Source organism: Pomacea canaliculata, linkage group LG3 (genome assembly GCF_003073045.1).
Source record: "Pomacea canaliculata isolate SZHN2017 linkage group LG3, ASM307304v1, whole genome shotgun sequence".
Taxonomy (NCBI): Eukaryota; Metazoa; Mollusca; class Gastropoda; order Architaenioglossa; family Ampullariidae; genus Pomacea; species Pomacea canaliculata.
In genome coordinates, this window is record NC_037592.1 from 40796021 (window position 1) to 40940199 (window position 144179).

Here is a 144179-nt window from a genome sequence, read left to right on the forward strand (position 1 = left end):
AATCGATAAGTATAACTACATGCTCTGTTTGGTGACTTTGCTGTCTGCACCATGCACAATATCTGGGCATTACAAGAGGTAATTTACAGCAGGCGGTAAGGATTTCCTCGTCGTTTGTTAGCAAATGGCTGAATTAAGGAATTCCAAATAATACGTTACTGACGCTGGTAAGCAGTCTCGTGAGACTTCTACTCTGATTCAGTGGGATGAACTGCCTGGGTTATACACAGGTAAGTCTGTCATCAGAATACCATAATTCACTTCCCCTTGGTCTCTGTTAAAACTCAACTATACATGCTTACGAACTCGATGTCAACTCAGCTCTGAGCAGGTAACGCAAGCTTCGCTTAACATTTAGATTCGTAAACTCAGTAGCTATTATGCAAGAGTCGGAAATTTCATGTTCTGTAGATACGCAAAGTAGCATACTTCTGCTTGGCTAAAGTCGTGTTTATTATAATTCTATGCATGGACTGATATCAATTTCGCCTGGGTAGCAGTATTTCTTTATAAACACCTTGATGTGTCTGAGAGTTCCTATTCCGTAATCTCAAGTGGCGGATCACACGACAGTAGTTTTTATGAGAAAAAGATACGAGCGCTGAGCAGTCCCATCATGGATTGTTTTAGTTCCGTATCTATTAGCATACGAAGCTCATCCATTTCGATCGCGAGCACGCTCCTCTCGAGACCAAAATTAAGTAAAAACATGGTTCAGATAGCTTTTATTCATAGACACACGTGCCGGTGAGTGCAGCGTAAATAGTGTCGCTGTCGCTTCAGGCCGTAAAATGACGCAGCAATCACGTGTGGCTTCCCCTGTCCAGTTATTGTCTACACACACCGTTTCAGGTGTTTCAGAGACACTTGATGTTTACATACAGAAGCCTTGCATTTGTTGGTGCAGTCGTTGATCATGTAAGTGACTGGAATGATTGTCTGCAGTCCACTGGTTCAATTCGTTTCTCTCTTCAGTGTCGCTCCATCTGCCACGTCAAGGCCTGAAGCCATTACTGACATCGAAGGAACGATCAATCGCTAACGGACATATTTTGCTGACATGTGCATTAATCAAAGGAAATCAATTTGCTTTATTGTCAGGGTTCTCCCACTCCCCTCTTTATGGGCCAAGAAATCAATGTAGTTAACAATCATTAACATAACAAAATTAATTGGGACAGAAAGGTGGGCTTTTTAGTCTAATTTCAACAATGTTAATATATCTATTGTGTGGGAGGAGGTAGCGAGCCATTGATGTTGCTGTGTTGCAGGTGTTCATCTCATTGACGTGGGCGAGAAGGTCTATCGTGTCGGTGACGGCAGTCACACACACACACGTAGTTGGAGTGTCATGCCCTGGGCTTGGCAGTCCCGCTCCTCAATGAGGTCATGTCTGTCCCTCACAAAGTGCTTTGCTGATGTTCATACCAGGCTAATACCACGTATAGTATGTACATCAAATCCTATCCTCCGGCTCTCCGGCTGCTTTTTCCTTGCCGACAAGCAAGCCGCAAGCTGCACTTGACCTAACAAAGCTAGCAGCGAAAGACTGAGCTAGTCAAATACGAACGGACAATACATAGGTTTATAAGAATTAAGTAAAGAAAAGCATTATTTCTCAGGTGTTCAGAAGGGTTTCCAACCACATACCCTAGCGACTTCATGCTCAGCGCACTCAGGGCTAACAAAATAGTAAGGAAAAAAAGTATCGAGGTTCTGGCGAGGTTCGAACTCGCGACCTTCTGCGTGTAAAGCAGACGTGATAACCACTACACCACAGAACCAGTTGCTAGAACGGTGTGTTATAATTTATCTTACTTTCAAACTTACTGTCCTCACTCGTTTTGCATGAAAACTGTGGTTGAGATAATCGGTTGAGGGAATATATTTTGTTGTCGTTATTTAGAAGAAAAGGAAACTTATCTAATGTTAAAAGTATCACCAGTACAGGGATGCAAGCGTAAAGACACGTGCACGGCACCTCGCGTGCGACATGAACGCAGATTTGAAAGTGGCCATGTTCATGATAATAACATTTCATTGTGGGCTTCACCGCAATCTGTCTCAATCTGACAGACGGCGTAAAACACGCAAATATTGTCATCATCGTCGTTCGCCTTAATATTATCGACCCAGCACTCAACATTTCTAGAGACCAGAAGGCAGTCGTTTTAATGCTGGTGCTAACATAAGCCGTCAGACATTAAGTTTGTGCTATTAATTAAGTTAATACTTGGCCTTCTAATAATTTAAACTCTTTGTATAATAAATGTATTGAAATAGTGAACATATACATATGATGAGATATAAAGTGTCTAGGAACTACCTGTTGGCGAATGAAGAGCTATAGACCCCACTTATCCTGGGGCTAACTTTTATTGTGAGGGCGCTAGGGTGGGCTCCTTCGGGTTCGGACGCTGTTGCTGCAGTCACTGTGAAAACTAGATATCATCTGCTTCCCTAACCTCCTACGGATCATCGATGTCCGGAATGAAGGGAGGAAACTTTACAGTTGGTAATAGAAAGGCAGTATATGCGTTGTTACTATAAATCACAGAATATTCTTTGCATTTTTGCCTGTCTGCTTGTTCTTCCTCGAGCTGGCTGCTTTGGTTAGTTGCTGGCTCGGCGTAAAAAGCCATCCCACCCCCCTTTGCTCTCTTTCCTGTCTGTCCAGCCGTCCGACTTTGTCTCTGGCCACTCAGCAAGAAAGCAGTAGCATATGTCTCGGCATATGATTGTCTCTCACCTGAAGCCACCTGTTGCCACAAAGGGTCTCGTGTTTCACCGCACTGTGCAACGCAGCACAATTGTGGACAAACGAGACAGCTTTGCTTCTGCTGGGTAAACTTTCAACATGTGTGCACAGAAAACTTTGTGGTCAAGCTGTAACATTCTGAATACTGTTGTCTCTGAGTGGACCAACTTTAATGTTGAGAGCACTGATGTCTCCGAGTGGACCATCTGTAATGTCGAGGCCCTCACATATAACAGCCACAGGTACACACGTTTAACGAATCCAGTCTTTATTCTGACTTGCTCATTCTGCAAGCAGACGATAAACTAGCGTTTATCTCCATTATAATCAATAGCTAGGTTAAGACTACAGGTTTGTGCCACTAAAATATATACAGGTCTGTCACACCCTGTCATCACAGCCTTGCATAATGATGCATCATGCCCTAACACCGCTCTGTATACTTTATTACCTGACAGCCACAGAGTTGATGTTTGTGGCCGAGCATGACAGCAGGAGGCCAGCTTGGAAATACGAAACTGATTTGTGCTCAGCTGCTGAAGTAAAGACAGTTTTCTCTCTTTTTCTCTCCCTTCGTCCTCCCTCACCCCATCCCACCCTCACCTCCACACACACTTTATTCTCCTATCTGCTTGGAAATACGAAACTAATTTGTACTCAGCTCCTGAAGTAAAGACAGTTCTCTCTCTCTTCGTCCCCCCCCCCCCCCCGCCCACCTACACAAACTTTTCTCTCCTGCCTCTCTGATTGTGGGATTTTTTTCTTTCTCTCTCTCTCCGCACATATATATATATGCCAACCATCTGCTTCTCTCTTTCTTTCCTTCTTTCTCTTGTGAAAGCTCGTCCTTTGCTCTACTTCTGGGATTATTCCACTACCAGCAACACCACCCACGATGCAATCTGGGGATTTCCCAAGCGGGGTTACTAGATCGGGTATATTTGGGAGTGAGTTGTGACCAACATGATGCAACATCCACCTGCAGCCACGGAGGTCTTTCAGGAGGGTTAGTTCCCTTTGATGTAATAATAATTTAAAACACAGAACTAATGACTGAAAATAAAACCATTTTCAAAACAAGTTATCTTCATTTGCCGTTTTTGTGTTTTGTTTTTCATCTTTTTCATTTTATTTGTTTCGTGTTTATTTAAGTTATATGCGTCTGTTATTGAGATTTCTCGTGCTCAGCTGTGCTTGTGCGGTGTCATTCTGTGAAACATCGTCTGCCTTTAAAAAAAATGAAGCCGTGTGTTCTTATAAAGCATCTATGAAACCGGATGCGCCGATAAATAAATTCCACGATACAACGTTTCGACAAAAGGTGTAAATACTTCAGGTAAGAAATGAGGCGAAGGACCACGAGAACTGTGTCGCGTGTAGCGCACGTGATCACCAGCACAAGAAAGAGCCGAATCATCAACATACAACACATGTCTGCACCCTCCGGTCCCTCCCTGCACGTGAGGCTTGGCCAGGTCATGCAGTACCTGGGTCGTTGAACACAGACACACGTGCAACACGTTGATTGAACTTCCGCCGCGCGCGTTTGTAGGTCGCGGCAGTCTGGGCTGGAATGTGTGAACCAGAAAGAGGAAAGCCGAGTTGGCAAGTGGAACTGAGTTCTACACACCCAACCTTCTTCACACATTCCAAAGCCGGCCACACACTCTCTGACCCAGTCGAAAGAAACAGGCGAGTGGTAAACGTCTGCAGCAAGAAGTTTAGGCTTTTCACAGAACCGTTACCTTAGTCATCACCGCCCCTCCCCCTTCCCTCTCAATTCTCGAGAAAAACTCGTGAGGAAATTCTTTAAGTACGATGAAGTCTTGTTGCAGACAGCCGATGTTATTCTCAATCACTTGTTTCAGTCGACTCGGTCGCGTGTTGTGTACCCGGCTTAGCATCTCATGAATATTAATTGGTGTTCAACTTGCTAGCACTTACCTCCCTTGTTGCACGTGGGTGCTCCTGGTGCAGGCAGGCGCTGAGTTCCTCTGTGGCCTTGATCTGCATATGCCAAAGATCCTCCCTGCAGTGTGTTGGTTGTTCCACAAAGATTTTACAAAGAACTGATGTCCCTTAGTCGATGACAGCTATCTAGCCACCCCTCTGACGATCTCATGAAAGGCCTCGCGCAGCTCCTGACAACCCCCGGGAAAATATTTGGTTACCGCGTGTATTGTGGTGACTACTTCACACACTTTGACAGGTCGTTTCTTTGTTGGATTTTTTTTTCCCTTTAAGGGTCAGCAGATGATAATGATGTTCCACACCCTTCTTGTAATTACGGCCCCTGTTGTTAAATCTTCCGGAGGTGGCCGCTAGGTGGCGTGGTGGGAGCGGAAGGCGCGCGAGGCGAGACGTCAGTCAGGGGAGGGAGTTCCGGGACGAACTGCTCTCAGTTGTGAACATGTCGAGGTTTTATCTGATTCGCGTTTTAGCGGCGGATGTCGTCAGCCACACACTCGGGGCCAATCAGCCCTCTGTCGTGCCATCGATCCACCCGGGAGCAGCACAACAACAACACGTGTGGACGATGCGGTTGCGCCAACTGTCGCGATTTACGCACTGTGCTTATTTCGGGTCGGCCTCGGGAAGTGCACGAGTCGGTGTGCGAACGGTACACGAACTTTGTCCCACATCATTCGCTCCACATCCCAGCCGCTGCTACACCAGCCGCCATGTTGATGCCGACGCTCGCAGCTGAGTTCGCTCGCTCGCCGGGCTGAAGATGGGGGTCAGAGTTCACCAGACTGGCAAGTATCGTGTGAGGTATGCGATTTCGAGGTGTTTCCTGCCGAGTGTTTGGACTTCCGTTGCTGGAGCATGGAAATGCTGAGGAAGCAGTATTATGTTTGCGCCTCACGGAACTGCGCTCTTCGTCTGATGACCGTATCCTAACTTAGTGTGAAGTAAAGCAAAGGGACTCTCTCTCCTTCTTTCATATCCGCGACCTACCCACAATTCAATCTTTCAAAGCTGCGCTGTAAACGCACCTCTTCCGTGCATAGTCCACACAATGCTCGTCCTTTTACACCTCCCCCTCCGCTACTTTCTTCCTCGTCTTCCTCTGCATAATCACGATCTTCTCAGTCCTTGTTAATGTTTCTTCTTTGCGTTTTCTATATTTGTCTTCTATTCGTCGTCAGTATTGTTGTTTATTTTCCCGTCCCTCGTATGTTGTTCAAGTCTCGTTCTTGCTTTAAGCCCTAAGAGCCTGTGAGTATGCGTTGAACAAATCCTTCATTTATCATTACATTTATTATTATCATGTCTTTGCCGCCCAGGGGAAAATTGACCACGTGACCATTCTGTAAGCAATCATTGGTTACTTCGCAAGATAGAAAGATACTTTTAATTTTTTGTTTAACTTCTCCTAGAAAACTTGCGATGAAGGACGCCAATTTCGAATATTTTCAGCAAAGCTTTTACTATAATAGCATCATTCAAGTCTTTGGCTGTCAGGACACTGAGCTTTGATGCAGGGAAACTTCTCAAGAAGCTGCAAGTGATTACTGTAAGTCTTTCTGGAAATACCAATGTTTTCATCTCTCTCTCCTTCGCTCTCTCTCTCTCCTTCTCTCTGTCTCTGCTACCATCTGCCTGCATCAATCATCGCCAGGTTTGGCGCTAATCGATAAAATTCCGCTTGGATTCCAGATTCGATTTAAACGAATGTGTCAGTTCCAGACTAGGACAGGAAAGCTTCCTGAGTCTCGCCTGTAGCTTGCTCCTTGTCTGATGCAAAGTGAATTCTCAATGATGACGTATCGTTTTGCACACAAAAGAAATCATCATACCAAGACGAGTGAGCGGGTTGACCGACTGACCGGATGAGCTGGGTTTCCAAAAGTAATGAAGATCAGTATTTTCACGAGCTTTTTGCAGCATCGTGTGTCGTCTTTTTAAAAAAATAGGGTTGAATGGTATGCTGACAGGTCAGCGCACGTGTGTGTGTGTGTGGTGAGTCAGTCTGTGCGTCAATGTGTGGTCCACTGAGTCTTCAAGCATGCATGCCTGTGTGTCAGTGTGTGTGTGTGGTTGTGATGGTGTGTGGGAGGAGAAACAGTGATTAGGACTTGTGGGCGCAATTGTTTCTGTATTGATTAGGTAAAGCCCAGTGCAATATGTTGTTTCCTCATATCTGGGGAAACACACCTACAAACATCACCAGGCGCATTAAAGGAGGTACAAATCATGACGTCACTAGACATATAATTAACAGATTGTCCCAGCTCTCTCATTTCATTGCCTGAAATCTTCACAACATAAACATATTCAGGCACTCTCCTGACCTGTGTTGTTGACATTCTGTTCATAACGAGGGTTGTACCATCTCAAGATATCCTCCCATCGGAAGTTGGTGGGGGAGGATTCACCTAGGTTCGGGACAAAAGTATCTTGCTCTGATTTTACTGTCATTAGAAAAAAAGTTCCCACTACTCCTTTAAGGACATCTGTTAATTGACATTTTGAGTTCTGAATGTGCGCAGAATCAGCGGATGACATCCGTTAATCTACAGTCTGATCTCACCGTCCGTAAAGCTGATCAATTAGTTCTCAGGAAATGTGTGTGTGTGTAATACAATTTGCTTTCTGTACTCATGCACTACGTTGGGATGCTTCGGTGAACTTTGTTGATCTACTTTGTTCTACATGTTATAGAAATATAATTTCAAACATACAGAATTTAAAGAATAACGGTCGGCAATGGTTAGCAAAGGAATAACAACAGAGTATTAAAAGTAAAATAATGACAGCCTGCTGTAGATAGAATAACGACACATTATAACAGCCAGATTAGAAAAAACAAAAATAAGTTAATAACTATAGCTAAATTAATTCCTTTCATTGCCCTATTCTAGAACGATCCAACAAGACCTGATAGAGACAGGTTTGGGGCAGCATTTGGGATGTAATTGAGAATGTTAGCACCCACAAGCCCCACACACATCTTTTAAATGTAAATTTTCTGAGGGGTAAGTCTGGAATCTGAACTACTCAACAGACCCCCTGGAGGAACAGATCAATGCCTGCCACAATAAGGTAGCTGATGGACCAGAATCACTGAGGAGGGCAGGGGGATGTTCAAGATCACCTGATAATCTAGATGATCTAGAAATCTCTCTCCCCATAATACTGTGGCTACCGAGGGCTTGCTAGAGTTGTAGCAAACCTGAAGGTATAGGCGTACCTAACCCTAACCCTAACCGTACCTAATGGGGAAATCAAGGCCCTGAGTAGGTACATGAAAAGCCACATACTTGTGTCTGTTGCGAATATACCGCAGGATGCTAACAGTTTTCTTTTGTACACTATGAGCTTCTTAACCGGACAAAGCTGGACGAGCATGTGGCCAAATGTGAGATAACCGTCAGGTGAAAACGTTAAAACGTTAGTCCATATTTTTGTGGACAAGATGTCCTGAAGACTGTCAGGTAAAATGTCGTCTGCTCACATTGTCACTCGTGTGGGCGCATCTTCGATGAATCGGGTGTAGTTTGGGGCGAATTAAGAAACGCAATCTACATCATCGATTAACGTGCTTGACTGGTTTTTAATGAAGAACAAACATCTGATTGCCTTACTACGTTCAGACGACGAAGGACACTTAATAACCACCCCGCTTTCATTTCAGGGTGGACTTGCGGAGCGAGCCGTGCGTTGGTGTAGCGAGCAGACGACCCAACAGTGCTGCACGTGCTGCCACCCACTGTTGACACCTACAAGGTGGCGACGGATGGCGCTTTTTAATGACGTTTTAAGTATGAGGTGACGTACATATACCCGAACCCGTCAACATGTGTCAGCAATTAAGCAGTCAAGCTGCCGGTCGCTGATGGGTGCGTGTGTGTGCGCGTGCGCGCATAACTGTGGAATTTATTGATGGTCGTTCCCTGTTTAGTGACGTCATGGCTCATCAGGTGTTGACAGGTGGGCCATGCAGCAGTCCTTTGACTCTGGCTTGACAAGGATGTCATTGAGCCTCTATATAACCCCTTCATCTTGCCAGCTGCGTCTGTGCTGTGGAATGGCAAGATGGAAGAATAAGTGACATATTTATCTGCTTCAAAACAAACAACAACAACCTTCCAGCAAAAACAGACTTTGCGTCAGAATGAAGTCGGATTTCTTCCGAGACGTGAGGAGGGAGCAAAGGCGAGAAAGAAGGAAGGAGAAGCACGCTGCCATTTATTTGGACTCGGGTGTGCCTGCTGTCCAGTCAGGGATGGGTCATTCTTGTTTACTTGAGAATAATTTATGCTTGAGTTCGTGCTTTCACTGCATTGCGTGAGCATTCGTGTTTGGTTGTCTGTTGTGAAGACACGCTTTAAACTCATTCATTTTTCCGTGCCACGTGCTTGATCAGCTCCACTGGTCTTGATGATCGTGTTGACCTCAGAAGGCTAATTAATGCAGTTTATCAAGTGCGCTTTAAGAAAAAAGTTCTCGTATGTATTCAGCCTTACACCGCGAGCGAGCGAGCTACTGTAATTGCCCCAGTGAATGAATACAGGTGTATTGTATCCCATAAATACACTTTGGTAAAGCTTAAAAAAAATCAAAGCGAACATTCGATCAAAGAAGCATTGACCCCGCATTATGAACACAAACCTCCTTGAAATACAAGACAGCATGATCAGTCACATACAAGGCGCACTCTTTGAAAAGAAAATCGTTGTGCAATCACCTTTACTGGCATTTGAGTAGTTTTCAACATTGCAGTCGTGTTGAAGGTCCAAAATTTAGTAGTTCTAGGGGTACATACCTAGTTTTCTACTGTCATTCTTCGGGTACCAGTCTTATTGTTGCGTCACTGTACTGCAAGTGGTTTTAGGTCTGTTGTGGGCTGCTTCTTCCCTGTGTTTGCATGGAACTGCCCAGTTCTCCTGCTGAAAAACTGTTATTTCTAAATACTTGTGAAACATCTTCCAGATTCGACATTATAGTTCCTGGGTCGATCTAGCTCCGTGCATGACAATTAAAGCGATTAAAAGCACCCGTAGCATTGTCGCTGTTGTCATTTTGTCTCAAGTACATGTGTGTGTGGAGAGAAACATTAATCCTGTTCAAAGGACGACCTACACCAATCAGCCCCCCACCTAAATGATATCACATTTGTACCACGCTAGCACTCTCATCATTCAAATTGTAACCACACAATGCTAAGTGTAACTCCCTCCACTCACTCATTCTAACCCCTCCCTTCTGCTCACCACTTACCTGTACACCCTGCTGCAATCACAGTTGATCTCATCTAGCGGATACCAACGGTACATGTGAATACTGTAGCAATCACACCATCGACCTAATCGACGACAATGGTACCGCATGTGAATATTGTAACAGTCGTTGTCAAGTCTCATTGCCTGCTTTGCTGTCAACCATGTCAGGGTATTGCTCCCCCACCACCCAGGGTCACCACGGCACCGCGCTGTTCGTCAGGGGTCGCGACGGCCTGCGGGAGACCGTCCTTTGTTCTCGTCTGAACACCGCGGCTGTGGTCGCTGGTAATCGTTGTTGGCAAAGACCATTTCCCTATTGGCTTTTTTAAAATTTTAGATAATCTCCAGGGCATAATAAGACCACCGTTGACGAGTTACACGCTGTGGGGATTATTTTTCCAGGCGCACCAGACTCGGCTGCCCGCCTTTTTGTTCTGCCTGTCAGCGTCTTTCTTTCTTTTTTTTTCTTCTAAGTGTTGGCAACTGGTCTTTGCTCGTGGGCCATTGCCATAACTGACAAAACTCGTCGGGCAGGCAGATGCATGGTTCGATATTAGGTGTGGCGGTTTGGTAATACTGAAATTACAGAGGCGGTCGCGGTCGCTCATCACCGGCGCTATTACATCGTTAAGGTCGCATCTTGAGGTCAGGTCAGCAAGAGCACGAGTGTGGTGGTCTGTCCACTCGCCATGCCCAGACTATCATCCCCTTGGTACCAGCAGAAGCGGTCAGACAGCGTGCAGTCGTCCCCACGGCCCAAGGATCCGCCAACCATGTCGCCACAGGAGCAGGAAACTCAGTGCCAGGCTCAGCAGACCCACCGAGTCGGCGCTTCAAAGGCGCGCAGTGTACTGGAAGTGCGACACCTACATGGACCAGGTAGGTAATGCTGGTCCAGTCAGGCCTCTTTCTAAGCACCCTGAACTATTTTGTCTTTTGGACTAATCTAGAGCCAGACACACAGTGTTGCTGCATGACTAATAGGTAGCAGTCAGCTAAACTAATTAATTTTAATGGCCATTTAGAATGACTACTTCGATCACCAGTGCCTAGCAACCTGTTATCGCCTCAGATTAGCTCAAAACACAAAACATTTGAGAACAGCCAGAGAGGGCTTCGAATTCTTAACATCATAATCGCACAGGTGGCGCTTGTAACTGCAAATTCATCTTCGTTTTATTCATTTTTTATAAAGGCTTAACAGCTGGCTCTCTCTATTAGGCGTCAGTGCGAATTCACTTAGAAGTTCTTTCCTACCAAATAAAACAGCCATAAGTGCGACTACGCATGCGAGCACGTGCATGAATTCAATTCACCCGTACTTATTTTCTGAAGAACTGAAAAAGATGGATGGTGATGTACTGTACACCTTCACCCGTGTCTACAGGGTCGGCACTCGTGGACTAAGATGCCACTGTTTGAGGATTGCAAGAAGTGCATGTGGACACCCAATGGCACCATCAAGACAGGAAGCTGTAAAATTCGACCAATCCTTGTGCGCCGCTCTGAACCAGGACCAGCACCAGGACAATAGTAGCAAAGTTAAAAACTACAGTCGAAATGACTGGTCTCCAGAAATTTATCTATGGCTGGTCGTGAACAGGACATCTACAGGCCGAGGAGGTTTAGAGTATTTAGTCACACTTAGTCACCCAGAAGTCTTTCCTGTTTGCAACTGACTTAAATTATTAGATCGTCCCAATATTGCTCTTTTGTTGGTAGCTAAATGTGATCTCAAATTCCCACTATGTCTAGATATTACAGATGTTACCAAGACACATTAGAAAACATTTCCAATGTTAATCTGCGTACTTTTACATTGAAAACTTGGCAACAATTTATTCTGGTGCCATGCTATATCATTTCAGTACGTTATCTATCACACCAGTGACTACCTAAGACAAGCATGGATCACATCCATCTATTACTGAATAGAAGGTCCATCAATAACATGTAGGTATCAGAAGACTCCTGGTCAAGCTTTGTTGATTTGCCAGCCACCTTTCTCTCAGCTAATTTGTCATGTTTCATTTCCACGAGTACATTCATACTGTCAGAAATTTCACTCATTTATAAACCCTAAAGAATTTCAATGTCATTTAAAAAACGCTTTTATTAGACTGACAGTACTATACTGCTCCAGTACTAGTCACCTATATCAGTATTATTACTACAGTATTATTGTAACAGAGGACTTTATATTATATAGGTAAAGCCTTGCATCAGTATTCTAGGATCAAACTCCGTGTGACTGAAGAACTCACAGGTCAGAACATGTATTTTGACTTAAGCAAAGCACACTCTTGTTGGCAGTGAAAACATATTTACTATCTTGTGAGTTAAGACTCAGACAGCTATGCATTGAATCCAATCTTCTGTAAACCAAGAACCATTTTATGAAGCAGAACAACCAGAAGTATTTTGTGAGCAGGCATTCACAAGAATGTTCTGTTACCAGTCTACCAGTATTTGGAAAACATACCAAATATTTTGTTTGTGGGTAGACTTACATCAGTATTATTTTAACAAGCTCTTTTATCTACAGTAAAATGTGAGTGATTTTTGTTGTTGTTGTTAGTAGTAAATCGGTACTCTAACAGCACTTAGTTGTTAAGAGATAGTGTTAAGATTTTGGTTTATTTTTATTTTTTTGGTAATGTCATTTATTTTGTACTAGGGCTCAGTCGTAAAAGAGATCAGATTCAATTACTGAAAATCAAGTAAATCCGATTCTGTAACCATTCTTTTTGAGAAGGTGATAGACGACCAATAATAAGCAAACTGCTCAAAGTAATAAACAAAATAAAATACATGATGTATGGTAAACACACAACTCAGCACAAAAAAACAAATCAATCAATCAATCAAATAAGCGATTAAGCCAAACACACTTTATTGTTAACTGTTGAGTCAAAATACTATCTTTAGAATCTAAACAGAGAAACGATAGGTGGAAACAGACTAGACTAATAGGTAACATATAGATATGCATTTTTTTCTTTTGGAAGGGATGTGCAAGGAATGTCCTTAAATCCTTTGCCCATCCAAATTAAAGAAGAATGTGAGACATTTTTTGAGGGTCTACAGGTTGTCCATATCATATAACATCAGACGACCCCATTTTTTTCTTAGAGCCAACATATTTTATATAGGCAAACTGAATAAATATTTTTAAAATCTGCCTAAAGCCATTTACCATTCCCACAATTTTTCTTATGAGACATGTATGGTTTATAATTCTCTGTATGATTCATTTTCTGAATAAACAAGTTACCTTAGGAAATGTGATCTGTTTAATACTGGCTTCTCTTTTATGCTCCACACAAATATGCATAATTGCATGCGTATTTGTAAATTTCCTTTTCTACATACAATAAATTTTCTACGTTTAAATCTTTGTGGCAAGTCATCCCTTAAAATGGAAACGTGTCTTCAATCAGGCAAAGATTTCACAAATGTATTTTAATTTTAATTTTAATTTAATCAGGGTTTTTTTATTCTTGTATATGCACTTATCAGAACCTCAACATGCTTTTCACTATGACTTTTTGCTCTGAACTACAGCAACTGCCTGAAAATTGTTTTTCTGTTTACTTAAAAGTTAAGACAGTCTCAAATTTATCCACTGTCAAAGACATTCAGCTCTGTCTAGTCTGCTGCCAAAGTCTCAGGAAAATTTAGCCAGGGATTACACTGCTACTTATTTACAGTTAAAGAGCAATCATTCATTCATAGCATTTTGAACTGCTTCTGAGCTAGCATGAGTCTAAACATATAAATTTCTTATTATTTCAGACAGCATATACCTGGAAGAAAAAAAAATCCAGGTGAAATCTAGACTAACAAATTGCTCTACACTAATGTTTTGTCAGCTGGATTAATGGATGTTAAAATGTCTTAGCAAGCATTCCTCTCCTCAACAAAATTTTAAAGCAATATCCTTTTCTTCTTAAAACTAGACGGATTTGTGCATGTTAACTACTGTTGCAAATTTCCATTGATAATTGCATTTCCAAAAGATAGCCTTCTTCAGGGCACATAACAAATATGCTGCCTGTCTTACCATTACTACAGATAAATTGTCAAAAACATCCTTACAATTCAGTGATATCACTGTCATTCATTTTATGTACAAGCATTACCTTGTAAAAACATTTCTGTCCTTTTGCCTTTTAGATGTCACAGGCCCCACCCATTAAGCATTACTGATAATAGGTATCTAATATAAAAAGTCGAAGAAACAAAATGTTTTGTGCATTTTTTGTTAGAAGATTGCACAAGCAATTATGAAAAAAACTGATACCAAAATACTTACTTTTAAAGAACAGTCTGTTAACTGAATCTGAACTAATATTCAAAATAGTTTTTAAAAAAAATTTTTTCGTTGCCTGTGGTTGGACCATTTTTATTTGCAATAGCAAACGTTTGCCTTCCATAAAAACATTTTTCTAAATTTATGCTGACAAATGGTTTAAAGCTTACTTTGCTAAAATTTCTGAGATTGGCTTTGTGAGCACTCAAATTCTTAAATTTCAAAAGCTTTAAATTACTGCAGATCTACTTTACCCTTGTAAATTTTGGGGCACTTGTGAATGTAAAAGGAGACAGAAGATATGTTTAAACTTTACCTTTAATATTTATGTCTTTCAAGTTTGAGAACAGTCATTGCTACCTGCTGGAGTGTCACAGTTTACAAAACCCCATAAAGAACACTCTTGGAATTTAGTGGAGAACTAATCAAGCCAGACAACATGTTTTATCTAGGCAGGTTAGTTGAATGGACCAGTTAATTGACTATGATTTGTCATGTCATCTCAGGATTACATGTCCAGATGCAGTTTTATCTTATGATATATTAATTTTTCAAACTCTAATCTCATTCTTTTTAGTTGAACTATTTCTATTACATAACTTATTTTCATTTGAAAAGAAAGGCAAGCTGCAAAAATGATTTTTCAAAAGGCACACCCTTTCACTCAACCAGCTCCTACACACACACATATACAGATAGCAATAATAAATTCTCTCCTTACACCTTTCTCTCTCATACCTCATGCACATATCTATAAATGCATGATTAGCCATCTGTGTACAGTAATATTTATACAACAACTATCAAAATACACAAAACCTGCATAAAATAATAAATAATCACAAAACGATAAAACACAACATACTCTAGCATGTGACAGATTATAATCTAGTTAGCGCATGCTAAAAATCCTCTTCTTTCCCCCCGATCTGCTATTTTCTGAGATGCATTGCCTCAACTCTTTTGAAGTGATATAGCTTAGTTATCTTTTCAGACATTACATTTTAACACCACAGTGACATGTCACCTAGCTGCGCATCCATGAGAAATCTAGCCAACTTCAATGGCAAGAATTAATCTTCATGGTAAATTGTCTTCAACAAGATGGAAATATTCTGAAACATTATAGCAAACACGACTGTGACAGTATGTGAATAACGTATGTTACATACAAATGTCAGTTCAAGAGCAGTCCATAGCCAGAAATAAAGCAAAAGAAAAAAAAATCCATTACAAAACAAGATGGACTCAATTCTACCCGCTTCCATTTGAAGTAAGATGGAAGTTATGTGTTAAGTCTTATTCTATACTTTTTTCCCTATCTGGAGTCATTTCCTTTCATCCTTCTTCAGTCTACCTTTTTTGAACACAGAAATATGTGAGAGAGGAAGAAAACAATATGGAGCAGTCTGTACAGTATGTATACCATACTCTGTCTCTATAAACTATCACTACACACACTGTTAAACAGTGGGAGAAGAATTACAACAAAAGGAATGTAATTGCTGCTTGTATGTTAACCCATCTCTAATTAAATCTTTTATAAACACAAACATGCATGCAAACACACACTCTTATATAAGGATAATGCAAAGAGGTAAACAACGTGAAGTGAAATGTTTCATCTACCTATATAATTTTAATGATGATAATAATGATGAGGATTTATATAGCGCCTTTCCAAAAGATTAGCTCAGAACACTTTAAATAAATCATACAGAAGCTTAGTGTCAGAAGATGTGAAGAAGTTGCGCAGGCATATAAATAGGAGTGAATTCAGAGACATACCGAAGACCAGTGCCAGAAATGGGGGAGTAAGTAGAAAGTTTGAAGGCTATATGGTCCATGACTGGCAGCCAGTGAAAAGAGTGAATGATAGGTGATATATGTTCATATCTAGACATCACAGATGAGGACAGCAGCGGTTTTCTGATCCTTTGAAGTCTATCGAGAAGAAACTCGGGAATTCCACCTAAAAAAATTATAATAGTCCATCCCCGACAGCACAAAAGCACAGATTAGAGTTTTAGTTGCATCAGGGATGAGATAATGACGAATGGCACTGATCTAATGAAGTTCAAAGTAAGCAATTCTTCAGACATGAGAAATATGCTGATGAAAAGTCAAACTGATTGAGAATGACACCAAAGCTGTGGACAGAGGTGGAGAAAGGAATAGCTGAGTTGTGTATAGACAGAGACTGAGGGCGAGAAGGATGATCAGAAATTTCTTTGAACAAGTAGCAGTTCAGTCTTATCATCATTCAGCTGCAATCTGTTTTGGAGCATCCAGGACTTGACATCATCAATACATTCCTATGTGTCCGTGTCTGTAGTCGAGAGAGTTCAGTAAGTGGAGCTGACTGATAAAGCAATGTACTATCAGCATAGCTCACACTGTAAGCTTTACTCATCTACTCACCTTTCAAAATGCTCTGTTGGTGTCACAACCTTTTGTCTTGTCATAAAGGTTGCTAAGCAGTCAGCTACCTGCAACAGGCAATGACAACATGGCAGTCAGCATCTGCAGGGTTAACAACAGTAGTCTTCATTTCAGAGGAGTATGAAAGATTAGGAAATCTGCCAATAAATGAAGAACACTCCTACCTTTTCTGGCACATCCTCGTGAACAGCATGGCCAGACTGAGGCAACACTTGCATTTGAAACTTTCCTGCAAAGATGACATTCTATCAAATCCAGTTGTCATGCTGCACATATTCCAACATTGTGCCTGCACTTACAATACAGATATTATAGTTAATTCTTGGTGAAATCTGTGACAGGCAGGTGTTCAAGGATTCATAAGATACATGAACATGAAATACATTATTTCAGCATTTAACCCCTTTGAGACATCATGAATTCTAACTTGAAACTTGCCTTGATGTGTAAATAAATGCATAAGTATAAAATAACATTCTAAAAATTAAAGACAACATTTTTTTAATTTCTCAAAATTAAATTAGTAAGCATCCTGTCATAATGACATAATTAATTAAAGTTTAGGAACTCAACATACTATGCCAGTGTACTACAAATACCAAAGCAAAATGAAGGAATAGTACTTTCGTCAAAACAATTACCTTGCATTTGTCCAATTGTCAGATCCTTGTCCAATCTATCCACACCTTCAAAAAAACAAAAGATGTTAGTTAACAGCTTAACAATTTATTGAAAACTTCACACCCACAGTTCAAATTTGCTGACAATAAAAAGATGCTTGGCACAAGAAAATTTGCAAATTTGTGTTACATGTATTAGTAAAACATTAGGAAAAATTATTGATAAAAACAATTTGATATGGCAAGTTATGAAGAACATCTGTCTATAAGAATGTATAGATCAGCTCTCCAGGTCACAACTCACCTGCCAAAAGAAGCATCTTAGGGACATTACAAGCAAGGAACTTCTGTGAAAGACCTTGAAACCATCCTGAACAACACAGAATCATATCATTATAGCCACATGCAAATGACAATATTTATGTTTAATATTGGCGGTGTGTAATAAAATAAATAACAACACTTTTTGCTCCCTGTACTTTTAGGGTTATGAAATTTTCCTTTGATGCTGCTTAAATTTGTGAACAATGAATTCGTATGAAAACATGAATATCAACAGTGTACAACAAAGAGTCAATAACTTAGCTTTCTCAAAGATCAACTGTCACTGATGGTTGCTCAAGTTTTTTTTTAAATTGTGTAAACTGTTGTGTGTGTGGGTGGGTATGGTGCAAGTTGTATGAGAGTGGATGATCATGGGATGAAAAAAAGAACTAATAACTGTTATTGTCATTAAAGGAAAACTCACCTGGCCAAAATTTTTCTGTTTTGGAGAGATTAATCCTCCATGTGTATCGACATTTCTTAACAGACTGAAACAAAATATTTTATTGATTCAAACAATGAGAGCATCTTATTAGTTGAAAAAAAGAAACAGAAAGAGGCCAGCACCTGCTGATTGTCCTAAAATTAAGTATATCACACTAATTTACAGAGGACATTACGACCTTTTACATGACAGAATATTGATGTTTTAATCAAGACATCTACAAGAATGGGTACCTGTGAATCTTCTGGAGTTCTGAAAAATCCATCAGGTGTTGAAGATGTTGCAGAAGTAGCATTTGTCTTCTGCAAGCCTTTCTTAGAGACATCAAGTGTATCCTCCTCCTCCTCCTCCTCTTCCTCACGGATAACACTGTTACTAGATTCTGGTAACTGGTGGTGTTCATGTTCTCTTTCCAGTTCACTTGTTGCAGTCTCATCTGTGTCCATTCTAAAGACATAGTCAACAAAGTGCATTTATACAAAGATATATGTCAAGAATATACTTCCTAAATAATATACAGAAAGAAAGGATGGGGAAAAAAAAAACATGCTTTTTCTAAAAACAGAAATCTTGCTTATAATAATCAAACTGCATAAGATCTGTACATCTGTGTACATAAGAAAGAAAGAGAGAGAGCGCAGGTAGAGACAGATTCTAAACTCTGTACACTCACTAAAATTTCCTGAATTTAATCTGACCTTTTAACCTGACCAACCATAGAGACACGTGCAGATTCCAGATTTCGAACTTGCCCACTTCTGACACTGAAATGGAATTTGTAAGAAAAGCATCTGCTATACTCTTGTCTTTACTGATTTTTTTAAAAGCTATAACTTGTCATTTTGACTTGTGACAAAAGAAATCATATTCTCACTCCGAAATACATGTTTTTTTACATCTCTCACTCTCATTCATCCCCTTTAAATTGTTCTCTGGACTAGCTACCCATCCTTTCTCATATTCATTAAAAGCTGTCTGTGCTGTACTTCAATTTTGTGCAGGTTCCTGCCCTGTGTATTTCTCCAAATTTCTCATCCTCCACATCCCAGCCAGACCAGTCCGCTCTTTATCTGATGACCATGCACTAACTATCTCTGTCATCAGAACAATAAATGCGATCGCCGGCATTTTAGCTGCTGTGCAGAACAGTGGAACACTCTCCTCTTCTATCTCTGCCAGTTAAACGCACATCTCTTCCATGAACACTACTCCTAACAACAGTACTTATAATGCTTGTCCATCTACTACCCATTCTCTCACTTCAATGAGATCTATTGACTTGTTCACCAGGTTGTCTCTCAATGTAGATTAATTTAACTCACTCTCAGTTGCTCATTTGTTTCACAAGTCCTCTTTGTGCCTAATATGTTTATCTTTTTAGTACTTTCAGCACTGTTGTTTATCTTTCTATTCCTTCATGTCCTGTCCATGTCTAGTTTTAAGCACAGACAGCATGCTGCTTTACAAGTAAAATCATGTGTTATATGAATCACACACTTTTTTTGTTATTATTGTTTCCTTCCTCTTATTTGGCATCCTTCTACAAACTTGTCTGTCAAATATTCTTCAAGAGGAAAGATCAGGAGGTATTCACATCTTATAATAACTGGGATTCTTCTCATTTCTTCCAAATTCTCTCATCCTTTAACAGACTAAGAATTAGAAATCTTTAAAGTTATCAGGCCATTCACACCATTTCTACAAAAATGTATACAGCATGAAAACATTAGAGAAAATGTCAACTGTTTGCAGCTACAAAGGAGATGAACCTAAAATGAAGACTCTCTCAGAAAGAGTGAAAATCAACAAATGCTATTATTTATACATTACCACCACTCTATGGCTTGGTCAAGGGAGTTAAAAACTTTTGGTCGGCCACGAAGGAAAGTCTGCATGCTGCTCAAGGCTTCCATGGCTGTGCCTGGAAGATCAATTAGAATGATGATAATTTTAAAAAAACAGTAAGCATTTTACATGTCATTTTAGTTTTAATTCACTTGCATGACTGAGGGGGAAAAAATCATTGCAGCAATAAGCTACATAAAATTTACAAAATAGATACTTCATTATACTAGATGTTACACCAATGAAAATAAAGTTTCTTCAATCACCATCATCATGCTAATGTTTATAGATGTTTAATAAATGTGAACTAACAAATGAACAAGTTGCTATTATTGTCCTTTTGATGGTTTCTAAATACAACTCAGCGAATGAACATGCTGTTTTCTTGATAGATCTTTAGTTTGTCAGATTTTTTTTTAAATGGCTATATTTAAATAATCATTAATTTACCTGATTTTACTGTCAACGGTTACATATACTTTCTCTGACCCACCCAGTCCTAGCTTTATTAGAAACAAATATGTTACACTGATGCTCACATAACCCAAATTCTTCTTCATGAGTTTCCAACATGCACACAATACTTTTAACCAAATAACCAGTGTTCATGCGTTTCAACTATATTTAATAATGTGAACAGTTGCTACCTTCCACCACATCAATCACACAAAGGCCAATAAGGGAAGAAATAAACTGTTGGACGGCAACGTGAACAGCTATGGCTCCTCCCATGCTGAAATAAGACAGAACACATTGTCAGTTGTCTGTCTGCTCACACTGATGTTTAGTATTTTAGGTAACTTCAGGAACTAATAATCAATCTTGAAAATGGGGTGCTGTGATTACCAAAGAATCGGCACCTCTGCAATGTGATGAAATCTGGAAGTACTCAAGATTTCCATCCTTGAAAAAAAAAAAACAGCAACAAGAAGCTCAAGCTATGAAGCACAGACTCTTTTCCTGCAAGGCATGTGATAAACTATCAACTCATCCAAGCATGAACAAAAACAGTTTCCTAGAATATCTTACATCATATTAGTGAAGGAAAGAGCTTGTTGGTGTTAAGGCATATTACAGAGATGCTTTTGGAAACTTCATGCAAGGGTTCTGGTTTGCTGCTGGCTCTAATGTTTAAAAAAAAAAAAACAAGATCTGAACAGTGTATTAAACGTGTTACATTAAAAAAAAAATTTTTAATCTTGAAATGTTAGGTGGTGGTGGAACACGAGTGACACAAGTCAAAAGCTTAGCATCTGTCTTATTACATATGGTTAACAGGCTATGCTTGTTCACTATAGGGGTCACTCCATACTCTTTGATGTTTCTGTTGGAATCACATGTTAACATTTTGGCAATTAGGATTCATACATGTGAAATGTTTAAATTACACTCTCTTATTCTACTTAGCTACATGGAAGAGATTCCATGGCTGAAATTGACAAGACTGCATTTCTAAAAAACTTAGATGCATTCATACATTCACATGTGCACATGAACTCACACTTAAAACACACACTGCAGATAATATCGGATAACATACCTATGACCTATAAGAATCACAGGTGGGGGGTCATCACCAAAATATGTTTCAATAATATCCCGAACATCGCTGTAAAAAGCCAGAAACACAAATCCATTTAAAGTGATATTTTTTAATCTGTTATTTTGCTTCCACAGAGGAATATATCAATAATTAGTAAAATCATCATAGCAAACTTAACAACAAACTCTAATAAAAGGTACAAATCTAAATTGTGATCATCTGACAATTTTATTTTTGTGATGCTGGATTCTGCAAACTGAAGATATTACTACTACTGGGTTACCCATTAAAGTAAATTAAAAGACTGGCAAAAGAATTTAAATGGATGTTTTATAAAGCAGTTATTAATATTGAATAATAAGAACATTTACCTGGATAATCTGTCTGCCGACAAATCAGTATCATCTGTAGTCACAGTATCACCTATCAATAATTGTAAATAGTATACATAATTGTATTAAAAACTTTATATGTATGCATGCACTTGCTAAATGCTGATATTTACTTTTCACAGTACACCTAATACCTGTCTGAGCTAAGGAGTTAATAAAGATTCTACATCTCCACAAATATAGATGTTCACTAAAAATTTGTGCAATCTTTACTGTTTTGTGTTTTTGGAATAACTATGTTCATAATTATTAGTTACATTGACAGTTTTATATATTTAAAAAAGATGATTTATCTTTTTTAGACCATAAAAGAAATATCTTTCAAAACCATAAGATGTAGTTACAACAACTGAGAATGTATAACTTCCAACCATTAAAAACAAATAAATTATTGCCTTATTAGTGCACAGCATAGGTAAGACAGTAAGAAAGTAAAGAAATAATGATTTTTCTAACATACTATATAAAGAAACAATTAATGCTGGTAATACTTTCATCAGTGCACAGCATGGGTAAGATAAATAAACAATGGTACATAAATGATTTTTTTTTTTGGGGGGGTGGGCGGAGGGTGTTCTTTTGTGGCTTGTTAATGGAGCATTACTTTGGAATTTTATGGAGGGGTCTTGAATCAAAGTTTGTTCAAATATGATGCATTATCATGTTTTTTTCATTCTTATGAATTTTCATTTTCAATATTTAAAAGGAATTTAGGAAAGGTAAGCTGAAATTTGCTACTATAATGAAACTGTAGCATTTAAAAACTTACCATGGCCTCTGAGGTCTATGGCAAGGCACCTACATTTCACAAGGTAAGATATTCTTGCCTGTGAACAGTATAGTATATAAAAAAAATGTTTATCACCATAAGTCAATATTTAAATATTATAACCCTGTAAGCTTGTAATACAGTCCACAGGATGATGATTTAATATCAAAAATAAATTTTAATGAAATGACAAAGCATAAAAAAAATTACTTAAGCTTTTTTGTAATACCACTTTCAAATTTATTCATGTTTTATTGACATAAACATGAACATCTTTCCACACATTTATTGTTCAAAATTATAAAACTGCCAACCATTTTCAAAATGAAACAAAACAAAAACCAACAGTTTCAAAAATGCTATCCAATCTTACTTTTATTTGTCTTTTAATGCTTTTAATGTTTTGAAAATGAATGCTCTGACAACACAGATATTAGATAGCAATGGCAGCAGAGCTTTTTTTTGTTCCAAGACAATGTTGCTGTAAGACGGAAAAATTTTACACATACTGACAAGAGTGACCAGGACAGGGCTGAGAATCCTCCTCCATGAAGAAATACCAACACAGGTCCTTCTGAGCCACATTCATAAACCCTAAAAGTCTAAGCAAAATGTTAAGGCAATGTAAAACTATACTTGCAATCAGTCTGTGAAATACAGCATCAGAAAGTAACATAAGAGTCAGAACAGTTTTCCTAATGTGTGAATAGTGAGAAAAGCTACTTCTCTTTGCTTATTAAAATCAACACCACCCGGCAAATACAACTGCATGTGCAGAAGTTTTTATGAATATATATTATTTACATATTCATTGACTGTGCCCATGCATACATGTCTGTCTTCACAACTACTTCCCACATGAAAGATTACATGTTGGTGTTGCTGATCTGTAAGACAGACTGAGCAGTTAGTGAAAGAAGAGTTGAAAGAAAACTGAACATCAGTATTATCAAAAGCACTCTTACAACATAGTTTGTGAAAATTACTACAAGTTAGGATACATTTCCTTCGTTTGTCTTCACATCTTCCATTTTCTCAAAATATTTATCCCAGTGAACTGGTGAGTAGTCTCTCTTGCGAACAAGGTTTCTCTTGCCTGCAGATCTGTTTAGTTCACCAAAAAAAAGAGGGGGGCTTTAGATTATGGTGCTTTATTAGGATGCTGAATCTGACATGTTACTTGGATTTCAAAGGCAATTACAAACATATATTTGAGAAAATATAAAACAAGAGAAAATATACTATCAGTCAAAGAAACCTAATCACATCTGTTTCTTCTCTGTCACTGTTTATAAATAATATGTACTGTATGTAGTGTAAGGCACAGAGAAAGAGTGAGAGTACACACAAAATTTAATGCAGAGAAAGGTTGTGTCTTGCACCTGGGATATGAGAACCCCATGAATGTTTACAACATGAGATTACATTAAACTTCTGTTAGGTATCCTGCCTTAACTAGCACGGATCCCTTAACACACATGGGCCTGATACAGTCCATAAAACAATATCAAATGAAGTGTAATTATTGCCAGTTAGTCTCTCAGAATGAACCTGTTCATAGGGGATGGGCTATTATTAGAAAAGGGAATAAAGAAGTTTCAAAAAATCTTCAAGACAATAAAGTGTACCCATCTGCACTCAGAAAGTGGGAGGTAGAATTTAAAGATGGTAACTGGACTGATATATTTCTAAAGCCCTTTAATACTACTATAGATACCCAATTAAGATGGTTTCAGATAAGAATTTTACATCAGATCCTACCTACAAACTCGTTGCTTTCTAAGTGTAAGCTCACCACATCTCCTTTTTGTTGTTTTTGTAAACAGGACAATGAACACATATTCTTGCACTGTCCATTGAGTAAAAACTTTTGGGACCAACTATGGAATATGTTAAATAACCAGAACTATTCAGAGGAAATTAGGATCTGTAAAGAAATTGTGTTATTTGGTATTGGTAGAACTGAGGGGGTTGAACTTCATTTCATTTCTCTAGCAAAATTTTTTATATATAAATGCAGATTCCTGAAGGCAATACCAACAGTGGATATGTTTAAGCAATTTTTAAAGTCATGATATAGTGTGGAACAATATGTGGCATTTACTAATGGCTCACAGATATCCTTTTAGAAACAGAGTCCCCCATTTAGCTATGAGACTTCTTAAATAATGGCACTATCTGTAATTGCCTACATCATATTAGATGGATTCCATATATTTTAGTATGTCATTATGCATGGTATGTGGCTTGTGTGTGTGTATATATATATAAATCTTTCTATGATTGCATGTGTTATTACAAAGAGCTATCTCTTTTTGTGTAAGTGACAACTATAGGGTTATGGACTAACACAGACTACATTTCTATGGTTAGCTGCTTCTTTCTGCATAGGGTATGATGAGAGGCTGATGAAAGATTTTGTGTATATTGGCAAGGACATGATCTTTTCTGTGTCTATATTTTTTATGTGGTAGTATTTTATCTTTTGTATGTATTGTATAATAAACAAAAAATAACATTGTCAAAAAATGCAATAAAAACTGAAAAAGACTTTTAAAAAAAGGAGAGACATAACAAGGTGGAAACGGGCAGTCAAGTGGTTAGAGCACATGTGCTCAAACCTGAAGGTATGACAGTTTGATGATAGTGTGATGCAGTTAACTTTCCCCAGCCCACCCAGCTGAATGGGTACCTGACTCAAAGGAGGGTTGAGGATGGTAAGATATTGTGAAATAAGAGTTGGCGAATGCATTCAAACATATTTAATATCTTCCTCTTCAACAATAGAAGGGTGAGGGGACTACTTTTATCTTTATCCATAGAATAAAAAGACTGAGAGATCGTGATTATAAGAGTACTTGGCGACAGAGTCCATACTGCCCTAGTCCAACCTCCTCTCAAATCTGCCAGCGTTGCATGTTAAAAAAGAGATGAAGAAATAGAAAAGCAACAAAGCTGAACTCAGCCTGAGCCACCAAAAATCTCCTTTGTGTGATGTGCTAAACAAGAGTTTGAATGGATGCTATGTTTGATGGTCAATCATGACAAGCTTAAGAAATAGCATTGCAGGCTACTATCAGACTTGTTCAGCAACTCTAAAAATGTTACTGATTTATGGAACGATATAGTTAACACCCAGTAAAAACAAGATCAATCAAAAACTTAAAGATTAGAACTGACAGGACTTTCACTATTTTCAGTCATCTTATCCTCCACATCAATGTCAAGATGCCAGTCAAGGCAATAACTTACTAGTGCTCCTAGCACCATATCTGGTACCCCGTGAAAAAAGGAAAATACTACGATCAAAAGACCGTTTTTTTAGATCAAACTTTTATTTCGAGAAAGGGAGAAATCTTACGATAAGATTGCAACTAAACCTTCGATCAACGTCTATGTTACTTTAAATGTCTTCTGTATGGTTAAAATGTGTTTGAACGCGCTAAACGTCACTTATAATGAATGCGCTGCGATAAGGGTGATCATAAATCTGAAAAGCCAAGATGATATTATTTATGCAGTCCCCATAAAATTTTAAAATATTAGAGAATGTCTTTAAAAAAAAAGAAATGAGTACCCATCAACTTTGGTATCTAGTGCAAGAGACTCGGTACCCGTTTAGTGTCACTGGTGGAAGTAATAATACATTGTGAGTGACTCAAACTGAATGTGGAATTTTGATATAGCACTTGCAATCGGAGATCCTGCCAGAATACTTTACACAACCCTTACCCTGTTCCCATTTGTGGCATTGGAGGTAAACCAAATTTTTTCTTCAAAAGATCTTTCCCAAGAGCAGACATCTTGTTCCCGTCTCGTAACTTGTCTCGCAAATTCACTACTTTAAACATTCTGAGGATAAAAGCAATCATTAGACTAATAGATTTTTTCAGAAATTGCAGAATGGAAGAAAACTATGCATTTAACAAGTTATCAAGCGCTTTTATTAAAAGAAACATCTCCCAATGTCTCGCGATGACGTGATATTACGTATGGCGGACAAGTTTGGACGAATGTTTGTGTGGAAACGGTGTATTCCTCGTGTTCTTCGGAGTATAATGGCTCTTGCACATTTTGCCTGCCCGTGTGAGTAAAAAGCGCACTAAATCATGGTAAAAAAGAAAGACAACAAGCTACGGGAGGTAGAAAAGAAAGGTAAATGTCTTCGTTTAAACCAGCACGAAAGCACCTCACTTGTTCGTGCACGTTCACGAATGAATGTATGATGATGTAAACAATGGTGTTGGAGTCTTGAGAATCGTATTCGTAAAAGGCTTTGAAACTTTGAAAGTACCCATAAAAGAAGGAAAATCACAGTATTGCTAGTTGGTTTGAAAATAATTATTGTTTGAGCCTGTTTTTAATCGAGAGCGACGTAGTTACTTGAGTTACTTAAAACAATTTTAAGCATTCTTGTGATTACAGATTTCACTTTTGCCGCTTGTATGCTTTTATTTTATTTTGTTTATTTTTTAACACCATTATTTAGTAAATGCAGGCCGCTAAATTTCATTTACCCATTCAACGAAGGAGTAAAATAAACTGTTGATTTCTAAGTTATAATGAATGTGTAGTGCTTTAATTTTTTAAAAGGGGAATCTTGGATGACAGAAGATGTCAAAGTACACACTGGTTTACCACCCAAAGTGGAAGGTCAGCTGCGCTGCTTTTGCAAGGTTTCCATCAATCAGGTGATATGGATTGGTGCCTCACCTCCATCCACCATAGTTCGAATCAGGTGGTGGGGAGAAGATGGAGATGGGGTCCTTTTCAGGTTTGTATTCTTCATTTTCTTGTCATATATTTTGGGTGTTGTTCAGATGTCTTGGTTATTGTCTAACTGTGAATAGTTTTAAGTATGTTATGTTTACAAGGAAGCAATTGCAACAAAAGGCTGCAACATTATAAAATTGTATGCTAAGTACATTTTAGAAATGCAGAACACTTGAGACAGTATAAACTAGCTACAAAACAGAGGGAGAGTAAGCCATATGAAATTTAGATATGGCTTTCGTTGAATTAAAAAAAAAAAGTTCTAGTTTAGAAATTTATAAGTTCATTAATATAATTTGTGTTCTTTTCATCTATCTTATCTCTCTTTCATTGCAGGCCACATGATGTAAAAAAGTCCACCAAAACAACAGCCCAAACAACAGCACGTTACCCAGTAAGATCAGGACCAAAGCAGTTTGCAGCTTACCTCAATGACATGGCAAGCCTTAATTTAGAGGTTTTCACAACCATGTTGGAAAAGTCTCAACCTGTTGGTACTTCACATATAACCCAGATTGGTCTACTTTCCAACAACAGGCCAATCAATGGGTAAGGATATCAAATTTAATATCTTCATATAATTAAACTACAGTTAATCATTGCATGACTGATAAAGTACAAATACTAAGTTCTCATTTTGTACTTAGAAAGAGCTTGTCAAATTTTAAAATGCATCAGATATTAAATACCATAGTCTTCATCCTATGTCATAATATCTTAAGAACATAATAAATAATTTGTAATAATTTGCAACTTCATGTTTTCCTTAGCTTTTTTCCTGTGTTCGATCCATTTGAGAAAAAGATTGGAGAGCTTCAGGTTTCAATTATGCTAGAGCCATTGATGGGTAGGAGCTTTTCTCTTAAGAAAATACATTTTTGCTACGCTGACATTGTTGTAAATTACATGGTTCTGTTCTAAGATGTATTACTTTGGAGAACTAGATGCAGCTGTAATGCATCCTTTAGTCACACTAAGATGAAATCCTTGTTTCACTTGGGAAATAAATTCTCTCTCTTTTTTTTTTTCTTTAACCTGTCTGTTTTGTAACTAAGCAAATAAAAAAATAATATAGACATCACGTTAAATCAGCTGTATGCTTTGACAGAGATATACATGTTTGCATCACAATCACCACCCCTGTTCGCCCTCTTCTTAATCTTTTTATGTTGTAATTAAAGATGTCTCAGTATATGTAATTATAAGAATATTAAACTATTTCTAATATTACATAAATATTACTCATCATTTTCATTGTTGGATGTGTTCTGGACAACATGTTTTTCTCTTACAGCATCATTTGATGGCAAAAGCTCTGTACCTACCACAGATTCTAACACAGATGTACAGAAGAGCCAAGATTCTACATTGCCAATGGCTCATAGGCCCCAGCCCCATTCTCAACGACCAGAGAAACCTCTGGAAGATCCTTCCATATCACCAGCGTCTCAACAGTATGTGAACAGTCATTGTTTGAATGACAGAATTTTATTATAAATAATTATTTATATAAGTTATATAAGTGCTTTATTGGATCTGGAAGGATCAGTTTTGTTAGAAGAGCTCCATAGGATGCTTTTTAAAAACAAGAAAAAGCTTTCGCAAAGATGATCTATGAAGCATTTATTAAAATTCACAGTTGTAACACCTTTGAGAATAGTTAAGAAAGAATTTGGCTCACCCAGTCCACGCCTTCTCAACTGAGTGATCCCGTGGTATCGAGGTCCAGCTCAGCAGGCACGGTACCAAAAAAAAAACAAAAAAACAAAACCTATTGCATATAGAAGCACTTACACTTCAAATACAGTAGACAATAAAATACAATATATAAGAAGCATGTTATTGGTATCATATTATTGTATGGGCCTTGCATTGGTTAGCACCGAGTCTTTCGATGGTCGCCTTTGCTTTACTTAAGTTAGGTCTGCGGTACTGAGCTGGACTGTGCTGCGGTCTAGGCCATGGTCCTGCGGTACCCTGCCTGCTGAGCTGGATCTCGATACCACGGGATCGCTCAGTTGAGAAGACGTGGACCGGATGTTTGGCTACATGACCTTGACATCCACGACGACATTCTTGTTACCATCTTCCTGTTCCTACATGATAGAACAAATGATGAGTGATAGAGCTCTGTTCAAAAATGATTAAAATGAGTTCTGTCCCCTTTTGCTAAAATTGTAGTTGTGTAAAAATTCTTAGTATTATTAAATATCACTCACACCTGCATACACTTTACTTTAAAAGGTTGTTAAGGCAAGTGCTTAAGTTTGTGCATCAGGCTCTGAATACGGGGTTATTTCTTTCCTTGCCATTTTTTTTAGCCCTATAGTCTTCCATGTGCAATGTGATGTATCGAACAAAGATTTCTTTACTCATTTTTTCTGTTTGTAAGTTTGTAAAATAAATAATGCATATTAAAGCAATTTCATTCAAGAAATGGTTCTTTTTTAACCAGTAGTAAGACCAGTTTTTAACCAGTCAGGCTTTTATCTGCTGTATCAGTTGTGTCTGTTTTTAATAACATTGCTGCCTTAATCAAATCCCACAATCTCTGTAAGAAATAATAACAATAATGAGCATATATCTGTAATTCACTTACTTGACCTAAACCTTCTGTTCAATTGGATTAAAATCTAGGCGGAGGGCAGACATGGTCTACAAGCTGCTGACATGAAGCATCATCTGCAGTACAACCTTAGGGATCAAGGACATATTGAAGGTAGTCCTGTGGCCATTACAACTAGTGGGGCTGTCATCAGTATGTCGGATTTGCAAGGCAATGGATTACCACTGACCTCTAAGCCTTCTGTTGGTTTCATGCAAAGTAGGTAGAACATCGTTATGTTCTGTGCTTATGCATACATGTTTACATAACCAAATGCATTTTCAGTTGGTTTTGTAGCTGACATTGGTATGTTTTTAGTTTTACTTTTGATGGCTAGTTTCACTTCTTTTCATTCACTCATGCCACCTTTAGGACAAATGATGCTGGGACCTCCAACTCACTTTTACTTCTTTAGAGCTCTCTTTTGAGTGACATGCCTGTTGGCTGTGTCAGATCTTAGTATTAGACAATTTTAACTGGCGATCTGAAAACCCTTGGCATTTTATGGATGGTAAACACTGGTGGACTGCATGCAAAAAGATTTAATTCTCTGTATAGAGTCCATGCCAGACCAGGTGGAAGGTGGAGGTGACCTTCTTTCCATGCTTCTTGATCGAGGAAATAATTTACGCGAAGCCATGGTCATCTCAAGTCTTAGCAGATCTGAGGAAGAGAAACATAGCAAAGTCCCTCTTGCTGGGCATCACACATTTCCTGCTCCACAGTCAGTGCAGGGAGCAAGGTGGGCATCTGTTTAATACTTCCATAATTAATTACTAAGTTTAGACTCTCAAAATTAAAAGCTTTTAGTTGTCAAGCACTGTGATACTCTTTAAATGTTAAGTTGAAGCTGGTTGGCTTCAAGTAAGTTTCAACAAGAACATTTTCTTATGTTACAAGCTATGGCTGCTACAGTTTGTTTGCTAAGGATCTTGTGTTCGATCTTTGGCAGTTCTGTAATTACCTCAGCAGCCTTGCCAATCACTGCTCTAGGCCCCTCATTGGAGAAGCCACTAATTTACCTGTTGACATGCTGTTTGGATCTCCTCTTGGAAAAAAGGACTGGCAGGTACAGTTTGTATATATAGTGATTTTGTGCATGTATGTGTGTGGTGGGTGTTGCAGGGTTAGCATAAGGTTATAACAGTCACAACTATACAGCAGTGCATGTGTTTGTGTGTGGTGGGAGCAGGGAGGGTAGGCATACATTTACAATGTAGTCACAGCTACACAGCAGTGCACACATGTTTGTTTGTGTGTGGGTAGGTTCTGCAGCTGATGAATGGGATAAGTCCTGCAACAAGTATGTGCAGTGAAGCTATAGACACTACTAGTGAACCTGGAGATCCCCTCCATGACCATACCTTGCTGCACGAACTGTTTTATAAGCACTCTGTAAGTGGCTTTGTCATAGTAGGATTAATGTCTTTGGGTTGTAGTAATCTTGTAATTCATTACTGCCTTTGATTTGGAATACACTTTTTTGTAATTTTGTTGCATATCAGCTTTGGCATATTCAGGTTTCTTTTATAGCTTATTTGATTGCTAGATATCCATACTTCTTAAAATTGTCTATTTTCTTCTCACTATACCAAGGAAATTATGATTCTGTTTTAGATATAATTTAATATTATATGTTAGAAGTCCGCATGTTTGCATGGGTTACACAATCATGTATCATTGGTTCTGGTTGTTGCGAGAATCTTTTTTAGACTGATCAACTTTACTTGTCTTTATTTTTAAAATTTTCTAACCACATTCCCCAGACCATTTTTTTATTTGTATAGGCCAGTGATATGAGTGAGCTGTCAGCTGAGGAAGATATGAAACTTAACAAATCTCAGTCTTCTGGATCCTTGCATGATCCAGGCAACAAGGTATGTTTTAGATCATGTTATATATTATATTACAATTGCATTTTAATATAATGGGGTTTTTTTTGGTGCTATCAAAAAGAATCTTCAAGATACAGCATCATGCCTCTGTGCATTTCTGGTTTCTAAGTAGTCTCTGCAGAATGTACTGTGGCTAATTTATTTGGACACATTTTCCTGCATCTCAGAGTTTGGGAAGGCATCGTTCCTCAGTCTTTACATATACCTCTGTTGTTTTTAGTTGCTTTGTACAATGTTTCTATAAAGTATTGCCTTTCTATGCAGTTCTATATTTGACTTCTTTGCATTAGTCCTGATACACTAAAGTGCAGTTTCAATAGAACCTGATCATTTGGTACCGATAAACAGTATTTGTAATACTTTTTCTCAAGAATGGTTTACACAAGGAATCATAGCATTAAAAAATTATCAATAAATATAAATTATCAATAGTTACATGTTGAAATGTATTTCTTTCTTAGCATCATGATTGAATTAAGGTATATTGTCATTTGAGGTGGAATAATGTTGCATGGTTGATGTTCATCCTTGACAAAAATCCTATTTACAGAGCTACAGCGTCTTTACTTTCTCGTCATTTGTTTGTTTTTATGTTCAGCGGCCTCTATCAAGGAGCTCCTCAGTGTCAAGTATAACAGCTTTAATGCCAGAGCCCAGAGTTTCATCAGGAGGAAAAAGTAAACGTTCAAAGAAATTGCGATCCAAAAAGTCAAATCCATCTGAAACAAAATCTCCAAAAAGTGGAATGTCACAATCTCACTCAAGATCCCGGTCACGTTCAAAATCTCGATCGCGTTCAAGGTCTCCGTCACATTCAAGGTCTCGGTCTCGTTCTGGTTCTAGATCTGGTTCAAAGCTAAAAACAAAGTTGACAGGAAAGAAGGACAGCATGGACTGTGTAAGTGACAGTGATGTTCCCAGCACTCCACGTTCAGAGATATCGCGAGTGTCCTTTGACCCAGTACTGTCTGATGCCGAAGACAGCGAACAGAGTGAGTTGCACTCATACTAATGCATGCATCATTCACACTTGCACAAGTACATCCACATATTTTATCAGGTACAAATCATTGTTGTCATTTTTTCCCCAATATAAATTTAAAGAGTTCAATTGCATTTTAAAAAAAAATTTAAGTAGAGAAATGACTAGGCGAAAAGATTTCATTGTTTTGTGGAAAGTAAAATTTTTATAGTTTAGTATATCTTTATTATTTCCTGGATGTTCTCAACTTATAAAATTTTATTACATGCAGAAGATTTTGATTTGCTTAATGTCATTAATTATAAGATTTTTTTTATATAGAATATATTTTATTTAAAACACATTACAATCTCACAAAGATTTCTTTTCAGATGTCCAGTCTGTGGCTAGATCAGGCGTTGATGGACTCAGTGTGGAACGACTTACACTGTTAGGTCGTGTGCACGTTGCACGGGTTAGTGTGCACAGTCTCCACTTGCACAGCCTTGATCTGAGCACCTCTGGTGTTGGCAAGCTGTCACACAAGATGCCAAAGCGATCAGGCAGACCTCCTCGCCCTCTGAGAAATCAGAAGCCATGGTTAGTGCATTTTGTTTTACATGCAGTGTTGGGAGGGGATTCTTTTATTCTTTATGATTTGTACTTGATTTTGTTCTGTTGTCAGTGACACCTAATACCCTGTGCGTGAGTTTGTACTGGCATCGATGACACCTAACATTGCAGAGAAAATGTCATAAGTCTGGTACATGCACAGTAAAGGAGCAGCATACTTTAGCACAGTCCACAGGGAGAGTGCCTATACAGACCAATAGCCTTCTAATGTGGAGTATTGACACATGAATATTGATGAGCTGATGAACTCTACAACATCTAGGTACTCATAGAGTGAGCTTTATAGCTCATCCATTGATTTCAGACTGTGTGTTTATGCCTAGAGAGTTGATTGAGATTTAGGTGACATTATCTGACAATGATAGGGAGGCGGTGTTCAAAGAAAAGTTGGTGATTACCAAGAGTCGGAGCTCAAGTTCTCAGTGATATGGCTATCATTTTGCCAATGTAGGCACTGCAGCTGCTACTGTCAAGGCATTGCACAGAATTATTCATTTGTATCCAGAGGTTTTCAAGTCTATACACTAGACCATTGTGTTTTACAACAGAACGTAGCCACCACCTACATTGCAGTGACACGTCGGCAAATTTTATATCAGGCTCTCTGGTCAGTGGCATGTCTTCCATATCCATCTGTTCCCTCACTTTTACAAGCTGCACCCCCTGTTCCTGCAGGGCCTGCTGGATTTTGTCAGGTTGTATCCCTAAAGAGAAGGGGAATGCCCTTTCCATGGCACTGGAATCTGGATCTGAAACAACATACAGTGTTTGAACAATGCATGGCTTTGTTAGCAATATTTGATGTGAATAGCATCTTTCAGCATCAGTTTGGTCATGGCAAGGGTCAAGATGTCAGGTTTGATATGGTTTGGGATCAATTTGTCTCACCCCGTTCTGGAAGATATGAGTGCAGTTTATTGGATGGAATTTAATTTATTTCTCTTTTTATAGAGGTTTTAATTTTTTCTTATGTAGCACATACCTTGTGGAATACCAGTTTCCTGTGGTGGCCACATCTAGGGATAAGCTTTCACCAAATACCATGGCAACGGAAGTCATGAGGGTTGCTTCAAAAGCAGTAAATAATGGAGGTAAAAACCATGATAATATGATACTACAATAAAAAGAATGCTTTCACATTTCTGAAAAGTTGGCAGGATCTGCATTGACATACCATCAGCAGCTAGAAATTAAAGCAATTAAAGAAATGTTTAAAAAGCTTGAAAAAAAGATGAATTAATATAGGGTTAATCACAAGCCTTTCCTTCATAACCTCTTCCAGAAGAAATTGTACACATTCTCAGAAAATTTGTGTAAAAACTGTACTTTTTATTATTGATTTATTGATGATAATAATATGATAGTATATCGTGCATTTCCAGTGGTATCATTTGGACATCGATCTGTGTTTCCATTGCTTTTTGATGGGACTGCCCTTGAAAAGTGGTGGAAATCAGCACTTGTCTTTAAAGTGTTTGCTAGAGAAAAAGGACAACAATCTGTGAGTAAATAAATCTGACTACATAAACCCTATTATTATTACTAATAAATAAGTATGACTGTTTGCTTCTGTGTTTTATTTGAGATCTAACCAAGCTGGTAATATCTAATCACACGTGTCTCCCTCCCTCTTTTCTTTCGCAGCACTTTCATGCATGAGTGTGTTTGTGTGCTTGTGTGTATGCTTATGCACTAAAAGAGCAAATGCTTTTTAGTATGAAAGATTGACAGACTGTTCTTATCAGGTTGTGATGTATTATGTCCAAGGTTTATTTTGCTGCACACCAGAGCTCAAGTGCAGATTGTTTCTGTATATTAAACTTGATTACCTACAGTGTCATTTGGTTTTGATGCAGCCATATCTAGTTGGCAGCTGTGGTCTTCCGCTTAAAGCTATCCTCAAGTCAGATGACCTGCAGTTAACTCCAGAGCTAGAAATCAGGGAAAGTAGGCGAAACATGTCTGCCAGCAGCTCTCTTCGTACATCTTCACGAACACGCTCTGTGGGAACACTGAAGGTAGATAGAAAATGACTGTTAATGTCTTAAATATTTAAATGTGCATATAGGTGCGTACATGGACATGTGTATGGGCAGATAACTGTGCTTGTGTAAAAGTGTGTTTAGAATATGGTTGGTGAAGTAAGTGTAGGATTGCAGCATGCTATCAAACTGTACTGTGACTGTTGTACAGTCATACATCTTTCAGTGCAGTTTCCTGGATACATTTGGCCTGTAATGAGAATGGAAGAAGCTGGATAGTGATAAACATTATTATTATGTTATACATCTTATTATTGATATAATCTTTTCCTAGATTCAAAGTATTTAGCACTTTATTATTTCACTGAGATTCAAAGTCTTACAGAAAAGAATTCAGAGACAAGTAGCAAGTAATGTTAATAATCATGTCACATTGATTAAATTTAGCAGAAATTAAAATGGGCTTCAGGTTGATCATGGTGATCCTACATCAAAATACAAAGAAAAGGCAGTTTTGTCTTGTCATGTGTAATTTGGAATTTGTTTTATCTTGCCGTCAATTTCCTAAAACAGTTAAGATGTCACTACCCTCTCCATTTTGTAATTTAGTGATACCGCCAAAGAGAGGCAGCATGTGTTTAATTGTGCCCTTCATATTAATAATGTTAGCAGCAAAACTTCACAAACATATTCCCAGTAGCAAGGCAAATTTCCTTTCAGGCATATATCTCATACTGCATCATTCATTATAGATATCTGTGGAGCTGGCTTCAGACCACAAGGATTTTGCTACAGCCCTGGCACAAACTAGAGTGGCTGAGCTCAATAGAACTTGCAGGATTGTCCCTATCACTCAACCTTCCTTACCACAGCCTGCTGTAGTTCAGCATCAGACCTCAGCTAACTCTGTGATACCAGTCAAGGGCAAGTCCTTATCTAACTTTTGTTTTAGTATCATTTTACACTGTAAGGTATTTTGAAACATGAGTGTGACGATCTGTATTTTGCATCTTCAGCAGTAAGTCAAGATTTCCAGAATCCTACAGACTAAAGACATGGTTTTATCAGTTTTATGTACTCTAAAGATGCTTCTGGCAATAATTCAACTTTGAATTTGAAATTTGCACCTTTTTTTGAGTTAACAATGATCTTCACACTCAGTATACTGGTATTTTATCTCACATAGATAATTTTTTTCTGTGCTGTTTATGATGTTGTGTGACTTTATGTAAAGAGAAAAAAGTAAACATCTATGAAAATATTCCTTTTAGCTGTGGCAGATAGTTGTATTTTTATTTAATGGTACTGTAAAGTTTACAGTGCTTATCTGTGTACATGATTTAGAATGAATTTACCTTTAGAATGATGGCAATTTCTTCTGCTTCATGTTGATGCATTCAGAGAACCAAGCACTTCATTCTACAAGTGAAACATTGGGAAAACCCCCAAGCATTACTAAAACTCCAGCACCAGAACAGAAGGACAGTAAAAAGCCAGTAATTCCGACCTCTGTTACTGGCCATTCTTTGGAAAAGAGGCAACAAGAGGAAACTTTTTCTGACAAAGAGGTGATACACAGCCTCACTTTCTTTAACAAAGAGGAATCCTTAATTATAGTTTTAAGTTTTCTTTGAACCTTTGCTTGTACCCTGTCTATCCAAAACACAGAGAGATTTGCAAAAACCTATTCTTAAACTAAATGCCTGCAACATTTGGTATGACAATAGAATTCACGTTAACAGCTGATACACATGCATCAAGTCCACCTGCTAACCAGTCCAGGTACAGGCACTGGACCCAGTATCAACTTGTTTTCGGCTAGTTTGAAATCTCTTTTATTGTCATAATTAAACCCAGCAGTTTTCTGCATGACTTTTCTCAGTGTTAGGTTACTGTGTATCATGAAAACAGGTACTGACACTGCATTTGATGCTGGTGGTAACTGAGGGCTGCAACATTTCTCAGGAGGGGGTGCTACCCTTAAATGCATGCAGCAAGAAGCCCTTCATTCTGCAACAACAGAAAAGTGATGGTGAGTTATGAGATTAATTTCGTGCATCTTTTGCTCTAACAGCCTGTATCAGGCTTCTGGTGCACTGGGCAATAGAGTGTAGTGATGTTAGCAATTTTGATGCACATTTGAGGTTTTGTACAATTAACTACCCTGATTTCAAATATGAAAAAGACTTTGCAGTGTGATAAGCAGATCACCTTCCTATTTCCACAAGAAATGTCCTTCAGTCACACTGTTGTTCTGCTATTTTGACTTGAAATGTTTTGTATACTTAAAATCATTATTTTCTGCATGACCTATATTTTTTTAATTTCCAGACTGGATACTTCTTTGTTGTAGATGTTTACTGATGACATGACGTACAATTACCATTCAGCTCAGCCCATTACTCACGAAATTAATAATAAGTGACATCAAACAAGCAGCGAGCAACGTTAGCTGCCGGTCTGAAGACCTTGCTATGTAAACAAGATTAGAAATCATGATGCTATTGCTATGTCGGCCTAGACGTTTGCTGAATGTTCAAGCTGCATCTAGTTTCTTCTGGAACCTTCTACTTATCTGTGCATGTGGTATACAAGGGGAGACAAGTGGTGTAGAATAAAGAAAATTGAAGAACACTATGTAATGTTGGTAAACATAATGGCTAAATTTGAAACTTTTTGAAACATTTACAGAATATCAAATCAGTTTAGAGTTTATGACGACATAATTTCTTTACGTGACAATAATGTGCAACAGGCTTGGGAGCTGGTGAAATAACAGCACGCAACACCTACATTGTCTGTCGAATGTTCTGGTGTAATGACACAGTCCATTCTGCTGTTTGCTGGGGCACCATTAACCCTTGTTACAACTTTAGCCAGGTCAGATTTATTTGCATGGTACTACCTGTCTGACTCCTCTAGTCACCTAGAGAATTTAAAATTAGAGCAGGTAAATTATGTCACTATCTTAATTATTATATATATAACTTTTGAAAATCTTAGGGTTAAGCAAGCACCTGCACACGCACACGTGAAGATACACTCACACACATACATAAAGATATGCATGCATGTGCATGCAGACACGAAGATATGCATGTGCACACACACAAAGATATTCACAATCATTATTGCTGACTGAATATTATAAACAGAGAAGTCATCCAGATTCCAGATGCATGACTGTTATCTCCAGAGAATTGTGATGATGCTGGGATGGGGTTAAAAAAAAAGGAATTCAAGATGAACTGAGATGGATTGCAGTGCCATGATCTTGCTGCTGTTAGTGTAATTGTGTCTATGCTATACAGGTAGCTCCAGTGTTGGTTACGCCTGGGGTTCTAGATCGCATGCGCGATAATTACATGATCCTGGAAGTCTGGGACAAAAAGGCATCTCACAAGAATGACAAGGTCAGTGAGAAAACTGTTAATGTTATCCTAGGTGTGCTAGATAAAGAAAAATTGATAGACACGTGAATAGACGTGAAGTGGATGGAATTCTAGGTTATATTTTTAATTTTAGATTTATATATTTGTCTATTTATTGTGGCTTATGAATTTTAAATTAAAAAAAAACAGAATCTAATTTTGACTAAGACCTTCCTAGACCCACATTTCTCAGTTGGCTGTCTTCTGTATGCCACTTTATGCAGCTTATAGGCATTGTGAAGCTGAGTCTGCATCAGTTCTTCATGTCATTCCGGGACAAAAAGATTGCAAACACCTTGCTGCGCTCACAGGTGAGTGCTGTCAATCAGAACATGAACAAAACCTTATTTTCTTTAATTTCATTTTACCTTTGCAGAGCTTAACTGTGTCTGTTGTTTTTAGTGCAGTGCTGGTGTCAAACAGTTTCTTTTTCCCACTGCTATCTGAAGAATCATTCTCATCCTAAAGTTTCTGTTTGATAGACATTAAAATGACATTAAAGCTTTTATAACTAATATAGTGTTAATGGCATCAAGACCATTTAGGTCTATGAATTAGCAGAATGCTGGTATATAGCAACATAAAACACATCCATGTTAATACATTATGTGACAAAAGTATGCAAAAGTAATAAAGATCAACGAATATTTTCAGAATTGCAATTTTCTTTGTAAATGGACACAAATATCACTGAACATAGAAGTTCATCACTGAACAAATCATGGGAACACATCTTATTTTGGCCTCACATTTTTGCTAGTTAATTACTTATTTTTTTTTTAACTTTTCAGTATCCAGTTGTTGCTGTTGACAACTATATGCCTATTATGGATCCTTTTTCTGGCCTTCAGTTTGGCCAGATTTCTGTACTACTGGCTATGGGCTCTTTAGATCAGGTAGGGTTGAAATGGGGATTATTTAATGTGTAATAAAAGAAGGGTAAAGATAGTCCCTTGACTTTACAGTTGTTAAGGAGGGAAATGTTAAAGACCCCACTTGGGGCCAGCATTTTTTTGTGAAAGTGGTGTTCCTAACCATAACGTTGCTGCAAAAGCTTCTCTAACCCTTTAAGAAGTCAGGTAACCATTAAAATAGTATTTTGACATTGGGTGTGGATGGAGATAATGTCGGATGATGGAAATGTCAGTTACATTTTCACTTTATAACCATAAAAGTCACTACTGCAAATAAGACAACAATTGTGTCAAATGTTAGTTAAGGTTTTCCAATATTTCACAGGTGAGCAATTTGCGAAAACTGAAAATGGAGGGAACTGCTGAACATGTCCAACGTCCACATACCCTTTTGGAGAGGTCTGTATGTCACACCAGTCTAAACCTTTTCATGATCCAGGCTGAAAGGGCTTTACATACATACACACATGCATGTGCAAGCAGTACTAGAAAGAAACAGAGGAATATTACACATTGCCTGTTAGTTGTTTGAGTGTGGCTCTCTTCTCACATGAGCATGCATGCATACACATAAAACACTTACAACTGTATGTGCACAGTTTGTCATAAAGGTGTAGCACAATGGAGTTAGTCAAACACAACTTGTATAACCTCATTGGTACCTGTTCCATCTTTGAGCAGTCCAGTGGCACAAAGGTTTGTGCCTGTCACCATTATAGAGAAGGTTGGCTGTCCTGGGTTCAGCTCTCATCTTGGGTGCACTGTTCTTTCTCAGCATTTGGCATCTGTTTACAGGGCTGGCTGACCTGCAGTGATATGGCCTTAGAGGCTGGCTCCGCATAAAACACCAATCCTTCCCCCTCCCCCACCTCTTCCATCTTGTGTATGCAAGTCACTTATTTGGGAAGAACAGCAGACTGACTACATGTATTTATAGGGTGATGTCTTGGAGGGCACAGTAATATATAGTTCTCTTAATTCTCATAGTATCCAGCACAGTTATAAATTACACTTAACTTTCATACTATCTGGTAAAGACTCAAATTACTGAATCATAAATCTGAATAAGGTAATACCAGATTTTGTCTTGGCTGTTTATCGTGTTTGTAAAACTGCTTTTATTTGCAGACAAGGCATCAGAAATATATCTGAAGGAGTGAAAGCAGAGTTTGCTGTCCCTGCAGGTACGACAGCAATCCTTGTCTTCCAGACACATTTTGTTATTACTGATCAACATATCGCTCTTTATTGTGCATTTCTTTTGTAATTTTTCAGAGGTGTATTTTCCTAACATAAAGAAATGTTTAATAAAGTCACCAGCACTTCATAACTTTAAATATACAAGAAGTTTAAACACGTCTTAATTTAAAATTAATTAATTTTTTTTTACTCAATTCTTCATGGCTGAATTGTTTTGACAGTTCGAGCACATCTTTGAGATAACGGTTGAGGGTGTGCGAGGGTTTCAAATGGTGGAGAGCATGATCTGGGGAGAAGCAGACTGCTTCATTCAGTACTACTTTCCTGCTCAGATCCAGTCCCATCAAACAGCGAGCCCCACCTTCCGTGAGTTAACCTTGCATCATTTAGTCAGCTTAGGCTGCGAGCAGACTTTTAAGAAAATAACCTGTAAATGAAAACCTTACAGACTTACTATTTTCATTGCTCAACATGTAGACCAGTCCAAACTGAAGCAAAATAGCAAGAAACCATTGAAAACATTAAAATTTCTAGCTGCTGATAGTATTTCTGTATCATAACAGAGATTAGGAATTCTTTATAAAGAATTCATAAACATCGAAAAGAATTTATATATATTTTTTTTTTCTTTGCAGCCATGCCCACTATGAAGTCCTTCTGCACACCCACTACACTTTGTGTTCCAGATCCTTCTTTCAACCATGTTATGCACCATAAATTTGTTCTGTCACCAGGAATGCCTGTTCAGCAGGAACTTCTCACAGGTATCTGGTTTATGTGGTTTTATTTAAGCAGCTATTCACAAGTATTTACTTTTTCTGTTTGTGTTTCCTCTCTGAATATCTATTGTGTATGTGTGTGTTATATTGTTTTTTTTATATATGTGTTTATTTTTTTTGTCTTCCAGCATGTGCAGACTCATCAGGGGGAGGGCTGCCCTTTGAAGTGTGGTGTCGATTCTATCATCCCAACATACGAGACCAACTCATGGCAAGGGTAAATAAAAATCCTGAGATTTCGCTTGGCGACTGGCTTGACGAGTTAGATAATTTAAAAAAGCAGGGAATTCCTTAGAACGTACCTGAACGCAAGATAAACTAAAATCAATTTAATCTGTTTAGGAACTGGGGATGAAATACAGTATTGAAACTGTTTGACATGAAATCTACAAGGACAAGAGCAATAGGAATGCATTTGAGTGCAGTGTTGGTAGGATTCTAAAGACAAGAGCTACAGCTGAGTGCAGTGTTGATAGGAGTCTGCAGTGATTTTATTCTTTCCTTGCATCATCTGCTGCAGTTCTCAGAGATGTGGACTGGATTACCAACTCTGGTCATATAATTCAATAAGTGCAGTGTAGACATGCGATTACAAGCCCATCAAATTTTATGTAAATACATGTTCTTTCAATGGAAAGTGTTGTGTGTGAAATTTCTGTTGAAAAGTATATTCTTACCTCCTGATTCTCATTAACACTAGACATTAAATAGGCTGGATGCACATACCATAAAAGCCACGCCTGTTACCACATGTCAGACTCTTGGCCTACTTTACACTTTTAAAGAGGTCTTGGGGAGAGTATATAGGGAGATATTTTATGTACATTGGTAGCCACAGTATGTTTTGAAACATTTGTGTGAATTCTTGTAATGTGTACAGGCCATGCTGCCTCTGGCCAAGATTTGTGCCATGGTGACCATGCTGAAGCACAGCCAGTCTGCTGTCCAGTCCTTCTCACTGCCTCTCACACTTGTCTGTCCTAAATCACAGGACAAGGAAAGCTTTCCCAAGTAAGTAGCACTAGACTAGTCTATATAATTTAAATGACTCAAAATATTCCAGAGCAAAGCAAAAGAATATTTTTCCTCTGGTTCATTTGAACTTTTGGTCAGTTGTCCTTTGTATATAAAGTCAATGTTCATGTTAAGTCTGAATAGTCAACTTGGGCATGCTTCATAGCCTGATGGTAGGTATCTCTGAGGCCTGCTCTGGCCTGGACTTGTAAACTCCTACTGCCCATGATTACATGTCCAGAGGATTATGGTGAGCCACTTACATTTACCATCCCTAAAACTACTGGACTGTATGATTCCTTACCTTTACCTTTCTTAGTCTAAAATCATAACAGATTTTGTTTCTGCGTTTCAGATGAAAGATATGGGACTCATTGATGTCACAGTCCGTTACAGGTCTCAGGCTGTAGAGGTCAGTATGAAGTTTTTTGCAATGCTGGTTTTTTTAGCTTCATGTTCAAACACTTTATTCAAACCTTTTTTTCTTCTCTTTGTTCTTTGTCTTTGCAGGCGCAGTCTCAGCTTGCTGGCATGGGAAGTCAATGGACTGGTTCCTCAGTATGCATTTCTGTTGATATCATCAGAGCCTCAGGCCTGAGGGTGAGAAGTTATGTTTATTGCTGAAAATGTACCGATTAACTGGCTACCATAGATCACTGGAATGAGCACAATAATGCAGCAGGTGGATTGAACTTGACTGTGGTGTCCCACCAGGCACTACGTCTTAAAAGTTCCAAAGCTTACCGCAGTTAAGAAGCAGGAAATGACTCACACAGGGACAGCAAGAAACGATGTGATCAAGTTAGCATTCAAGGTTCAAGGGGCAAAGCTGAGTATCTTTAGTAATGTGACAGGTTTTTCTAAATGACTTTGAAGTCATATGGAAATATTTATTTTGTGGACAGGCAGCAGCAGAGGCAGCAGCCATGTTTGATCCCACCATGCAGTATCCAGCAGAAGTTGGAGTCAATGCATATGTACATGCGCGGCTGTCCTTCAATGAAAAGGTTAGATGCTAGGACAGATTAGCTAATCACACTTTTATTTTTTAATACAGTGAATGATGAAGTAACAGGATAAAAATGTGGTTATATGGGTCCAGTCAAATGAAATGTAGCAGAGGTAAATTTCAGCATGGAAATTCGCTTACCAATTAATAATTCTCATAATTGGCATGGCACTCTTCCATTGTGTGTCATAACAGTCAATCGAATGCATATATTTTATTAGCAGCTTAGCTGACTTCTAAGCATAAACTATCTAGCTAGCATGGGTGTTCTGTTTTGCATAGTTGATTCATGGTTTCTGCCACAAGATTTCAGACTTAATGTGTTATGTCTGCTCCATATGCACAAAACTAAACTTACTGGGGAAAGGACCTGTGGCTATATGGGAGAGTTTTATAAGTCTTTTGCAGTTTCGGGTATCATTATTGTTTGTTGTCATTGTCTGCAGGATGAAAGAGTGACATCAGTTGTGGCCAGGACATTCAGCCCTACCTTTTCGCACCACCTTGAGTTCCCAGTGCCTCAGGTCTTCTCAGGACACCATGATGATGCTGCCAGCCTGGCGCATGCTTTGGAGAGTGGACAGGTAGAGCTGGAGGTGTGGCATAAAGTACCAGGTGTACCAGGGAGTGAGTAGTTTTACTTAACTTTCTTTTTTTAACAAAGGAAAATTAGGCAATAGTTTCAAACAGGTTTTCTCTGAAGGGATTACAGTCACAATCAACAACGAAATAAAATCTACAATAAGTTAAATGACACTTAGGTAAAATACTATTCATGGCCTTTTTGTGTCTTAGCATGTCATGTATATGTGCTTAATACTTTCATGTATATATTCTTAACAGCTGAGATGGACCTGGAGGACATGCATGATGTAGCAGGCAGACAGTTCTGTACCCAAGACAAATGATGTGCTTTTGGGTGTCTGTACTGTACCACTAGCATCTCTGCTGAGCCGCCATACAGGTTTCAGACTATTTAAATAAACTAACCTTTATCTAGATTTTCAACCCTGATGTATCATAAAAGTTGTACACAAATATTGGCTTAAATCCATTGGTCATTGATTCTGAATGAAATTTTAAGAAAATATTCTTCTGGTCCCATAAAAATGTAGATGTGCACACTTAAATTTATTAAATATGCGCATATTGATGATTATTAAACTATTGCATTTTTAGATGATAATAATATGCTTTTTGCCGGTCAGTCTCTTTAGAAAGCAGTTTGTGTTCTGTAGGCATCACAGGATGGTTCCCTATAGAGCGTTCCTCCTCTAGTTTTGGGCTTCAACCAATCCATGTCGCAATCACCTTCCAAGCCAGATTTGACAGGGTCACACATGGTCGGAGGGCTAGAAGTATCTGTCCGTTTTGCTCATGCCAGCGATCGCCAGCATGTGATAGAGGCAGCGCTAACCATGGGCTGGTGTCCAGCTGAGTTTGGAGAAGAGCACGATTACTGGATGGATAAAGGTAGGTTAACAAGAGAGTAGACTGACAGCTAGAGGGGTCAAAGATTGGAGGGGTGTCAAAAAACTGTTTCTTTTACATACTGTGCATACAAATGACATGACTATATGTAGTTCACCCTACTAGTCACCCATTTCCCAACTGATTGATCAGAGTTGACCAGTGGTCAGCATCCTGTCCTGGCTTTGTGGTCAGCACAATTTACAGTATAATTACACCACAAAACAGTCCAGCTGAAAATAAGCTTCAGACGAGGGTAGTTCCAAACGTGGAGCACACAAATTTAACTAACTCGACCTCCCATCTAGCCAGTGAGTTCACCTCTCAAGTTTTTCGTTCAGGCTCTTGACCAATTTCATTGCGTTTTAGCTACCTTCTTTGTTATGTGCATGGAGAAACCTTGCATTGCTTGTGGTGCCACAAAGTTGCACATGTTCACCGTCTGAACTGCATGTCTAGGTCAGTTAACTCACCTGGGATGTTTACCACTTCTGATCTGAGGACAGATGGGTGAGGTGGGCAGGGATGTATGACAATGTGAAAGGATGCATTGCTCTATTCAGTCTCTGTAGTGTTAGAAGAAAAGAAGTAGAGTTTGACAACCCAAAACACTTCCTCCCTCACTGTTAAGTAATAGTGGCTTTACAATACTGCTAATACATCCAACTGATGAACTGGGTTTCAGACCCTTGGAATTTGGTAGTTAATAGGGTGAACTCCACAGTGGTATCATTGAGTAAATACTTAGAGAAAAGAATATACTATCAAAAATTTTATTTTTCTATGATGACAAACTATGTGGTGTGTGTTTGTGTGACAACAGATAAATCACAGCAGCAATATCAGCTAGTCATCAACATCGACCATGTCTCTCTTCCCATGTCTTGCGTTTTGCTGCCTGGCCAATCGGCTTCTGACCCCAATGCTTGCTGTTACATACGTTACAGGGTTTATGACAAAGGTGAGCTGGTGAAAAGGGTTTCACATTTTCACTTTTTATTCCCACTTTCATCTTCTCACTGTCTCATGCTTGCTTCACAAACATTTGAACACAATATTATGTATAGAGAGACAAATGTGTGCACACTTAAAATATGTGCTAACCTCAAATATTAGTCACATATAAATATAGCTCTGATATAGCAATGTGAAAATGTGCTTGTTTGCTACAGCAGCGGTAGTGTCAAGAACATGCCGCTTGAAGAAAGATGGTGGGAAACTGCTGTCAGAATTGAAGCACAAGCATGTGGTGATGCTACAGAGGTCAGCTCAGCTGCAGTGGTCAGTACCCTGTCCTGGCTTTGTGGTCTGCACAGTTTACAGTATGATTACATCAGTATGATTTCAGTCCAGCTCAAACTAAACAGTAGATGAAAGTAACAGCATACTAAACAATGCTGCTTAAGTGGTAGATATTAGACAGAATAGTGGCTTGGCACCAGATTCCTCCACCATGTAAACTGTTATGTACAGGTACCTGCAAGAAGAGCAGCTGCAGGTGCAGGCATGGCTGACTCACAGGGTCAAGGACAGGGCTGAGAGGCCTCACCAGAGAGACAAGTTGATTGGCACTGCCTATGTTGACCTTAGCTCTCTTTGCGAATCCTACAGAGCACAACATCACATCAGGTACCAGCCACTGCGGTTTTTCTGACCTATTGCTATTGAGGGTTTTTTTTTTAAGTTAAAGAGAGCTCATCGTACTGAAGCAGAGCACACATTTTCTATGTATAGTCAAAACTTGGTAACGAAAGTTTTGATATATAAATTTAGTGTTTGAAACCGTACCATGCTATTGAGTCAGTAGGGCTGTAAGAAAAAAAAGATCTGAAAAATCAAATTTTGAATACAGATGCATGAGCATCCCTCTTGCTCAACTAAATAGAGTCAATGGTTGTTTATCAGCTAATTGTTGGTTATCTTCTTTTATGTTATGATGACCTATTTGATTCACACATAGGTATTATAAGATGTATAAAGCTGCTATTATTGTTTGATAAAAATGTTCTTATAGGTATAAAATTTGTGTTGGAAATTATTTTACTTTAACCTTTATGTTGTATTTTTTGTTGTATTTTCTTATTTACTTCAAAGACCTGAACCAGAATCCTTAAATCTTTGCATTACAAACATGAATACCATAACTTTGCCTATGGCATCTGCATAGTGTGGTATAAAGAAGACATACAAAAGCAAGAACTGTAGGTGTATAATGCAGAGAATGGCTAAACATTTTGAGGGTTGTTTTTGTTTTTGTTTTGTTTTGTTTTTTTGTTTTTTTTGGATAATAGAACTAGGTACTTAAAATGTGGCTAGCATGGGTCAGGTAGAAGTCAGGTAAAATACCAATAAAATGTAAGAATTTCAGCAGACACTATGTACGTTTGGTCTTTAATCACTGGAAGAAGCAGAGAATGTCAATTGCCATCTTCTGCCCACAGTAAACAGCTGCCACTCTACAAGCCAGGGGTAGACAGCCTGCAAGATGCTTTCATTAAACTTCGTATCACCGCAAATATTTGTGGTACTAGCAGTGTAAGTTCAATTGGAGCTTTTTCTTTTTTAAAAAGCATTAAAAAAAAACTATGCAGTTTATTTGATTTTTTCAAGTTTTGGCATTATTGCTAGTCTGGTTCATTGTTTGCTAAGTTAGCAGTACAATAATTCTGTTCTCATGAAACCATGGTGTCATCTGCAAGACATTTTTTTCATAAAGACAACAGTAGTGCCTGTTTTTCTCATCATCTGTGGCTAGTCTCAGGTGGCACCTGTTTTTGCTGTCAACAGCTGGATGATGGTGTGATGACAGATATCACTGTACATGAGGAACTCTCTGATGATAATTCTGAAAAGAGTTTTCAACACACCCAGGGGTCCGAGGAAATCCTTTACAAGAGTCCTGGCACAAAGATGTCTCAGGATGATGGGGATGTAGGTTCTGTGTTCAACATTTACCTTAGCGTGGAACGGGCTTTGCACTTGCCTACAGTTCGTCACACCAGCAGGTGAGATCATGCCTGCTTTGTTAAGTTAGCGTATCTGTAAATTTAACAACAGGAATAGCAAGACGTCCAGAAGTAAACATAAAAAAATCTGTTTGTCTTTCTCAGGTCAGAAGAGGTAGCACCTACTTCGTACATCTCATTCCAGCAAGCAGGGTCAATGTCCCCGACCTACACTAACATTGTTGCCAACAGCGTAAATCCTGTATGGGACTACGAAACTGAAGTTTCACTTTCCACAGAGCTGCTAACAGAGAACAGCAAGGTCTGATGCCACTGTGTCATGCTCTTAGATCATATCTTAGAGAGTAAAGAGTAATGAGTCCTATAGCAGAATGATCCAAGGAGCAGCTCACTCTGTCTAAATTAGGGTATGAAGCAGCAAAGCCCAACCCTCTTCTCCCACCCTTCCTAATAAAATCAGGTACCCATATCTTAGGTGAACAGGAGAGAATATTTTCGATCGCAGGCCCAGGCATGCCTCAAACTGGTGTCCTGCTCCAAAAATTGAGAGCACTAACCACCAGGTGCTATAGTTATCAGTGAGAGTGAGTCATTTCCCAAGGGCAAAATAGGTAACTCAAAAGCATCTTGTTTCCGAAGCTCAAAATCAGTGTCCAGACCCCACAGGCACTATTTCTATTTTACCCAAGGGCACCTTTGTCACTGCTTTATAACTACAGTTTCATGGGTAAAACAACATCTGAAGGGTCGGGACACCACTTTATAATTTTGGAAACCAGACCCTTGTTCTTGTTGCCCCAGAGCAAAGATTTACCCTCACTTCATAACAACCACCCCAGACTTGGGTTCTATTAAAGAAAAAAAAAACCCAGAGATAATTCCATTTAATATTAATCATAAAGCACTCGTACAAGAGATGCTGCAAAAAGAAATAGGAGTATTTTTCATGGATGTTAATCTTCCGGTTGTTTTTCTTCAGAACCTTGTGTTCAAAGTGTGGCACAAACCTGAGGGCGCCAGAAAGCAACCAGGTGAGAACATGTTTGTTTGCTTTTTTAAGCAGTAATGAATGAAAAGAAGACAACATAGCGTCACACTGTCTGGTAGTTTGTTGAGTAGTCATAATCTCTTGTCACTGTATATGATAATGCTGTTATTCCTTTTGTCCTTTTGATATTGGGCACTAACAGATGATCTTATCACTTTCATTTGAATAGATGCTGGCTTTTATTGGTTTCTTAGGTAATCTGTTAGGGTGTTTTAAAGATATACCTGTTGGAGTGAATGGGCTGAAAAAGATATAAATGCAATATTACACTTCAGAATAAATGCTTTTTTATGCTTTCTGCAGCGATTTATTGTTGTGTTATATACTGATAATGCAAAGAATTATATTCTTATTCCAGATAAATCCTGTGATCGTGTACTAGGCTTTGTCTCAGTGGATTTGTCTCCTTAAGATCTGGATTGCAGCGTATTTCAGGCTGGTACAACATTGTTGACTTCAATGGACTAAACCGTGGGCAGATAAAGGTATGTTGATATATCTATATATGGCTTTTATTTGTAGGAATGTCTTAATTTTGATGTTGATATATAGCTTTTGATTTGTATAAATGTTGATGTAGCTCTTATCTGTAATTTTGGAAGTCATAAAACTCTGTTAACACATTGAGTTTTAATCTTAAAAAAAGAAACTAAATGTGAGAGAAGGAATAATCAAAAATATAATTAAAATTAGAAGTTAAAAAGAATAAACTCTTCCTTCCTTATTCCGTTTGGAAATGGCATTTTCCTGTATATCCCAAGGTACATCAAACCAGATTTCCAAATTTTTGTACAGGCTTACTCACAATCAGTCATCACTGTAATGTATAGTCTGATATTCAGTGGGGTTTAATGGTTACACACCATATAAGAACAAATAAACATAACTTACAATGACAACTTTAGGGTCAGAAATACACTTGAAAATGATGGAAAAATGCTAGCTAACTTCATCCATGCTCTTGTTTCACCGTCATTTTTTAAAAGAAAGGTACCTTAGGAAAAATTCAAATCTTCACACTAAAGTCTTCCTGTTCCTATGTTAGGGGATGTAACACTTCTCAAATCTAAGTTGCCTCTAAGCCAAATGACTGGGTTTCATCCCTTTTTGTTCACATAGTTCTGTATTAAAAATTATTAGGAATTAATTCATTATTGTGAATAAGGAGATGAACATTAAATTGTGTTCTGTTTATATTCTTTAAGCCATTTTACAACTTCAGCTTTTTTATTTCAATATGTAACTGAAATTGCTAAGATGATGTTAATGGTTGAATTGAGATGTAATCCAAGGCAATGCACCATGTTGTGGTGGTGTGCCTACAGGTCAGCATTGTCCCAGTCAGTCTGCAGACAAGTAGTGCCACCACGACAGCGGAGACAGACCCTGCACTAAGCATGTTGTCTGTAAGTTCCTGCTCAAGCATCTTGATCTCGATAATTAAAGCTGCACCTTCACCAGTCTGAGAGTAGATTTTAAATAGGGGTATGCTTTCTTTTAGCTTATTGAATATATTTGCCAAGTTTTTTGCCGTTGTTTTCATACATAGTCATGTATTTTTCAAGTGTGACAGAAAACATGAGTTGTGTTGCTAGTTTCAAGATGCCTAGTAGAAAATGTTCTAATATGACAAATTCCTTGAATCTGTTGCAAGCTGGTTATAAGAACTTTTTTATCCAAGTTATGTATAGTTGTTTTGTAAGATATGGGATTTTGTGACAGCAGAGAGGAGCCTCAATATGCAATCCCCCAAGCTACAAGTTTACTTCAGCAACATTTGAATATCAACATGCTAGTTCAAGCATCAAGTTTGCTTCACTGCCAGTCCCCAGTTCAGTGCCACCTGCACCATTTTCTTGGGACTTGCATAACACTTTGGGTGTCCCTGCACCCCAGGATGCTTCCAAATCTGTGCTGTTTGCTTCGCTTAGGTAATTCTTAAGTACTTTTATTTTGATGTTAGCTTAAAACCTTCAGTTGTGAGCAGTTTTTGAAAGATTTAAAATAAAAGCTGTTGATCTGGATAAGTGGAGATTTTTATGATTAAGGCAGCAGAGTATTTTGGGCTAAAATGCTATTCACTAAGCCCGATCATTTTGTTTTTTACAGACAGCAGCTGAAAGACCTGGACAACATTACCACTCGCCTGAAGCAGCGCTTGGCCTCTGAGGAGCCCGATGTAGATGGCAACCAGCCCACAAGTGCAAGGTCTGCAGACATCCTAACAGGGACTCACTTCGGGCTCAGCACCATTCACACTGTATCCTCATTCCTTGGAACACAAGATGAAAGCCAGTTCCACTCACGATCAGGTGTGCATGATGAGAGCAGCCAAGTGCACTCACCATCTGGCACCAGGGAGATGGTACCTGGTGGAAGCCAATTCGTCCACATGACATCTGAAGGTGATTCTGGAGCATTCTCAGGTGAAAATACAGCCAGGTCGCAAGACTGCCAACTCAGTAACAGAGAGGAAGCTTTTGGCCTGACCAGGGACAGGTCAGCCGCAGGTGGCTCTGACCCACAGAAGTGTGCTTCACAGTCACCTGAGACATTGATGACTGTGGAAGGCAAGTTGTCCTCAGGAAATGTAAACTCAATGTGTTCACCACATGACTTTGCCAGCAACTCGCAGACCAGTCAGGGTTTTGTGACCGGAGGTGGAGTCATTACAGATTCAGCTTCTGCCAGCAGTAAATGTCATGATGGAGGAGGCTTGCACAGAGATGAAAAGGGTGCCACACAAAACGCATCTGTTGTCAGAGCTACAAAGGAAAGTGGTGACATGCAGGCTGAAGTCCAGAATGATCTAGAGGATGACTTCAGTGAATCAGAAGACGATTTCTTTGGGAGCTATCACCAGTACCGCGCCTTGTTGGACAGGGAGGAGGCTACTAAGCTAGAGGAAGGGTCCGTATGCTCAGAAGGAGATGTTGAAGCCATCACTCCTCGCAGGATCAATAATGTCTCTAGCTTGTTTGTAGATATTGGAAATTCTAACCAAGTAGGCCATGGCACGTTGCCATTCGGATGTCCCTTCCCCATTCATGGTCACAATGCAGTTGCTGATTTCTCAAGGACTTACCCTGACCAGCCAAGCCATGACAAGCAAACTTCCAAAGACAACAGTGAAATCAGCCAGACCCTTCTTAAAAATGGCAGAATCATGGCTCACATGTTGCAACATCCAGATAATTATAATGTCAAAGATCAACATTCCTTTGTGGACAGCTGGCTAGCAGAAAGTTCAGTACATGAGCTTGATGCAAGCTACTCTGACCATGTGCAGACTCAAGACGCAAGAATGCAGGAGTCTGCAAAACATTTAATACAGAGAGACGAGAAGCCAGCAGGGGACAAGACCACAACACAGTCTAGCAGGGAAGGGCTGACGCAGCACACCCAGATTTCCAGCAGTGGCCTGGCTGGACTCAGCGATGGAACACCAAGCACATGTCTATCAGAAGGAAAGCCCAATTCCTCTCTAGAAAATTTAAGTGACATTCACAGAGGTGCTGCAGAGGTAAATGGGTGCGCAGTAAGTTATCACGATGTGGTTCCTAATAGGCAGCTTGGATCAGCTCCAGGTGCTAACCCACCAGTTAGTTCCCGCACCCATCTCTTGTCAAATGTTGAGCTGGACTCTCTGGAGTCCTCCAGTTGTGTGCAGCATGTGGATTGGAGAGGTGACGGGCCTTCGTGTCAGTCTTCAGTCAATGGTCATGGCTTCTATATGCATCATGCACCCAGTCCAGAGGAAGCGGACAGCAGTGGACATGAAGTTGGTAAGCCTTCCTTCCATTCCCAGCAGCCCCTGTCATCCAGGACTTTGAAAGTGTCTGATTTCTTTTCTGGTGCTGGTGTACCAAGAGGAGCAGACAGTGGACACTGTGAATCATCAGAGGAGGAGTTTGTATGCCAGCCACGTGCAGCAGCAGACAGGACAAGAGATGTAACGAGTAGGGCAGGGATCAGGAATGGCAGTTTAACAGCCAGCAGTGATCCTCCAGCCACAGAAGACAGCGGCCTGGAGAGCGGAGCCAAGTCATCCCAGGACGAGAGGGATAATGCATTGATTCTGGACCCCACCTGCAATCCCACATCAGATGTGTTTGGAGCTACTCAAGACTTTTTTCTGTCTGTGGAAGACTTGCAGGCTTCCATGCAGGCCTTGCAGCTAGCCACAAGGGCTGCTGCCTCAACTACCACCAGATCTTCTGCACAGGTCAGTCTTATTGTGTTTTAATAGGACATGATTGTTACTCTGTGGTGATTATGCTGATTTTCTTTTGATGGCTTATGAGATGTGGCTGCTCTTTGGATGAATAAATGTGTTAAAAGCCTAGTAAACACATGTATTGATGATGTATGTACATGGTATCTGTGATCTTCTCGTCAGAGAAAGATCATACATTTCACTGGATGATGCTTATAAAAAAAATCTCTCTTGTTTGGTCACTCATTATGGAAGGGCTGTAAGTAAGTGAACATCAGAAGCTACTTATTTCAACATAAAAGAAGGGACACAAATCCATTGATGGGAGTGATAGGTCGTTTGAGTATGAAAGGTTAGCTATGATACTCTGCAGAATATGCATCTTGTTGTCATTGTTTTCCAGGTCTCACAAGACATTAGGTCAAAGGAGCAAGATGCTGCTCAGAATGCAGAGGGAAAGCTAGAAGCAAAATTTTCTGGCATGCATTCCATGAGGAATCAGCAACTTCCTACAGCAGACGAAGTCAAGCGCATTGCCAAAATTTTCTCTACAAAGATTTCTTGAACACTGGAGTGCCTTGTATAGTGTCAACAGTATAATTTATATGATAGTTGTGAGTCCCGGGTACCCCTACATTCTGGAAGAAGCAATGACCAGAGAGGTCTTTTGTGTGGGCCTTTCTTCCGTCCAGATTCTTGACTAGTGACCTTGAATGTGGCCTTGATATCTTGTCAGTTTTACGTAAAGGTGCTGGACACAATTTTGTACAATTTAAGAACATGTTAGAGTTCCTTATGAATAAATCTGCTTTATTGTTATTTAGACTGGCCAACCTTTATATGCCATTATCTGAGAAAATCTTTTCAGATTTCTTATCCATTATGGCATCTGATTGGAGCAGCAAACTTAAGCTCTTTTGTAGGTTGTAATATTTTGCCACAAAAGGCTTCAGTATATGGCAGAATGAACTGTTGTCACATAGGTTGCAACAACAGGTACTGGTGTTGAATTTTTGAGTAATTTATTTAGTTGCATAATGTTGTGTATATTGTATATAGAGAAGCATATTATATGCATTTCAGCAGAAACATTGCATTATAACTTAGTGGTCTGTGATATTTGGACAGCGCTGCCTTTGTACACAACTTACCTCAGTAATGGGTGAATGTAGGAGAGAGTTTGGTTGTCTGTCAATTAGTTGATGTATAGAGAGCTAACTGACATGCATTTTTCTACTGTTAATCAATGAAGAATGTACATCTGGAAACTCCCTGTCATTACAGTGGACATGACAAAATAAATCTTAATCATTAGCACATACCTTGGCTACAAAATTACCCAGGTGTGGAAATTCTGATACTAAGAATTGTCTGTAGATTATTTGTTAAAATTAAGTCAAAGTTTTTTTTTTGGTTTTTTTTTTTTTTTTTGTAAGTGCCTCTTAGTGTGAAAATGCTACCACAAGAAAACTTTTGCTTCAGTAACTTCCATGCAAAAGCAAAGACCTTGAAAGATAAAATCTTAAAAGAGTATTTGTTTTGCTGGTGTAAATGTATAACTGAAGAAAGTATTCATTTGTTAGAATGACATGTAGGAGATATGTCTCTTATAGATTAAGAGATAACTTGTCAATACTTTATCTTATGCTTGCTAGATTCAAATTTGTTAGTATCAACATTGTTTAGTGTTCTTTTGTTTTTAACTTGCCTTGCAGTAGATATTTTGTCCATCTCTTTTAATTTAGGCACTTTTTTGTATTCTTCAAATAATTTAGCACCTTTCACTGTTTCGTAGGATCAGCAGGCAATACAAGTCTCCTGTTAGCTTTAGTGGCCTTGCTGCTAGCCAATGGTAAATGTCAAAGTCATTTACACTTTTACATACTTTAAAGTCTGATAGTAGACATATATATTTATATCCCCACAGGCTGGCATTAGTGCATTCAGGTTTGAGGGAAGGTGAGCAAGGAATCCAGTCAGTGCAGGTCATACAATATATGTATACAACAACTCTATGCAGCCTCCAGTTTCTATATCCACATTGAAGAGAACTGTACAGAAGCAGCTCCCATATTGTCAGTTAGTATTTTATTTAGTATTTAAAGTGGGTTCAGTTAGCATTTTATTTAGTATTTAAAGTGCTACATTGTATCTTGCATACTGAATGAAATAATGTAAGTATATTTAAATTTCTACTTACTTCCCAAGAATGAAAAATAACTAGAATCTGCTTACACACATGCACACTTCAGACATTAAGCATGCCCAACATCCTTCAGCAACTGTGCCATACCTGTTTTTTTTTGTTTACTGTTTCCATGACTATACCACTGAGTAATAGAATGAAACAGCAGTACATATTCTGCACATGGTCTGTTTTCTCCTCCATACTTAACTCTTTGCTTTTCAGATTTTCTTGCTTAGCCACTAAATGGATATTTTTAACTACATATGTTTAACTGAATAGTAGAGTTTATGATTCTTTAACTGAAGTTTAAAATATTTACAGATTCTAGCCATTTTTTTCCAATAAGAGAAAGTAAAGCAAGATCACATGGAGCATTCTCCAAGAATAGGAACCTGAAAATCTTAACATTGCTGCTTCGCTGTAGTGTTAGGAAAAATTTCTGAGTTCTTTATAAATATTTGTTTGCTAAACTTTGTACTGTGTATTAATAAGAGCTCACACCAGCATTGTTTTCACCAACCTTGATATTTTCTCATTATAAAGTCAGTTCTGAACTTTGCTGCATCAATGTTAAGTGAAAAAAATAACATACAATTCACACAGAATTCATTAATGTTATCTCAAACTGTCTTGAAGGTACTGTGCATGAAATGTGTATAGATTTGGCTGCAACACAAAGTTTTTAAACTATGCATATTAAATAATTAAAAGCTTTTTTCCCACAACATTGTGCCAGTTTTCAAATTGTTCTCTTTATACTGCTTCAAACATGAAAAGGTTTCTTGAAAGAAAACACGGGTCTTTAATTTTGAAATTTAAATTATTTTTTAAAAAAACCTCGGAAAGGTCAGTAGCTGACTTTGTGCATTAGCGACAACACTGGAGTATATTTTGTTATTTGATATGTCGATAGAAAGAATGATATAATTTGTTTTCTTTCCTTTCGAGCAGTGCAAGATATTGAGTCTAATGTTGACCAGTAACAGTTAAAAAACATGAAAGTTTAGACCAAAAAGAAGTTTCTTTAATTCAAGATGCCCTTTCATATACTGTAGATTATTTAGTAAAAGTAAAGACAAGGCCTTGTATTGATGACAGGACATTTACTCCAGAGAAAATTTGGTAGGGACCAGCTTTTTGGTTTTTTGGTTGTTTTTTTTTAAGCAGGGTGGATGGGTGCCAACCACTGCCACCCAATGTGTTGTCTTACGAAGAAAAATTCAGACAAAAAAAATTGTCCATGCATCTCAAGCATTTAAAAACTGTATTATTTGATTTGTTTACTGTTACTTAATGTCAACACTTTCTACCTTTTAAGAACTGGTACAACAAATGTCACTACAGAAAATGTGATATCTTTCATGTAAGATCCCTTACCCCCACCCAAAAACTGTGCAAAGGATAATGACTGATATTGTGACCTGACAGATGTGATCTCACCATACTCACCAACCATTCGGCAGGAGACAGATTACCTCTTTAGATTAAAGACTTAAAAGATGCAGGAGCTGTTTTACTGAGGCCCCAGATTAGACAAAAGTAGAACATAAATACAAATGATAATTATAAAACTATTTTCATATTCACAGATCAACTGCATTATTTCAATATCATGTAAATTCACAGTACATGAAATTAAGAGTAGAATTTATGACATCACTTATACAAAGATATGGCAAAATGTGTACATGTCAACAGCCGGTGCTGAAGCCGTAGATCAAGGGTGGAGAATGTCAGGCTGCGGGCTGTATAAAGCCCACAAAATCATTTGTTCTGGTCCTGCCAAGGCGGTGAAACTATGGCCTGATTAAATATAAGTTATTTTTTAGTTGATAATTTTGTATGGCCTGTTGAATGATCTTATAAATATCTAAACAGTCCTTGGAGGAAAAAATGTTCCCCACCCCAGGCCAAGATGAAAACAAAGTATGTGAAAGATATGACAATTCTGAAAGACCTAAAAAAAAAAATACAACTATTGGCAGCAGTAATACTGATAAGAACTTTTTAACAAATGTGTCAGAATTGATAAGGCACAAAATCATATCTGTAAACAGATCCTACACATAACATTTTAAATGAGATCATGATGCTAAAACATCCATCTTGAGAAAATGGTATTGTTCATATCACCAAGTCAGCAGCCAGCGGCTATATGTGAAGCAGATCTGAGAGGGAGCCACGTAGCTTAAGGCATAGAAATGGTAGATTTACTCAATAGCCAAAAAAATCACAAAAGTAAGCCACTGGCTATGTTCAGGAATAGTGTGGTTTCAGTACAAAGCTGTGGTCTGAAGTCTGTATAACATGATAAATATGTGACTAGAATCATAACTTAAGCAGGGTTTAAGCAAGTTTGAATTTTAATAAAAATCAGACAATGCTGGGTTTTTGCATGTACATGCTCAATGCACTGTTAAATTATTCAGTGGTAAAATTAATTTCTAGAAAGCAAGGTGCAGTTCATCCTTTGTTTTAATGCCAGAGAATCTTAAAAAATGTGTTGCAATATATTACATTGTACGATGCAAAACCATATTTTCTGTATATCTGCCTTTAAGTTTTTCCCCATTTTTTTTTTTGTTTTTGAATCTCAGCCTTTAACTCAGCTGATGTTAGGTCTGTCCTTTGCATCAGTTTTATGTAAATTTTAAAAACCTGTGTCTGCAAAACTTCAAGCAGGGACAAATATCTCGTAACAGCATATTAATGAACATGAGCTGTCTTTATCAATTTTACTTTAAGTAGTAAATTTACATAAATCAGCTTAAAAAATTTTGCTACTGAAAAATAAATGCACCATGATTATTTAACAAGATGTAAATATCAATAAAAAAAATCTTGAAAGTTGTTAATCTGTTTACTGCGAAAATTCTTAGTGAAATTGGTAACTGGCACAGCACTAAAATGAAAGCATGGAACCAGAACGTTGTACTCAACTTTTCAAATTAAAAATAAACCCTTATATGGTTGAAAGGAAAAAAAATCCAACTGGAAGGGAAAAAAAATTCTGTCTGCTATCAAGTTGCCTCCCTTGAACACCTTCACTGCCCTTTGTTGGCTTTGTTTTAAGAAAGACAACCGTTTTCCTTCAAATTGGTGAAGTATCAATTCTCAGTTAATCATCTGCATGCTTCTCAGCTTTTTCTTTTTCCTTCTGCTCTCGTTTGGCCTTGAAAACAAGCTGTGCGCAGACTTCAAGTGGTGCATCCTCTACAAATTCACTGCCTGTTCACATAAATTGAAAAAAATGTCAGGACAGTACTTATAAGAAACACAGTGATGTCTTTGTCACAAACTTGCTAATTTTATTTTAAATTATGATGATAGGAAGGGGAAAAAAAATGGAAAAGGTGCGTGCATTTTTAGATTGTAAGGGCTGTATTTTTCTGTGCCGTTAGTTTCATTATCTCTGTTCTTTGTATATCGATGCTCCCGATCCTAGTGGGCTTCAAGAGGGGCAGCAACCAGAAAGAGACTGTTACATCTGTATTCTTTTCATGATGGAGCTCCAACCCTGACTGATGTCTGTGTTCTTTTCATTTTTGAGCTCTAACCTTGACTGAGGAGGCTTTAAAAAGAACTTTCTACAGAAGTGACTATAAATGATAAACTTTTTAAGAGGAAATCATGGTTTTATATGTCGTAATGCACGAGTCTAAAATATATTAATCATTATGTTTGTTGAATTATTTTGGATATTATACTTATTTCTTAAATTCCGATTTTTGTTTATGTTTTATCTTGTCTGTAAGTCACTACTTAGGTGACAGCTAGCCTTTAAAATTATATATTTACATTAGTTCCTGCATTTAGTAATTACTCAAGACAACTATGTGTGAGCAGGTACACACTTCATACTTGTGGGTTCTGTCTCTCTCCAGCCTCACTTAAATTTCTAGCTTCATATCATCTATCAGCAAACAGAAATAATATACATTCACTTCTTAATTCTGCTTTTACTCTAAATTAATGTGATTTTGTTTGAGGGCACATCTGCTCATGAATATTGCTGCTCTGTCAGATAACTTTACCTTTTTAAAGTGCTTGGCTTTATCAAAACCTTATGATTTTTATCTCAGTGTCAGAAACTTTTAACAGCGTTGTGTGTGTGGTATATACTGACCTATAAGCTGCCTGGCCTCAATGCCATCAATAATAGGATTCATCCAAGTGGACTGCCGAGTGTTCTTCAACCCAGCAGCAAGTGGAGTGTAAATATAAAATAAGATGTCCAGAACTTCTTGGCGTTTTAGACCATGACCTCGCTTGATTGAGGGCTGACCTTAAGCACAAAAATTTTAGGAACACTTTCTCAGAAAAAATGCATAATCTAGATTTATTATCAGTGATAACTAAGAAGTTCAGAATTTTAAAACAAATGCTCTATGTGTGTGTTATGTGAAAGAGAGAGACAAAGCAACAAGTACACTTTCATTATTTGTTCATATGTAAGCTGTGCCTGTTACTTCATATGCAGCAAAGGTTAAATGCATGCTCTTTTACGAATGGTTTTATTATTGACATGCCAACAAAAAAATGGCAAGATGCAAGAGACTGAAGACCTGACAAACAAGAGTATTTGAACCACACTGTCTGAAAAAACTAAAAGCAAAACCAGAGTCATAATATGGGCATTCATTGAATCATACGGACATTCTCTACAACCATCACTTTTATTAGTGAGCCTCATTACTCTTAACTCACTTGGTTAACGTTTACAGTCACTGTTTATCAAATAATGTCACTCACCATGAGAAACAACATCTGCTGCTTCTTCTATTTCACTTCGTGAAGGGTACAGGTCGCACTCGTGGAAAAATGCTTCAATGTCGTCCATCTCTAACATTCCACTAAAAGCCTTCTTTTCAAAAACGCTCTCATACCCTGAAAATGAAGCAAATATGTAAATGGAAGCATGAACTGCATGCAAACACATGCACACACACCATCACCACCCAACCTGGACAGACCTCTTATTTAGAACTTAAGGTATTCCCTAACAATCTAAAGCTGTGAAAGCCATGGGCAACACATTTTATGCAAATTAGATTGACAAAGTAATGTTACTGCTACCAAGCAGCTATGTGTTTTATATGTTACTTCCTTTGGTCAGAGGTGACTACAGATGGTTCTTTCTATCATTGATGTTGGACTGCTTTGTTGGACTGACAAGACCAATGTACAAATAGAAATCTCTACCACGTGAGTAAAATATTGCTTCTTATCCTGATTTAGTTGTAAAATTAAATCAGAACTGACTACGTCTCACGTCGATGTAATCGTTCATTTCTTTCGCACTGAATGGTGCCTTCGGACGACTAACACCATGCTGAGATTGCACACGCCTAAGCATTGACTTGTATTCGGTCACCATCTTCTGAAATGTTGAGCCATACCAAGCCACCTGTACAACAAGCAAGGAAGAAGGCCTTAAAAACACATCAACGCATGGTTGTATTTTATCCAAAGGTTTAACGTGCAGTACTGATGGTTTGATGTTTTATATATATATAATCACACACTCATGACTATGAAGGATTCAAGACTACCTTTCGTTTCAGTTTTTCAAAGCATTTCCGAACTAGCCATCCTCGGACATGTCTCTGAATACAGAGTGCAGCACTGTTTAGCTCTCTTCTATTGTTTCCAGTCTTTTTGGGATGATAGATCCTGCATGCAAACAGGAGGCATTTTACAAGAGAAATGTAGTGTACTGAGTTGATTAAAAAATGCTCTGAATTCATAAAAAAAAAAAATGCTAAAATAATCAAGCGAGAGTTTTGCTGCATAAATATTTTAGCTGTATTTTTTAAAACAAATGTATAAATCAAAGTTTTTAAACATTTTAATACTTTTAACGCAGTACAAGGGTACCAAAAATAAATAATGAATTAAACAATAGAATAAAATAATTAGATTAAATAAACACAAAAAACATAACATTGAAATTATGAAATAAAGCAATAAATAAACAAATGTAAAAAAAACGACATATCAAACAAAATTACTATAAAAATTTAAAAGTAAAATATACACAGACAACTACACACCTTCAATTTTTGCTTAGTTTTACTTATTCAAATGTATAAAAAAAGCTTTTTTCAAAATATGGATTAAAACAAAGATGATTAAAATATTTTGTTCTGAAAATGTAGCTTAATTGCGTTTAGGTAAAAAAAAAAATAATAATGAAAAAGAAAATTATATGCAGTCACTAGCCTCTAATTTCAGCTTGTTAGTTTTTATAAAATAATATTTTTTCCTCTTAGATGTGGTCTTATTGTACAGATTATAGTCCTCGAAGAAAACATTTAGTGATACACAACAAGGACAAGAGCTAATTTGAATCTCTAATAGTCTAATACATCAAGAAAGATGACTATTCTACACATTATTGCCCTGACTTGTAGCAGCTCTTCTATACATCTCTGGCATGTAGCAATACACCTAGCCTTTGCTCAGCAGATGACATACAGCACATGTTTCCATGGCGTTATCCATTCCTATATCCACCCCAGTTGTGCTAGCACTGAATATCAAACTCTCTATTATAAGAGCTGGAATTCTAGGTAACTATATATGGACTTCCATAGTATCCAATCACAAACTTGTATTACTGGATTGCTTCCAGATGATTTTTTTCAAGTTAACTGCTAAAACGAGGCTGGTGTATACAATGCATTCGGTTTAGTCACATTCATTGTTTAGGCTTGCCAAGACTAACAGCGGACAACTTTGCAAGAGGCTAAGCATTGGTCTTAGCAGACAGACAACAGTCCATCTATATATGTCCATGATCAAATGCATTCTTAGTTTGGCATCAGTTGATAAAATGTATCATTAATGTAAAGTATTTAAAGCTTACTCATAAATGTCCACATGAGGCCCAATTACAGAAATTCTAGACTTGCCAGAAAGATAGTTCATAGAATTTCTGCACAAAGATAAAGTTTAATTGAGACTAAAAATGCAAAGGATGTCTGCAAAACAAGTACTATGAGTACTTCTAATGTTCACTGCTAAAATAAATTGATTAGCAAGTACTATGAGTATTTCTAATGTTCACTGCTAAAATAAAGTGATTAGCAAGAAGTTGAAGACCAAATTCTGAGGACCTATTTCCAGATTAGAAAGTATTGCAATTTACGAGAACCACAAAGCAAAAGACATGAATGTAAAATGCTTGTTATATGGAATTAGTGATTTTACTACAATCCTAAAATGCACTTCAGCATGTTCTATAAAAATGCATATCAAGCATTAAACCCTGGAAACTACTGTGTGATGTGACCCAAACTTCTTTAACTCAGAAAAAGTGCTTTCATCTAAATTATAGGGATGATACATGGTTTTTTTTTTTTTGGTCACTCTTCTGTTTGTAGACAAAACAGTATAAGCAGCACCTTTTTTTCAAAAAGTACCATGTTGTAAAGTATAATGTATTTGTTCAAGTACTTCTGTTATATACCAGATAACATGACTATGTGAGGTTCACCCTACTCGCTACCCAATTCCAGCTGTCCACTTTTGATAGGCCAGAATTGACCAATGAAAAGGAAGCACACAAAACTCAATCAACTTACCCACTTCCCCCATCCACCCACTTCTAGCCCGTGAATTTAACTCTCCAGTTTTCATTGAAACTGTGAAGATACCAACACCAGGGAGGTGGGAAGGAACTACCATTCATGTTATCTGGTAAGTACTCCAAGAAACACATTTTTTACTAAAAGTGGTATTTCATAATACTTCATCCTTTTGTAAGACTACCTATATGTTCAAAATCTTTCAAATGTCTCCAGGGGACCTTAACCACTTTTTCTGAGTTTTTTGATCAAAAGAAATAATGTATCAAAAAAATGCAACGAAGGTCTACCTTGTAAGCACATGCATGCACACACACACACTAACAAACTTTTAACAACAAAATATCATACTCCTCAGCTCTCTCCTCCAGTTTCCTCAGTCTCTCCTGTTTATTGGCCTCGTAAATGTCCTGATAGCTCTTATTCCACTGACGTAGTTCTTCACTAGGGGCACGAGACTCTATAGCCTTTTTACGGTGTAAGTGCTCTCTGTATCTCCTTTAACAAGATCCGCATGCATGAACAACAAACTGCAGCATATTCTGTCTTGTTCATTCTTTCCAGTGCATGTATGTGTTGGAGATGATTTAGTGAGAGGTTAGTATGAGTGTGTATTATATATGCTAAAACAAGTTAACAACCACAATGAATACAATGAGCAGAATATAAATGTTATGCTTTGATCAAAAAGAAACCTGAAACAAATCCCTGACCTCTGTATGGCAACAGCTGCTTTGCGTTCATTTTCTAGTTTCTCTCTCTCCTCACTTTGTAGTTTCTTATAGACATTCCTGGCCACAAAACCTCGAAACAACCTATGTACAGACATGCAAAGAAACATCAAAATTTACATATGCACTCATAAAAACATGCACCACATACACAGAGTTATATACTCATGTGCATTCATGCTCATATACATGCAAGCATACTGTTAAAATGTTTGTTTTCAAGGTAGATTTTCAAGCTGGAGTTTATAGTAAAAAAGACCATTCAGATTAAGAGTTAACTTGCCATTCACTTGTCTTCCTTCTAGTCAGCTCATTACAGACATAGGGGATTGAGAAAAAGTAAATCAACAAGAACAGGAGGTGGAACCACCTTCTTGGGGAAAAAAAGCTGGCCTTTAGAAAAGTGTGGTCTCAAGCATCTAATCCCCCAAAGACCTTATAAAGGCCAGGGAGCCTCATATGCCTTGCAAGGATGCAGCTGGTATACTGACCTTTGGATGTCAACTGCAGCTGCAGCTTCTCTCTGCATTTGAACAGCTTGCTTCAGTTCATCCTAAACATACAATAACCAGTATTCAATAGCTTCATGTAGGTTATTACATAGAATAGTTTAACTTGTAGAAAATTATATATTCAATAACAGTTTGTTCGTGGAAGATGTAATCTATGACACTGATTGATGAACATTTATATTGTCTCCAGCACCTGTTTGTAAAAGAAAAAGAATTCAGTCACAAACTGTACAGTTTTGTCAGCAGACAAACTTCAAATCATCATCTGCAATCTCTTAATAATTCTAATCGCAGTTTGTTGATATCTAAACCCATGAAAGTTTGTTGTCCTTTTATTCCAGTATGGAAGATAAAATCCCGTTTATATTGGTGCTAATGTAGCACTCTAGTAGTGTACTGAGTTATGTCTTTGTTTGTACAGGGTAGGGGTTGAACAGCTCCCAGGACTGTCCCTTTCTCACGCCAACTGCATGCGTAATAGCCAGCCTTAAACTGCCCACCATGTACTGGACCTATTGTTACACCAGAAGTTACGAGGTTGCCTGAGCCACTTGGGGAGACCATGACCAGACAAGGCAGAGTGGGGGTGTCCACGGGGGATTGAGAAAAGTCATGATGAGACCATGGGAAAAGGGGGTGGATGGTTCTGGAATGTTCGATGGAAGATAGAATAAGTAGTGTAGCTTTATAGATGAGAGAGGCTTTTTGATTTTGGAAGTGAGAGTGGAGAGATGGCAGGCCAGCCGCTGAGTGAGACTGAACAAAATCTACAGTTTTGCGGCAATTTCCATCATTGTTGTGCTCTTGCACAACTAGCCCACCCCTATGTAGCCATCAGGGACTGACGTGTTAGTTACACTAAAATGCATATACACTGCATTTAAATGACTTATAAGTGATTTAAAAAATGCTTGTTATAGTTTTATAATAGTTCAAATAGTTTAGAACAGCTTAGAGGTTTATGGATTTTTCCCCACCAAGAATGATACCAAATCACAACTTGAGAAATTTGAAAAGAGAGTGTCAAAAGCAAAAATTGGTATCTCCAACTCACTGGATCAGTAATGCTGGTCACTTGTGGGATGGGTCGACCAATGTTTGTCAGACTTTTAGCTCTACGTATTCTGGGTGCAGTACTAGGACGGCTGCCACTGCTGGTGTTGTGTGAAGTGCCAGTCGAAGGGATCTGGTGATATGTGAAACCTTGACATAGCAGCTCATTGGGTGCTGTTAGCTGTCGCTTCTTGCCAAGACAGGTTGGTGCTGTGACAGGTCTCAGAGGTATATTAGCAAAGAAAGAGTTTGGTGTGAAGCTTGCCGGTGTTCTCTCAGCAGTATTCTTATCATCTTCTTGTGTTTGTTCTGGTCTACTGTTCTCTCCCAGCCAACTTTTATCTGTATGTCTGTCCTCTTTCATGGTACTAGCTGAAGACCAAAATCAGTTCAGATTACTAACCAAACTGGTAATACTGAGCAAAAAATTGGCTTATCACAAAAGGCTATAAGCAGACTTTACAAATAAAACCCATTACTTTTAGTCAGAATAAACAAAATGGTAAAGTTCCTATCTTGCTTTTAATAACAGATACTTTTAAATGGTTTTGAAAGCAGTTCTTTCAGGCAAGTTTTTTTTAAATTAATTGAGGACTAAGGTTTCATTGTTAGACGACAGAAGGATATGCTGGGATGAGTGAAAGGATGTTCCTATAGTAAACAGAGTTTGAATATCAAATAGACTTAATTAATTAATTTTAAATAAATTCAAATAAAAACTTGCCCTGTTTTCTTAAACTAGGAATGGTATTCCAAAATAGTCATTAACATAAGCACTGTTTGCTTTGAACATACCCTAATTAAAAGACGCACAATATTTCTCCTTGATACTTGCTTAAGAAGTTAAAGCATTATACAGGTGTTACATGCCACATTATGGTAGCATACAAAGACTAAGTATGGACAAATGTTTTAAATGAAACTAACCATCAATGGTATCTTGGACATAGGGCCCAGTCTGACTACCTCGAAGTGGCAGTTCTAAACGACACACTCGAAGACTGACTGACAGGCCCTCTGCTTTTGGAGATGCTGCTGAAGCCTGAGAATGACTTTTGCCACTTTTACGAAGTTCTTCAACTGCAGAAGCAGATATCATCAATCCAACTATGCACGAGAATGCATATTTAAAGGTGTAGCAAAAACCATCATCATGATTAAGATAAATGATGTTGGTAATTTTTTCCTATGGGTTCTAAGCAGACCTGAGTAAATGCAAGGGTAACTGTATAAGCATAAACTGAGGACAATAGTGAGCAAAATATTCAAGAGTATAGAACTGTTTTGTTTTGATTACCACTTTGCAAGAATGAAGAAATAAAGAAAGTGTCATTATTGCAATTAGCAGTCAGAAAGTATGCATAGACTTGTGGTCAGTATGATCTCAGTTTATCCCAGGCTTGATGAAGACTTTTATTTATCATGCATTAAATTTCTCCTCTGAGCATTAAAACAGATCTAAATTTGCATATTGAGCAAAATTTTACACTTTCACCTTTTAAATCTTGTAATATTACATCTTTTAGGGATAAGCAATATTATTGTAGTTTAGTCCTTGCTACTCCTTGGAGAGCATAGGGCCGTAACAACTAAGCAATATTAAAAATATTGAATTTTTGTATCTATAGTACAAGGTCGCTTGAAACAAAGCATTTTGGTTAAGATGAAATAGGCAAGGATGAATTTGGGCGGGTAGGGGGAAGAGACTACCAAGCCAGCAACTAAGACTACATGATAGACCAGGCTACCTGTAAACAGAAGCCTCATGCAAAAACAAAAAGATGCGATCTGAACTCAGGACAGATGATTGTCACTGTATCTACAAATGCCTAAATGCTGTGCCACTGGACCCCTTAAGAACAGAAACGAGTCAGAAAGGCTAATTTATTTGCATGAGATTTATGTTGCACTGCTTCATATGCAAACCACTGTCAGTCTAAGCAGTTTTAGCAGTCTAGTTGTGACTCACCATGCTGCATCAAGGAGCGAGGGCTTTTGACCTTCCGTGCATGGTGCTCCAGCTCTGACATCAAGGGTCCCGCACTGGGTGAAAAGTGAGATGAAAAGCGAGCGGATGAGTAGGGAATGGAGGGTGCAGTGTGGCGAGGTGGTGCCAGTTGGATGAGCTCTGCACGACGACGTGTCAACTGTAATATCTGAGGCATTCCACTGTGCATCTGATGTGGCATGCCACCTGCAGATCGTCTCCCTTGAACTGCTGCCCGTGGCGAGGCCAAAGGCAAGCAGCTTGTACTGAACAGCTACAACATCAAGGGTTTACATACTTAAAATACATGACCCCTCACATGATCTATAACATGAAACCCTTCATGTGATTTCCTAAAAATGAGCTTTTTTACTTGAGACCAGCGAGGCAAGCCTGCAACTAAGACTAGACTGAGCAGAACATCTGACCCCGTAAACAGGTGTCATATGAAAGCGAATGAACAACAAATGAAATCTGATCTATGATGAAATGATGGAGATAGAGTAGCATTCTTTCACCTACACACCATTCATGTGCCCACTGCACACATGAACTCTGAGAGAGAGAGGAAAGAACACATACAAAGAACACATCAACACATGTTGTCATATATTACATCTTACACATATGCACAACACATACAATACTGAAAAAAAATATGGAACTGCTCCTAACCTGTGTGTGCATCTGGTGAGTGACTGCAGGAGGTTGTTCCTCTAACTGATTAACATCACTTTCATGTTTCTTCTCAGAGTCCGTGTCATCACTGGGGTTGTACTCCCAAACCTGTGACATGCTCAGAGGCTGAGGCAAGCTGCTGTTGTGAGAGAGAGGATGGCCTCCATTAGCCACTGATGTTATGTGAGTGATAGTGCCAACATCGGCCTCGGTTTCATCTGTACCTTGTCCTAAGCAGTCATCATTTGTCACTTCTACCTGCAGCACAGACCACAAATTACCAGATAATCAGCAGTGAAACAACAGACCCAACAAAAGCATATCTAAAGGCTCTGACATCACTATTCATCAATAAGCTGTATTTCTTGCTTTAGTTACACCCAAACATCATACACCTCTGTCCAACCAATCTCATATTTCATATATTCAAATCTTAATTGCAATTGGAAAGCAGTGTCCCTGTTGGCAATGGTAAACATGCCAGAACATGTGTTTTTTAAAGACTTTCTAAAACAAATCTTCATCTGTATGCTGGATAGAGAAAGGTAAGTCTTTCCACTCTTTGGGGTTTAGAAGCATAATAAAGAAAAACAGTTTCATTTTTATCCATAATTTCTGTAACACAAACAATGCACGAGACATGACCTGGAACCCAGATGACCGTAACAGCAGTAGCATCATAGTAATCCATATGACAGTTTATCAACATTTTCATAAAAACAATGGTGTCTCAATAAGGTATGATGTCTGCCACTAGCTGAATCATCAGTCCATCATTACAGAGGCCTCAGACATAAAACAAGAACTCTCTAGTCCCTGTTATAAGACTGATGCTGTTTCAAGACTGATGTTACTTTTAGGTTTTATACTGACCTTCTCACAGTCTATCTTTTCTTTGTCCAGAATCTGCTGCAACACTTTCTGGGAAGGCTGTTCCTGCAGCATCTCAGTTTCACCACCATTCTGATCGGTGTCAGCATCTGTTTCAGTCTTGTCACTCAGTGACGACTGTCCCGGGAAAATCAGGTGAACATCCTTAGTGACAGGTGATGAATCTTGCACTTTTACTTCCTGCTTCTCATTCCTAAGGAAAAACATATTGGCTATGCAACATCCTTCAGGCAAAATCCTGCTTTTCAAGGTCTGAACGTATGCATAGTTGAAATCAGTTTTCAACAGATCTGAGGGCATGTTCCTTTGTGTGCATGATAATGTACTATATAAGTCACACCCTTGTTATCACTTTTATTTTACCATTTGTAAATATCGTACATTAAAAGTAATAGCTGAATGAGAGGAAACTACAGTCTCATGTTCCCCATGTTTAGGCCAGTCCACACTAACAAGCAGCAAACATCAAGAAACAAAATGTAGTTATTCATAGATTTTATGAATTTTTTGCAGACATTTGTGCTGAGTTTACCTTGATTTATTTGCAGAAGTCTCTGTAATATTTTCTGGGAATACTGCACCTAAACACATTGTCATAATGATTCTGTCAAAACCATTTTATGTTAAAAAAGTCACTTTAAACACAATAAAAATTCTTCGGGACCACAGTATAAAACATATCATCTCCTGCAACCCACCAACAGGTTTCATTGCTACAGTTCATGTGACAACCTTAAGTAAGCTTTCTAGAAGGTTATATATATAACAGATCTAACTTGGGAGTAGTCTGTTTGTAGGATGGGAATATTTAATGTGCTCTAATATTTAGATAATTGCAAGTTGAAATAAAAATATGTTAATACCCAAAAAAAGGTGTTTTGGGTATTACATATCTAAAATTATCATATTCAACAAATTTCAGGTTGCCTTCTGAAAGGAACAGAATCCAAATAAGACTGCACTCATTCTGACATTTATCTGAAGATAGTATTCTTTCTTATAATATGTTCAAAGCACTGTCAAAAAAAGCATATAATTCCAGTAAGGAAGGCTCATGAAGTGGTTAAAACCTCGGGGCTTCTAAACTCACCAGCAGCAACACTTGCAGGAGTTACAAAGGACAAGTACTCAAGTTGACCTGAGGTCGGCACTGTTTGATCATGTGAGAAGGCAGCAAGAAAACCCTGTTTTATGCACAAGTATATTCAATCATATTATGTGTTTATCACAAACGAATGTTCACAGTAATATTACAAACAAAATAATTTGAAAAATAAAGGAATGTTGTATAAAATCACTTCTACACACATAGGGGTGGTTGGTGACAGTGGCTAAAGCATCTGTCAGGGAGAATGGGGTGTTGTGGGTTTGTATCTCGGCTCAAACATTTTTCTCCCTGGTGATGACACCTATTTACAGGACTGCGATTAGGGTTTTCTCTGGTTACTCCAGTTTCCTCCACCTTATATATGTGTGTGTTTTTGTGGGCATGTGTTCATGAAGTTACACTTGATGTCTACCATGAATAGGTATGTTCATGCGCCTGTATGTAAAGTAGTTTGAACCGATATCACAGTGCTATGGTAGGCACTATATAAATGCACTGTATTGTTTGTATTATTATTATTTATATGAATATGCTTTTGTGAAAGACATATAAAGAACATGCATAGTTTTACATACAACAGGTTAGACTTTTGCTATTCTGTCTTCATAACTCAAACTGTACTTACTGATACAAAGATGGATGATACGTGAAAGACCAGTATCTGGGTGTGAGACTGTTCTTCTAAAGCTGAATCAGTGTACACTATATTGTCTTTCAACATCAAGACTGCTTATGAAATAGCAAAGACAGATAGTCCTATTTGTATCAAGTTCATATTTGGACTTAAAAATGTTTTCCTTATGATAGTAATTTTGTGTCATAAGATTTTCAGAAAAAATCATGCCTGTTTAATTCACAGAGAAGCCAGATTTCTGCTGAGAAAAATATCCTGAATCTAATTTTTCCATAAAGGTTAACTATGACAAGAAGATATGTTCAGAATGTTAGTTGGTGTGAAAATCTTCTAACATATCTATCTCATCTTACCTCATCAAAATTGTACAGAGAGAGGAGAGAATCTGTCCTGAAACACAAAGTATACAGCTGTTGTGGCTGATTTCTCGCATTGTGAAAATTAAATTATTGATATAACAAATCAAACATCAACACTTATGAATGAATGATAGATGTTTATCCTATACTCTGTACCAGATGAAAAGATTCAATGAAGTAACCAAATTTGTTGTTGTCTGCCATCTGGTTAATTTCAGTCAACCAGATCTTGTAAAGCCATGTAAGTAATACCAAACATATAAAATATCAATCAAACATATCAAATATGAGTTTCTTTGCCTTTCATGGCATTTCTAAGTTAGCATCTAGAGGAGATCAATAAGAAAAGTCCCACTGTTAGTCTCTGTTTCAACAAACTGTATCAGAATTGGGTTAAAAATTAGGGTGAAAGAGCCATGGCAATGAAAGATCCTACCTAGAGAAACTGGATCCTAGGAGGTGTTGCACTGTGATCAGACTGTCCACTGTTTTCTGGTCAATCTGTGTTGTGCTGTGACTGGCAGCCTGGCCCATCACTCGCTTGTTTTCATTGCTTTGCTAGATCCACACAAGTAGCAATAGATAGGTACACCATGCAGGCATGCGCATGCTCACGTGCGCAAACACACACAAGTACACAGAGTGTTTCAAGACTCAAAATTTTAAGGATAGACACTTTTAATGGATGTCAATGGACCTGTTCTATCTTTTCTCTATGTCATCAACATTTTCAAGCTAAAAACATGTCCAGTCACCTTTTGTGTTCCCCATTTCTGGCTCACAGGAATAGATGCTGTCTTTGGACGTCTGCCTGCTGAGGTGGTGCCAGCACTGCGCAAACCCACAGTTTTAGGCTGTAAAGTTTTCTGATAAGTGAAACCCCCACACTTGGTCTTTCTCCACCTGCAAAAACAGTGAGTTTTTAACACCGACTAGTTTACACATGCAGCGCTATAAAGGCTATGTCAGCAGTGAATTTTATCCAAGGGATATACCTCACTCTTATTCAGTGTATGACTATTAAATGTCTTCACTTTATTTTTAGATATATCCGCTTATATTTAAACATCAATTCATTTATTTTATTTATTAATTTTACTAGTATCAGAAACCCTGCTAATATTACTATTGTTACTATTAATACCACAGTGCATCCTAGGTTTCTCTTTCCCTCTCTCATGCCAGCACACACATAAACATGCCACTTTGATGGAAAGATTTTTAGAATGATTTAGGAGTGGGAAGCCATGCTTGCAAGTGTTATTAAGCTTTATTTATGTTTTATTTCATTTATCACACCTACTTGTATCGCAGTGATTCTGGTTCAACACGTCCTGCCCAGTCTGCTGTACCCAATGTCTTGCATCCAGGTTTTTGACTCATAGGACAGTTTTGGGCATGCTCATCAAAATCCTCCGTGACAGACACTCGATGCAATGAGGTGGGAGAGGTGTGAGGCCGAGGAGTGTAGTTTGCCTGTTGGTTATCCCTGAAGATCACAGAGGAGAGTCACATTAACAAAACTATGATCCATGAGTCAGGTACAGATCATTTCTTTCAATATAAAAACAGAAAAACAGATCATTTTTTTCATTATGTATTCTCCTGCAAGAGTGATTTATGTTCTTAGAACAAGAGAAAGGTAACTTGTGTATGTACATGTGTATGCATGCATCAATTCTACCTGTTTAGAACTGGCATATTTTGCAAATTCAATAATTTTAAAAAACTCGATCATTTTAATTATTGTAATTTTCTATCAGAGGCAACAAAACTTTACTTAGCTCTTCATATATCATGCCAATAAATGCAAGCAGACATGACAAGATGAGAATATCCTGGTGGGCAGACCATAAGTTTATGTAACATAAGACCATTACCTTTCAGAAAACTTTTATATCTTGATATTATAATTACTGCTTAATTTGAAAAAAAAATTAAGTGAAATAAATAATACAATTTTATATGTTTTAAGCCAGTAAGTAGTTTTCCTAACAACAGTAAAACCAAAGGGGAAAACACTTTAAACAAGCATAAAAAATGAAAGCTTACAAGGACACACTAGAACGTGGTGATGGGCTGGGAAGGTACAAGACAGGAGAAGAGGCTGCATGCAAGAAAGATGCCGTAAAATCCCTGACCATCGGCTGCCGAAACCCAGGCTGTGCTTCAGGTGCAAACTACAAAGGATACACATCACCATCCCACTCATCTGAAGGTTCTTGAAACAAAAATCTTCAGATCTTACTAAGCCACTTATGATATCTAAATTATTGCAGATATGGTGAAGAAAATAAATGGGAAGATCAGCAGTATGATAAAAGTTCATATTTACACATAGACTCAAGTTTAGAAGACTGTGCCAAATCAAAAAAAATTAACAGTAACCGTTTCATGGACATAAAATTAGCCCTTTTATGTCTTTGTATTTTGTGAGATCTACAAAATAAAATAAAACAAATTAAATGTATAGAATCACATGCACAAATTCCTTACTTTTTCTCTGTAGTGAATCATATTCGCAGAAACGGAATCAATAACATCCACTACAGTCTCCAACCTGATGCCAGTTTTTTCACAGTTTGCATTGTTATCATTCCTGCAAGCAAGCAAGTGGTCTGAGTTTTCAATTCTGTGCCTCTAGAAAATCAAATGCTGCAGTTTGTCGACTGCATTGCTTAAATCTGTAGTGCAGAACTTGATATCATACACGTGCATCAATGATGTATAACTGTTGTTTCCAGAGAATGTCAGAGTTAAAGTATGTATAAAAAATGGTACTTCCTCCTTCAGTATGAATCTTTTATTTTTAAAAAAAATCATTGCAAATGATAAAAAAACTTTTCATTTTGTTCTATTCTAGTCAACAGACAAACATTTTGATAACTGACAACAGAGACAAAGAGAACTTGATGAATATATGTTTCCCATAAGTTTTCCAGACTTACAAAACTGTGTGCAAACCATGTAATGCTTTGAGGAACTGGACAGCAGAATAACTAAAGCCTTGGTGTCCAAGGCAGGAAACAGTTTAATACTCATGTGGCACAGCAAATGTTTCCCAGCTGACCCAGCTATTGAATGGGTACCTGACTACTTAGAGTGCTGAGGAAGGTAAGGTAGTAGGCGGGAAAAAAAGGTGCACCCTCAAAAAAGCCAGTCCCAAAAAACATGCAGTTTCTAGTTAAGGAGAATACCTTAACATCTTTACCTAATATGTTTTGATGCATACCCTGCACTTACCAATCAATTGGTTAAGAAACATACTTGTTTAGTTCCATATCTTGCAACTGCTGCTGAAGTCTGATTGGTTTATTCTTTCTGGGTGTCTCTGGGTCTCTGCGTGTAACAGGTGCTGACAGACTGCGTGATGTTTGTGTGCAGTTTAACTCTTGTGAACAGTAAGCATCAGCAGACTGATAAAACTGCTCCAGACTCTGCTGTAAAAATATGTTTTCTTTCTGATCCAGATAATCTGCTCCTGTTGAAGAGACAGCAGAACTTTACTCATTCTTTTCCATGTCACCATCATAAGTTTTCATATGCTATAAATTATATCGGCACAATAATTCTTGATATTCCCAGTCAATAGAGAAAATTAGAAACTTGTGGATGCATACTGATTCCTAAGGATTAGATGATGGTCAAATTCTTTATTTTTGTGTGTGTGTGTGTGTAGGCTTGTCTATAATTGCCCAAAACTATATAGTATGCAGTTGGAACATGAAACCATCTTTTTACTGCCCTCATAACTAGTGATACACCAAAAACTGGTATGCTGTAGAGACAACTATGTCTGTCTTCTGATGATAACCCTGTTCTCTAATGACTATAGGTTTTATCACCAATTTCTCAGTGAGTAGATCCCTTCATCACCACAGCCAGTGATGTTGACTGTTCATGTCTCTCAACTAAGCCAGGTTATGCATAAAAAAAATTGTGGATAAAATAATGAATTCAACTGTGTAGAAAATGTACACACCATGTATATTGATCTATAAGATGTGTTTAAGGTTTATGCTGGTTATCTGAAATTCAAAAAGTATTTTAGCTATATCAGGCAATGAAGAATGACATTACTAAACAAAGCCAATTGTAAATAAAGAACACAAATATCCAAAACTTAATTCAAACATGCCATCTTTTGCAGGCACATTGGTAGTGGAAGCCTTTGCAAAGCTGGAGATGACAGCCTGTGTATGATGCTCTGGCATCTCAGCACTGGAATGGGCTACATAACGAACATCACTGGGAGTGCCACTGCGCCCCACAAAACTCAGCTTTCCTGTCACAAGAAGAAAAAGTTAAAGTAGCACAATAGTAGACTTGAGTATAACGCTTTTCCAGGGCATCAAGCTAAAAGCATCACAAATTTAAAATGGCAAAGGTAATCCCACATGGTAGTCACTTTCATCAGGAAATGAGACAACCTGAGGTTTTTGTTGTATGGTTGACTGCTGTTTTTTCTGCACAACACATTATGCTTAACTCCGTTTGGGAAATGTGCTTTACAAATTTTTGTTATTATGATTATTATGATTATTTTCTGCATGCAAATAAGTAACCTAAATAATCCATCATCATCATCAATCATCATCAATCAATCATCATCATCAATCATCAATCCTCATCATCATTCTCTTCTTAATCTCACCTACAAGGTCTTGTCCCCAAGATCTGTCTTCACTGAATCTGATCCAGGTTTGTAGATTATTTTCCAAAGATGTATTTCCCAATGGTTTTTTCTGAGCTGCTCAAAGATTAAAAATGATAAATAAATACAACAAATACAAAACTAAACATGTTTTCACATATGTTATGAAATAAACATAATGTATAATAAAAAAAGAAAGAAAACATATCAAATCATTTCAAAGTCCTCTTAGTGTGTGACCTGCTGAGTGATCATAAACTTTAATAACTCTGCCTTACAAAGAAATGTGACAATATAAAGATTTTTAAAATCATAAGAAGGCAACACATTCACCAAGGTCTTCAATAAATGGGACTTTATGACTAAGAAATAAGAAAAATCTAGCTTAGCTCCTTCCCTGAAATTATCTAAAGCATTCTGACCTTCTCTAATAAATGATTTTACAGTTTCAAAGTAGATACTTATATTTCAAACAATAAAGTTTCATCATGGGAAGTAAAAAAAACATATATAGCATAGAAGATTAATTATTAATTACTGTTCATGACTTTGAAGCAACATGTACAGCATTCACACTGCAACACAAACTTACTGCTCCTTTTACGTTCTGTCTGGACAGCCAATGAAACATGTGGGTTCATAATGCTAGACACAGGGTGAACAGTAGATGGAAGAGTCTTGTGCTGCTTTAGTCTGGCAAACTAATAATGCAAGAGCATGCATAAGTGCACACACACACAGAGTTGCATATAAAGATGCCTTGGGGGAGGGGGACAAACTTCATGCTGAGAGTGAACAACATTCACATTCTTGCCTCCTCAATATCTTTTTTGAGGGGACAGCTGCCCCCTTGCCCCTTGGCTCCTACACCAGTGACACACACACACATGCATCACAAATGCAAAATCTAGTAACCATAATCATCTCAAAAGATCAGTTGTGCTTTTCAAACTATTTTCAAAGTGCATCTAACATGGTAGTCCCAAAACATTCTACTCAGCAATTAAATTTGTTTTTAAAAAAACTCCGAAACATCATACTAATAACTTGAGATTATGAATTCTCTTTGGTCTATATTTCAAGTTTATATGCTACCAGAAATCTCAACTGGTCTTACATTGTCTGGACAGCACTACATGATCAGAAAAACCAGACCTTGCTATCAATGACTGACATCCCTGTTTTTGCACTCAAATCAGCAGACCCAGCTACTGCAGTGCACTCTTTGTTTTCTTGCTCAAGAGGTGGTGACTCATGAGTAGGCAATTCCTGCACAGGGAAAGCAACAGTTCGACACATCTGATGCTGTCCATGTTTTTAAAATGTGATATTAGGAACTTCCATAAATTTACATATTCTTAGATACCATAAAAAATATTTCAAAATTAAATTTTCAGGAAAGGAAAAGACTTCCCAGCTGGGGAGGAAGACAGAGATACTAATGCTTATCATGCTATGTTAGCAGTGACCTTTTGAAGATCAGCTGATTGCCAGTCAAAGGAAGAGTGTTGCCAGATGGTGCTGTGTCTTGTTCGGATGCCAGATGCACTTTTAGATCTGACGTTAGCCTTAGTCTTCACACTATTACTACTAACAAACTGGCCACCTTTTGGCTTGCGTGGTGTTGTGATCACTGAAAAAGCTTCTTTGGAATAACTTTTTAAATGTTCCTTTCCAAAATGCTGAAATCAGACATGAATCATAATCATCAATCATAATGATGTAATTTGTCTGAAAAAGGTATTCTGAAGCCTAGGAAGTAAGCTAACATCTTACGTATTAATGCTAACACTAACCTTGTATTTAGTAGATGCAAACATTCTTTTTCTTGCTAATATTAGAGAATGTGGAGAAAACATCTTGCAGAGAACTTGGCAATAAATAGCAAACTGCTGCTGATTTTGCTTTTGATGCTGACATTATTTGGACCATATATCACTTGACCAACCGTCTGGTAAGCTGCATGTTTGGGGGACATTTTCCTAATGTTGATATGCACATGTTGAAAATTAAAATTATCTCCCTTGTAGCAACATCAGTCAAGGCTACCATCTCTTTTTCTGCTAAGTTTTTGTTTTGTTTTTTTTTAATGGGACAAGGGAAAAGGTCCCAAAATTCTTATTATTTCTTCTGAAGGTGGTAAAACAGCTTAACATGTACAAGTAAAATGTTTATTACCACACAGTTAACATTTCTTAAGTTCTGGAGATTTTTTATCTGGGATTATACAGACTGGGCTCCCTAAATAACCAGTTTTCTGCCTTCACATGATTAGTACTTCTGATGGAATACCCTACATTTATGCACCATATGTGAAAACTTGTCACTATTTTCATTTGTGACATGCTGCATTCAGCCATCAGGCACTGACACTATACTGTTCCAAACACCCTGCATTAGGAAGAGAACACAAAATGATCATGGCCAAGAGAAGTGACTACCACCTGGGGAAAACCCCAAATATAAAAGCCCCAGATATTTTTCATGAGGTATAATGTGTAATAACTTGCTAATCACTACGCAATCTAACCCAATCAGTGATTAGCATGACAACCCTTATATGATTTTGCCACCTAGAAAATTATGTGTATTTCTCATTACTAGAAGAGCTTATTCACAAATTTTGATGTACTCACAGGTCCAGAGTACAAAGCATTCTTGTTGGCCTGGTACCATGCATAGACTTTCCGTAAACCTTGTCTTTGTTCTCCAGTTCTTTTCCTAAATCAGTCAAGCAAACTGTACGGAATGTAATAAATAAAAGCAATACCTAATATACACAAATCCAGAATGTTTATAAAATGGAATCCAGTTTCACTGGCTACATCTTTTGTACTGTAAGATTTAGAACATAAAATATTACTTACTCCTTCAATTCACACAGCATCTTTACAAGTATATTGTAAAATCTGGTGTCTCTCTGAGCTTGATCTCTGACAAAAAAAAATAATTTTTTTTTGGCTGTTAATTTTCTCTATGTATCTATAACTGCCAAGTGAGTACAAAATATAGAAATAATGATTATCACAAACATAAAAGACATGCTAAAATACACCAGGAAATTAAAGACATTAAAGAAATATTCAAATAAAGAAACATTTAAGGTGATAGCTTTAGACACTTGTCATTGTGCTGTATCATCAGACACATTTTGCAGCATGATATCCAGATTTTGTACAGATGCAGAGAAGCTCAAAATAAATGCTTCTAAAATGCAAATCTTCAAAGTCATTCTATAATTACTCACACCAGATCCTTGGCTTTACCAGTTAGATGGGCCAGACGCAGACTGTTATGATGTAATTCAATGGCACCAATCATGTCACTATACTCTTGAGCTATCATAAGCTAAAGATAAAACAATTTTTTTAAACTATAAATGTTGTGCTCTGTCCTAATATTTACTGTTTTTCAAATAGCCTTAAAAATGAATCAACAGCTTAACGGCTGAAATAACTGCATACTAATGGCAATAATGACAGCATTAATATTCATTTAGAAATTACACCCCATCCCCACAAATGCAACAATGAAATAACTGAAAAAGAGAATAAATTGCTAGAAAGAATATAATGCACATGCGCACTCATACATCTCGTCATACATCAACCACCCCGACTAAATCGTTCGATCAGGTCTTAAATTTTTCTGCTCCTTTAGTAAGATCTAATTTTGTTCTGGAATCTGTAGCAATTCTTCCCATGTAATTATCTGATTGACTATGATATAAGAAAACACTACAGTTGTGTAACAACTTAACCTGTGAACTTAATTTTCCAAGTAAAAAGCTGTTATGAAAAATGTAGACTTACCCTTGAGCGCTTCAGTGACTTTAACCCTGACTCTAATACATCAAGTCCATTTATTTTTATAGTCACTGTGTCTGTCATTTTTAAAGTGCTTTAAACTCTTTATGGATAATTTAATACCTGCAATAGGAAAATATAAATCTGTTTAGTTTCATCCCTGACTTAAGCTATACTGCAAATGTCAAGAATGCATTGAACACATAATGCAACTCACATCAACTTGATTTGATCTTAAATGCTTAATGAGGGTGAGGGTGGGGTTAGAACTAGTAATTAATATTGTTATATTTAGTATAGCGGGGGTGGGGGTGATCCCGAAACAGATATATGTATCATTTAGATGAAAACAAATGCGTTTTAACTATTATTATACTAAATAAATTAGCAAGTACATACGTCTTTTTATTAATGTGAATGACGCTGCAGCATGATCAAGGCGTGTGTTTTACTTTTCCCTGATCTCCTTAAAAAAAATTAACAGCAAAATTTTGAAAAGAATCTGTTTTCAATTTCACGAACGTACATGTATAAATTTAACCGCGTTCACCAAAGGTGAGCTTACTGTCTGCCACCTATGGCACAGTCACTAGTCCAGACCATACTGGATTTCCTCAAACTACGTTGATCAACAAGTCATCGTTAAACTTTGGTTGCCAATCACGCTGATTTGGTGGTGTGCCTACCCATTTCTCTGGCCCTACGTGTAGTCCGCCGCTTGGCGACAAAAGTTTGATCACGTGACCAAACTCCCGGGACCTTTACGGTAAAGTGGATTGTGATCGGAAGTCTGTGATTAAGACTATTAAAGCATTTAGACAAAGCTCTACGACTAGACTGAGCGTCAAACACCCCACACTGCAGTTTGAGATGTCATAGTAGACCAATGTATACGTACAAGGCTTTCGTTTCGCTTAAAATGTACCACAGAGTCATATTTTAGTCCACGGATCGAGGTACATAACAAACTATGTGATATAGTCTGTTCTACGAGGAAAAATCGGTAAGAGCGCGATTTAAATGAAAGCCTAAACGCTGGGACAGCAATTAAGCCTACACCAGAGCTAACAAAAGGTAACTATAAAAAAAAAAAAATTTCTCCTTGATGACAAAACCAAAGTATGCGAAACATTACAAAGGTGACTTCTAAAAAGAGACTGCAGAAAGAAGCGCGCTACATCGAACAGAAATATATCATGTTATTCGGAATGTGAGGCACTAAACGTGTTTGAATATACTGGTTGACAACTCTCACATTAGAATATGAATGCAGATAAAAATTAGAATGGAAATAATCCTTCGTCCTTATTTAAAAAATATGGCCATTGTGCTATTTTGAGCCGAGACATAGCCAATAGCCATGCGCCGTACTTTAAAAAAAAATACCGTAAACAAATATTTTAGCATGAATATTTCCTTTGGGATCTTTGATTACCTCCACGGGTCAAAGTGGGTTTTTTGTGAGAGAAAGGAAATGATGCGCAATGAAGGTAGTATATTTTTTAAGAAATCTGCCGCTAAATTTTAAATGGTGTGTGCAAGGGAGGTAAATGAAGTTGTCAATGAGTAGTCTCCCTCGCCTACTTTTTTTAAATTTTATTTTTATAGGCATGCAGTAGCCATGGCAACAATAAATATCCATGTATGGCGGCTATTGTTACAATTAAATGTTTCAGACTCGCAGTACGCATGCAAATTCTTGTGTAATATTTTTATAGGAAAGGAAATTGAAAGAGTTCGTTGTTAAGATCTTATCAAGCAAAAAAATATATGGTTTGGAGGTATGGCGACAGCCACAGTCGGTGTCGGTGGTAGGAATAATCATGTCTGCATAGTACAACACGGGGAAAAAAGTGACGGTGTTTATCTTTCTCTGGACTCTGCCTTCTCGCAGTAATGGCAACTGCCGAAAAGAAATATGATCTTGCACTTGTCCAGACATTAACAGAGAAAAAAATTAAATATCAACCATGGTAAGTCTTTTGTAAATCGTTTATTATGGCTTTGCGTAGTTACGAAAATATGATATATTCCACTCATGTGAGTGTTATAAATGAAATGTAGCGAAACCAATGATTTTCAGCTACTGACAGATAATGAAACTTCATATGTTAAAATGAAGAAAACCTATGATAAATGATGTCTGTTTGCTTCCTTGAAATGAAGACTTATAATAACTGTACAAGTAATCATGTTATTTGATGTGGAAACAGCTAGTAAGTGCAACAGAGTGAATAAGTGCGCTGATACATTAATACATTATATTACTTAGTTGCTCCTGTTATGTCACATGCTCTTGTCATCATTTACAGGTATAAAGAACGGTTAAACACAAAATACATCAAGTCACTAAAACCAGGCAACACATCTGGACAAATTTCTGGTAAGAACTGGATATTTATCAAGGATGGACTGGATGATTTCCGTGATGGCCTTCCTCCTATTGTAGAAGGGAGTGATTTCATAAAGGTAACTTGTCTACATTCTCATGCTATGGTAAATGTTCTTGAGAACTGGAATGGGGTGTGCACTAGCAATAAATGCAATCATCAATCATCATCATCAATCATCAATCAATCATCAATCATCATCATCATTTATAAGGTGGCTGTTCAACAACTTTTCAGCACACCCATTATAGGTCATGCACATGATTTTAAAAAAACATAAATAACCCACTCCTCACTGGCATGAAAAGCATATCATTTTCAGGCAAATCTAGTCAAACAATAGCAAAGAAAGACACAAGTAGTACTTTCTGAACAAATATGTTTTCCAAGAGTGATTTGAAGGCTGAAGGCTCTGAAAGAAACATTTTCTTTTGAAATAATTATTATTAATATATCTGTTAACGCCAGACGTGCAGAGAAAGAACAGCATGCCCGAGAAGGTATTGGTTAACAGCGCTAACCTGCGCCACGGGCGCTTTTGAATAATTACTGTGGTGAAAAAACAGATATGTACATATTTTTTAATATTTTAATCAGTTTCATGTTGAACTGTTTATGTCTCCCAGTCTTTTCTTTTGTTCACCAAATATATTGTGCCTCATTCAATTTATATGATTTTTATCAATTTATCTAACTATCCATCTTACATTCAGTCTGTTTGGTGTTTCCAAACAGTTAGACAGAGGACAAGGACCAAACATAACTGGCATAAGTATTGTAAAAAAAACAATAAAACAACCAGCAGCACATCATCGATTTGCCAAACAGCAGGTCTGCTTTTCCCGAATTACACCCTTACAGCAACAGAAGCGGGAACACATCGATGAGATAGAGTATGGATTATTACAGCACCCACTGGCTCTTTACCCCCACTTGGAAGAGAGTGTGCCAACAGAGGTAAGGTCTGAGCTGTTACCTATGTAGTTATCTAATACAATGATGGAAAGATCAACCTATTCATGATGCCTGGCTGATGACTACCAAAAAAATCAGTCTTTTCTTCCTGTCTAGCATTCTATCAAGGTTCAAGATGGCCTAAAGATTTTGTCCTGTACAGGAGACATGATTATGGGAATATTTTTCACTCGAGAGGAAACATTAACAAAATGATGTCTGAAGTAGTATTGTTAAGCCACAGTTGTCATACAAGATGCAGTTACATTTAAATTAATTTACATTTGTGAAGCACTTTTACAGCCGTGCATCTTTATATGCAAATCCAAAAGATATCCTTAGCTACATGCATGTTTGCTTCATATATCTCCAGGCTGGTTCACCCACACGATTTAAGCATAAATGTGAAATGTTCTTTTTATAACTATCATCTGTTTTCACTTGTATGTTCATAGAGTAGTACTAAATTGCACTCCAGTTAATAAATTTCATAGCTGACATGAACAATGTCTGTAGTGTAGTTTCCAATTGTTGCTGATGTTGACAAGATGTCAAAAAAAAAAAAAAATTGACTTACATGGCACTCAAGGAAATCATGGAATTAAGGTACTGCTATAAAATCTCTGACAGTTATTTTCAATTTGTTTGGAGTTCATTTTAAATGTTTGATGTTCAATGAGACAGCAAAGTATTTCTGAACTTTAAGTTTGTTTTGAATAATTCATAGCTGCATAAATGTCGAATTGGGCTGTGTTATATGAATTTATCTCCTTCTCATTAACTAAAGTGATATCAGTTAACTCTCTTAAATGAATGCTAAATACAGTCCTGTTCAATAAAGAAGATAAAACAAATTACATTTTCAAAATGGAACTGTTAGCCAGTGTATCTTTTTTTTTTTTCCTTAAAGCAAGGATTTTATGTTTGCCAAAACAATTCATCATATTCATACAAGCATTTGTATGGTTTAAGAGGTGGACATCACACTTAATAAATGTGTTTTCATACTGTATTAAAAGAACAATTATTGGAATCGTTAAACAAAAAAGTATTGCTACTTTCCAGTTAAAGATATTAGGTCTCAAATAGCATGTGGTTAACATGCTCAGCTGTGGAGCAGGTCAGTAGTTCAAAGCCTACTTAAACCTGAATCTGGAAAACTTTCCCTCCCCTCCTAGTAGCTGCTTAACAGAAATAGGTATCAGGGAAAAGGAGGGTAGGGTTCTATCTTCCAAATGCCATAGACAGTGAGCCATTTGTGATCTTTACCCCTCCCTACTTGGCTGAAATTCTTTACTTAAGAGTAACTGGAGTTATTATAGCCTTTGAACAGAAGAACAATTAAGTTAGGCCATGGACTGAATTGGGCAGCACCTTTTTACATTTTATTTTCTGGTGATTTCTGACTTGATTAGAGAAAAAGAGGTGATAACACAAACAGGGAGAATATACACAAGAAAACTTGAACTTCCCCTGATGGCCAAACAGAAAACCAGATTGACTATATAACAGTTGCTTGAAAGTGGTGAAGGAGTCTTCAAGATCTCTGAGTGAGGAGAGGTGCAGATGTTGCTTCAGAGCACCAGCTCCTAGTGGCAGTTGTCAAGATTAAGCTGGTCCTTCATTGATCCAGCAGGCAGACCACACCACAAGCTCAATACTCAATACCTCAAGAACAAGGAAACAAGAGAAATTTATAACTGTGAAGTCAAGAATAAGTATGAGCCCCTTTCAAGTCTGACAGAAGCAGCTGTGGAAGAACACTGGTCAACACTCTAGAGCATTTGCAAGACAACCTGTACAAATGTTATAGGGAAGAAGGAAAGAAAACAAAAGGAATGGATGACCCCAGAGACCTGGACAAAGATTGAATCAAGAAAGGGACTAAAACAGAAGCTCAACCAGTGTCAAGATCAACTAGAGAAGGGAGATCTCAGCTGAATATTGGGAAGCCAACCGCCAAGTGAAGAGGTCTGTCAGAGCAAGAGATGCTTCACCCAGGAACTGACAGAGGAAGCAGATACAGAAGCTATACAGGGAAACATGAAGCAATTATATAAAATAACACGAATTCTGTCAGGCAGAAACATTATCCCAAACAACCCAGTGAAAGACAAAGACAGCAAGTCCATAACAAACTATGCAGGACAAAGAGACCGCTTGATGGAACACTTTAAAGAGATCGTGAATTGATTTCATCCATCATCTTTACCTGACATACCACCAGCAACTCAACAACTTCATGTCAACGCAAGCCCTCCCACTAAGACAGAAATCATCAAAGCTATCAAAAGCATGAAAATGGTAAGCAGCAGGCCTGGATGGCATACCCCCAGAAGCATTAAGGGCAAACCCAGAAAAAACAGTAACAATTTTACAGCCCCTTCTATACAAGATCTGGGAACAAGAGCTAGTATCAACAGACTGGAAACTAGGTCACCTGGTCAAGTTACCAAAGAAAGGAGACCTCTCTTAGTGCAACAAGTGGCGGGGGATCATGCAGCTGTTCATCCCCAGTAAAGTTCTATCAAGGGTAATTCTAGAAAGACTAAAAAAGGCACTAGACAAGAGACTGAGACCAGAACAAGCAGGGTTTCGCCAGGATAGATCATGCACTGACCACATTGCCACCCTCCGTATCATCATTATGCAGTCTAATGAGTGGCAGTCCTCCCTCTATATAACTTTTGTGAACGAGAAGGCATTTGACAGTGTAGACAGGGTCGTCATCTGGATGCTGATGATTCCCTACTGCATTCCACCTTAGCTCATAAGCATCATTCAAGGGTTGTACGAAGACTCATCCTGCCAAGTTATGGGAAACTTAGTAAACCTTTTATTCTGGGAATAAGATGGCCTGAAAAGATCTCCAACAGCAGCCTATGGAGAAGAACCAACCAGAATGTCTCTAACCAAGATGTCAAAAAGCACAAATGGGGCTGGATAGCACACACCCTACACAAACAAGCTGACACCATTGCCAAGCAGGCACCTAACTGGAACCCTTAGGGGAAGCGGAGAGTTGAGAGACCAAAGCAGACTTGGAAAAAACAGTAGAAAATGAGGCAAAGGACATCGGAACCCCATGGACCCAACTGAAGGGGGCTGCCCAAAACCGGGTCCGTTGGCGAGGTGTTGTTGTGGTCCTATGCTCCTCAAAGGAGCAACAAGGAATAAACTAACTATAGAGAACAGCAGCCCTGGTCAACATTCGAATCATTAGAAGATCCCTCTCACATGGCTGTTAAGGAGTGCTAAGCTCCTGGAGCCTTGAACAATGCTTCAGTTATTCAATTAAGATCTTCTACTTTGAATTCCTCATCAAATGCCAGAACTCTGTCAAAAGCCTTTTTAAAGTCGATGAAATTATGGCACAATTCCCTGCCATGCTGCAGACGTTTTTCGATCAGGACATGACTGTTGAAGAGTCCTCCTCCGCTCACAAAGGTTTCAAGACCTCTTTCATGACTCTATATAGTTCTTCATAACCCATAGCTGATGCTTCCTTTTCTGCCACCACCACACCCCACACCCCCACCTACATTGTACCTCATTGGTTTGGGAGAGGAGCACCTTTGATGTTTCCATGGAGGTTATTCACATCACAGTAGACCATGTTTGCCTCCAACTTGGTTCTGGAAGAGTTTTGCAGTGTTTGGGTCTCGAATTAAAGCTTGTCCAGGACTAAGAGAATTCAGGTGTTGGACATATGGTACATCACCTTCAGCTTGAACATCAGGTTCGTTAAGACGAGGTTGTGATCACTTCCTGTATCTGCGCTTGGATGTATCCTATAGGTTCTAAGCTCACATTATGATTGTGCTTAATTCCACCACCACCACCACCACCCTACACACACACACTGTCACAGAGCCTGTAGACATCGTCTCCCCAAAGCCTGCATGGTCATCTGCCAACCCACCATGTCCTTCCCAAAGCCTGGTCATCTGCCAACCCATGTACATATCCCACGGGCATCCGTTCTAGCTCGCGACGAGTTCTTTTACCTTGCCACATATTGATGTAGCTTGTGGACGTTCCACGTGCCGATGGAAGTTCCTTTTCTATGCAGTTTATATGGTTTCGTTGGTTTGACTCCACTTGTCGCTGTTCCCTTCCTTCTTCTCTCCAGCTTGCCATTGGAACGCACTGTTATTGTTAATCTGGACTTCGTCCGATACGGCATTATCTTTAATTTGCGTCATCCATCCGTAGCCCTTTCTTAGGACATATACACTTAGTGGTGCGAAAATGAAATATACCCTCCAGCCGGTGGGTCCTCTTGGTCGCGAACATGTGGGCCCAGTGATCGTGGAAGCCTTCGCCACTAATGCCCTGTTAGCATCATGAAGGGCTGTCGTGGTTTGCTCCCTTAGCGCTCATCGTTCTTGAGATTACCCACAAAGCACTGGGACCCGTTGCCAAGGTGATGGTGGGGGAGCTAAGGTGCCATTTTTTTTCAGAAGACTTCACGTAAGTTCTAAATGATTATATGAAATTTTAAAAAGTTTCAAGGTATATACATTATTATTTAAAATGCCACTATATATACTTAATCTCTTATCTGCACCGAATGATCGAGTCAGCACGTACAGCATCGGCGGAAAAGTCTCAGATCTACGTCTAGGTCATAGAGGGAGATTTTTAGCGAAGAAATATTTCAGTTAGAAAGTTGCAACCTCAGAGAGCAAGAAATAATGTTAGTAGAGTAGGAAAAACTAGAGTTATTTCATTAACTTTGATCTAGTTGTCGCCAAGTTATTCACGTCACAGTTCCAGTAGATATAAAGCAACTAGTCTATCAGATCTATAATTCACACGATAAAAAGTAATTACTAGGCGCTGTCCCATTCTCATATCCTATTAGTTTTGTTAACTGGTAATCCTCTGATTTTGATCTTAGCATGTCTGCTGTCAGAAAAAAAGCCAGTCATTGATCACAATGATTCATTAGCGGCCACATTAAAATCTGACCACATTTTTACTGTATTTATGCAGACGTTTGAAGACCTTGTTGATATACTTGATCCTGAGATGAACATGGCAGATGAAGATGCGCTGTTTGATGACGAACCCCAGGAAATGGAAGACAAAGAAGCAGGATCAACATCACCCGAAAAGAATGAAAATCAAGAATTTGAGTAAGTAACCATATAGTCACTCATGCTGAGTGGAAACAGCAGAGTAGCTTGAAGTGAAAAGTACTTGAACAAAGTAACAGATTCTTTTTGACATTTAGTGCAGCTTAAGTAGTACCTCGTTCCCTCAGCTCTTAGTAATTCTTTATACAATAAGATATAAATATGCTTTTTAAACTGTATTGCTAGAAGATTACCATTTAATTAGTCCTGAAGTCTCCAAGTAAAGCAACTGTTAGATCGAACATTTAATTCTGTTATTATTTACTGTAGTGAGAAGCAAACCAGTTTTTGTCGTGATCTAGTTTATAATTTTCACAAAGCCTTTAATCCAACTTTACCCATGCTTATCGTTGAAACTATTGGCTGTAAGCTTTACTTTATAAAGAGTTTGAAACTGGTGCGGTGAGGCTGCTTCTGTTGTCATTGTGAAAATAGAATGCATTTCTTATATCTGGCTTTTCTTTGTTCATTGCTGTTGCGCCACCAACTTAAAAAACAAAATAACTACTTTTCCCAGGAGATTATGCGCTGCATTATGCCATATGTTAGCAGGCATGCACATTTGGCTTGTAGCTGTGTTAAATGCCAGTAATTTTCTTTGCATTTGTGGATTAGAATGGTCTTCAGTGTCTATTATAAAAGGCTTATTTTACATTGCACCAATAGCTTTTCATTATTAAGTTCTGTTGTGCATGTCGTTTATAGCTGGTTGCTCGCATTTTTCCTTCTGTGCATATGATGGCTGTTTTTTGGAGGAATTTTTTTCTTCAGACAAAAAGATGACACTGTGACAGTGCGTAATCCTTACCGTTGGCTACCACGAAAGGAAGAAAATGATGAGAAGAAAGATCGGCGTATACAAGATAAAAAGGGATCCCTTTCACAGGAAGAACATATTAAGAAAGTAAGAGAGAAACATAAATACTTCATGCTTTGTGTATGACTGTGGCAGTGAAAATAATTGATTTAAGTGAAATCTCTATGCAAATTTCATCATAGACTCTTAAATACTCTTAAACCAAACAGAAGCAGAGCAATAAACACATAAGATCAACAGTGAATCACATTTAATTCCTTACATCTAACACCAATGCTTATTATACTGTTATATGCACTAATTTGCATTTGACTTTCTGTCATGAGTCAGAACATCAGATAAATGAATAAAATTGAGCAGTTCTTGGATTTATTGTCCTGCATATCTTTGACAGAAAGTCCGAGATGAAATCATTATCCTTTTGAATCTCTTGCTGTATGTTCACATGGCTTGTTTCTTAAAGTTTCACCTTGACCTTCAGGTAACACATGACTTCTGCCAGTGGATAGCAGATCTTGGAGGAGAAACCAATAACATTGAGGAATCAACCATTACCAGTCTCTTTGCTAGTGGTTATGACACTAAGCCAGCACTGTCTGTACCTATTCATGTGGTGGAGCTGACTAATGTACCACCAGAACTGCGAATGTCTGTTACCACACCATCACAGCAGCAAGCTGTCAAACCCACTCCCAAACCAGAGATGTCTCCTCATTCTTGGGTGTGCATGAGCTTCTTGTCTTTGGTCTCACCTGCATTTATCTGTTCACAAGACAGGATACATACTATTTTAGTATGATAGCTACTTTCTTAATATGGGTTAAAGCATTCTATACCACAGTTGTTGCATAGAAAATCTCAGATTAAAGTTTTTCCTCAGCACCCAAAGCAATGAATGTCATAGATTAGCATTTTGTCCATCACACTTTTTTTCCTTTTAAAAACATCATATGCTTAGAAGATAGTAAAATGATCTACCTTTGTGGTGCCATAATTTTTTAGATTCTAAAAACATTTGAAAATATTACTGTATATACCCTTACAACCAAAACAACCACTGTGCATGCAATTTTAAACAGAAATTTTTGGTAACTTTACATATTCTTTATTTTGTATGCATTTATTATGCAAGATGCGTTTAAAGACAGCTTTGTAAAGCTTTACTTTTGAACCGCATACTTTTTGTCTAACTCTATTTTTTCATTAACAAACAGAGGATGAGTGGAAATTACCAGCCATCCTGGGTGAAGTTCAAATATGGTGCTTGGTATCTGCCACCCAACACCTGGAAGAAGCTTGACTGGAAAGAAGAGTTGACTGATCCACTAGAAAGGAAGGACAAAGATATGTCAGAAGCAAAGAGGAAGGGTCAAGTTCTGGTAAGATAGTCTTCAGCAAGGTGTCTTTTGTGTTATAGAAGTACAACTGATGTTTACATTTAGTTGCCCTTTGTGGAAGATGATTTTGTGTACCAAGTTTTGTTTTGAAGATTATTGGTCTGCGCAGAGAGTATGACCTATCTTGGTTGTGATGCTGCGCATTATAAGTTCTCATTATTATTATAATACAATGTTCTGAACTTATAAATACTTTAAAAAAATACAATAATTAAAGTTAAGAAACTGAATTTCCTAGTGTGGAGGTAATTCAGTGTGCTACATTCACAGGACTACAAACAAATTGACAGTTTTACATGCATATAATGAAACAACAGCATACACACTACACAGTGGTGAATATGATGGGAATATAGAAATGAACAGAAGAGTTAGATACACAAGGTATTTCTGAAAGAGATGGGTTTTGATGCCAGACTTCAAATATAGTCAGTTTAAAGAGCAAGGGGCAGAGAACTTATTACTTTTTGGGGCTGAGAGAGAAGGAAATAAATCTTTGGAATGTACGTGTATGGGTAAATCTATGGCCTGTTAGTAACAACATTTTCTGAAATTCCAGAACCAGGATCTTGCAGTTATGCATGCTTCTAAAGCATTCATGGAGTTCACCAATAAGAAAGGGGTCAGAAAACCAGAGGTATAGTGAAGAGAATTTTTATTATTATTCTGGTGTAATAAGCTCACTACCCATTCTGTTTCCCACCAAAATCAATAAAGATGCACGCAATCACAGGTGTTATTTTATAGTATATTTTCAATGATGTTAGATTCATTTTTGTGTCTTTTGTAGCTGTGGCATGAGATATTTTAGAAATAATGCACTTTTAAGCTTTAATTAGTTATGAGCATCTGATGTCCTACCCCAATTCTCACAGAGATTCATAGCTACAATAGTTGTATGATTGCTTCAGCTGACTAGTAATGAGCATGCTTTGTTGCTCTTGTAAAATGTGGGTGACAGCAAACTTGATTTCCTTTCAATGCATGCACTCTAACAAAGGAAGCAAAATCTTGGCACATTTTCTAAAATATATCTAGGAAATGATCCCCACCTACCCACCCCAAATATAGAACTAATTTTGTGATTGATTAATAACATTTTTTGCTTCTTTGAATAGTTTTTGGAGGAAGTTGCTGAGATTCAGCGAAAGACAGAAGCGGAAGACAAAAAACGTCTGGAAGCTGAACTCCATGCCAAACAGAAGAAGTCTTTGGGTGTTGTAAAAAGTACTTATAATCGTAAATCATAGAATTTGTTATTGATGATACATAATATAATACTGTGGGGATTGCAGCAATGAACCTTGAAAGACATTAAATGGCTTTGTACACAAAGGACTACTAAATAGCATAAAAATAACAATGGTTTTCTACCATGCCACTTTTTTGTGATTACATTAAAACATCCCTACAAGACATTGACATTGTATTGGATCTGTGTGGCTGGCAGTCACGGTGTTTTCAGCAGAGTTATGTGATTGATCAAGTTTTCCTTTGTAAACTTATCTGCTAAGCTAACAGCCAGAGAATATGCTACTGTTGTCTAAAAAAACAGTTATAAAACTCCATGAAAAGTACAATGATATGATCTGTTATGTACCCTCATCCCTCACCTGTAAATGCAGTGTTGAAAGACAAGGGGTATTCAAATGAAACATAGCAGATGCAAAAAAAAAAATATATATATATTTTTGGACATGGAGATTTACTTACTAGTAATTTCCAGGGTTGGCAAGGCATTTCTTCTGCTGTGAAACAAGGCATTAGGTGCCCTGTTCATAAAACGCCTTGGGCTGGAATTGAACCCACTCAAAAACAGTCCTTTGCACTGCTGCTTACGATGAAAATTTCTTGCCTTTCAGATGCTTCTTCAGTTTACCAAAGATGTGAAAATTGCATGGCGATAAATCTGGGCTATAAGGTGTGTGGTCCAGTATAAACTGTAGCAGCTTGTCGTTGTTACGTTTGTGTGGGGGCATGCATTACCACGTAACAAAATGACACTTTGTTTCAAGAGTCCTGTGAGTTTGTTTTGGATTTTTGAACGCAAGCACACAAGAGTACCCACTTAATGCTCCCCATTAATGATGTGACCATGTTTCAATAATTCCTCAAGGAAAGGCCCAATGTTCAAAGAGAAAGGACAACATGACTTTCCCTGCACTGGCCTGTGTCTTGAACTTTTCCAGAGGAGGGGATGATGCGTGCTTCCACTGCATTCCTGAGCAACGCATTTCTGGCTCATAATGGTGACACTAGCTCTCATCACCATTCACAATAAGCTTTAGCTCCTAGTCAGGGGTGCCAACTTCTTCAGTATGTAGGGAGTCCATGAGCAGGAATTATTTTCCTAGCATCCACAATGTTTCATTTGACTGCCACTCAAAGTTGCAAGTGCATTCGTTATTGAGCATATAATAAGGTGGAAAATGCGTCATAAAGCATTCTCCAACATTCGACCATGGTCACATGCAAAGTTTACATTTTGCACATTTACTTCCATGAACTTTGTCTACCATTCTCAACACATCACTTCCATAAAGGATACATGTTATGTCTGTATATATGCATAACACATAAATTCGAACATGCCCAAGCAAAATGATTTTTTTTTAATTCAGGCAAAAAGTACAAGGAGTCTATACTTGCTACCAAATGTTAACTCTAAAATTTCCATGTCAAACAATTTAGAATGACTCTCTCACCTTCAGCAGACATGAATGTTTCTATTTCTTATTCACACTACAATATTGTCTTCCGTTGCAAGAAAACTAATAACAAACTGGATCTGCACAAAAGTGCATTACAAGTAGAAATAAAACTGCATACTGCATAAGAAATTATGTGTAATTGAGGATAAGTGAGAAATACTAAAGTATGCACATAGCAGAAATGCTGCTATGCTCCATCCAGGCAGAACTGACAATAATTTTTCTTTTTTTGAAATGCACTAATGTTTAGTTAAAACATTGCACCTGAGATTAATATTTAATAAAAGATTATGGTTACTACAGCAACAGAGAGCTTAAAATCTTATCCACCATCACTGACATCTAGAGTTGATCAACTGTACAAGTCATTTTTAGTTAACACATTGCACCTGGGTTAACATTTCATAAAAGATTATGTTGTTAGTACAGCCAGAGAGAATTTAACACTTTATCCACCATCATGGACATCTAGGGTTAATGAACTGTACAAGTCAAAAATAATAAAATGAGATTATTAAGATAATGATTCAAAAACTATTAACAGATATTTGTAAGCAATAGACGGAGAATAAAAAATAAGTGTTGTGCTACATATCTATATATCTTCTTTCGTCTTTAAGGGAGATTTTTCAAGAGCTCTGGTTCATATTTTCTCAAACGCTCTCTCAGTTTGGCATTCTCATGATGAATCTTTTCCATCTCTTTACGCAGACATTTGTTCTCTCTTTCCAAATATGATGCCCTTAATGCAATCTGATTTTCCTTAACTCTGCGGGCATCACGTGATCGTTTCGCAGCATTATTGTTTTTCTTGCGACGAGCCCAGTATTTTTCATCTTTCATATCATCGGGAACAAACATCTGAAAAAGACGGGATATATTTTTATTTTAAAAATTCAGCATTAACATTTCCAGCTTATCCAGATAAGATAACTGGATTTCCAATGATTACCTTCTTTGACTTTTTAATCATTGGCTGAGGCTTTAGCTCTTCATCAGTGAAATTGCTGTGACGAGGGTCAAACTCCTTTTGACCTGAACAAATGTCATTTTAATCTTTTACTACATTGGACAAAGTTGTATTACTAAACTGTAATATATAAAATCCTTCTTCCCAAAGCTGATAAATCTTAATCAGACAGGCTGACTGACAGATAGTTAATAATATTAGAATGGAAAAAAGTTAAATAACAATTTAGGATAAGAATTGTAACATTGTAGTGGTCAATGGTTGTCATCATTAGACGGTCATCCAAATGATTTCTGTATCTAGAGACCTTTGACTAATAATAGCGGTCGTGCTGGAAAATGAGCTGAACAGCGACCACCTATGTTTATTATAGTTCAGCAGGTTTGTACATTTCTCAAATACTTCTAGTTGCTTTACATTTTCAATTGTATATGACTACCAGAGAAGAATCATTGTAGTCATTATCTAAGTTTGATGTTCTAAAATTTAATACCTTCATTAACATGTACTACAGTACACAAAAGCACTTACCAGGAACAGATGAAAGAGCAATATCCTGCTCTGTGCAATGGAATTGTATTTTGACGGGCAGAGGACTTGAAGGTGGGGTTGAGCCTGATGAAGTTCCAGGGGACAGAGATCCTGTGGCACCTTTAAAGGAAAATGCAAGATTCACATTCCACTGTCTAAACATGCTCCCATCTATTTCGTTTTCTATGCAGCAGTCTTTAGATCACCCATCCTTGACAAAATGCTGCCTTAATTTGAAATGTGACTCAAAAGTAATAAAAAAATGGCAAATGACTTGTTTATTTTGAAGTGTGGCAATATATATGCTTGGGAGATTCTGGTGCTGTCTTTTTGTGATTTGCGAATCCTGCTGGCTAGGCTGGTCTGCTTGCTGACCACAACCTTGGGCATGACCTTGACATTTTCTTCATCTCTTAGCTCCATGATTGTGATGATCCTAAATGCAAGGCACTCACCCCGGCAGGCTACTTTCTTAAAAAAGTGGAATTGCTGTCATTATCTATAGGGATTGTCTTTACACTTTTCCTTCTGCCTCTCCTTCACCTTCACTCACACCATATTTCAAGTCATAACCAGCTGTTTGCAACGCCTTGCTAGCCACCTTTCTGCGCCTTTACCATCCTCTCACCGAATGCCAAGAACAAGCTACTCAGACGATCTACAAACTACAAGACTCTACTCAGCACCTTGAACCATTTTATGGAATTAGGCCATCATATAAGGCTCCTCTCCTTTGTGTAATTTGCAAATACAAATAAAATAAGAATGAGATATAGGCAATATAGATATAAGCATATCAGCACCTTATGCACAACTGTTTGGAAAATAGTTTATCTATTACACCTGTAATCAAATGAAACATAGGCAATAAAAAAATTTTGTAAATATTTTGTTCATAATTGCAAACGTATATTGCTTAGGATTTTAATTAACAGTGGATTATTAACAAAATTAAACAATGAAAAATTGACTCCAAGTCTCCCAGCAGTAAGCTGACTTCAAAAACCCTGCCATTTCAAACAAGAAAAATGTAAAGGTTCTAAGTCTTATTGTATGATAAATTTATTATTTCTTTTACACCTGTAGAACTCACAACTGGTTGAGAAATGAAGTAGATAACAATCCTATCTTGTGATAAGAACTCATTTCATACCTTCAAGATAATTACTAATGCAAATCCTCACACTTTTTTAAAAATATTTTAAAAAATTAGTAAAAAATTTCTCGCTCACCCACACACATACAAGATTTTGTAATTCTAAAAACAAGGTTTGAAAACTGCCATATATCAAAATATTTCAGCAGACCTCATTGCATTAATTTTGCTTTGCTGTTTTCAATTTTCCACCATAGATTTCTTAACCTAGCATTTGAACTTAGAAAAGAATGGCCCAGTGTTTTTTATGATTTCAGCAATCAATACACAGTACTTTATAAATTGCTGGTAGTAGATGTTAAGGTTTCATGTGATCGTGCCATGCTGTGAGGCACGGTAAGTTTGAAATCTTGTGTTTTACTTAGAAACTTTATTTTGCACAGGTCATTTATCAGTCCACATTACATGCCCACCATGTGTAAATGAGGTCTGGATGCTATAAACTTATAACTTATATACACTTGTATTCTCTTTTCACTAATGCGTGAACTGTATGCGTATGAAAGAAGTGTTTATAGAAAGTGATAAACCCCTGTATGTCAGGTGCACTTTATTGAATTAGTGGTTGGTCTTTAAGGCTCTATTACATCAATGTATTTCTTGTAAGTTACCACACTCTGTCATCACACATCCAGCGACAACAACTGACTATATGACTCTGTTTTGATGACTGGCTTCACTGTTACACCACTAGACTAAGGACTGAAATATGGGCTGAATAATACTTGTATCTCTGCTTGTACCTGCAACTGAGAGACTCTCCTTGGCAACGATGCCAAAAGAAGTTGATGGAGAAAGAAGTGAAGGACATGAATGTGCCGGTGTCTTCTGAAGGTCCTGCACATCACTAGCAATGTTTTCTTTAGGGTAATAATGTACACTGGAATGTTGACTGGGGATAGCTGATGAACATTTCTTCTGACCAAGAGTAGAATCCTCAAGAGGAATACTGTTTTCACCCAAAAATTCATCAAGGTCCATATACTCCAAATCAAAATCACTTGCATCATATGTTTTCTCCCAGAGATGAGGACCCAAAAAAGCAGAACTAAAATCAATTTCTGGTAATTCTTTGTCTGCCTCTTTCTCCTTTACGTGTTTTCCTGTAAACAAAAAGTGAATTGGAAAATGTAAGATCTCATAATACCACAAAACATTTCACAATCTCTTTAAACACTTGTTTTCAACCTACACATATCATAGAAGATGCTTGATCTTGTTTTATTTACAGGTATATAAAATGCTAGACGGTACATAACAGACAATTTTGAAAACATCTAACTATACCCTTTTATACACAAGTTTGTGAACCTGTTAAATGATACTTTAAAATGTAAATCCAGCTTTATTCTATTTAAGGTAGATGTAGAACAATCCATTTAAAATAAAAAAAGTGTAAATACATAAAGTACGATAAATAATCAAATTAATAAAGCAGGTGCCTGTTTTAAAATACGACTCATATTTATTAATTTGACTGGGGAGAGGAGGGGCGATTTATACTTTAGCTGACAGTTGTTTATGTTTGTGAAGCCAGGTCACTGCCCACTACTAGGGAAGTCATAGTATTTATGCATGCACCATTTTGTGGTCCTGGCCATAAGCACGTAAATATATAGGTGAATTGGGTGGAAAGGTGCAACGGAGCGAAACGAAGCCAGAGAGCTATGACCTTGGCCTTTTTGTTGTCCTCACGTTGCACGGGAACGTGACATCTGATGCTGGGCTGGTCAAATGGGAAATAAGTGTAAGTCTATCTCAATATTTTCACAACTTCTGAGGACATCAGCATCTGATGCTGAATTTTGGACAATTGACTTCAAAGTGGAAAAACACCAACACGAACTTGAGCCTGGGTGTGTACAGATGTCTGAAGTACAGAAGCCTTCATTGAAGACTGCGAAGAAAAATTTTTTACACTTTACCAAAAAAAATGCAACAAAAACAAGCAGGTTAACTTACCTTCATTTGCCAGCGGCGAAATTTGAAGCTCGGGATTTTCTAGCAAAGATTTGAGAGTTATTCCTGGGAGAGACTGCCGTGCAGATGCCATTTTTAGCGGAGAAGCTTCCTGTGTCCTACTCGGTGAACGCTCAGTGCGCGTGTACCAGTTGACCTGATTACGCTGTGTACACGTACTCGCTGTCTGCGGCCACCCGTCGATCATTTGCGGCTACGTAGTTTCTAACACAGCTGCCTTAATGTTTGTATTTATTACTGTGTGCGTTACATGTGTGTTGTGTGTGTACTAGGTGGATATATATAACAGATAAGACAATTTTATTGTCACAAAATCTGCAGTCATGAATGCCTGGGAAGAGTAAGAGTCATGCACATACGCGACATCAAAAGAATCCTTTAGCAATAAGTCACACAATTTTTAGTTTCCAATAAAACTATAAGGACACTGTCTGGATTTTTAAAATGTTACAAATAAAACATTTCAGGTCTGAAGTGAAAGGAAAGCTTTGAGACAGATCAATAATGAGGTCAAAATAAAATAAAACCACGGTAACTATATTCATTAAACGTTGAAATGAAAAACAAAATTGATACTTTTAGTTGCAGTTTTATTTTATAAAAATAATTTTCTTGAAGAGATGTTTACTTGAGAATTTCAATAAAAATGTTATGTAACCATCTGCATGTTATATAAGGGACGTAACTGCTGTGATAAACTTGGTCTTTTCAAAGTTCTTTCTTCCCTTTAACTCTGTTATTATTAATAGTAATAAGTTGAAATTTATAAAGCGCAATATCTTAGCTAAAGATGGACTCACTGAGCTGAACAAGATCACAAAATAGTAACAAAAATATAAAACAAAATCATAAAATAATAACAAAGATGTAGAAGGAAGAACAATGCGAGGACTCGCTTCATTCCTCAGTAAAGGGCGATCACTGTAGATTTAACAGAGAACAAGGGTTGGTGACATCAGGAGAATATAATGAGAAGATATTAAGTAATCTTGACAATATGAAGAAATGCTATCATATAAAACTGCGAAAAGGTGATCATCACTTCAGTTTATTCAATGCAGCTCAAGCTCGCGAGTGATGCAATAGGTCCAAATAGTTCGCACGATAAATAACATAATGTACATCATATACAGTCCTCCACAAACCAGACGAGGAAGGAAATGCAGCAGAAGCACACGTAAACATGAAGGTCCAACACTTTTAACCAAATTGAAAAACGACCACAAAACATAAAATCAAGGAGAGCCGATCCCCTCAGCCTAAGCAACTTTACGTTCGTGCTATCGTGAGGACAGGTCATGGCAACAATACAACAGTCCATTACTTGTCCCTCTTTCTACAAGTTGACTGTCCTGGGTTCAGCTCTCGTCTCGGGCACTCTGTTCTTTTTCTGCATGTGGCATCTGTTTACAGGGCTGGCTGCATTGCCATGATATGCCTTAGTTGCTGGCTCGGCGTAAAACCCCAATTCCCTCCTGCTCCTCTTCCTATCACACTGACAGCTATAGTGGCTTGCAGATAGTCTTTGACTAGAATGTTGTCAAAGCACGACATATTCGTTCTAGTGATTGTGACAAAGATCGAGAGGTTCCTGGGCATGGGCTAGGCCCCCTAGCAGGCCTGACGAGAGGGGGGGGGGACAGGGGGGTTTGGTGTACCCGGGCCCGCGGCTGTCAAGGGGGCCCGGTCTTGGTCAGTGGATCTTTTTTTACATTATATACTGGGAAAATAATTTACGCTTACAAGTACAAGTACAAGGGGCCCGGAGAGGTCGTCTGTCCCGGGGCCCGGGCTGGCTCTCGGCGGCCCTGCCCCTAGGGTGTCTTTGTTGCGAACATCTCAGTTTTTGTCTTCTTACCCAGATAGCATTTAAACATTTTATAAACGTTTACAAAATGTTCTCGCGAAATGTTTGAATTATGTTTGCAGCAAATATTTTCAATGGCGTTCAGGAGTGTTCGGAAGCACTTATATTGAAAACGTATTTCGCTTAGATGGGTATCCCATGGCAGCATATCCAGTCAGCATTTAGCAGTTCTCTTAGTGCCGTGCGCAAATCTGAAAAGAGGGTCTAGTCAATGTGTGTGGTGTAGCTTGTACACATCGTCAACATCTTTCTTCTCGAGTGAAGAGGACTAACCATAGCCCTGGACAGAAAGAGTGAAGTGGCTTTATAGAATAACGCCGTCGTTACTTATTTGAACCGTGAATATACAGCAGCAGCTTACTTATGAAGAGCATATTATTAAAATACACAACAATCATAATTTAATATTGTAACTAGTGTTTTCGCATGAAAAAATTTATTACATGATATACGGACAGACTCCTCTGAATGCAAGGAAAATTATGTTTCTCTTCTTTGTGTGTGTGCGTTAGGTACCTTGCTTTGTTACAAAGTTATGCACCCTTTATTACCACTAGATTAGCTGATTAATAGGTCTGAGGAATTGGTGACATCTGAGGTCAGAGTCTCAGGGTCATTCACCTATAGACGGATCTTCTTTCCTCCGAAAATCTTTGAACGGATAAAGAGTGTAACTCCATGTTTCAATCCTCAAAAGAGACACCAAAAAATACACAATACTTTAAATTCTATCTAACTACAGCATTATCTAAACAACATTAAAATTGAAGCAGGAACAAAACAGATCATCACAAATGCCCGTACTCAACAGTTATTTGTGCTGTGGGGTCTGCGTTTAGAGTCACTTTAATCTCGTAAAAGAGTGGACTTAAAAAAAAAAATTGAAAGTTGATTGTAAATATTAGCATTTCGCACTGACTGGGCCTCCCGCCCTGTCGCAAACAACTATTATGTCTTTTCCTTCGGATTTTGTCCTTCCGTGGTATTTGTCTGGCCTGAAACAGCGCAGTCACCATAATAATACACTGTCGTGTCGCTCATTTTATGAAGTATTGGGTTTGTATGAGCATTTGGATGCAAGACCCCCGTCTCTCGGCTGTTCATCAACAGATCTGGTCTCGACTTCGACTGATCTGTAGACGAGCTTCCTCTTTCTTTCTCTCTCTCTCCTCCCCTCCCCCACTCCCAGCCATTCGTCTAACGGTCAAGTTACCCTATCTGCACTCCAGCTAAACGCTCGAAACAGCTTGCTCGCTTCACACATGTCTACCTGTCTGTTCTGGGAATGTAAGTTTTGACATATACAGATATTTACTGAAGATTTAAAAATATTCTCTAATATGTTCCACATTGAAAGGAAATGTTTGTTATCAGTGAACTAAGCTGATGTTTGTATGAATGTATGAATGTACACACGCATTGCGGGCGGTTGGATGGCTAGATAAGTGTTGTGTGGGTTGGTGTCTTAGTTGGCTATAATGTCTAAGATTATTTGAGATAAGTAAGATATGTTACAAAGTTACAAAGTTAGTCACCCCTCATTACCTATAGATGATTAAATCCAGAGCTGTATCAGCGTGTAACAGGAGCTCGTCTAGAATTGTTAGAGATCATATGTAACAGGATTGTGTGTAGAAAGGTTTAAGAATATACGCGAAAGTAAAAGGCTATTTTCAAAAGACGATAGTTAGATAATGCAATATTTTTTGTTAAAAAAAAATTCCAGTGACCAGAACAGACTAATGTTTGGGTTTTTTTTTGCGGTTGAGCGTCAGTCAAGCGCGTATTCATCATTCAGAGTGGTTCCTGTGCTAGATTACTGTAATCTTCCAATGTCCATGTATCCCAAACGACGGTCAGACCTCGGTGCCTTTTATGAAACTAGCTGACCCTTACAATCGTGGCACCGACCATAAGCCTACTTTATAGAAAGGAAAGTACCTACCAAGCGGCCTTTTTCTTAAAAAAGAAGATTTACACGCATATAAGTCCTCTTTTTATTTGTCTGCTGAGAGCATGTTCTTTCGTGAGCTATATATGTCACATCCTCATTATCATCATTATTATTAAAGTCTTTGTGAGATATTTACAGGAGTATAAACATATTTTTAAAAAAATGAAAGTTTGCAGACATAGAAACCGATGACATTAACACGCGTTTAGACTCACATTTTGGGATTTACACATTTTGGTTTTTTTTTCCCTCTTTCTTTTACATGCATACAAGCCTTCGTCGTTTGGCATTTACCCGTGTAAATAATAAGCCCATGTTCTCATTTTAAAATCATGTTCGCCAACAGCCCGACTTGCGAACCGTCCAGCCATCGTCCTGCAGGCAGTTCCAGCACCTCAGTCTTTGACCCAGATCCCTCCAGTCCTCCCCCCCCCCTGTAGTTGCTTAGTACATTGCATGGTAGCCTGCACGTCCACCCGACCGCTGTAGTTCCTATAGTAAATTCGCTAGCTGCCAACCCGCATCTACCAAATGTCCATGTCGCACGCGCCTCGGGCTGCACCACCGCCGATGCTGCTTGCTGCTGCTGCTGCTGCATCTCTGCTGATGGTGGTGGCTCCCCGTCGCCAGGCGTGTGCGGCAATGTTCGCTAAAAGCTCACTTCATTCTAGACCCGGGCCGCCAGCACGTCGCAAGGGCCATAACTCGATTAGCCTCGCGCCGGTGCTTTTCATGCCGCTAATGGCCATTTTTGCCTTTCCGACGTTGCTCTCTTTTTTTTCCTCCATCCTTCCTTCCTTTAGTCGAGCCGGTCCGGAGGGACTGGCCCTAGTGAATCGCGAACGTGCACTCACTTCCTCTGTACAAACAACCTTGAATGCAGCGCCACCCGCACGCGCGCGTCAGACCCGACGACAGAAAGGGAATGTATAACATAGGGGTGGATGGGGGAGAGGAGAACGGGAATGTATAACATAGGAGTGGGTGGGGAGGGAAGAAGAACGTGCCGGCAGCTATTGACAAACCCACTGGCATGTACACGGACAGGACGTTTGCCCAAGCAAATGATGTGACGGAGAATTCGTTTTACATTCTGCTCGGCAACTGCTATTTTGCGGTACCCTCCCTCCTTCCCCCTTATATCCCCCCTACACACATGTTCTAGCTCATCGCATGAGTGCGGCCACTCTGTGTCGCCATGTTTGGTTTTGCTTTTATGAGGGTTAGGGACTTTTACCTCCCATTTGGGTAGGGTGGTCCGCAACGGTTAGCGACTGTCACCAATACAGTGAGAGGTGGCTGTCCTGGGTTCAGCTCTCGTCTCGGGCACGCTGTTCTTTCTATGCATGTAGCATCTGTTTACAGGACAGGCTGCTTTGCTGTCATATAACCTTAGTTGCTGTCTCGGCGTAAACAACCCTCCCCCCTCCCGCCCATTTCGGTTGTGCATGCATCTTAGCTTTTGTCCAGTATATTCAGACCTGCCGTCAATTACTTTTGCAAAAGTTGTCTACCCCTAATTACAAATAGTGATACTTATTAAGGCCAAGGCATTGATTTTTAAAAAAAAATTATACCGGAAGTGACATGTTTGTCGCCATGGCCTAAAAGAATGGACAATATTCTGGATGATGGCGATGATGTCAATGATGTCAGTGGATCAGGTACCCGAACTCTTCAGGAAAACATATCTTTTCAAAAGCAGGGTTAATTACAAGGGCAAAGATTTTAACGACAGGATGCAGTTGTTCACTATTTTCCGTGATTACATAAAAAATCATTTCTGGCGATAATCGATCAGCTGGCTGAGATGTATAGGTCAGAGCTTCAGGGTTATCTTCCTGTAGATGCTCATCTTCCTGTCTCTGGGCTTCCTACATCGTTCGCTAATTTCTTCAATCCACGTATTTGAACAGAGTGGGCTAATCACAGCCTAGTATTGTAATCTCATCACGGGTGGGAGAACGATAAGTCTCATTATCTCCCCCACGACAGACCGCACTTAAGGAATTGTACATTAATAAGCATGCACAGCAAGCAGCTCCGGCGTCCTGCTGCAAGTCGCGGTGTGTTTAATTGTGACTGCGAGAGCTTAAGATTCACTTGAGACACAAACGCCCATCCACTTAGACGACAGAAGGACTGGCACAGGAGCGTGACGCGCCGCCTGGTGGCGGGCAGGAGAAGGAGCGAGGCGGCAGGGGCAGGGCACTCGACATGGCCCGCTAGCTTGCTCTCCCCTTGCTGGCCCGAGTCTGGCACTGTTGGGCCAACAAATACGGCGGAGACTCCCAACGGGACACTCGCCAGTGCCTGCCCGCGCCTGACAACAAACGTTTCCTTAGCTGGAATCTTAAACTGACAATTAACGCCTCGGGGCCGGAATGAGGAAACGATGAACTGTAGCTGAAGGACTGCACGCAGATAAATATTTGCATGCGAGTGCGGCTCACGAGCAAGGGGAACCTCGCGCAAACATTGACACCTGCCCTACAGATGCATAGCATCGCCAAGAGCCTTGTTACTTGTCAATCGAGAACTCAAGTTAATCTCTGATGTGTCTGTTGCGTGGTCCCACATATAAAGACCCGCCAGTCATATCTGGAAGATCTGAAGGTTGGAAAGGAAGAAAACAAAGATATGGCGGAGAAATTCTGCCTGTACGACAGTTTATGTTTTGCGACACAGGGCGGGGAGTAGCCAGCGAAAGTAAGGAAGTAGCGGCTGATGTGATGGTCCACCGGTACCGCAAGATGTCAGCAGCAACGATCAGCTGCTGAGCTTTGAGAGTCAGAGGTCAGAAGGTCAAGCTAAGCAAGCAGGCATTGTGGAATGCCAGTCCCATGGGTTGCAGTCATCAACGAAGACCGGAGAAATATCAAGAGCATATCATCTGCTGGTGTTTTTAAAATAAGGTATTAAATATATATATATGATCATGTCTTATGCTAGTTTGAAAAAAATCCAGCAAACCAACTTAAATAAAAACATCAGAGCATGTTTACATTAATTGGTTAACAAAGCACCAAAACATAAAAATTTACAAGAGATTTTCGTATGGTAGTTTTAAAAAATCCACTAGAACTCGTACTCTGGTTTCTTTATTTAAAAAAAAAAAAAAAAAAAGAGGTCAAAGCACGATTCATCATATCTAACACACTAAGCTGTTACTGTGGTGATGCGTGAACTCAGCTCTTCTAGTGGTGAGAAATAAGACAATGTCCTATGTGGCGAAACCATAGGAAGCTTTCTATGCTGACCTTTGATTAGTTTAGATTCAAACGGCCAGCAACCTTCCCCAGGTAGTACATAAACTTGGGATGTGTCCTCAGAGATGCTCAGTCCTGCGCGCCATTTGGTCTTCAGAAACACGTGGTCTGTGACTGGAATCTGAAGTGCCGACATGGGCACAGTCTGGCAGCGATTGATCTTTAGTTCTGATGTGTTTTGTCGGTGTTGCACAAAGTCGACTTTCCTACGCCAGGCCTCGATGTAAAGATAGCTCGGGGTGGGTGGGTGGAGAGTTGGTGTTTTAAGCCGAGGGTGGTATGACCTTCGTGACGTATGCTGTGTTCTACTGTCAGTCAGTGTGTCAGTCAGGGTACCCGCGGACACACCTTCACCCTTTGGTGGTACAGTCGTGAAAAAGATTGAGAAACTCTGATGATGATGATGAGGAGGAGGAGGAGGAGGAAGAGGAAGAGGAGGAGGAGGAGGAGGCTGCACTCGCTGACACTGAGTCCGTTACAGTCACTCAGATTGACTACATTCCCGGAGACTGGGTGCGTCCACTGAGATTGATTGTATCCAGCGAGAACGACTGCCTGCAATACATTCAATGATAATGACTTTCATTGCGTCCTCTGGGGTAGACTGTGTTTACTAAGCCCTCCCTACATCACATTCACTGAGACGGACTGGATTTACTGCCACTGAATGTATTACACTCAGTACAAATGAAAACAACACATTTAGTAAAAGTAACTCTGATTCCATCAATTTGGCTAAAATATTTACATCCTTTCGTTGATGATAGCAACATTATTCGCTCCTTAACTACTTTAGGTTCACTGCAACTAGAAGAGTACCGTTCGCGGAGAATGAGTGAAACACAGCTTTACTTTTACTCGAGCTGCTTGCATTGCATTTACCGAATTGTCTTTTGTACATTCACTGAGGCAAACTTTACTACAAATACCAGATGTTTACCATCATTCACTGAGACTGCAATACATTCACATTCCATACGTTTACTAATATTTCTTATAATAGAACGGGACTGACTACAGGAGGCTTCACTGATACATTTACTTTGAGAACATGGTGCAGTACATATTTCATAGCTTTGGGTTTTTTTCTAAGTTGATTATTTTTATTTTATTACACGATAGGAAAATATTTTTCTAAGCTTTTTATTTTTCCATTAAAATCGTTTGAGAAGCCAAGAGGTTGTCTTGTGGCCTCCGCCTTTCTTGCACTTAGAGATAACATGTTCTTTTTGTGTCACCACTTAGTGTGGGAAATCGGACAAGCCATCACTCACCCTACTACACCCTAGCGAAGGGAGGATGGTTCCACCGCCTTGTGGGCAGTCTTGGGAAAGGTAATGGCTAAAGGAGTAAACCCGACGGAAAATCCTGATACACGGCATGGGCTGTGGTTCACTTGGAAAGGAATGTGGGCGCCACCAGTATGCCAAGATGCAGGACTATGGATGTTCACCGAGGAAAGAACATGCTGAATCACTCGAGGCCCGGATCAACAACGACCGGGTACACTACCGGAAGGTTCCAGGCGGGGGATAGCGAAAATATTCTAATGGAACCAAAGCAGATGTAGAGTTGAGAGAAAGAAAATCCATTAGTATAAGAAACGTCTGCAAATTACACCATGCCATCAGCTGTATTCCCATATCCGACAAACCGACCTTCATTTGCATCTCTGCCAGGCCTCACAATGCAAGCACTGTCCAAGTCTGTGCTCTGATTTCCACGCACGAAGACAACGAAGTGGAGGAGTTTACTAACAGGTAGACAAGGCTGTAAAGGCAGTACTGAAAAAGGACATTTTAGTTGTTATCAGTAACTGGAACACCTAGGTGAGCCCAAACGCCTATCAACAATGGGCATAAAAGATGGGTTAATCGGGCCTCAGACTACTACAGTTTACGCAGAGCCATCGACTGGCATCAGCCAATACCCGACATCCCACCAGCAATCGAGGACGGCAACATGACACTTGCCAGATGGTTTGGTTCGTAACCAAATCGACTTCATCCTCCTGCATGGACGCTTGGACCCCAGCATCAATAAGGCCATTACCAGGCGCTGACACAGGCAGCAACCTCCACCTTGTCTCAGCGAACTTGTGTTGAAGCTGAGGATGAAGCACCGCTCGAGCTTTCCACAAATTCACTTTGATTCGCAGAAACTGAAAGACACAAATATTTGCGGAAATCAAGGCCAAGGTTGGAAGTAAATTCGCCGCATTGAAATTGGTGAACTGCAATGTAGGTACTCTTACTGGAAACATCAAAGAGGTGCCACTGTAAGGACATGCTAGGACATCAAAGGAATGAGAAACAAACCCGGGTCACGAATGACATCCTATATCTCTGTCGCCAAAAGACGGCCTTGAGGAGAAAAAGGAAAAGCAAACCCGAAGCAGCTTCCATGTGCAAAGGAAGTTATGGGAAAGGGATGAAGGCAACTAGAACAACTCGATCGAGGGCCATTGCTGGACCATAGAGGAAGGCATGGCTCGGATCGACGGCGGAAAGGCCCACCAGCTACTTCAGAAAATAAACCAAGACAGGTCAGAACAAGACCTGTCATCGAAGACAGCAATGGCCGCCTTCTCACAAAAAGCTGTACTAGCCGATGCACTGTATATTGCAAAGACCTGTACAACTTCCAGCTAGACAGATACTTACATCCTTTAATCAACCAGACTAGAATCAGCGAACCTGCAGACCTATCAGGTAACACATATGAAACCTAAAGCCGGGTACATAATCTACTAGCTGGATACTAAAGTCTTAGTATTCAACTCAAATGCTTCGAGAATACATGTATTAGTAGTTTAGGGTAGGGTTATGGGTTAGCATCCATCTACTGCAACTGTGTATCAGAAAACTTATATCAGAGATTTTTTTTAAAAAAGAGAGATGTATATGTGCCCTATAGGAAAACCTATAATTATAGAGTATGGTTGGAAAATACCTAGAGCAGACAGAAGTCGAGACTTGGCTTACTGTGAGCACTGATACTTATTGTCGTAACCTCCCGAGGCCACGGTCGCGAGAGAGAGAGAAAGAGAGCAAATGTGTAAGAGAGAGATGTGAGAACAGAATGGTGAAACTCTGCGGGAAAAATATTGCTTTCCGTCTCTTTTGATCTGTCAGTCCTTGCTTTCTTACCACGCATGACAGTGACAGCCAAGACAAACCCAGGATACTTTGCCATTTGTGTGCTGTTGACTTTCTACACTTTCTATACTCCGCATTTGTGAGGTGGTGGATGGAGGTTGTCGCAGTTTGGCAAAAGGAGTTGTATCAGGAGACCCAGCAGACTTGTAAGGAAACTGATGCTGTGTAATATTTCATGATTTTAAGAAAGGATAAGCTATGTCAACAACGACTAATAAAGATAATATTTGATAGTGGAGAGATAATTGAGATTATAGATAGCTAGATAATATAGATTACATAATATTATAGCAGATAATAGATACTGCACACCCAGATAATGGATACTACATATCATCAATAATCAAATGCTTAAAGAAAATAAACTAAACTATGAGGCAACATTTTAAAGAAAAAACTGCAAAAGAAATCATTTATTGCCAGAGAAATAATCGTTGGAAATAATGTTTTAAAGCTTTGGAACTCATTTTCTGTTCTTTGGCGGCACATACAAAAGACTCCTATGAGGCTCGTAAACTCTGCGAAAACTGTAAATTATTTTATGTGTGGAAAAGCTCTACAAGCACTCATACAAGCCAGCTTAGTAATTTCCTGGAAATGGCCATAAAACGACGGTTGAAGGATATCAGACAGAAACACTCGACACAAACGGCGGAAGAAGGTGAGTCCCCATCTACAACGGTTTCCTTACTCGAGGATCTCTCCTCGTACAGGCAAAACGATGGGATGAAATTATCTTCCAGATACTCCACGATTAAAAATCGTCAAAAATCGTCGTTTCCATAAAATTCTGTGGAAAAGCAGTTTGTTTAGAAAGACTGTGACAGACACGACAACAGAAACACAAGCACATCCCAAACAAACATAAAAACACACACACATGCACGCACGCACACAAAAGCAAGTCGAAAGGTGTCTGCTACCCCAGTGTCTGTGTGGTGGGCTTTGTGTACACATAACCCAGCCAAGTGTGAACATCTCACATGCGACTGGCCGGGTGGCTGTGCGGACTTTCACGCGACGCCCCGCCTCAACCTCGTGAAGCTCGGCTCTCCGCCCGCCGTGTCCTGTGAGGAAACATTTCATTGTCCCTGCTGGCGCCCCGTCTGCCACTCACCGGCCGCGCGTGCCGGAGGGGCGTGGCCTACCCGCGTTCACAACAAGGTAAGGGGGCGGAGCTACGTGCTCAAGAGACAACGTCCCACACCGTGGGCCCCGCCTAGCGTCAAGAGGGCTGGGCGCTGATTGCATTAAAGCATGCATACATAAGCCAACAGTAGTTAGTAAATTTCGCACTTTCTAAACTTGATGATCATTTATCCAGGGTTGGGGCAAATTAGATATCCGGCAGATAGAATTTGCTTCCGCATCCTTTGGCTGGCCGGTCGCACTTTAATCGAATCTCGGGGTAAAGTGATCCTGAGCGGAGAAGCCGCGAGAGAATTAGCTTGTGTCTCTGCCGCCACTGCAACTGATTTCCACGCTTTTTCTGTCCTAGCCGATGACGGTTGTGGGAAAAGACTGTTAAATTGTATTTGAAACCATACATACAAATACACGCACGCACTTATACACGGGTGTGCGCGCACCCCAACACATACACCCACCCACAGACACACACGCAGACGGGCAAGCAGTCATACACAGACTGAGAAGAAAAAAATGTCGGCGAAGATCTAAGACTTTGGAGGTACACTGGGTATCAGTGTACAAGTGTATGAGTGTACCATTTCAGGACGGCGAGTTCATCCATTAAAAAAAAGTGGTCCCTGACTGGACAAAAAATACAAGTGTACACCTGGGAAAAGCCTCGTGTCTCCGGTTACTATGGAGTATCCATACCTCAACCAGCCTACCTTCGATGGCCAATGTGCGCTACCCGGGATGGATGCCTCGCTACCCAACTGCAACATTCCATGTTCCTACGGTGACTCTAGTCCCTTTGCTCAGATGGGTCAGAGTTACAGGTACAATGGCGTTCGCTCCTTCCCCACCGTCTCCAACCCAGGCCTACCCACTGGCGCCAGTTGTGGGGTGGTGGCCAGACCTCGTGACCATCCCCAGGCACCCGTCTTTCCCCCAGGTAAGTCGGCGCAATTTGTGTGATTTTTTTTTTCCTCGTCTTTTTATTTCTTTTTTTTATGCAACACCACTTATTTCTGTGAGTAACATGTCAACCTGTCTTATGTAAGCAACTCAATGTCTCGCCGCATTCCACAATTTAATTATTCTACCAATAAAATCATACAAAAACTTTTTTTAAATTTGGTAATACTGACACCTACTACCTACTGACGATGCTGCCAGGTGAATGAGAACTGAACCCAGGTTTGCTTCATTTTTCACTCTGAGAGAGCGCTCCTAAGGGATGAGCAATTCGATAACACAGATAAAAAATAAATTTCTTTATTACATTATCACGTGCTCGGAAAGCACATTCTCCGATGAGTCATGGAAATTAGGTGTCTTCTGTGGTTAAAATAATTTGCTTCAATAAAAATGATAACTCAGACACGACAGCAGTACTCGCTAGTGTGGAGCGGAAATAAAAGGCGAGGACTAGAAGTTTACAAAAGATGAAAACACGTGATTGACGGGACTGGGAACTGGAGTGATGGCGCCAACTGTTGATGCAATAAGTCCTGTCGAGGACTGGAACTAATATACCATCCCTCAGGTGTCGATAATAAATCTGTTGGTTGAAAATATTGTGATCGGTTTGGCGCATGGAAATCACATTTATCTACTGAAAATAATGAGGACGCAAAATAAATTTAAGACAACTCCTCGAATTGCACGAGAGGTCGCATTCTTTGTTTAATTGAAGATACAAAATATAAAAAAGTCTGTAAATTTGTATGAAATTTATTAAAACTGTATGCTGATCAATAACCATGCCTACTTGGTTTATTTTATCAATTACCGATTGATAATTTTAATATTAACCAGGTAGTTTTATTAATATTGCTCATGTGATCATATTTATAATAACTGCATGCTTATTTTAATAAAGCAAAGTGTCTATCCTAATGATAAATCCATGTTTATCTTAGTAACAACTTTTGTCCCCAACCCGAAATGAATAAATGTTATTATAAATTGAATAATAAACAATTCATTACAAACATAATAAAAATGACAGAAAGCCAATGATTACAGAAACACAGTATGATACCATAAAGGGAAAATCACAGAAAGTTTCTTGACTGTTGGGAAATTTCTAATAAATATTATAGAACAAGTCGCTTGCACCAAGAAAGTTTGCTTTCAACCACCATAGCTGCTCAAGCAAGATTTAAATGAAAAGCTATAATCAAAACTTCATAATTAAAGAAATAATAATAATAGCATAAGCAAACAGCTTATTAAAGTAATGTGAACACATTCATCATAAGCAGATTGCACACCAACAGTCGCACATTTTTGTGGAGATACAGGAGGAAGGAAACAACTGGCTGAGAGAAACAAAATGTTGGTATGAGAAAATGAGCAGATCGTGTACTCGGGGAAGGAAGGCTTGCTGAATCCTGCTTATTACATCTCCTCTGGTCATACTATTACAAAAATTAATAGTCGTGCACATTTATGTGTACATTAATTTACAAGACTGCAGTGAACTCAAACCTCACAGCTCTGAAATCTTTTATTAGAGGGCAACATTATTTTATAATATATAATCTGCATTTTGTTCTTAAATTAAAAAGAGAAATTTAACCTGATAGGGGAAAAAAGTCTGCATGAAGTCTAATTTTATTAAAGTTGCTGTAACAGTAAACCAGAGTAAAACTACAAGTTGTATAAACAGGAAATTAAATTTACATCACAAGAAGAGAAGTTTGCACTGGGAAAATGTACAGTACTCTACTTAGGGTTTATGTAAAGTACATCGGCTTATACGCTAAGTAGAGGGGGGTGTGTATATATATATATCAGTGTATGAAACATATTTTTTAAAACAAGTAATAAGCTGTAAAATTCTACCAAGGGCACGAAAAAGAATGAGGATCAGACATTGTTTCACAGAAGAAACTGTCCAGGAGTTTGCCGACAACCTGTTACCTCCTGGCTTGAGCGATGTGTGGCTGATGGCCCCACAGTTTCTCATCATAACGACTAATATTTTACATTTTCCTATGAAGTACTGAAATTATTATTAGTTTATTTTTGGGTGCGCTTTACCTTTTTTTAGTGTTTCTTTTGTGGGTTTTTCAGTATCTATAAATACAGTGTTAGATAAACGATAGCTCCTCTGTCAGATCGTTCCACAGGCGCTAAAAACATAAAAAAGAAGTTCGCACACATCCTCACCTTCCGCAGACCTATTAATGCGCACAGTTTCATCTACAGAAAACTAGTTACAAAATAATTGGTTGTCTTAGAACTTCCTGCCACTAATAAAACTGTGACAAAGGTACTGCATTTGGCAACTATGATAAAAAAAAAAAATGTTATATCAGAATAATAGCATAATCTCAGTCATATACACAGTTTATAGCAGAAACAGCAAAGTAAGTCAAAGTGGAAATTTTGTAGGGTATACGGTCCGCGACTGGCAGTCAGTGAAGAGAGCCAATGTTCACATCTAGATGGTCTGATTGGTGATACATGTTCACATCTAGATGGTCTGATTGGTGATACATGTTCACATCTAGAGGGTTTGCAGATGAGGCGAGCAGCGTTATTTTGGATCATATACACAAATTATAGCACAATATAGACACATCTGGGTACATATAAACATACCTACCCACGTACATACGTTCATGCCTACGTAGACGCATAATATTCGCTCAATTTTTCTCTCTCTTTGCCAGGCAAAATAACCAACCTCATCAGTCTCTCTCTTTCTCTCATCTGCCCACGGTCCACGTTGCTAGGTTCCTTGCTCATTGTAGGTTCAAAGCTGTGTGTGGCGATGATCTGGTGTGTAGCTCACTGCCAAGTTATTTTATACATGTTTCCATGACTACCACACAAAACATAACTCATCCCGTCAACAAAACGTAGCTAAAATAAAGGTGTTGACGAGCCTGAGCTATTTGTTACAGCCTTTCAAAGAGAGAGAGAGAGAAAGATACAGGATTTCTCTCAGCAACAATAGCATCTTAATATATTTTCCACGGTGTCAGTTCCACAATTCGCTTATATCCTCTTGCTGATAATTTTCATCTGTACTAGAAGATTTAACAGATTTATATTAGGCCTGTCTTCAGAAAAGTTTATGTTCTTCGGCACTGATAAAAACCGCTGTCTACGGCCATACCACGGTGAGGGAAGCGGGTAGTCGAGGGGTTCGTTACCAGTGTCCACCCAGCTGGGGGGATTGGGTATTTGACTCTATGGTGTTAGTTGTAAGTTAGGAACCACCCTCACATCAGATGCCCCCGAATAAAGTGAGTTTTTATTGTACATTGTCTTCATATGTAGTTGAAACAATAAACAAACAACAACAACAACAACAACAACAACAACAACAACAACAGTAGTGTAGTCATTAAAGCATTCTCTTGTCACCATTGATAGTTTCCTCCTCCTCCTTCCTCTCCCCTCACAGTTCAAAATCGCCTCTTGAAAGCACTTTCCTACTCAACCAACCATCAGCTTTCCCCCAACCCCCCAAATACCTATCAGCTAGAAATAAATAAAGGAAATTTGAAGACTGTTTATAAGCAACAATGTTTTGTAAACAACTGCATGGTTATGTGACTGCACTATCGTTGGCACCCGAACTCGTGTATCTGTGCAAAATGTATCAAGCCACCCCTTCGTCCTACGGACCCATGAGCTAATTCCTTGTGTTTGTGTGTGTGTGTGTTTGTGTGTGAGTGTGTCCTCTAGTCGGTACTAATCTGTCTTCTTACTGGTTGCTTAATTAATCCTGTCTAGAAATGATAAAAAAGTTGTAATCCGCTCCTGGTCGTGGTGGCATTTGACCTGTCAGGCGGCTGTGCTCTCTGAATGTTTTGTAAGCAGCCTCAGATTACCTGATATCAGTTTCAGATGTTTCGCACTTTTAAGGATGTTTTCAAAGAAATAATTCAGATTGCTGCAACAGATTTCCTTTCTTTGCCGGCGATCTACGGACTTTAGGGATAAAATACATTTTCTTGAAGCTGCTTATACAAACTTTAAAGGTGTGATAGCATCTACAACCTCCATCAGCCCGCTTGGGATCTGCATGCCTTTCACATAAAAATGGATAAGTTGGGAAAATATAAAACAAATGCTAAGTAAAGGGAAAGGAATAAGTTGTAATAAATTCTGAATTGGCAAAGAAAAAATATAAAAAAACAAACACCTTTTTTACATTCGGAAGAAAAATTAATCTCTAGAAGAAATGATTAAAAACTGATATCATAAAATAAGAAATAAACTTACATAAACAGGAGTATTGTAATGAAACATTTTTAAAAGATAAATCATCCAAATAAAAACTGGAAACTTTTACAGAAAATTAAGAAAGAGAAGTTATTTTTAACAATTAGAGTGGCATACACACTTCATTTTAAAATGTTTGTCATTTTTTTTATGAAGAAACAATTTTCTCTCAAATATTTCCTGAAAATGTCACAAAAATAAAAAAAAAAAATAGAAAATAAGAGACAAAAAATGTTAAACAATTTTCACAGAATGATCGGAAAAGTTTGGACCGAAACTGGATGCGGCAGTGGTCGAGACATTGTCTGTCTCAGTTCTGTTAGACAAACAGGAGGATATTAGAGAAAAGACAAGAAACTGGTGAAAGCAGGTGACTCAAAAATTTGTCGGTGAGGCAACGATGTAATCAGTTGAGTTTAGTTGGAGTGTCACAGTGGCACGGCATTAAATGGATATTTAAAAAAATTACAAGGAAATAAGTAAAACAAAAAATACAGAAGAAAAGCCAGCAAAGCACAACAAAACAAAAATATGAAAAACAAAATAAAATAAAACTTGCTCTTTTACTAAATCTAAGTCACATGTGCATCATTTACCTAATTATAAAAAAAACTTCTTTTACGCATAAAATGGTGTTCGTAGTGTGTTTAGTTTATCAAATAAACACCATTTTTAAAAAAACAAATCTTGGCAGGAGACATAATTATAGTTAAAAATCTGTCTTGTGAAAATACACCTCAGCAGTTGTTGTATTTTGCTTAAATTGAAACTGTTGGCAGTTATTTAAGGTAAATATTTTAATAATTTAAGATGTCTGTGCCAGTCGATATGCGCACCTTGTCGGGATCCGTGTCGGGATCCGTGTCGGGATCCGTGAGGAGAAGCGAACTCGGGCTGAAAGTGTCTGGCCGCGTGCCCTCCAACCTTCTTGAGTGTTTAGACATTTTATTTCCTATTGTCTAAGTCAGCTTGGCGACAGATGTTTTCGCATTTTTGTTTCAAAATGCCCCAGTGATGTCCAAATACTTTACACAGCTACCAACAGGCTCCAATTGGCCTTTCCTAAGATAATGGAGAAGGTAGTGTGGACACAAATGTGATATTACTTACAAGCTCATCATCTCTTCCTCCAGGTTCAGTCGGCATGCAGAGCTTTCCCTGGTAATCCTGTCATCAAAGTAACCACTGACATTCTATGTCCCCGACAGTGGTGATGTTTCTGTCTTTACTCAACCTGTCTGTAACATTCACCACCATCGACCTGTCTGCCTCTTGAAAGACTTTACACCCTCTACTGCATGTCTGGCACCACACTAGCAGGGTTTGAATCCTGTCGGACTGACAGGACCCAGACTGCGCCCACCGACTATCAAAGGCCAAATCCTATTCCATTTTCTTTCGGAGTCCCCCAGGATTCAGTACTTGGCCCCAATCTGTTCGTTTTGTTAAAGTTTGAATGGCACAAAGCAAACCGGTACTTGAACAGAAAAAATCTGTTATCGCTTATTGGTCCACCCGAATACAGCAACAGACAAGCCAACATCACTGTCGCTCTCGGACTGTCCTGCACACCTTGACAAACTTCGGAAAGTACAGAAATCCGCTGGTTCTCAAAGCAAAGATACGCGACTGTGTCATTTTTCTGAGTGTCTTTGGTCGTATTCAGTACAAATTCTTTCTTTCTTTTTTTCCTTGCAGGAACTACCCTGCCTATTTTGTTTACATCCCACACAGACAACTCTTCTCTTTGAACCACGATCGCATGCTAAGTAGTGCTATCCCCAAAACAATAAAATATGGTCTTCGGCTTTCGTCTACTGTACAACAAAATTCCCCCCTCCTCCTCACCACCGCCACCATTTCCATACCCACCTCTGACCCTCTATCTACTCGTTTAACCGGGCATTAAAACATTTCTTCCGTAAGCACTACTGCTAAACACAGTCCACACAATGGTACCCGATCTACACACCCGTTCTCTCATTTCTCTGGTATCTAATGATTAGTCTGCCGAGCTTGAGTCCCTCTGTAGCTTACTGTATCTCTCAGTCGTCGGTATGGTATCCAGTTCTCTCTGCATCTTGTTTAGCTTGTCAGTCCTGTCGCTCATCCATCCTTCCGATCCTTCGGCAACTGTCCATGTCATGTTTTGTGTATCAAACACTAAGACCAAGCTCCTTTCCAAAAGGGATTGCGCGATACGTACATCGCGATGATGATGACGACGACGACAACAACAACAAGTAGAAGTAGTTGTAGTAGTTGTAGTAGTCTACACTGTGGAAATGGATTTAAATAAAACAGATACTCGAGTTTGGGTTAATGATTAGCCCAAGAATAATAATTAAAAAAAGGATTTCACTGTCAACGAAACCCGTTTTAAGATTGTTGATAATTTTGTTTTATGTTGGATTATTATATAGCACGAATGAACACACTATTTAAAAACAGTAATGTCCTTTATTTCACATACCAAACAGTCTAAAAAAAAAGAGAAAAAATAAAGACAAGAAACATCAATGAAAAATGGTCAAAGAGTAGCTGTCTACTTGCTGCTCACTTATTTAATATTCTTCTTTACTTGATCAGGGTATGTTAATTATCACCAACATAAAGAGTGTTTTTGCATAAGGTTTTCTTTCAACAGCAGCTCGAATGATTTGAAAAAAAAAACCCCAAAAAAAAACAGAGAGAGAGAGAATCGAAAAGTAACGAGTTAAAAAAAAAGGAAAATTGAAAAACATTATCTTGAAGTCTATTTTGAAACATGTTGAGTCTGGCTGCAATTAGGTCAAAGGTGAAGACAATTTCACTAAAACTTATTGTTGATCTTTGTAGCACAAGCAATAGTTTAACAGAAATCTTTTGCTGACTGGCTAGCTGGTGGTCTCCTGCTAATGAAACTGGAGAAACTTTTTGTGAAAATTGCAGCATTTATTGTTAAAACTGGAAGGATGCTGGCATTCGTGGTTGTGGAAGGGAGGAGGGGAGTACTGTCGATCTGCTTTTGCTGACCTTTTCTCTGTGCCATTCATCACACGAAAGAAATGTGCTTTTTCTGGCCTCACCGTTTTGCAATTCTCTGCTCTTTCTCTTCAACTGTGTCCATGTTGGAAGCTTTCAAGTTGAGCCTCAACACCCACCTTCTGTAAGAAATGTCTTTCATAATCAAGTGAACTCTTCCGCTTACTCCTCACTTTTTCATCTTCATCCAAACACTTCAATTATGTTTACCATGGTGTCATTCATTTACTGCCGCTTGTATTTCTTTGTTGGCTGTCCCTTCGTAGTCTGTCGTTCACATCACACTGAGCACATCTCTACACGGGAAAATGAGCTAACAATTATTATTGTTTTGTTGTTGCTGTTGTTGTTGTTGTAGCTGCTGCTGCTGCTGTTGTTGTTGTGGTAGCAGATGCGAATTAAGCATTGAATTGTTACTTGGAGATGTTGAGTCGCCATGAATACTCAAACATCCACAGTATATTAAAGTGACTCACCAGTGTGAGTTTTGAAATGTTGAAGCATTATAAACGAATGTAGTCCGAGTCTTCTAAACCACCCCGACTAATATTTTATAGGTTTGCTGGAAGGCGGAGTTCTGGCATTGTCGGTATCTTGCTCTATTCTTCTTGTTCTTGTTCTGCTTGATTGTTTGTCTTTTTGTTGTAGTTTTGTTTGTTTCGCCTTTTTATTTGCTTTGTTTGTCCTCTTGTTGTTTTGAATTTTTTTGTTTTGTTTTTTTGTTGTAGTTCTGCTTGTTTGTTCCGTTTTCTTATTCTGCTTGTTTGTCTTATAATGATAATGTTACTTATAACACGCAGCATCACGAACAAAATATATCGCCCTCTCTGCGCCGACCAGTCTTCTTGTTTCTTCTGTTACTCTGCCATTCCCTCTCCTTATTTTTGTTTTGTTTATTTTTGCCTGTCTACTTGTTCTTACACTTCCGGTTTTTTTCTCCTCCTCCTCCTCCTCATCATCATCATCATAGTCATCATCTCTGAGTTTACACTCAGCCGTAACTTGCGCATCCATCTTAGCTACCCTACTTTTTAAAACTATTGTGACAGTGTCAACACAAGATTCCTTTTAGCTTTACTAGTTTTATAACTTCCGTCCAACAACAGTTCCGCATTAAATTAGCGCCTTCCTGTTTGATAAGACAGTTGTAAAACCAGAAAATTGAACATGTGCACATCTGCTCCCTCCCCCACTCTGTCTCATTCACTCCATCTCCTATCTCTCTTTCCACACTCACTCCTCTTTCTCTCTGCTCCCCCCCCCCTTTTTTTTTTCTCTCCCGCCCATTCCCTTCAGTTCCTCATTCTCTTCTCCTCGCTTGCCTCTCTCTGTCTGTCTATCTTTGTGTTGCCGAGGCAGTCACTCCTGCCATCCTGAATGCTGCTCTAGTCGCACGAAGTTATGAATGCCATGAAAACCCAAGCGGCATGGTCAGCCGCCATCTTCACGATCAATGGAAGCCAGAAGTGAACCTTGGAGTGCAATCACAAACGTGTTATAGTACAAGAACAGCCGAGATAATTTATAGAAGTAGATCAGGAAACTTTGCATAATATGACAACACTTGCAATAAAAATGCAAGAAAAGATAAGAAACTTTAGAAAGTAAAAATCCTCAGAAAAACCTTCTATCAAAAACGTTTGAGATATCGAAGCATTAGTAATGAATTGTATTATAAGGATTAAAACTTTTTACATATAAATAAATTCAACATAAAAAAGAACATTAGAGGGCTTTGAAATTAGCTAAAAAGAATGTTCAGGCAAAAAAGTAAAACAAATAAATAAAAAGGAAAGGTATAATTGACTCGTAAAACACTGGATCTCCAAAACCCACTTAGCAGAAAGAAAAATCATAATTTGGTTAAATTGTTTTCTAGAAACTGTTTCTGCGTAAAATTCAGCTTTAGTGTCTGTATTGAAGTGAGTTTTTAGGAAATCTTGATACATGTCGAGTCGCAGGTTGTCTGTGGTCTCAGCAAATGTGTAGTCCTGTGTGTACTTGGTTGTTACCTCTACAGATGTCTTTCTTCTAAAGATGTCTTACCTCTATAGATGTGTTGATCACTTTCTCCATACAGTTCGTTTGTTTTCTACTAGGTTTTGAAATACTGTCCTTAGGTAGTAAATTATTTATGCAGGGCATCTAGCTATAAAATAACAATTGGTCCAGAAGTTTTATTAAAAAAATTAATTATGGACATTTAGTCGAGTTCTGCCCCTTGTTGTTCAGTCGCCGTTGAAGAGAGAGGGGAAGATAACTGATGGATCAGCTGACAACCTTACCACGTATTTATATTTAAACATGACATAAAACAAATGTTCATCACCCGAAGACTTATATAAGAATCAATAACAGTGGACATCATGTAAAGCTTCTGAACACAACTACAGTGTAGCAGCTGAGCTAAAGATCTCTCATGATCTCAGTGAAGGAAACCGTTATGGTCTCACACGCTCCAACGAAAATGTCTGACTCTGACAAAGTTAGTCAAGGAACAAATATATGAATTCATTGGAAAGTAGGAATTATGATCGTAATTTCTTATAATTAACTTTCATATTATCAAAAATTGCTGCCAGGGACAGCTGATTAAAATTAAAATTAAGATAAAATAATGTAATCATAGATAAAAACTTTTCAAAATTTCAAGGGTCACAAGTGGAGTTTATGTTGTTGGATGAGGGTCAGACTCTGACATCGTGCACTCTGTACACTATAATCAGTCTGCTGGAATGCTGCACTGGATTGTTCACAGTCCTTTCAATTTGAAATGCTATATTTTGAACTTCTACATCTTTTCCCAACAATGCGGAATTTTGTTGTTGTTGTCTAAGGCTTGTCCCAAAATACAGAAGGCATTCTCAACAACATGTCGGACACTTTCAAACAATGGAATGTTCTAATTTTCTGTCTCTAGCATACTGCCCCACCATACATCATGTTGTCTTATCACACACATGCTGTTGTAATCTTTTGATGTACAGCTTATTGTCCCAACATAAGCAAAGTTGTCCCAACACACGGAATGCTGTAAGATTTTTGTGTAAAACGATTTGTTCCTATAGATGGAATGTTGTCCCATCACACTAACTGTGATCTTCTTCAAGTTTACAGCTCGTTATCCCACCATAGGGAATGTTGTACACTGTACATATACAGTCTTGAAAAATATTTTAGTCTCACATCTACAGCTTATCAACCCACCATACGAAATATCTTTATATCCACTCTGAAATTTATTCTTTACATCTACAGTTTTCTGTCCAAATATATATAATGCTTTAATCTTCATCTATTAGTTGTTTTCCTAACATGTGGAGAGCTGTATACTATCTTCTACAGCTTGTTTGGGGTTGCACTAGGCGCCCGATCCCTCATCCCTGGTGCAGCGCCACAACTGGACCTACCCGGAAGTGTGCGGCATGAAAAGACAAGTTGGGGTGAGCGGGAGGATTGCGCAGGTTGCCCTGTACTTGCTGCGCATACAAACAATCGTTTGGGACCTGATTGCAAGCGTTTATTATCTTGATGGAGAAAAGCCGGACATAATAGAAATGAGAATGGGTACAAAGTTGGGTCAACTGTCAGGGGACCGCCGGCCTTCCCCTGTGCATTCGGGAGGAGCCAGCTAATTCCGCTAATGTACCGGAGAGACACTAAACTCTGATTAATATATTGTTCTCCGGCGGCCCACGCTTTACAATCAGCTGCCATAGCATTAATCAAAAATTGCTGCCGCCGCGACCAGCCGCGATTAAAACCCACTCGCCTGAGGAAAGCCCCCCCGTCAAAAGGCCAGCAACTGTCGGCAGACAAGCGCGCCATGCTGGATGCTGGAGTAAACAGCCATTTTCAGGCAATTAACCGCCCGCCCACTTCAAGCACGCGCGTGCGCCTCACGTGGCCAGGGAAACACATGGGTAGGGCTGGAAAATTATCCCTGCGTTAACAATCCGCCGCTAATTGGTTTAGGATGCAGCCCCCACGGTGGTGGACGCCACGCCGGCCAGTGGTACAACCTCCGCCAACGAGAGAGCTGTGACAAATGGCCGGCACTCGGACACAGGGCAGCGACAACTTACTGACAGCAAGCATCTGAGGATTCCACCATCACTCACTGCACTCACACTCACGTGTGTCGTGGTGTGTACGTGTGTGTGTGTGAGAGAGAGAGGGTCGGGAGGGAGGAGTCATCTCATTGGGACAGTCGTTTTAAAGAAAATATTTTAAGATAATAGTTTTTGGATCTTTTATTCTTTGTGGTGAATGCTTAAACATGATTGTTTCTGGTTTATGGTTCGTCATCTCGCTGTAGAAGGCAACCCATACTGAATGCTATAAGGAAGTAAGTGTGTTGTCAAGGCAACCCATACTGCATGTTAAACAGAAGTGTGTTGTCAAGGGTGGGGTAGAATTTCTGTGATATCAGTAAATCTGACTGTCTTGGCGAGTTTGCTCTCCCCCTGGCCACCTTCCTGTCCCATCCTTTCTCCGAGTAGTGACTATCATCTTTTTCTTGACTGAAGACGGAGCCGTACGCCCCTAGGGAGGGGGTGGTAATGGAAACCTTAAGGAGAGCGTGTCACGAGCTGTTCTTTCAATCGCCATAACGCGCAGGCGGGTCACAACATCGCCCTCTCCTGACGCTGACGTCACTGGCCGCAGTCAGGGCGTGGGACTCGCTGTTGTTGCTGCTGTTGTTGTTGCTGCTGCTGTTGTTGCTGCTGCTGTTGTTGTTGCTGCTGTTTAGCTTTAGGTGCACCATTCCTTTGCGACTCGTAAGTGAATGGGTGAGTGAGTGATTGGATGAGTGACAATTCACATCTTTAAGCGTCAGCGCCTTGTACTTCATAATAAAGCATGATAATAACATTTCTATAATAATACATTTTCATTAAGTTGGATTTTAGAAATACCAGATTTATTATGAATGAGTGAGCAAGCGTGTGAATGCGTGAGTTCGTGCATGCGCTCGTGCTCTAAAATGAGTTTAATGAGCAACAAAACTTAAAAGACTTTTTAATGAATGCGTTTAATCAGCGAGAAACACTATTTACCAAAATATGGCGGAATGAACCGCCCCTCCACACACATAGACTTTCTTTTTGAGAAACAAACATCACAATACACAGAGAAAAACACATTCGTGACGTCACGAGTGTACACCAATAGCATAATCTGCATTTTATTGGCCCTTTGAGGGTCTTTATTTTCATGATGGCATAAATTAATGAGCGCTGTTGTGATTCTCACCGAGACAAGTGGAGCTATGAAGGTACTAGCAGTCATTTACAGGGTGGCGGGTAGTGGTGACCAGCAACAGTGGCGCAGCTTGGCCCGGACACCCGCAATTATACTCCCCCCTGTGGATCACCCAATATCTGAGAAACATGAATAGAAATCACATAAATTAAACCCACCAGTTACACACAGTCGTAAACACAGTATGCTAATACAAAATCGAGAGAAAGAAATAAGAAAAAAAGTCTCTCTTGTCCTCACAGTCTAACACTCCACAATAGAAGGGGGTAGGAGGAGAGAAGAGAATGAAAAAGTGGAAAACAAGAGAGAAACAGAATTTGACACAGTAGGGAGAAGTCGAAAATCGGGATAGAAAGACGGAAAGTCTTTAAAGAAGGAAAGAAGCAAAAACAAAAGAATGACCTGAAGAAAAAGACAGATGAAAGAAAGAAGGATCTGAATAATGAAAGACACGAGAAGAGAGAGACAGAAAGAAGAGAGGGTGGGAGAGGCGGAATACAAAAAAGAACTCGAGAGAAAAACATCCTTTTTTCAAACGTCCACTTGACTATCTGTCGTAGCTGCAACGCCTCATCCGATGTGTCGTTTGCAAGATAGCACTCGACGCACCACTGTCGTTGCGTGAGTCATGCCCGTGACAGCGCGGGGTCGTCTGGCCTGTCTCAAACCCTCCCCCTCCCGCCTCCTCCCGCCAGCTCGGCAGGCGTAGCGGGGCCCGGAGTCCAGATGGAGCGGTGTAAAGAGATCCCCGGACACGACTAATTGTTTCTCCAATGAATGCACAGCCCGGCAATAATCATCCCTTCTCGCCGCTCGCCGCACTTGACAATTCTGGCGCGCGGCAAGCAAACTGCCACCCCCTGTCATGTGACCCCGAGTGAAGCAATGTCGCCCCCGAAATGCGCCTTTGCTTGCTTTGGTTTCCTCGCCACCCTTGCCCCGGAATAATTTCTGTACAGTGTCAGTGGCTTTTTCATTAGCAACCCCGTGTCGGACTTGAAAAAGTACTGCTCCGCTGTGACCCCGCCCATTAGGCCGCCCTCTCGCCGCGCAGGCGCGACAGGGGGTAGATTGGTTAACTCCCCTGAGTGGTCGATTGGTTCCTTCCCCCTGCGGCTGGTGGGTGGAGAGGTGCGGCAGTCTGATAAAGATCGCACCCGGCTTTTGTTCGCGGCCTGTCCGTTAGTTGGACTGTGCGCTCCGCAAGCTGCCTGACGGAAATCGGTCCGAGTGCTGTGCGCATGTGCAGTGCGACAAACACTCTCTTACGTGGGAGTCACAATAAGCTGATGATATCTATATGTATATATAGATAGATGTACTGCTCTTACTGCAGACACAATAAGCAGATGATATCTATATACATAGATATATATACTACTCTTTCTGCAGTCACAATAAGCAGATATATATATAAGATGATATATAGATATACTACTCTTACTGTGGAGTCACAACAAGCAGACGATATATATATTGATAAATATACTACTCTTACTGTAGTCACAATAAGCATGTGTATATATAGATATACTACTCTTACTGCGGAGTCACAACACAATCAGTTCCATGAATATCTCAGTTTTTACAAAACACATCGAGTGAACATAACTAATACTTCATCAAAAATATTTTATTCTTGCACAAATTTCTTCATTGCTGGAAATAAATGCGAATTACTTGCTGCTGAATACATCGTAAAAGTACCGAATACTACATATTTATCTTATACATATAGAATATTTATGCAAGTTGAATACTGAATGTTTCATTATGACACACAGTTCATAGGTCGAACGCACTAGACCTTCATCAGACTGAGGCTGTACAATGACATATAAACAAGTAGGTACATGTAATATCATAGCTACTCTGATTATATCTAGCTATTGTAGGTGGTCTTTCTTTCTCTCGGTAAATATTTTGTATCATCGTAGACACGCACACACACATCCACACAGGGAATATTTTCTACTACAACACTTCAACACGCTTTCTACTTATTAATCACACACTCACACACACACATACCCTAAACACGCTCACTACTTATTAATCACACACACACACATACCCTAAACACGCTCACTACTTATTAATCACACACACACACATACCCTGAACAAGCTCGCCACTCTGCGACCACCGGAAGCAAAATAAACATGACCACAAAGCCCATGATTACACACGATGCTGCATGATCACAAATAACACTTAATAAATATAAAAATAATCTCTGCCTTGGTACTTCATAACTGCCAACGGTTCGATAAACACACGCCTGGTTATCTTCATGTCACTTCTGCTTCCTTTTCATGCCACTTCCTCTTCCTCTTGATGCCAGTTTTTTTTTTTCCTTCGTTCCACTTCCTCACTCTAGCCACCCTGGCACCCGAGAGACGACTAGATGTTTGAGCTAGACTAGAGCATCTATAGCCTGGGTCTAGCATGTGTCTACTACCTCCACTTGCTACATTCTCATAGAAGCTGGTGCCAGGACCATCGGGTAGATGAACAGATAGGTTGATACATACAAAGAGCAGATAGATGTCAGAGATGTTTTTCCCTTGCCGTCCCTTGTCGGTGAACGCGTCTACCCACAGATACGCCAGAGAAGACTAAAAGAAGGAAATGAATAAGCGGACAGAGAAGGTTGGAGCTTGTGTTTAGTTACGAGGTTTAACAAATAAAACACGGAGCCATTCTGGTCTCCGAAAAAAACAACAACATAAAAATAGAAAGCGAGTGTGACAGAGGTGAGATCTGAACCGCAGCACTCATTTTCCGCATACTTTATATATCTATGGGAGGGGTGCATGCGTGCGTATAATTAGTGTTTTTAATTTGATGGCTGCAGAAAAGCTCACGGTTAAGCCTTTAGAAACTACTACACAACACTCTTTAAGCTAATTTATAAATGTGAGAAAAAAATTAACACCTGTACACTTGAAGACGATAACCATCTCACTCTGTACTGACATTGTTTTCGGCGAGTTAACAAATATCTGATGACAACAAATTGACTCTCTTGTCATCAGTTCTGGGCAAAGATAATCCCTAATGTAGATAGACAAGTTAGATAAGTTGATATCAATATCAAACCTGATAGCAATTGACTAACTATTTTACTCACTATTCGTCTATTCGCCTGTCTGCTCTCCTTAAAGCTTTCATGCTCTCTAAAAGTCATAATTAAATATTCACTCCAGCGTTCACATCCCACGAATGGGAAAACTCTCTCTCTCTCTTTATCACACACACACACACACACACACAAATAATATAAAATCGCTAATAATTCTTTAAATAATGTTCCTCACCCCCCGCTCTAAATTTTTTTCTGTTTATTTTGTTACACTAATGGGATAATGTTACTGACATAGGATCATTTAATAATGTTACTTTTAGTACTTAAAAAATTATAATGACTGTTTGTAAATGTTTATTCCAGAAAATGACTCCCGATACAGACAAGGGTATCCCCCATCACACTCTTCATCGGGGCTTCATCTCTTAGGTGAGTAGTGAACAGTGAACAGTGAGTGAGATAACGGAAGGAAGGATGGAGAGATGAATGGGTTCAAGGGTGGATCGATGACCCTGCATGATGTGATTTTTGTTCATGCTTTTAGTTCTGGTTGTCAGGATTCTGGTGATTTGTCTTGTCAAGATGCTGATAGTCTTCAGCAATGAGTACTAGAGTCTGTGCACCCGTTTGTACTCAGCATTACACGGGGTGGGTGTCCGTCTGTTGTTTCAGGCTGAAATCAGTGTTGGATGCAAATATGTCTTCTTAGTCTTAATATAAGTAATTCTTATGTGCGTTGTATTGTTTTATGATGTGATATGGATGTGAGTGTTGTCATCAGTAAGCATGATTAGGTGAAAGGCTGAGACTTCCACATAAAATTTGTTGTGAATCTGGATTTAAGAAACTTTCAGTTGTGTTCTCTTCATCTGACCGTGTATCGCCTGGGATTTCTTCTTGTATAAGATAGTAATGTTTTCTTGTAATTGGTAATTTTTTTTACTGATTTCAAAACAGAAATACCCTTATAAAATAATTCGGCCTGCAGTTGCAAAAACCAATAAAAAAAGCAAGCAAACAAAAAGAACAACAAAGCACAGTTCTCAAAGGTTTACAAGCATCAGTTTGTAATCTCGTGGACCATAAAACAGACAAAGCCACCTTAGCGATTGCTGTGATCAGAGTGTTTAGGAAATTAGTTTGCTTAAGTAATTTTTTTATCAATGTTGGATGTAACAATTATTTCTTCAGAGAAAATGGTACATTAAAAAAGCTATGTCTTTACAATCAGAAATACAAAACATCAGCTTCTACCCATCAGTTGTTTCTTTATAATTCCTCGCTTGGACTCAAGCCCATCCCTCTCTCTTGACTTCTCCTTTTTTTCTGTTGCTTATTTTTGTTGTCATTTTGATTTTTTTTTTCGTTCTTCTTCTCTTTAAGATGCAGGCGTTAAAATAACAAGCGTTTGTCTCTGCAATTAACGCCTGCGGTGCAGCGCGCATATCTTATAACACCAAGCATCACGTGCCATGGTGATGCGCGTGCACGTGCAACCAACGCGAGATCACAGTCCGCTGTCACGTGATCCTCACACGTCCTGTACTCACACCAACAACCTCACACAAACTGTTGACGTGGCACACAAAAAGCCCGGATTACTCGCTACTGTGCTGCATGAACAAGTGCAGCTTTGGAAGGTGAAAGAAAAAAAAAAAAAAGGTTGGGATGAGCGGAGGGTGGTTTCTTTATTTTTGTACACCACAGTCCCCGCGCATTTTATTCATTGTGTGTGTGTGTGGCTGGGTCTGGCCGCGGCTGTCGTGTGCAATAATGCCAGGGCCAAAGTGATTGTAGGGCCGGCCGGCACAAAGTCAGCCGAAAAACCAGGCTTAACTGGGGGAGCAGCCGAGCCGTTCATTGGGAGAAGGATGCGTGTAACAATCATGACAAACAGCTTGATTGCATTAAAGGAGAATATACATGTACGCCTCATGATAGATTAGGTGCCATTCCGTTTGCCGTCTAATTCGAGTTTTATTCAATCAAACCCAAGCCCGCCATTGTTTCCGTCCCCCGGCCGAGAGAAGGAGTGAGCGTTTAATTTTCTACCTCAATCTCTGAAGAGTACCACTAGCTTCGCTTCTCCGCACAATTACTCGTGTTTTCCACTGAAAAACGCTGGGGCCAAATCTAATTATTCGAATATAAAACTAATATCAATATGTGAGACCCAATTTGCGTCAAAACCAGTGATTCCGTGTCTTTTGCTAACCAGATTAGTCGCCATCCTCGGGGACTGGGTGCTGAGATATTGCCGGGGAAGCAGCACAATTCAGTACAACATTGATCGGCGGGCCTGCGCGCGCGCGTGCACACACACACAAGCACGTCTGCCAGTCTTTCCAGTGAGTGCCCCTGCCCCTGCCCCTGCCCCTGCCCCTGCCCGGCCTCTTTGTGAGGCCCGCCTCTCCGCTTTCAGAGGGATTCCAATGATTAAAGGAGCGACGTCTACTGGACCGGGCTTTTCGAAAATATAATCGCTTTCAAAAGTGTAAATATTGTCCGTGCAGGAGTCAAGGGTGGTTCGTTGTCTTTTCAGGGTGTTTAACGCGGCGGAGAGATGGAATAACAACTGCTGTAAAGGAAAAGCTTTCCCGTCTACTCCCCTCTCATCCTTCCTCCTTCTTCGGTCTGTCCATCCCTTCTACAGTTCCTTCTCCCTCGATCCATTCATTTTTCGTCTGTTCCGGATCTCTTACCTCCTCTTTTGTTTTTCTTTCCCCCATTAATCTATTTTAGGCAGTAAATTTATATCTTTCTGCCTTCTTCATCCCTCTTTATTTCTCTCGTTCTTTTTACTCATCCAAATTCTTCTCCATGTTTCCCACTCTTTTCTGATCCTTCTCCTCGATGTCGACTATGTTATCTTATTTTTCGAAATGTCGACTATACTTATTTATCTCCTAGAATTCAAGATAGACGAAAATACCACATAAACAGAGTACAATACAGCCTACAGGAGTACAAAGTAGAATGAGTAGTGTAGGTAGAGAGGACACAAAGTATATAGACATTACTTACATAGAATAGAATAAACAACATTGAAATGCGGTGTCTAGTACAAAATAAAGGTGCAATAGTGTGTCTGCCTCGCAAAGAGAGCATTTTCAACAGGCAAACTAGTTCCACATTAGCTAACAAATACTTATTTTATATCAGTCCCTGACATGAATTGATTATTTTGTCATTCACTCTTGGTCTTTCATTTGGTATAAATGAACTCCTGGCTAACAGGAATGACCGGACCACTGGCTGTCCTCGTCAAACAGCCATAGAGAAATATTCCACAGTAACCTGAAGAGTTTTATCACTGTGGCCGAGAAAGTTTTCACACGACAGCTGTAGTCCAGAAGTTCAGGAAATCGGTGGTGTTGAGTGAACAGTGTTCACACACAATCGCTCAACAGCATAGAAAACACCAAAGACACCAGGCGATGCAGGAATGGAGGATGGCGACTCTCAACACGGAGTCTGGTCAGTGTCCAGTCGCGACCTCGCGGGGAAACCGTGAAAACTAGAAGCTGGAGCTTGTTGTTAGCTGTACACTGGTTCTTACCTGCCTCCCTCCCAGTTCAACCTTTATCTCTCCCTTTAGTCTTCATCCTCTGTAACAAAACAAGCAGCACGACCTCCCTCTGTCAACCTTCTCTTCCTCTCTTCTCTCACTCTCCCTTTGTCTTTCTCTGTTCAGGATTGTTGTATACCTGCGCCAGCTTTTCTTCTTCTTCGTGCACCAAGGCTCTGTACACCCATATCTGTTAGACTTTGTCATCTTGCCACCTGACTTATTTGTTTGTTACATTTGAACATAGACAACCACGTGTCTCTCTGTCTACTTGTCTACCTCGCCAGCTGGACATGGGTGAACACTTGCTGAGATCACGTGTCTTTCAAATCGTTCAACCGACAACTGTAGACTAACTCTCGCTAAAATTGCCAAACTGAACTGTCCATTTTTTGAGGCAGTGTTGTTGTGCCATGCTTGTCTGCATGATTTATTTATTTAATTTTTTTCCTGTCTCTGTTTCAATGTGCTTTGAGCATTTTGAATATGTATTTAGAGGTTCTTTTATTTTGTTTGTGTAAGATGGTTTTATAAAGAAAAATAGAGAAGAGAAGAAATGGTTAAGCATATTTGGGAATAAATACTTGAACTAAATTAGTTTTGATGTAGCCTGGAGTGAATCATACACGAAAAGAAAGAGCGATAGATTTCACAAATAATCCGATAGATATAATTCACATTGTCATTATCCGCCATTGTAGATGTACCCCTCAATTCTTCAAACTGATTTATTTTGATGTCAGCAGACACCTTTCAACATATGCAAATATGTCAAATGTATTATTGTTGCTGATGCTATCCTAACCAGGTCCATACAGAGAGAGCACAACCTGACATATTGGTTATCGGTATTAACAAGTATTATCAGCGTGTACATTTTCTGTCGTTAATCTGTGGATGCTTCTGTAAATATGTATGCTAGGTATGTGTATATACCTGTGAGATAGAGTTGTACCTCCTTAGCTTCAGCCCAAAATTTGTTTTGTTTGTCGCTAACCACTGTCTTACCGTTGCGGTTCCCCCATGTTACAATGACTTTTTTTTTACATTAAAGGGGTTAAGTGTCACGTGTCTCTCTTTACCTTTCTTTCGCTGCACTCGTCCTCCACACTAACTCTCTCTCTCTTTCTAGTTAAGCTAGTGTAATAAATATAAATATGAAAATGTAGCACTATGCTCTGACTGCCTAAAGTTCTAGTAGAATTCAAGGTGCAGTTCATACTTTTATTGCAGAAATGTTCTTTGAGAGATGAACACATCTCTGAACACGAGGAGCGTAGTCATGAAACAGTTTTACCTCTTTTCTTACAAAGTACAAACAGCTTATATCAAAACTCGTTTGGTTCGTTTCTACTTCCACGATAATACAACCCGACGGGCAACGAATAGAGTTCCAGATTAAATTGAAGATTTATGCCGAAGTAAACCCCACAAACATATTTAGTACATAAAACTACTTGGCCTGTTTCACATGGAAACGATGCATTTAAAGTGGAATTGATGCGAATGCTACATAGTTGCCATTAAAAGGTCTCTACATTATGCTGGAATTAATTTAGTTCTATCGTAACTATTAATATCATTAATACCATGCATACATCCTGCATACAACAGGCATACACCACATTACAACCTTCTTCTGACAGAGAAATTCCGCCGGTCATTTTCTGACCATACAGGATGCGACTGCCACAAATTAATCCAAGAAATACCACAATATGTCCTGGTTTAAAAAAATAATTACACAGGCACATCTTTCTGTGCCTTTACACCAAGCACACAAAACATACACACAAATAAGTATACATAGCAAATACAACAACAACACAGGGATGCTGTGAGGCCCCAGAGAGGGGGAGATGGACTTTGTGGATGATGTGTACAGAATTTAGAAGTGAGTTCTTCACTCGACCCTGAGTGCCAGGAGTTCAGCTTATGGACAAGCAGACGAGATTAACTAGACACGACGAGGCTGGCATATTCTAGGAGCATGAAGAGCCAGGCTAGCGAGAAGTTCAGTACGAGTAGCTCTGGAAAGTCCGTGGCCTTTGACCTGTGATTGCGTCACAAACGGTCTGTCTGCAGCAACTGCTGCTTCCAACCTAAATGGTTGCCCCTCCATCCGGAAGCATGCCCGTGGAGACTGGGAGGGTGCAGGCACTGGGGTGGGGCAGCGTGTCAATGATGGATGAGCACCGCCCATGTCCCGACAGGCGCGCGCACGCTGCGCATTGATCAGGTCGTGCGGTAAATGTAATAAGAGCGAATAAAAATGTCTGCAGATTTCCCCAGATCGATCTTCCAGTGATAACGGCGGTGCATTGCCTGAAAATCTTTCTATTTCTCCTTCCACTCTTCCCCTTCTCTCTCTCTCGCACACACACATATCCTATTCTCATGATTTTTTTAAATTACAACATTAATCCATTCTTTTTATTTCCCGATGTGTGTGTGTGTGTGTGTTCCTGAGGTAATTTAGATGATAGTCTGCTTTCCACAAAAGTGTCCATTATGCCGCTTTCCATTTTTGACATTTTTATTTTTTGATTGACATTTTTATGTCTAAATAGACGATGAAGTTTATTCAAAGTTATTAACAAAGGTTGTGTGGACACACGGTATACAATTTTACAAAACATACCAAGAAAATATCGAAGAGAAATAAACTAGTTTAAGAAAAACAAAAAAAAAATCACTGCAGAAATTGCCACAAGTGGAGACAGTCTGAACCATTTATCATCTGCAAACTTGACCACTTAAGCGCCGCCATTGCTCCCTGATAATATCTCAAGATGCCTGCGTGTCCTTTCTTCAGGACGGGTACGAAAATTATGGGGTGGGTATGATGTCTTCGTTCAGAGTTTACATAGTTACATCATTATCAACATCGTTGCCGTCGTCGTCGTTTTCGGCGCTGTTGTTCCACCAGTTCCACCATCTATCGAATATTATTGTGTGGGAGCGTGCGTGCGTGTGTGTGCCAGCGTGTGTCCATTCATCTTGTTCACAGGCATCAGTATCAAGTACAAAACACAATCGTGAACTGGAGGGTATTAGCAAGCAATCAATTTCAAAACGTGAACATGCCATGGGCAATTTAATGGCAATGAAATGAAAAATGAGTGCTAATGCAGGCCACCCGAGGACAGCAACAACACATCGGCGACAGCACCGCTGCCGTGCTTCATCATGGTGATGTCGGGCATGCGACAATGCGAGAGGCACAGGACAAAGTTAGGGCCATAAAAGTGAAAATATTGGAGTCTAAACCAGTCGCCCGCACCAGTCACAGACAAAAGACTTTGATGGGTGAAAACTAATTGGCGAAAATATTCGGCTTTCGCTGTATACTGCTTTGGCACGAGTGTAAACGAAGCAAATAATCCAAGCGGACAGTTCTCTGTTTATGAGTGTGTTTGAGGGTGTGAATTCGGGCGAGAGAATAAGGAAGTGAGTGCGTGTATGTGTACATGTGTGTTTGTGTATGTGTACGTGGACGCGTGTGTTCATGGTGCTACTTGCTACTTGCACATTTCGAACTCAATATAATATTAAGGGATTTTTTATTTCATTATTCTTAAAATCTGATGAGACTGTTTTCGCTCCTGCATTGTGTTGAAACACTGATATACTTTACATGAGGTAATTGCAGTTACAAGAAACGAAACTTCCATTTCGATATTGTCAGAAGATCAATATATTAAATACTAATATGAGACAGTTTCGTGTTTGTCTCTATATACCGCCTTTATAAACATTTAAAAGAAGACAAACGTTGTGGGTGTGCGTCTGTGTGTGTGCGCGTATGTGTGTATGTGTACGTGTGCATGTGTGTGTTTGTGTGTGCAGGCCTGCCGTACAAGATGTACCAACACACACACGAGAGCACAGTCAGCCCCGAGAAGAGGAAACAACGCAGGATTCGCACCACCTTCACCAGCGCTCAGCTCAAGGAACTGGAGAAGGCGTTTGCAGAGACACACTACCCCGATATATACACCCGTGAGGAGATAGCAATGAAGACAGATTTGACTGAGGCACGTGTTCAGGTGAGACAATTATTGTGTGCATTATTGCGAGTGTATTTGTGTATTTGTTTACTTCTATTTGTGTATATATTTGTGTGTGTGTGTGTGGTGGTTGGGTAAGGTACAGCAGGAACAAATCAGACAAATTTAAGTTATCTATGATAATGAAGCTTATTTCTGAGAGAAATGGTCATCCCTGGGTCAAGTGTCACATTCAAAGATATGAGTATCAGAACCGAGATCCGAACCCACAACACCTGATTTGCACTAGTGTGGTATCAGGCACTGTAGCCACTACACCACCAGCATCACCACAACTATTTATTGTTCATTATTCACCAGTATTTCACTTATTTCGGACAGTAAATGCGTTATTATGAGGAAACTCTGGAGTAATTTGAAGATATACTTATTTTTTCACCTTAATTCATATTTTTAAAAACCCTCCATGTCATCCGAAATTGTTACATTCATGAATAATTTGTCCCCAGAAGTACTAGACGGGTGATACTGCAGAAGCTGAGTCTGAATATTTAGTCAATTATTCGTGATTTTTAATAAAAATTCCCAAGACATTTATAATAAATATTATTATTAACATTATAAATTTGAATTTGATTTGTGAAAAGGGAAAACACTCTGGAAGTAGTAGGAGTAGCAGTAGGGAGCATGGACTAAAGACCTCGTCCGTTGGTGACCTTTCTTGTCTCTGTCTGTGCACACCACAGGTCTGGTTCCAAAACCGCAGGGCGAAATTTCGCAAGATGGAGAGGATGAAGCAGCAGCAGTCGTCCAGCCAGTCCAGCAACGGAAACAAACAGGAAGCTGCGTCACAGAACGCCAGCGTCAACGCCGACAACGGAAACAACAACAGTAGTGGAAACACCACGTCGAACACCGCTTCCAACAACAATAACAACAACAACAATAACAACAGTGTCATCGTCAACAAAGAGAAACCCAAAATATGTGAAGAGCGACACCATGGTGGGTAGCCTCTGTCTGGTTTTTTCTTTCTTTAATCTCTTCTTTCTTTCAGTAGCGCTGTTCTTCAGTTAAAATCGTTTGATTGTAGAGACAGGTCACTACAGGTAAATAATGCTGATTGACCCGCAGTAATATAGATATAGCCCCCAAATTAAGAAGCTTTATAAAGTCAGGTAATCTTATGAAGTTAGTTACAAAGTGTCAGAAAGTGAGAAGGTGTATGAATATTAGGAATTTTCTGGAAGTCAGGAACTGTTGGGGAGGGCTCATGAAGGAAGGATGATAAAGTTAAATCTTAGAAACTTAGGAAGTATTAGAATTTAGTGTCGTGAAGTCAGAAAGTTACGAAGCTAGGTTAGTTGAGAAGGGAAGTGGTAGGAAGTGGTAGGAAGGGAATATAGCAGACAGTAGGAGGTCAGTGAGGAATTATTAGACATCTGTGTTATAGAGTAAGTGAGATACTGTGATGAAATAAGAAAGTATTATGAGACTAGGAAGCGTTGAGAAGTGCCGAGAGTGTTAGGAAGTTTGAAAATATTAATAAGTTAGGAAGTTAACTTTACGATTTAAAAAAGTGAGGTAGTATCAAAAATTTACAAACTCTATGCTGACTTAGAAAGTGGTAGAAAGTGAGGTGTTCAGAAATATAATCGGGTTGCAAACTTGACAGACAAAAGATAATGAAACCATGACCATTACAACTGAAGACAATAAACAAATTTTCTCTTGTTTTGTTGATTGTTATCTGCTTTATGTTTTATTATTTTTCGTTTTCCTACTGCTGGACTGCCTGCCTCCTGTCTGACTTTGTCGATCTTGCTCCTTTGCTTTTCTTTCTTGTCTATTATTTTATTTTCCTTTCTCTCTTTGCTAACTATTTGTATATTTCTTTTGCTTTTTTCAGTTCAATGATGTTCTATGGAAGTCAAATATTTTTGGTTTCTGGGGGTAAGAATGGAACATTTATCCAAAGTCCCTGTTTAAGTATTGTTTCGGTAAAAGTCTCGAAAAGGTTTAGGAAAATGTTATTTTTTATATAGCATTCCTCCACTCATTAAACTGTATTTTGGTTACATTTTCAAACATTTTTTAGCATCGTTCTGACTCTGCTTCCCTCAGGAAATATGACAGGTGACACCAGCAGATGGACTCCACCCAACCAGCCCACGGTGACCAAAGGTGTTAACTCTCAGAACATCCCTCCAGCCCTGCACGGCCCCTACTCCGGAGTTCTTGGCAGTTCTGGCCACGACTTCGGCCCCCCGCCAGCCCTGCAGGACAAGACGACCCCCATGTCAGCAGGGATGCTCTTCTAATGGAACTTCATTTTTTTAATGAAGTAAATTTACTTTGAAGGAGAGAGAAGACTTAATGGCTACTCAAAAGAAACAATGCGATGATCGTTCATGAAGACGATGTTTACAGACATTCAATAGAGACTACAGCAAACAGGACAGTCCAGTGTCTGGTGGAGGCTGCCTGCAGCTGAAAATAATTTTATCAGAGGCGACGACTCATGGTGTGGTGACTGTATGTTAGTAGTACAGGTATTTTTACGATGTTGTTGAATTTATTCTGAAGCCCATTCCTCCCCAAATCTCATTCTCTAGTCCCTTCCTCTCATAATATTCTCACTCTCTCCCTCCATGTCTTCCGCCTACCATTTCCCACCATCTTCTCTTCTGTCTCTCTTCTACTTACACGATTGTGTAGTGACACCGAGGGTACACATAAGCCCAGGTCACTATATCGCACGCCCACCCGGCCACCCCTTTCCCCACACACCCTCACCCACTTCCCCCAACAGCACGCCACGGAATGAGGAGCTGCGCGTGCAAAAAAGTGAACACGTGGTACATACATTCATAAACTGCACGAAGTGAACTGTCTCGACATTCAGGCCTTGGTCGGTGCTTCAAGGGGGACATCTTTATACAAGTAGGTAATGGCCTGGTAATGACGGGTGGTAGGAGTGTGTGTGTGTTTCAGCTTGTTGTCTAACTGGAGATTAGAAATTTATGAGACAGGGAAAGTACTTTTGCACGAGGCTATTCACAAACGATTAACATTTTATCACACCGAGGATGAAATGCTATTGTCTGACACAATCTCTGACATCAAGATTAGTTCTTCTCGTTGTAGTGCAAGCAGATGTTAAATGGTTGGCACTGCCAAAGTTTAATCCACAGCCAACATGTGTTTGTTTAATCGTTCCTTTTCCTTTTGACTAGAGGGGTAATGAAAATCTCATGCGATTTTGAAAGGGGGGACATACATGAAGTCCTTAACTTATAATTCGAGCGAGACGACAAAGATAATCTTTTCATTCATGTGTCTCTGTAAGTGCTCCGTCTCTTGGAGACCTCGAGGTGTCTGAAAATTTACTAAATCTGAGAACTCGCTCTACTTGTTCATGATGACAAACAGCTTCACCACATCCAGGGCAATAGCTGTACCCCCGTGGTTTGTTCTCATCACAAGGACGACATAGTCACCAAGTGTAACGGCCACGCGCAATGGGACCGACGGCAGGTCATCAAAAGCAAGTTGACGGGAGGATGGGAAGGAGGAGAGAGAGGCAGAGATAGAGAGCGGGATCACTTTTGTGGTGTCCGATTATTTACTGTGTAGTATATAGTACACCATCATCTTGACTTCCTTCGTACATGTAAGACATTCCAAGATTTCCATAGACAAAGTCTGATGTTCTCTTGGTTCAAATCCACTACTGCGCCACCGCGACCTGAATTTCGTTCAACAGTAGGTAGTGATATCTTTATGACTGCAATATGTATTGAAAATATGGCGCTATTCTTTCTTTATGTGATTTATTTTTATAAGAAAAATGTCCATCTTCTGTGAAGGCATGCTCTCAAATACCAGGACTTGATGGCTTCCGAAAATAAATACTCATCCACGCAGTATTATACACTCATTATTGTTTATCCAGTCCTTTAGAAAAGCAATTAGATGAAAATAGTACATTGTTCCTATATATTAGAATCAAGATAGGGAAAGAAAGAAAGATATACAGACTTTATTTCCTGTGTCTAGCACAGCGCATGATCAGAGATCCGTCCACAGATGTTAGTGATTAGATATTCTTCACTTCTCTACAGAAACCATTAACATAGGAACACAGGTCCCTGAGTGATTAGATGCTTACTCCTCAGGAGTCCTAACTATCAATGCTCTTGACAGCAGCTCAGTTAGGTGTTTAAGGAGTTCATGTTTACCATAATAAACCTAACAACAGCAGACATAAACAATCTGTGCACATCCTACCAACAAAGACAACTATCTTTACAGGAATATATTACACAGCTTGCAGCATTTCTCACAATCTACATTTGGTTTTGAATTGAAAGTTCGACCACTGTTCCTGAGGGGAAAAATTAACATAAATGAGATTAAGGGTCAAACTAGTCTAAGGGAAGGGTTAAAAGTCAGATGGTCAAAAGAGGACAGGTCAACGACCGTTACTTATCAAATATCTTCACGTAGCTTCAAAATATCTTTTGACCGTTTGGCCAAGGAACAGTAATTACATTTTCTTAAAGATGTACTTCAAAGGACAACGAACAATTAAATCTCTTTCGATTTAGAAGAAGCACTGGCATAGTAGGGAACGATTCAAGCTGCTCTAATAGTTTCACTGTCATTATGTCTTATTTTTTACATATAGTATCTGCTTTACAAGTTCATGACAATTTATTTCAATGTTTGAAGAAATCTATATGCGATGGTCAGAATTCAAGAACGCGCTTATGACTAGGGGAAAGTTGGATCGCTGAGAAAGGTTTATAATATTTGCACTCGTCTCTCGGCCACCCAGCCTTTGTTGTAGGCCAGGGGTGGGGAACCTTCTTGTCTGCCAAGGGCCATTTGGATATTTATATATAAAACACCACCATTACATAATTATCAACTTCAAAATCAGCCTGCTACGTTTGGTAAAGTCAGATTTGTCACAGTGTGTTAACACTTTCTGTAACATATGCACTGCCAGCCTGTCTGTCAGTCTGTCCTCTTCAAAACATGAAGAATGCCATAGACGATGAAAAGCGTGCGTATCAGTCCCATCAGGTACCCGTATGTGTCCTGTCCATCCTGTAATGGATGTTCACTGCATGTCCCTCAAACTTTACATTATGATTATGATTAATTTAATGTAAATTTCTGTTGCAATATCAAAGCCCATGGATTTATTGAATTTTGAGTCCTGCCTGCGGTTGGCAGGGTCAATCCAATTGATTTCAGGGGACGGACATTCCCCACCCCTGTTCCAGGTTAAACACTCCATTTCTTAGGGGGTGACGATGATGATGACGATGACGATGAAATGGGCGACATCCTGATTGACTAAGTCTCAAGGCGTGACATACACAAACTCAGCAAAAGCATTTTCACACGGAAAGTTCACAGCAAGTGAAGGTTTTCTTCACATGTTTTCACATAGGAACCAAAGTCTTGTAAATCCTCGCTTACTTTTCTGTTTGACAAGACTGCAGCACACCTGTAGGCTGTCTGCATCATCGCTACCTCAAGCTGAATCAGAGGGGTGGGGATTAGGAGGATACTGTCTGGAGACATTTAGTCGATGAGGCAGGAGTGAGTACTGCTCACCATGCAGTCTGGGATATGTATTTGCACTACTCGATAAGGCGGGTAGGTGAGGTGGGAGGGGTGTACACTAGTCACTAGAAGAGATATAAAATATCTTATAATGCGAGGGAAGAATACCATTTTTGTAGGGAAGAGCGGGAGGGGTAGGGATGTCTCATACTACCTTCACATTCCTGAATCTTACTCCTCATGCTTTTGTGAGCGCGCGTGCGTGCGTGCGTGCGTGCATTTGTATCCGTGTGCGTGCTCGCTTGAATTGGTGTTTGCATACTTGTGGGACTGTGGGAGTGTTCTCGTGTGTGTATTGAGAGTATTTGGTGTTTTTGCAGCTTGCTTGGAGACTGTACAGTGTAAGCTAAGTATTTTCTGAGAATCAATGAATCAAATGAATGTCATTCCTAAACAAGATTATATAATAATTGTGTTTTATGATCTAGTTAGATGACGTGTACTACATTTTAATGCTGCTGCTAGAATTCTGTGTTTTCTGTGGTCCACGTGGATGTGAAGACTGTATATAGTGCTGAATAAAAGTTATCCACAACACATGATGACACTTTTCTTGTAGTTTAGCAAATAGTTACTCATTCGCAATGACAGCCATGAAGACGATGATGATGAGGGAGACACTGATGTGACGATGAAAACAACGATGACTACAATGACAGTATTTGTGAATTTGATGGTTGTGCAGATGTGCGAATTTAGAGAACTCTGCTTCCTTAATTGCCTCGAAGTGTTTTTACAATCAACTACTTCAGACAACAACATCATTTCAGCTCTAGTCATTTCGCTGTATGTAAGGTAGTGAAGAGACAGCAGAGAGAAAGAAGGGAACTGTCGGTCTGGTCCACGTCTTCTGATGGACAGGAAATGACCCGAAGTTCACTGTGTGTGAAGATTGTTTCCGTGCAGTCTGTGGCACAAACCGTTCTCTGACCACCACACCGAGGTCAGAATTCAAATTACTCAAGTGTCATTAAAAGGGTAGACAAACTATCAGACTTTGGAGTCTCCATGTCTGCATCTTATTTCACAGAACTAGTAATTAAGCAAAATGGTCTAAACAACTGTAACTAATTTCACGGAAATGGAACGACAGAAGTTCATTATCAGTTGTATTCAAGGAGGAGATGAGAACAGAAAAAGGGATGCTATACCTCAGTTTACTGTTCACAACATTTGATTTTATAATAGGAAGCCCTAACAGCCTGTGGGTGATTTAGAAAATAACTAAATCGTTCACCTTGGGAACTTTCTGAGCCTTACTGTTTTGTCGGTTATACAGTAGAGGACCTAGGTGTGACTGTTGTTGGCAAAGGGAGGGAATCAGATGGCCTTAATCTGGTTCTCTCTCTCTCTAATATATATCTATAAAACTAAGGATAAATTGCACTTTTAAATCATGAACTCCTAGAGAACTAGAGGACAGTCTTTTATTTTGTTTCTCGCTTTTATTAAGTATTTTGGCTTCAGATAGAAAACTTGTTTTTTGATTTTTTTAATCATTATCGTCTTAGAGGAGCTTCATCAAGACTACTGCTACTTTAGTTAATTGAAGAAACTGAGTAGACCAACTATTTGTAAATCATGTTGCCGACTGATCACTATCTATGCTTTAATGAAACCAACTAGAACACAAAAACTGTTTCGTCAGAGCTGCACACCTTTCTCGTACCAAACTCAGTGCCGAGCAGTTGACACCACAGGGTGTCTTCATTGGTAACATGAAGTGTACCTTCTACACGAAAAGTTCTAACATTTACAAGGTATTGCTAGTCTTAAAAATGAGATTGTTAAAATAAATAAATAAATAAATAACATTTTTTCCTAGAGAGAAATAAAAAGTCTTTAAACTCATTTACTAATGTCTGAGATGGACAATAACTATGGAGGTGAGAATAATTATATCATCGACAAAACCAGTCATCTTCATGTCATCATTCAACAATGTAGGAAGACTTTACTGTGTCGTAGAGGTGACAACTAGTTTTCTCTCACGAAGTATTGACAACGGTCGTGTTAATCCCCTTTTGGTGGTGAAAAGGCCATCTTTATTTGTACTGACTGCGAATTTCCAATCAGCTTGCTTGTAACCATGAGTTCTTTCTCAAAGTGGACCGTGACATCCGGCAGAGAGTTAGCCGTTCGATGCCAAATATTGGCCTGGAAATTTCACATCAAACAGTTGGTTATTAAGGCCGACCTATGTACTGTGGAAACTATTGGGTAACCTTACTCTGCAAATCCTCTCGTAGAACTCTGACTTACATAGTCTTGGGTAACCGGACCTTCAAATCTTCTTGTATAACTTATATAATCTTAATGTGCAGCATTTTAAGTAAATTTGTTGTCATAAATTTGTGTTCTTGTGTTTGTTGGTCTACTTAATACGTGTCTGCTGTTTTTTTTTATTTGGATTCAGAACAGCCTTGGTCTTCTGGAAGGACAGAAAAAATTGATGGTTCTCCTGTCAGTTGTAAACTGTACGACTGTCCTGCATTCGCCTGTGAAATGGGCTGCTACATCAGCGACACGATTATACACACAAATTATTCCACATCACATACCATAGAATTTCCCTTTCCCTTTTTTAAAGTAATTCTTTGCCTGGTTAAACAGCTACAGCAATATTTCATATGTCCTTCCTGTTTTTTGACAGCCATGCTGCCGCTGACCTCCACCCGTTGCCCTCCTCATCCGAACCCAGAAACGAACCACATCCTCTTTGAAGTTCGTCAGCTTGGAAGCATGAACTGAGCTGGGAACCGGTACTTCCAGTATGTCTGCGACTGATTCTGCAACATGAATGGAGTTTGGGCTTAGAGAGACCCCCTGCGAGCTAAAAATACATACATAGGACGGAATGTGAATAGGTTTGCTCATTCTCGCTCAGTAGTTTGGAGTCACTGGGGCGCCATGTGGCCGGGTGGGTGCAGTGATGACCAAGCGCCACCCATAAGGCAAGCGGGAGAGCAGCCAGAGTGGATGTAATGGATGGTCACACTTTGGGTCGCACACCAGATCAATAACACCGCCGGCAGGCAAGAGGACCCCAGGCCGCTGTAGCGGCCGCCCAATAACTCACTATTATATCTCCCCCTAGAAGCGAAGAGGCCAGCCAGTGGAAAATCGCCTGAATAATTCATTGCACTTAAATTGCAGCAGGATTCCCTCCCCACCCCCTTGCGCTTGACTTCCCCACCCCCAACCTCACCTCCTTCCCCTCTATCCGCGCTGGCCCGCTTCCTCCCTCCTCCCCCCGGTTCATGCATACCTTCGGATTATTCTGCAACGACGTGCGATGTTTATGAGTCAGGGACAGCGACGGACTGTCACTGTCGCATGACGGGTGGACCATTTTCACCCTGGCTGGCCATCCCCTCCCTCCGTCTCCCGCCTTCCCTCCACCTCTCCGTCCACGTCCCTGGGTCCCTGTACCTCCCCTCCCTCTTCCCGTCCTCCATCCTACTTCCTCCTCTGCCACTTATTTCACACTTTTTAGCCTGTGCCGCATCAATCTGCTCAGTGATGTTAGTGCTCTCAAGATCTCGCCCGCCGGCTGCCTCTGGCGGTGGCTCCTTCTCTCTCAAGATTGCGTCGCAGTGCAGGCACCGCTAGCGGCTTCGGTCGCCTTGATGTTTGCAGGGAAACGCGGATAATTAAAAACCAGAAAGCTTGGGGCCGCGGTGTGTAGCTAGACGCATCCTGGCTGTTTGTTCAATTCGCCAGGGAAATCTCTCGGCTCGCTGCCGGAGGCTGCTGATCAATGATAACTCGATTAGGGCGACAAGCAAAATGATTAAACTTACATCGCCGCCCATGGTGTCAGTTGCCGCCACCTGCTCCCGTGCTAGGCGTGCAGCACAGCCTCCCTCCCAGTCTCGGGAGGGACCGCACAAGGGAGGGAAGGGAAGTGTTGGCTTGTTGCTGGACGCATCTCCAGCGAACACTGAGGACCGGACCATCTTTGGCCTGTTGTGAACTGGAAAAGACTGCATCAGAACCTGAGGTGGCCTTGCCTGCGATTGGCGTCTGGGTAGTTTTAGTAAATGAATACTTGAGACACCAACTCAAGCTTCTCGGGTGGAAATAAAATTAACGTTATTTTGAGGTATGCTGTCAAAGTCTCAGGTAACACAAATGGATCTGATAGTTTGGACACGGAAGCGTTACCTGGATGTATATTTAATTCTCTTCTTCGTCCTACAATACCAGTTATTTCATCGAGCATGGCTTTATAAGTGCGTACTGTTTGTATTAGAAAAAAATTGTTTCTTTTAACTTTCACGCATTGTATGTATATACACACAACTGAAAATGAACAGAAAAGATATTTTTAAACAGCTAACTTTCAAAAGTTATTTTTGTGGCGCACGCTTGCAAGTTTTTGAAAGTGTAATTAAAATGATGCAGACAGCCAACTGGCAACATCCGAAACCAACATTTTTTAGAAATCGCGAACTCAGCACAGCCTGCTGGTTGTGACCAAGCAGATATTTCAAGATGGTTTAATATTCGAATATCAAGTTTTGAAATTATTTAGGTGCAACATAAAACCTTTTCTCGCTAATAGCAAATATAACCTCTCGTGGACTAGATGATGATGCCATCTTTCAAGTATACAAAGATACGAGAATTTTAGGGTATGTCCTGCCTGATGTTGGTTACCCTGGCAACCAGTCGGCGATGTTCTGGCAGTACCGTGTAGTGGGAAGGCTACTCATTGATCTGGTTTTCAGTATTTCACTGGTTCCTGGTCTTCTGTTGTTCAGATTTACGACTGACCTTACCCTAGTGTATAGTGCCATGGTCACTAGCTTCGGTTTCCTGCAGTTCACAAACTTTCCACGGCAATGTCTTCTATTCGCGATGTCAAAAACCACAAAACAAACTACTGTACACTTCAGGTGACAAAGGTGATCGTTTACACGAGTTCCTCCCAGGTAACAAGCTTGCTATGATTGAAGCATCTGTTGACCGTAATCCTCGTGAATGGTAGGTGTGGTTTACACCGCTGTATCACGTGTCCTGTCGTCTTCTCCACAGAGGCGGGCAGGTAAGGACACCAGCCCTATCCTCCGACACCTGTCACCGTTCAGTCTATTCAGTCTATTCAGTCTATTCAGCCTCCCCAGGACACCTTGTTGCTCTCTGA

The 144179-nt window shown here is 39.1% G+C and overlaps 6 protein-coding genes and 1 non-coding gene across 12 annotated transcripts; 3 read left to right on the plus strand and 4 right to left on the minus strand.

Moving 5' to 3' along the window:
• Nucleotides 1-1711: 1711 nt before the first annotated feature.
• Nucleotides 1712-1784, minus strand: Trnav-uac. Its single transcript has one exon. It is a non-coding gene; the product is annotated as a tRNA-Val (tRNA).
• Nucleotides 1785-12853: 11069 nt separating this feature from the next.
• Nucleotides 12854-26501, minus strand: LOC112558792 (protein phosphatase methylesterase 1-like). The gene is made up of 16 exons (XM_025229453.1): nucleotides 26409-26501; nucleotides 23678-23780; nucleotides 23186-23278; nucleotides 22677-22734; nucleotides 21887-21938; nucleotides 21513-21581; nucleotides 20620-20705; nucleotides 19958-20048; nucleotides 18826-18891; nucleotides 18361-18574; nucleotides 18107-18170; nucleotides 17663-17728; nucleotides 17380-17424; nucleotides 16903-16967; nucleotides 16718-16785; nucleotides 12854-15411 (listed from the first exon to the last, which is right to left on the minus strand). The coding sequence occupies exons 1-16, from the start codon at nucleotides 26477-26479 to the stop codon at nucleotides 15393-15395; spliced, it is 1230 nt and encodes a 409-aa protein (XP_025085238.1). The 5' UTR covers nucleotides 26480-26501; the 3' UTR covers nucleotides 12854-15392.
• Nucleotides 26502-30131: 3630 nt separating this feature from the next.
• Nucleotides 30132-56487, plus strand: LOC112559686 (C2 domain-containing protein 3-like). Its single transcript, XM_025231020.1, is given in 42 exon segments — nucleotides 30132-30273; nucleotides 30613-30796; nucleotides 31007-31123; nucleotides 31321-31449; nucleotides 31842-31931; nucleotides 32548-32941; nucleotides 33303-33510; nucleotides 34519-34634; nucleotides 34926-35044; nucleotides 35400-35561; nucleotides 36278-36449; nucleotides 36927-37093; nucleotides 37437-37557; nucleotides 38281-38405; nucleotides 38837-38938; nucleotides 39181-39267; nucleotides 39748-39852; nucleotides 40196-40269; nucleotides 40999-41054; nucleotides 41293-41436; nucleotides 41706-41834; nucleotides 41978-42066; nucleotides 42730-42859; nucleotides 43217-43275; nucleotides 43374-43463; nucleotides 43769-43870; nucleotides 44319-44499; nucleotides 44716-44744; nucleotides 45135-45345; nucleotides 46166-46303; nucleotides 46515-46623; nucleotides 46816-46971; nucleotides 47784-47877; nucleotides 48130-48347; nucleotides 48453-48609; nucleotides 49288-49339; nucleotides 49715-49762; nucleotides 49765-49841; nucleotides 50682-50762; nucleotides 51079-51287; nucleotides 51466-53581; nucleotides 53976-56487. Coding segments are annotated over 40 exon segments (7047 nt in total). The 5' UTR covers nucleotides 30132-30273; nucleotides 30613-30796; nucleotides 31007-31084; the 3' UTR covers nucleotides 54138-56487.
• Nucleotides 56092-81188, minus strand: LOC112558893. Of its 6 annotated transcripts, XM_025229641.1 has the most exons (34): nucleotides 80449-81188; nucleotides 80162-80228; nucleotides 79769-79885; nucleotides 79204-79304; nucleotides 78824-78889; nucleotides 78593-78677; nucleotides 77426-77638; nucleotides 77112-77225; nucleotides 76549-76657; nucleotides 75957-76052; nucleotides 75441-75587; nucleotides 74570-74783; nucleotides 73799-73901; nucleotides 73355-73482; nucleotides 72606-72791; nucleotides 72058-72205; nucleotides 71739-71860; nucleotides 71297-71333; nucleotides 70292-70385; nucleotides 69734-69782; nucleotides 69184-69394; nucleotides 68308-68568; nucleotides 67615-67906; nucleotides 66573-66725; nucleotides 65647-66017; nucleotides 64572-64633; nucleotides 64063-64164; nucleotides 63701-63847; nucleotides 62629-62697; nucleotides 61313-61433; nucleotides 61023-61167; nucleotides 60513-60647; nucleotides 59887-60045; nucleotides 56092-58988 (listed from the first exon to the last, which is right to left on the minus strand). In XM_025229641.1, exons 3-34 carry the CDS (start codon nucleotides 79844-79846, stop codon nucleotides 58879-58881), a joined length of 4428 nt encoding a protein of 1475 aa, XP_025085426.1. In that variant the 5' UTR covers nucleotides 79847-79885; nucleotides 80162-80228; nucleotides 80449-81188; the 3' UTR covers nucleotides 56092-58878. The 6 variants fall into 6 exon arrangements, with proteins under 6 accessions (XP_025085426.1, XP_025085425.1, XP_025085424.1 ...); XM_025229640.1 differs by lacking the exon at nucleotides 80162-80228 and having other exon boundaries at nucleotides 80289-81188; XM_025229639.1 differs by having other exon boundaries at nucleotides 80162-81188.
• Nucleotides 81189-81363: 175 nt separating this feature from the next.
• LOC112558895 (protein FAM47E-like) lies at nucleotides 81364-92041 on the plus strand. The gene is made up of 9 exons (XM_025229646.1): nucleotides 81364-81735; nucleotides 82075-82231; nucleotides 82888-83109; nucleotides 88105-88247; nucleotides 89019-89151; nucleotides 89546-89785; nucleotides 90279-90443; nucleotides 91021-91098; nucleotides 91580-92041. Exons 1-9 carry the CDS (start codon nucleotides 81659-81661, stop codon nucleotides 91709-91711), a joined length of 1347 nt encoding a protein of 448 aa, XP_025085431.1. The 5' UTR covers nucleotides 81364-81658; the 3' UTR covers nucleotides 91712-92041.
• Nucleotides 92042-93058: 1017 nt separating this feature from the next.
• Nucleotides 93059-97951, minus strand: LOC112558896 (thyrotroph embryonic factor-like). The gene is made up of 5 exons (XM_025229647.1): nucleotides 97792-97951; nucleotides 96573-96932; nucleotides 94674-94793; nucleotides 94125-94207; nucleotides 93059-94033 (listed from the first exon to the last, which is right to left on the minus strand). Exons 1-5 carry the CDS (start codon nucleotides 97880-97882, stop codon nucleotides 93788-93790), a joined length of 900 nt encoding a protein of 299 aa, XP_025085432.1. The 5' UTR covers nucleotides 97883-97951; the 3' UTR covers nucleotides 93059-93787.
• Nucleotides 97952-109263: 11312 nt separating this feature from the next.
• LOC112560657 (paired mesoderm homeobox protein 2A-like) lies at nucleotides 109264-139564 on the plus strand. The gene is made up of 5 exons (XM_025232654.1): nucleotides 109264-110140; nucleotides 126176-126241; nucleotides 133230-133429; nucleotides 134137-134395; nucleotides 135515-139564. The coding sequence occupies exons 1-5, from the start codon at nucleotides 109885-109887 to the stop codon at nucleotides 135709-135711; spliced, it is 978 nt and encodes a 325-aa protein (XP_025088439.1). The 5' UTR covers nucleotides 109264-109884; the 3' UTR covers nucleotides 135712-139564.
• Nucleotides 139565-144179: the final 4615 nt, after the last annotated feature.

What these genes read in the sequence shown, in the direction of transcription:
- LOC112558895 (XM_025229646.1), top strand. Translation starts at nt 81,659, where the DNA reads ATGGCAACTGCCGAAAAGAAATATGATCTTGCACTTGTCCAGACATTA. An exon ending in AATGAAAATCAAGAATTTGA is followed by an intron (nt 88,248 to 89,018) that starts GTAAGTAACCAT and finishes TTTTTTCTTCAG; the next exon opens with ACAAAAAGATGACACTGTGA. An exon ending in AAGGGGTCAGAAAACCAGAG is followed by an intron (nt 91,099 to 91,579) that starts GTATAGTGAAGA and finishes TTCTTTGAATAG; the next exon opens with TTTTTGGAGGAAGTTGCTGA.
- LOC112558896 (XM_025229647.1), bottom strand. Translation starts at nt 97,882, where the DNA reads ATGGCATCTGCACGGCAGTCTCTCCCAGGAATAACTCTCAAATCTTTG. An exon ending in TGCTCTTTCATCTGTTCCTG is followed by an intron (nt 94,208 to 94,673) that starts GTAAGTGCTTTT and finishes ACATTTGTTCAG; the next exon opens with GTCAAAAGGAGTTTGACCCT. An exon ending in TGATTAAAAAGTCAAAGAAG is followed by an intron (nt 94,034 to 94,124) that starts GTAATCATTGGA and finishes CGTCTTTTTCAG; the next exon opens with ATGTTTGTTCCCGATGATAT.
- LOC112558792 (XM_025229453.1), bottom strand. Translation starts at nt 26,479, where the DNA reads ATGTCTGCTCTTGGGAAAGATCTTTTGAAGAAAAAATTTGGTTTACCT. An exon ending in TGTCCTGGTCACTCTTGTCA is followed by an intron (nt 22,735 to 23,185) that starts GTATGTGTAAAA and finishes TACTGTTCACAG; the next exon opens with GCAAGAATATCTTACCTTGT. An exon ending in TCGGCAGACAGATTATCCAG is followed by an intron (nt 21,582 to 21,886) that starts GTAAATGTTCTT and finishes GGCTTTTTACAG; the next exon opens with CGATGTTCGGGATATTATTG.
- LOC112558893 (XM_025229641.1), bottom strand. Translation starts at nt 79,846, where the DNA reads ATGACAGACACAGTGACTATAAAAATAAATGGACTTGATGTATTAGAG. An exon ending in CAAGATATGGAACTAAACAA is followed by an intron (nt 73,902 to 74,569) that starts GTATGTTTCTTA and finishes GCTTGCTTGCAG; the next exon opens with GAATGATAACAATGCAAACT. An exon ending in CTCTGTACAATTTTGATGAG is followed by an intron (nt 70,386 to 71,296) that starts GTAAGATGAGAT and finishes TGCATAAAACAG; the next exon opens with GGTTTTCTTGCTGCCTTCTC.
- LOC112560657 (XM_025232654.1), top strand. Translation starts at nt 109,885, where the DNA reads ATGGAGTATCCATACCTCAACCAGCCTACCTTCGATGGCCAATGTGCG. An exon ending in ATCGGGGCTTCATCTCTTAG is followed by an intron (nt 126,242 to 133,229) that starts GTGAGTAGTGAA and finishes TTGTGTGTGCAG; the next exon opens with GCCTGCCGTACAAGATGTAC. An exon ending in TGACTGAGGCACGTGTTCAG is followed by an intron (nt 133,430 to 134,136) that starts GTGAGACAATTA and finishes TGCACACCACAG; the next exon opens with GTCTGGTTCCAAAACCGCAG.